This window comes from Coenobita brevimanus, chromosome 66, assembly GCF_032717465.1.
Source record: "Coenobita brevimanus isolate Jiangsu-jjx chromosome 66, ASM3271746v2, whole genome shotgun sequence".
NCBI lineage: Eukaryota > Metazoa > Arthropoda > Malacostraca > Decapoda > Coenobitidae > Coenobita > Coenobita brevimanus.
The window spans coordinates 7,706,460-7,850,638 of record NC_137019.1 but is presented as its reverse complement, the minus strand read 5'-3'; the positions used below and the strand labels follow the sequence as shown (position 1 = coordinate 7,850,638).

Genomic DNA, 144,179 nt, shown 5'->3' with positions numbered 1-144,179 from the left:
ATACAGGGACACAGAGTTAGGCTTTGATAGCACAAAATACAGTTGCACTTAACACACGATATGATGCATGTATACGAATGTCTGTAGTTATATATATGTAGATACCCATCTTTCATTTAAACCCAAAATATATATACACTCGATAACAAGGGGAATACACAAGGTTAAGAGTCCGTGGGAGGAATATTACTATAACGAAGACAGGGTGCAGATCACGACACTCGACACAGTTACCTAGTCGCGGCGACACTTTACACAGGCTTTTGGTTCTCCCGCGCACCCTGATCGTCATTCACAATTACGGGGAGTTCTTTTATTCTGGGCAGGTGATATTACTCTACTTCTTCTTATTCAATATTTTCTACTCTACTGGGTATGTAATTCTGTTGGGTTAATAACAATAGTCACTGGTTTTATATGGCTCACACTCTGTCACTGTTCACTGTTCCTCTTCCCCTGGCTTATTTTCGGTATAAGAGGCGTCACTTATTTACCCGTGTTTCCTGGGTTGTTTCACTCTGTCACTGTTCGAGGGGGAGGACCTCAGGGGGACTCTGCCTGTAACAGGCAACACACTACCCGCAGAGGAGTCACTGCCCGGGTCCGGGCTGTCGGTGAGTTGCAGGGAGGCCCTCCTGTCTGGGGGCCTCGACCTGAAGTTAGACCCTTGCCTCGGGGTCTCGTCGGTGGGGTGCAGGGAGGCCCTCCTGTCTGGGGGCCTCGACCTGAGAGGTTGCCCTCGAGACTGGGGCCAAACAGCTGGAGGAGGCGGGCCTGACGTCGGCGGCTCCGCGGGGTGAGAGAGTCGGGGTTGCCCTCGCTTGTAGTCTGCTGGGCTCGCTTGGGGGTCCTGGGGGTGCGGTCATCTGCCAGGGGACGCGCCGTCAGGGTTGGACTGCGGCCTCGTCTCCTGCTGGTGCCTGTGAAGGACAGAGATTTCCCAGGAGTGGGAGGCAGGTCCAGTCTCGGACTTTGCCTCCACTCTGGTGACACCTCCAGGGCAACACTCCCGGGTGGTGTCGAGCAGTTCCCACAGGGGAACGCAGTAGGTTGAGTATACACGGAGACCGTGTCCTCTCCTACATACAGGGAGGGAAGCACAGAGGCGACTCTCTCTCCTGGGTCTGTCACAGCCGTGGCTCCAGGTCTTTTTACCCTGGGACCCACTTTTAGCTGTCTGCTAGGGCCTCCTGCCCTTGGAGTGGCTGAGGGTACTAACACCTCGTGGTGCACTGAAGGGCCTCCTGCCCTGGACGTGGCTGAGGGTACTGACGCCTCTGTGCACACTAAAGGGATTCTTTCCCTGGAAGTGGCTGAGGGCACTGACACCTCTGTGAACACTATTGGGCCTCCTGCCCTGGACGTGGCTGAGGGCACTGACACCTCCGTGCTCACTAGAGGGACTCTTTCCCTGGAAGTGGCTGAGGGCACTGACACCTCTGTGCACACTGCTGGGCCTCCTGCCCTTGAGGGGTTAACCATGGCCGTCGCCAAAACGTTACTTGGGACTGAAACCTGTTCAGTCCCACCCCACTGCTGGCGATGGTTGTCCCGCCTGCAAGGTCGTTGCTGATCCTTGTTCACCTGGTGTTGGGGCAGTTGCGGGGAAAAGAGGCGCAGGTCAGTAGTGGGTGGGTGACCCTCTTGCCCTGGGTCATTAGCCCCCCCATTGTGTCTTCCTGGGGTGGTGGTGTGGTGGTGGCCCGGTGGTGGGGTGGCGGGGTGGGTGGTCCGGCGGCGGGCATTATAATAATTGTAGTTAAAGTTACATAAAAGTTACATCTTGTTAATGCAACTGTTACATAATTGTTACAGATTGTTTGTAGTTACATAATTGTAGCAAGTGTAACATAATGCAATTGTTTGTCGTTACATAATTGTTACATATCGTTTGTAGTTACATAATTGTAATAATTGCAGTCCTGACATTGAATCCAGTCATGCTGCGGTCGATGATATGATGTGCCATGCCACTAGTTTGTGGACACAACAATTTGCTTTTTTGTTTGCAGTTTATGTGGTATTTTGGCATTTGTAGTAACACTTACACTTATTTTCATTTGTTTGTTATGTGATCTTACTCTATTTCTTTTTCTTTTTTTTTTCTTTTTTTTTTTGTGTGTATATATTGATTTTCTGTAGTTTGTTTTTCTTCGTTTGTCTACGTTTTTTCGGTGTGCTCGAGGTTGCATAAGTGCTGGCTAATTTCCTTAGGATCCCTTTTTAAAGTTTAGTTTATATTGCACAGGTATTACTGAAAATGATATTATATAGCCCCATATTTTGTTATTTTATGTAAAAAATATATATACACCATATACAGTATTAACTATATACACTGACTTGTTGTTCACTTGTACCTATCGTGGGCAATATACGTGTCAGCACTGTGTGGAAATCTTTGTCTTCACAATTGTGTTGAAGATGTTCATTCTTGCTAATGTCATTTGTGTTGGCCATTTTTTTTTTTTTCTGGTATTCCTTGTAACTTAATTTGTCTGTTTCCACTAGATAGCTTTAATTAATGTTTAATACAGTTCTTTTAATCGCTCACTGAGTAACTGTGATGGTATATTTTCTTTATTACTTTGTAGATGTAATAATGTATAGCTGTATGTATACAACACGTATTTTATGTAGGTATAAATGGTAACACTCGTTGGTAGTAAATAAATGCTATAATAAATGAATGAATATATAGAGTGTAGAATATTTATTGTCGGTGCAAGTAGTTAATGACTGAATTATGAAGATAACTGAAGTAGGTATATGTATGTAAGTTGTAATTATACAGCAGGTTTTATATGTCTGTGCCGTAGTTTTTTGTCTATCACTGTGTATTGTATAAATGAAGTAACTCACTAATTTTTACCATGGTGGAAATGGTGTGAATGGTGTTGCACAGTTGATAGTGTTGTTCTTCACGGGTTGATTGACATGTTGTGGGGTGTCAGACACACGGCTTGTCGTCGTCTCAGCACACGTATGGTGACGTCGACTTCCCACACTGGTAGCTGTGGTGAGTAAATGAGTAGCGATGAGTAACTTGATTGAAGATGAGTGAATAGGATGAGTTGTGAATATGGACTTGGTATTTGCTTCGTCGTCTTGACCTCTTCACTCCTGCGTCAGCGGTGGAGGTTGGGGGACGGTAGGAAAGAAAGGAGGGTGAGGTCTGGTGGTTGTGAGTTGTGATACTGTATATATCATCATCATACGGCAATGAATAAGCCTCCATAGAAACCAATGGGAAGGAGAGGGGGGAAAGAGGAGGCAAAGGATAAGGTGAAATGACAAGGTGGAGAGGTATATGAGTGAGACTGGCGTGGGGCAAAGGGAGAGCAGTCTGATGGAAGAAGACATGGTAATATGAAGGTGATTTACCTGTGGCCACCACTCTATACTGGAGTTAGACAGGTATACAACCTCCTTTCTTGACATGTCCTTTAGCTGCCATCCATTTTTACTTTCTCCTGGCAAACCAAAACAACCTTTTTCATCACTCCAAGGACATGTATCAACTCTTCCATTCAAATCATCCATCACAAACACATTATAGCTTCTTGATAATATGTTTACTCTTTTCAGCACACTCCAAAACTTGTCTTCATCTTGTGAGGTATATTTGTTACCACATGGTACATATGCTACAATCAAAACCATTCATCAAATTTAAACATGATATACAAACACCTTAAATTCCATCCATCCATTGCCAGACGCCATGTATCCCATACGGGGTGGTCAAGGGCTTAGAGTTAATTGTTTTACAGGGAGGGGCACTAATCCTCCACCAACCCCACTTGACACCTTAAATTACCAGCTGATAATACATTATTTTGTACCCCCAGATGCCTCTCCACCATTCATCAATAAACCATCAACTTCTTTACTCAGTCCGTGGGTGCTCATGCCTAACCATACACATCACCGTTTACCATTCATCTGCTTCAGTCTCTTTCAATGTTTTCATATTAAACCTTCCTTCTATAAGCCCTTTTATTGTTTTCAACTTTTTTTATTATTCATTCATACCTTAATTTTACACGCATCCATCAGATTAAAGCACTGTATGGTATGGTCTTCTTCATGAGCACCTATGAATGAGGACTTGAGAATCTATACTACTGCATTTTCACCCTTACCTCAGTTTGTTCCTCATTTCCCCAAGCCATTGAGGTAATCTCTTCATCTTTATCCAGTGCCTTAATGTTATGGAAACTTTTCCGAATAACTGCTTGTTGGTTCAAGTTGACACCTGAAAATATATGAAAAAGTGTACTTCTACAGTCATAAATGTGGCAGTCACACAAAGCCACCACTAAACATATGCCACCCTCACTGACTTCTATACCTCTCTTCCTCACACACTCATCCACCATATCGTTCCACCTTCTCCTTGGATTACCTTGCCTCCTTCCTCCTTCAAATTTGCTTAGATATACCTTTTTCACCACTCTATTGTTATCCATTCTCGCCACATGACCTTACCATCTCAGTACACTCTCTTCAATTCTGGTGTCCACAAACTTCCTCACTCCACATCTTTCATGAATCACATTATTTCGTATCCTATACACTCTCTGTACTCCGCATACATATGAATCACATTATTTTGTACCCTATACACTCTCTGTACTCCACATACTGTACATTCCTCAGCAGTCCCATCTCCACTGCTCTTACCCCTGACTTTTCATTTCCATGCCACACCATAGTCTCACATCCATAGGTTAAAGTTGGCACGAACACTCCTTCGAGTAAGCCTCGTGCAGCGGCAATACTCAAGTCTCTGTTTCTTATCAAGGTCTTCATTGCACCAGCTACTTCCCTTCCACGTGTTACTCTACTTTCCAATTATTTTGCACATTTTCCTCTCTTTTCTATCAATGTACTCAGGGATTTGAACTCTTCCACCAATTAAAGTCTCTCTCCATTCACTGTAACATCACACTGGGATTCCTTCTCTCTCCAGAACCATCACTTTACTCTTTTTCTATATTTACTCTCAAGGCACAACACTCACAGGCATTAGCAAAACTCTGCACTAGTCTACCAAGTTCTTGTCTGGTATTTGCAAGTAGTACTGCATCATCAGCATACAACATATTTGAGACAGTCCATCCATCACCAATCATTACCAACGCCATCCCTCTCTCCAATACTCGTGTTTTCACTTCTCTCATCACCCCATACATATAAATATTAAGCAACCATGGAGACATCATACAACCTTGTTGCATGCCCACACCAATCATGAACCATTCACTTAGATGCCCATTTACCTTTACACATGCTTCACTACCATCATAAAACCTCTTGACAGCACTTAGTATCTTACCATCTACACTGTACGTGAACAAAACCTTTCACAATCCTTCTGTGTCTACTTTCTCGTATACTTTTTCCATATCCATGAATGCCATAAACACCTTATAGACCTTTTCACAGGCCTTCTCCACTATCTGTCTTACTTCAAATATTTGATCCACACATCCTCTGCCACCACAAATATTTGATCCACACATCCTTTGCCATTCCTAAAGCCACCTTGTTCATCACTCAATAGGACTTCTGATATCTCTCTTACTTGCTCTGTAATATTTCTTCCATATACCTTCCCTACAAACTCAGTAAACTAATGCCATATACCTTCCCCACAAACTCAGTAAACTAATGCCACAATAATTCTTGCACTCACTTTGCCCACCTTTATTTCTGTACAGGGATACAATCACACCTTTTTCCACTCTGCTGGCAAAGTTTCACTCATCCATGCCTTCTTATATATTTCCAACAAGCACTTCATTCTGCTCTTTCCATTACACTTTATCATCTCTGCATACACCTCATCAACCCCAGCTACTTTCCCATTTTTCAGCCACTTCACAGCATTCTTCGCCTGTGCGAGTGTCACGTTTCCTAGCACTGCATTCCCTTTCTGCACACCCCCAAAACCAATCATGTTTACAGCCGCCCTGTTCTCTCTATTCCTATTCATCAGGCTTTTAAAATATTCTTTCCATCTGGTCCTTACTTCATCCCCATGGGTTAATAATCTACCACTTACATCCTTCACACTTTTACATTTCTTTCCACTGTCACTTCTATATTTCCACACCTCTTTCCAGAATAACTTCCAATTTTCAGAGTAATTTGCATTCATTTATCTTCCTAGATCATCATTTGCCTCCTTCTTTTTCCTTTTCACTAGTCTCTTTAAGTGCTTCTTGCTCAAAATGTATTCAGTTCTCATTTCAATTGAACCCCTGCCCTGTAACCACTCTAGCCACTTCTTCCTCTTTTCCTCCACTGCTCTCTTAACCTCTTCATCCACCATGCCATACCCTTCTTCTTTGTTGTTACTCTTGCCACACCACACACTACATTAGCATTCCTAAATAAGCAGTCCCTACATGCACTCCACAGGCTGTCGAGATCCATTTCATTCCAATTCACTGATTCTAACTCCTCCCCTACTTTGGTCCTGTATTCATATGCCATTTCTTTGATCATCAGTTTCTTGACTTTCAGTCTTTCTCCCTGACTGCTCCTATCTCTCCTGGTCCATCTCACTCTTCCCAGCTTGATCTTGCATACTGCAAACATATGATCTGACAGACCTCCACATCGTCCTCTCACGGGCCTTGTATCAGCAACCATTCAAAGGACTGACCTCTTTACCAGAATGTAATCAATCAGGGTCCTTTCTACACAATCCCCATTCCCCCTGTACCATGTATATTCATGTTCATCTTTATGTTTGGAATATGAGTTACAAATACATAACCTCCTTTCCTGACACTTGCTGTTTACACATTATTTACACATTATTTACAATTCCACTTGCACTGTTTTACTCAATAGAAAGATCGTAGTCACTCTTTTATCAATTGTCAGCCCTTTACCTCTTTCCACACTAGGTTTAGTAGGGGGTAAAGGTCACAGGGCCCTTTGCATGGGGGTGAAAAGTCCCTGAAGCTAGCAAGAGCGAACTGACGTACCTCCACGTTGGAAGATGAGAGTGAACTGATAAGGGTGGGCCGGGGTGGTGGCCTACCTAGGGAAATTCATTACTACCAACGTTAGCCCTTGACACAGCTATATATAGCAGTGAAATGATTGGCAGGAAATCTAGACAATACATTATAAATTAGATAGTTCCAGGTGAATGTAAATATCACTTAGGCTTCTCCCTTCCCTCCTTATATATATATTTATTAGGAAAATAGATTATATGGCATATTTCAAGGGGAAATAAACAGCGAAAATTAGCGAACGAGTGCACGTGAGGTGTTGTCAGGTGATAATTAGCCAATTCCAGGTGTATGGCACTCTCACTTACCTTATTTCTTTCTTGTATATATTATTTGGTATAAGAATAGGGCATAGGGCTTATTTCAATGGATGAAATCAGTGAAAAATTCCAGGGAAGATTTACTTGGCGTAGCACGGCCGGGCAGGCGAGAGGATAGGGTAATGGAGGGGGGGTAGGGAGGGAAGTCAAGAACAGGGAGAAATGGCTAAATTGTCAACAATGGATGGGAGTATAGATGAGATTAGGAGTGCTGACTAGTGTTGGACATTGGCAGTACTGATAGATGATACAAGTCCCCACTTGGAAGCCCGGGTGCATTCAAAATAACACAGAATCACAAAAACGACACCCCGCGGTATGATCCCTTGCTCCCAAGCGTCATGAAAGTGACACCCCGCGGTTAAGGGGTTAAAGAGTGAAGTGCTTCAAAGGGTACAGCAAGGAAGAAAGGTTGCAGGTTCCTTGAAAAAAGTGATAAGAAACAGGGAAGTGAGCATGGAAGTGAAAAAGTTTCTGCATGACAGTAGTGTGATATCAGCTCTAACGTATGGAATTGAAGCCTGGACATTGTTCGAGGGACAGAAATCTAGAGTGAGAGCAGTGGATATGAGTTATTTGAGAGGAGCATGTGGAGTCACATGGAGAGACAAACTGACAAATGAGGAGATGAAGGAGCGTTGTGATGTGGATGTGATAGGAAGTGTTAGGAGAAACACACTGAGGTGGTTTGGCCATGTGGAGAGGATGGAGAGTGAGACTGACAAGGGGAGTGTGTGTGAGTGAGGTGGAGGGGAGGGAGAGGGAGGGGGAGGCCAAGGATGAGATGGAGAGATGAAGTGGAGAGGTATATGAGAGAGAGGGGTGTGAGCTGGGAGCAGGGCAGTGAAACGGCAGGGGACAGGGCAACATGGAGGCGATTTGTTTGTGGCTACCTCTTATGGGATACAACTCTCCTTACATCATAGCTCCTTGAAAAGAGAAAGACTTCGAGCTGCCCCTTAAAAGATTCAACAGAAGTCAACTGCCTCATGGGTATTGGCAATTTATTACATAACCTAGGGACAGTACAGCAAAAAGATCGAACAGAGAAAGATGACTGGTGAACAGCTCTAGGTTTATGAAGCCATTCGAGATCATTTTCGCTTTGTAATGTCACACCTACGTGAGCTGACAAAAATTTCAACACTTCAGCAAGATACTTTGGCTCATCAAACGGAAGAACCATGAGAATGATATGGACACAGTTTAAATTCTATTGTAGTCTTTACTAGCAACTAGTGTGACTCAGAGAAACAGTAGTTGGGGTTCTTGCAAGAAGGTCAGTGATAAGCCCCGCTGCCCTATTCGGCATAGATTGAACCATCTGTAGCAGATTATTCTGAAGACCAATTCACAAGCAGTTGCAATAATCAACACGCAACAAAAACACTGTAACTGTAATTACAGTAAATTATAACCTGCAGCCAATACAAACCAAAAATACTGTGCCTTGTCCTTCTGTTTATTCTTCCTAAGTTCTTTCATTTGTTTGAAAGTATTATTTATCTCCTGAAAATTCATCTTTAGTATGGTCATTATGATCTGCTGGTACTCGCTGGCATCCTGGGAGCTCTGTTTGTCTTCTGAAAGCTCCATACCCAGTGTGCGAATGTTATCTTCAATAATATGGAGGTGTGCGCTCACTACCTGTAATGAGAGTGCTTTATAGAAATTTTAATTCAAGGGTATGTGGTGGTGACCATCACCCGCTCACTTGATGTAGTGCTGCCTACTTCTTTCTTCATCTTTATCATTCTTTATCTGTGTCTACCCTCCTTTCTTTCTATTTCTCCTATTGTTCCTGTCACTTTTCATTACTCTTCTTTCCTTTTCAGGTGGCTTTATATTGGGTGACAAGCTTGATGGTCTCCTGTATGCCAGGGAATCATTTACAACACACTGGGTGGTAACCATATAACCAACCCATACATGTTCCCTAAGTGTCAACATGTGGGTTGGCGGAGGGTTAGTGCCCCTCTCTGTACAACAAATAAAGACAAGCGGCTATCCTTCACAGGAATACAGCATCTGGATATAGACAGAAGGATAAACATGAAAAATAGGCTTTTGCATGTCAGATAACATTGTCTTTTTCTAGTGTTACCAGATTCAAAATGGTCACAGAAGTAGAAATGGTACTTCTGTCAATCTACAGTATCTATCTATGGCCAGATGCCAAAATCCTGTAAGGCAGTGTTTCCCAAATGTTTTTGGCAGTGACCCTGAACACAGATTTTTTTGGGCCAGGCAAACCACAGGGTGGAAACAATTTCAGCGTTTCTTCACATAGTTTTATCCAATAAAATTCATTGGATAAAATGCAATGGATGCTCAATGACATTTTATATTCCAAAATTGTGATGTAAATATACCTGCACTACTTTGTGCTTTCAGCATATTTTTTTTTTCTTATTTTTCAACATTTTTTATTTTCTTATTTTTATTAGTATTATTTTTTCAAACCATCTCGTATTTTTATTAGTACCTGTATTATTTTTTCAAACCATCTCGTGACCCTCAGGAACATCCTTGTGACCCTCATTTGCACCATGACCATGGGTTTGGGAATCATTGCTGTAAGGGGTGATCAATTAACTCTGAGTTAGTTGTTTTAAGAAGAGGGGCACTAACCCTATAAATGGTTTCCTGGCTTACAGGAAACCATTAGGCTTGTCACTCAATGTAAAATCACCTGAGATGGAAAGAAGAGTAATAAAAAGAGACAGGAAACATGGGAGAAATAGGAAGAGAGAAGGGGAGACACAGAAAAAGAATGATAAAAATGAAGGAAGAAGCAAGCAGAATTACATCAAGTGAGTGGATGATGGTTATCACTATTTACCACTAAATTCTGTAATACTGTAATAAATAGGAATTTTTATCTATGTTTTTATGAGTCTGTTTTAGACCAGCCATGCTTTCTGGACCTCCTAGATGCTCACAGGATTGGGCCTGAGACCGGTACTATCCTTAATGCTGCTCCTATTGGCTGAAGGACTGAGTATGCAGCACCATGAAGGAATTTGACAAGTTACATAAACAGAAAGGATTCTGTGATCTTATGTTAACATAAAAGGTATGATGATAAAATTAATTTTGCTATAAATATTGACTTCATTAGCAAACACAACAAATGCTTCTGTCATGTAAAATATATGTAAAAAATAACCAGTCTCTCACAATCACAATCATGATAACAGGATTCTTATTATGTCACAAACGGAATTAAATGTGCAGATTACCCTTTCAGTAACAAAAGAAATGTAATTACCAAAGATAACGGTTGTAGTAATCACACTTTAGGAATTAATGTCAATGTTTATTGCTATCAAATTATTTTAGCAATGAGGTATTATAATTTAAATTTACTGATATTAAGATATGATCTGCTCTCAGGGCTGGTCTAAACCTACATAAGAGTTACTTTGAAAGGATTTATGCACTGATTCCAATATTTATTCCCAGACAATAATTGTTGTGATTTAGGAGTACATACATGCCTGCCCTGGTGGTTATATATCTGCTCAGAAATTGTGGTACCCAGTGGCATCATGAATGTGGTCAAAGGTGACATGCATTAAATGAACACTTTCTTGATCAAACTCATCCATATGTTATTCATTCACAATTTATCAAATTCATTATGCACTCTATACTACTTTCTTCCCATGCACACTTTTTCCTTTAAAAAACTAAACAAAAGAAAATTAGACCATATTCATTGTGATACAATGCAAACTACGATGAAAATGAGAGAAGAAAAAAAAATGAAACACAGTTTTTACATACAATACGTGCCAAGTGGTTTTCTACCAATACAATATGCACTCAAAACACTCTTTTCCTATGCAATATACATTAATATCTTGGAGGCAGTTTGTGTAAAATATAGTAAAATTGAATGAAATTATGGAGAGATCACTTTTGGAAATAAATGGTGAACTTGGTTGTATTTTGAAAGGCAGGATGGTTGGTATGGATTTAATGGAGCCCTGTGTCAAAGTGTTTTGTTGCCAACACTCTTGAATGGGAATGAAACCTGGACAGTGATAAGTATACTGTATCCACAATGCAACTTTAATTATTCAAAATTAATGTTTGACACGGTTGACTAGCTAATGAGATAAAATGCACATTCTACACTATATCTGATCCAAATGGTTCTCACTTGTTAATAGTTTGCATTTTCTTAGTATTTTATTACTGACCACCAATATCCACATTCAATAAAGGACACAACATTCAGTAGCTATTAACAATTTGTAAAATAAGATAAATCATCATCATCATCATCATCATCTAATTCGGTGTTGCCTCATGAGGAGCGTAGAAGCCTGGGGCTAGGCAAGTTGGTGCTGACATTTAAGATGAGAGTGACCAACCTCACTCATCCCTGAATGGTATTCTGTGAGATAAATATGGTAAACAAAATAACAAAGGACATTGCAGTACTTACTTTTTCCATATAGCTGCATTCATGATCTGACATGGACTGGTGTTGATCCTGTAGGCACTTTGTCTTGTGGTCTCTAAGTAGGTTCCTGTGACTGACTATGTTGCTCATCAAGTCCTTTGCTTTTGAATAAAATTGAGAGAAGGGAGTAGGGCTACTTGGGAATATTTTGGTCTGAGGCAACATCACACCAATTGCTTTGTTGCGAGTTCTGATGGTCTTCACACATGATTTGAACAATGGGGTAAGATCGGAGCTGGCATCAGATTCCACGGTCATCTGAAGGTTAAGCAAAAACTGTAAAGAGCACCTTCTAAGTAACATTTAACTATTAATAAATATTTCTAACCCATTCAAAGACCCTTTACAGTACCTGCAAAAATAGCTTTTTAAGGACAAAAACAAATGGAATTGGTCTTCCTGACTGTTTCCTGTATTCAGGTGGGCTGATAGGAGGTTAGTGAGGGACGTTAAAGTTATAGGGAGCAAGGAGTGTGTGCAGCAACACAAGTTATTGATATATGACATGGTGCTTAACAAGCGGGTGATGAAAGAGAGATCTATGCACCTAGGAGGAAAATATGGAAGCCGAAAAAACAAGCAGTACGGGATGCCTTCTTTGACGGGATGAGGAGAGTGGTGGCTGAAGAGGGAGATGTTGAAAGAAGTGCTAACAAACAGTACAAAGCCCTCAAGCACACCCTCTTGAGTTACTGATTCAGTATGTGGATGGACAAGAGACCCACCAGGACACAAAGTAACTTGGTGGTGGGATGAGGGTGTAAAAGCTGCAGTTAAGGAGAAAAATAGGCTTTCCCAGGAATGGAAGAAGGGTGGTAACAAAGAGGAATGCCTGACTGCCAAGTGTAGGGCTAGAAAAAAGGTTTACAGGACAAAGCCTGAGTCACAGGGACTTTTACTTGATAACCTAAATCGAGTGGAAAGGAAAAATATGATATTTAAGATGGCAAATCAGACGAAGAGGGAGAATCGGGATAGCACAGGCAAGCAATGCATGAAGAATGATGAAGGAAAGGTTGTGGTAAACAGTGGGGATATTAAAGACGCATGGAGAAAGCATTACAGCTGGTTGCTGAACGAAGAGTCTGACTGGGAAAGGGAAGGTTTGGAGCCAGCAGATCCAGTGTTTGGGTCTTGGCCTTTGATTGATGCTGCTGCGGTGAGCAGGGCAATAGGCAGGATGCAGGTGGGGAAGGCAGTGGATGAGTCTGGGTTGACTGCTGAAATAAGGGGGCTAAGGCTGCAATGCATATGGATAGTGAACTGAGTGAATTTTTCTACTTAAATGTTGGATTGAAACAGGGATGTGTCATGTCTCCATGGCTGTTCAATATGAATATGAATGGGGTTATAAAAGAGATGCAAGGTAGGGCAGTGGATGTTGGAGTGGCCCTAATGAGACAGGGCAGTGTTTGGAAACTCCCTGTACTGTTGTCTGCACATGATACTGTGTTGTTAAGTGATGACGAAGGGGAGCTGCAAGGCTTGGTGGATGAGTTTGGGAGAGTGTGTAAGAAACGGAATCTAAGGGTGAATGTAGGGAAGAGTAAAGTTAGGGTCTTCAAGTTAAATGAAGTCAGTGAATGTACAGTGAGGCTGGATGAGGAGGAAATGGAAATGTGAGTGCATTTAAGTACTTGGGTATTGTGATGAGTAAGGATGGAAGTTTAGAGGGTGAAGTGCTTGAAAGTGTACAACAAGGAAGAATGGTTGCTGGTTCCTTAAAAGCAGTGACAAGAAATGGGGAAGTGAGCATGGAAGTGAAAAAGTTACTGCAATACTGTACTGTGATACTAACTCTAGTGTATGGAAGTGAAACTCGGACCTTGTTGGAGGGACACAAGAGTGAGAGTAGTGGATACGAGTTATTTGAGAGGAGCATGTGGAGTCACATGGAGAGACAGGCTGACAAATGAGGATGTAAAGGAGCATTGTGGTGTGGATGTGGATGTGATAGGAAGCGTGAGGAGAAACACATTGAGGCAGTTTGGCCATGTGGAGAGGATGGAGAGTGAGAGACTGACAAGGAAAGTGTACGTGAGTGAGGGGGTGGGGGGAGAGGGAGGGGGAGACCAAGGATGAGATGGAGGGATGGAGTGGAGAGGTATATGAGAAAGGGGGTGTGTGAGATGGGAGCACGGCAGTGAAATGGCACCAGGGGAGGACAGGACGACATGGAGGCGATTTGTTTGTGGCCACCTCTTGCGGGATTAAGGCGTCTTGCAATAAACAGATAGATAGATATATAGTAAAAACTCAATTAACCGGAATGCATGGGGATTCTTCCATTCCAGATACGGAATATTCTGGATAACCAAATGTTACTCTTAGAAATGTTCTGGGAGGTCAAACAAATGAAACAGGACCAAACCTGGGACTTTATTTCATTTATCTATCTATTGCCAGACACCTAAATCCCATAAGGGGTGGCCATAAACAAATCGCCTCCACATTGCCCTGTCCCCCGCCATTTCACTGCCCTGCTCCCAACTCACATCCCCCTCCCTCATATACCTCTCCACTCCATCCCTTCATCTCATCCTCGGCCTCCCCCTCCCTCTCCCCCCCTCCACCTCACTCACATACACTCTCCTCGTCAGAGTCTCACCCTCCATCCTCTCCACATGGCCAAACCACCTCAGTGTGTTCCTCCTAACGCTTCCTATCACAACCACATCCACACCACAACGCTCCTTTATTTCATAAAGTGCATTATTCAGTATTAGATGCAGTACAGGTAAGATACAGCACATGTACACTACAATATACAAAAAAGACAGCAAGAGGAATTGTACAGGACTGAACACAAACTAGCAAACATTACCAAAAATTATTTGAAGAATAATTTAGCATATGTTACAGGCCAAAATAATCTTGAAAACTTAGCTGCATACACTACTTTATCCTGTATTGTACAGAACTAATCAAGAATTATAGGGGGATCATCAGGATGACATGAGGATTCAGACAATGGAGAAGGAGAGGTGGAAGGAACAAGGTCAGGAGCTGAAGATATAGAAAGAACTGGGTCAGGAGCTGAAGAAGTGGAAGGAACTGGGTCAGAAGCTGAAGAAGTGGAAGGAATAGGCATGGGGTCGAAAATATTCCGGTATCCAGATGTCCGATGCATTGGATGCCGGTTAATCAAGCTTTTACTGTACACACACACATATACAGTATATATATATATATATATATATATATACAGTAGAAGTCCTATTTTTCGGCAACTATGGGACCAGGCAATTCCCGAAATATCAAAATTGCCGAATTATCAAAAACCCTACCCACTCAGTACCTTATATGTTTCGATGAACATTATCATCACTACTCATATCATTACAAATGTGTTTGGAGAGAGTACTGTATACAGTTTGATACTGTACAATACTGTAATGAATACAGTACTATACATGAATATGAAAAGTAAAGAAATTAGTCAACATACTGTATATAAATGTAATGATACAGTAGGCCTACAAGTTCACATGCACTTACCTAAACTTATAGTAGGTTCCTTATTTACATATGTACAATAGAAGGGGTTGATTGGAGTCTGCTACTGCTGGAAGAAGTCCCCAGCAGTAGAAGGGATGAAAAAAATAGGAAAATCTGCTGAACGATCAGAGATTTTCGTAAATGGGACTATTTCTCAAAACTGCCGAAATGTCAGATTTGCCGGGGAATTGGATGCCGAAGAATTGGATTTTTACTGTATATACAGTGCTGGGCAGGTGCGCAAACACTTGCGCAAAGGGTAATTGTGCACTCTTGCGCTCCGGTGATATCGTTTGCGCATTGTGCACCGCACGAGACCATGCACAATTTTGCGCTTGCACACATGAAAAGGCAGGTGCGCAAGAGCAAACTTAGTTGCGCTTGCGTACCTGCCTTGCACACCTGCCTCATGGATTGCGCACTTTGCAATCCAAGGGACACGTGGTCTTCCAGGGGACACGTGGTCTTGGGAGCTTCCCGCATGGCTGGACAATGGATGGGGGAGGCTGGGGCGGGTTGTGAGGGTGGGTTGGTGGGGGGAGGCGGGAGGGAAGGGGGTAGTAGCATTTCTTATTATGCTTCAACAGAGATAATGTATTTTTAATATTTTTTTAAATTAAAACAAATAACTCAAAGTCAAATGACCACCCCTTACGGGATTATGGCATCTGGCAATAGATAGAGAGATAGATAGATTATTATTAGTAACTAACAGTAAATAATTATTTATTAAGATTAGCATATACAATTCCTTACAAAAACCATTAAAACATATTATTTAAATCAAATATCCACAGCCTAATAATTTATTAGGCTGTGGATATTTGATTTAAATACTCTGTTTTCATGATTTTTTATTTTTTGTAACGAATTACATATGCTATTGTATATCTATATTGAATTAATAAATTATCTTGACAAGACAAGAGAGAGAGAGAGAGAGAGAGAGATAAAGAGCATTATTCTGTGAGAGAGAGAGAGAGAGAGAGACAGACAGACAGACAGACAGACAGACAGACAGACAGAGAATAAATACAGGAATGGTAAAGGATCGTCCCTTTGAGTGAGGAGATAAGGCAAAAAATTCGTCCCTCTTCTCTCTCTTATTCTCCATTCCTTTCCTCCTCTCTCTCTTATTCTCCATTCCCTCCCTCCTCTGTTGGAGAGAGAGAGAGAGAGAGAGAGAGACATGATACAGTAATCACATGATCTTTGCCAATGCCTTGGTAAATATAGGCTGTTTTTCCCGGACAATGATCTACTGCACCTCAGTCACTGCGGGTGGTGGGCAGGTTGCTAATTTAGTAATTTCTTTAATTATACCAATATATGTTTTACAGTAATTCCCACAAATATATGCAAATGATTTGCGCTAGCACTTTACGACATTGCACAAGCTAAATATTAGATTGCACACTTGTGAAAATTACAAATAATAGAAAATAATAATAATCAATAAAAGTAAGTCAGTAGGTTTGTTGTTTAAATATCTCAATATTTTTCAGTAATTCCCAAAAATATATTCAAATGGTTTGCGCTTGCGCTTTGCGACATTGCGCAAGCTAAATATTTGTCAGATTGCGCATTTGCGCTTGCGCAAGGTAGTGAACTGTGGATTGCCCTTTGCGCTTGCGCAAGGTCCTTCTTAGTTTGCGCTGCCCACCACTGTATATATATATATATATATATATATATATATATATATATATACCCCTGGTGGTAGAGGGAGTTTCAAGAATACTCCCCCAGTATCCCTGCTTGTCGTACGAGGTGACTAAAAGGGTTGGTGGTGGGTTAGTGCCCCACCCCGTAAAAAGAACTAACTAAAAATGCGAATAAAGCGCCTCGGACCCAGACGGACCATACGTTGACGACTAAGGAACGGACAAAGGACATTCTTAGGCTGGGAACGTGGAATGTGAGAGAAGTGAATGATCAAGTGAAAGAGAGAGAGATTGTTCAGGTGCTTGAGGATGCAAAAGTGGATATATGTGGATTGACCGAAACTAAATGGAAAGGTGAAAGGGTGAGAGAATGGGAATATGGTTTAGGTATATGTGCGGGAGTCAATGAAAATGAGAGGGCAAGAGAGGGAGTATGTCTGATGATAAGCAAGAAGTGGAAGGAGAATATAAGAGAGTATGGAACAGTGGGTGCAAGGATTGTATGGGTGAGGATGAAAGTAGGTATACAAGCGTGGGTGATTGTATGTGTGTATGCCCCGACAGAGGATCGAGTGGCAAGAGTGAAAGATGAGTTTTGGGCGGGTGCAGAAGCATGTATGGACAAGTTTGGGAGGAGCAAGAGAGTGCTTTTGATTGGAGACATGAATGGCAAAGTTGGGAATGTATGAGTGGATGGAGTGGTTGGTCAGTGGGGTGTGCCAGCTGACGTAGATGGGAGTGGAAGTGCTTTGGTGGACATCTGTGCTGGAAAGGGGTTGGCAATAGCCAACACCTACTTTCAGCATAAGATGATCTACCGGTACACATGGAGAGTAATGAGGAGGATGGATGGTGAACTTGTTGAAAGAAAGGCAATGATAGACTACGTGTGTGTGGATGAGCGAATGAGAAGACACGTGTTGGATGCAAGAGTGTGGAGAGGGTGGGGGAATGGAGTCTCGGACCATCACTTAGTGATGGCCAAGGTAGAGCTGCAAAGAAAGTGGTTGAGGAGATGAAGGGGAAGACAGGAGGAAGCAACTTCTGTGAGAAGAGTGGAGAAATTGAAAGATAGTGAGAAAATGACAGAGTATAAGAGCATAGTGGAAGAAAGATTGGGAAGGTATGAGCTAGAGCAGATGGAAGGGGTGGAAGACGTATGTAAGATATTCACGGAAGAGATAGGCGCAGCGTGTGAGGCGGTTTGTGGAGTGAGGAGGAGATGCAAGGGTGTGCAAGGGACAGCATGGTGGAATGATGAGGTGAAACGAGCTGTGGAACAAAAGAAGAAGGCATATAGTGAATAGTTAGTGAGTAGAGGTAGGGGAGAAGATGAGAGAGAGAAGAAAGAGGTATATGTGAGCAGGAGAAGGGAGGTTAAGAGACTGGTGAAGGAGAGTAAAAAGAAAGTGGATGAAGAGTTTGGGAGGAATCTGAGTGTGAAATGGAGGGAGAGTAACAAACTGTTTTGGAAGGAGGTAAAGAAAGTAAGGCAATGTGAAAGGGGAAATGGTAGGGGAGTGAAAGATAGGAATAGTAGATTGTTGGTGGAGAAGAGAGAGAAACTGAGGAGATGGAAGAAGCACTTTGAGGATTTGTTGAATGTAGAGAGTGAGAGCAGTGCGAGTATAGGTGGTTGGGGAATGGCTGGGAGAAGAAGAGATGAGAGGAGGGAGGAAGAGATCAGTAGGGCGGAAGTAGTGGAGGCGATGAAGAAGATTAACTTGGGAAAGGCCCCAGGAATTGATGGAGTGTGTGGTGAAATGCTTAGGTATTGGGGTGAGATTGTTGTGGAGTGGATATGGAAGTTGTGTAGATTGGCTTGGGAAGAGGGAAGGGTTCCAGAGGACTGGAAAGCAGGTATAATTGTTCCTTTATACAAAGGAAAAGAGGAGAGAGAAGTATGTGGTAACCATAGGAATATTTGCCTACTTAGTGTGACTAGTAAAATATATGGTAGAATACTCATTGATAGGGTTAGGCATATGACAGAGGAGCTAGCTGGAGAAGAACAAGGGGGATTTAGGAAGGGAAAAGGGTGTGTAGATCAGATATTTGTTCTAAGATGTTTAGTGGAGAAGTATCAATAGAAGGGAAGGAAAGTGTATGCTGCCTTCATGGACTTGGAGAAAGCTTATGACAGAATAGATAGGTAAGGTATGTGGAAGGTATTAAGAATATATGGAGTGGAGGGGAAATTGTTGAGTACTGTGAAGAGTATGTACAAGGGAGCTAGGGCTGCGGTGCGAGTGGATGGTGAGCTGAGTGAGTTCTTTGATCTAAATGTGGGACTGAAACAGGGTTGTGTGATGTCTCCATGGCTGTTTAATATATACATGGATGGGGTTGTAAAGGAGGTGCAGGGTAGGGCAGTGGATGTAGGGGTGGCTCTAATGAACGAGGGTGAGATTTGGAAGCTTCTGGTGTTGCTGTTTGCTGATGATACAGTACTGTTGAGTGAAGATGAATGGGAGTTGCAAGGTTTGGTGAATGAATTTGGGACAGTGTGTAGGAGGAGGAATCTGAAAGTTAATGTAAACAAAAGTAAAGTTATGGTGTTTGAGAGGAATGAAGTCACAGAGTGTGCAGTGAGGTTGGATGGTGAGGATATGGAGAATGTGGGTGCATTCAAGTACTTGGGTAGTGTGATGAATAAGGATGGAACTTTGGGGGATGAAGTGCGTGAAAGGGTACAGCAGGGAAGGAAGGTTGTTGGTACACTGAAAGCAGTGATGAGAAATAGGGAGGTGAGTATGGAAGTTAAGAAGTCACTGCATGATAGTACAGTATTGTGATCCCTACCCTGACGTATGGAAGCGAGGCATGGACCTTGCAAGTGGGGAACAAGTCAAGAGTGAGAGCAGTGGAAATGAGTTACTTGAGAGGAGCATGTGGAGTGACGTGGAGGGACAGGTTGACAAATGAAGAAGTGAAGGAACGGTGGGGTGGATGTGGATGTGGTTGAGAAGATTAGGAGAAATATACTGAGGTGGTTTGGACATGTGAAGAGAAAGGAGAATGAAAGACTGACTAACAGGGTGTATGTAGGTAAGGTGGAGGGAGGGAGAGGGAGAGGCAGACCGAGGATGAGGTGGAGGGATGGAGTTGAGAGGTATATGAGGGAGGGGGGGGGGTGCATTGGGGGGAGGGTAGTCAAATGGTGGGTGACAGAGCGACTTGGAGGCGTTTTGTCTGCGACCACCCTTTGCGGGATTAGGGCGTACGGCTATAGATAGATAGATAGATAGAACTATCAACCCATTAACTTATTATCAGTAATTTACAAACTCTTCACTAAACTCCTTACCAACAGAATAACAACAAAATCAGAAGAAAACCAACCTCATGAACAGGCAGGATTCTGAAGCGGGTGTTTGACTACTGATCATCTACACACAATGAATCAGCTAACTGAGAAAACTACAGAATACAATATATTAAACCACTATGTTTAGGCACTGTTGATTACAAAAAGGCTTTCGACTCGGTGAAGTACATAGCAATTATAAATTCACTGTGAAAACAAGCAGTAAATAAGAACACTGTAAACCTTCTTGAAAACATATATAAAGAGGGAACTGCTACAGTTGAATTACATAGAGACTCATAAAAAATTAAGATTGAGAAGGGCATGCATCAGGGAGATACAATTTGACCAAAATTATTTACAGCATACCTAGAAAGAATTTTCAGAATGCCAAACTAGGAAAACAAAGGAGTAAACATTGATGGAGAAAAGCAAAACCATTTAAGATTTGCAGTTGACACTGTCCTTATCTTAGAAACATCAGAGACACTGCACGAAATATTAAATGACCTGAACAGAGAAAGACTCAAAAGAGGGCTAAGATGAACCAGAGTAAAACTAATGTTTAATGCACATACTGTACAACAAAAAGCATCCATCGAATAAGCCATGAAATACTTGAAGAAGTCATGGAGTACAGCTGCTTGGGATAAATAATTAAAATTAATGAGAGATCATGATAGCAAAATAAAAACATGCATTACAATTGGTTGGAAAGCTTTCAGTAAACATAGAGACACTATGAAAAGTAGCTTGCCAATTTGTATGAAACGAAAAGTATCCAACGAATGTATAATTTCTGCTACGACACATGGTTGTGAGACATGGAAATTGAAAAATTCAATGGAAAATAGAGTAATCACTCTAATATCCGGACGCCCAATATCCGAACATCCCCACTATCCGGACATAAGAATGTTTCATACTGTACTTTTTTCCATAGTATACTTACCTCATTTCACTCTTTAATGTCCTTTATTGGTGTGAATAGGGTGTTAGGAGCTATGCATGTGCAGTAGGAAGGTGTTTTTCTGAGTTAGGCTAGGTTAGGGTCCATAAGTACCAGTCCAGGAGCCAGTCACCAGAATGTTTATTATTGTATGAACCTACTTCTAAACCCTCATTTTATGTTTCTTTTGCATTTATTTCAGTCATTTATGTGCCTTATTGGTGTGATTTGGGTCTTAAATAGGTGCTATGCATGTCCAGAGGGAGTTGTATAGGTGTTTCTCTGAGTTAGGGTCCATAAGTACAAGTCCATAAGCTGGGGCCCAATATCCGGACAGAACCAATATCCGGACCTACCTATGGCTCTATTACATCGGATATTAGAGTGATTACTGTACAGTAAACTAATCCATTCTCAGACAGCAGTGGAAAGGTCAATGTTGGGAATATCTTTAAGTGACAGGAAAAGATCAACTAGGGTGAGATAGCAGACTAAAGTCAAAGACATTATAGAAGTTATAAAAGAACAGAAATGGAGGTGGGGAGGCCACGTAGCAAGAATAAGGGATAACCGATACAGCAGAAAGCTGACTGACTGGACACCATGAGACTGCAAGCATAGCAGGAAAATGTCAGACAGAAGGTAGAGTGATGAGGTAGAGAAATTTGCAGGGAAAACATGGCAAAGATTGGCTCAGTCAAGGAATTTGTGGAGAAGGCTGGGAGAGGCCACTGTTCAAAAGTGGACTTATAATGGCTGATAATGATGATGATGATAATGATATATATATACTGTATATATATATATATATATATATATATATATATACTGTATATATATATATATATATATATATATATATATATATATATAGTAAAATCTCAAATTTCGACAGTTTAGAATTCGATGAATCAAATTTCGATGCATTTTGGAGTGGTCTGCCTACCTTACTCTTCTATGAAAATTCGCGAATTTTGAAGCTCTCAGGGCCAGACTCCAACCAAAACAAGCAAAGATAATGTGTTTGATGCGAACCAAAATGCTAGAAGTGAAGGAAAATTATATGAAAAAGTATGAACCTAACCTAATACCGTATGTAACATGTGCTCTCAGGGCCAGACTCCAACCAAAACAAGCAAAGATAATATTTTTTATGCGAACCAAAATGCTAGAAGTGAAGGAAAATTATAAGAAAAAGTATGACCCTAACCATATGTGGACATGCATTTCACTGCAATTTAGTTGTATGTATTTTCTTTGTATTTTCGTTGCAACTTACCTGTTTCAAAATGGGAAGCAAGAGTGGTTCGTTGAATAGAAGTGGTGATGTACGAGAGCAGCCTGGCACCTCTAAATCTATGCAGCCAAAGGAGAAATTGCAGTACAGGAAAGGGCAGAAATACACTAAGTACTGTATACACTTGCTGACAGTATGGCAATACAATGAAGAACTACAGTTACTTAACCACAATTATAGTTCACAAAGTTTACAGGGGGTGTGGGCAAAAAATCATGATTTTAGGTAGTTAGGTTTGGAGGCCCCAGACCCAAACTAATTTCTCCCATAAGAAGTTCAGTTTAAATTTCGATGTTTTTAATTTAGATGCGGTTTTTAGGTACATATGTCCATCGAAACTTGAAGATTTTACTATGTATATATATATAGAGAGAGAGAGTGGTGGCCAGAATTAGGATGCAAGTAAGATGGAGGAATAGAAGAAGGGAAAGACGAGAGGAAGGAGTAGTTGCAAGGAGAGTGGAAAGGTTACAAGAGGATGAGAAAAAGGCAGAGTATAAGAGAGAAGTGGAGGAACGATTGGGAAAATATGAATTGGAGCAGATGGGAGACGTGGAAGGTATGTGTAAGATATTTACAGAAGAAATATGTGCGGCATGTGATGTGGTGTGTGGAAGGAAGAGAAGACGGAGGGGGGTGCAAGGAACAGCGTGGTGGACTGAAGAGGTGAAACAGGCTGTGGCACAAAAGAAGAAAGCATACAATGAATGGATGAGAAATAGGGGTGTGGAAGAAGTTGAGAGGCGGAAGAGAGAGTTATATGTGGAAAGGAAGACAGAGGTGAAAAGATTAGTAAGAGAGAGTAAGAAGAGAGTGGATGAGGAATTTGGAAGGAATTTGAGTGTAAAGTGGAGGGACTGTAAGAAAATGTTCTGGAGAGAAGTGAAAAGAGTAAGACAGGGTGGAAGTGAAGTTAGCAGGGGAGTGAAAGATAAAAATGGTAGATTACTAGTGGAGAAGGGAGAAAAAGTGAGCAGATGGAGAGAACACTTTAAGGAATTGTTGAACGTAGAGGATGGAAGTAATGCGAGTATAAGTGGCTGGGGAATGGCTGGGAGAAGGAGGGAGGTGAGAAGACAGGAAGAAATCAGTAGGATAGAAGTTGTGGAAGCAATGAAGAAAGTTAAATCGGGGAAAGCCCCAGGAATTGATGGAGTGTGTGGTGAAATGTTGAAGCATGGGGGAGAGATAGTAGTAGAATGGATGTGGAAGATGTGCAGATTGGCCTGGGAGGAAGGTAGAGTCCCGGAGGATTGGAAGTCAGGTATAATTATTCCCTTGTACAAAGGAAAAGGGGAAAAAGAAGTGTGTGGTAATCATAGGGGCATTTGTCTTCTTAGTATAATAGGAAAAGTGTATGGTAGGATACTTATAGACAAAGTTAGAGAAAGAACAGAGAAATTAGTTGGAGAAGAACAGGGAGGCTTTAGGAAGGGAAGAGGTTGTATAGATCAGATATTCATTCTTAGATCTTTAGTGGAAAAGTTTCTAGAGAAGGGAAAGAAGTTGTATGCGGCTTTCATGGATTTGGAGAAAGCATATGACAGGGTGGATAGACAAGGATTGTGGAAAGTGTTAAGAATATATGGAGTAGATGGGAAGTTGTTGAATGCTGTGAAGAGTATGTACGATGGTGCGAAGGCTGCAGTGCGTGTGGATGGTGAACTAAGTGAATTTTTCTCTTTGAAAGTTGGTTTGAAACAGGGATGTGTCATGTCTCCATGGTTGTTCAATCTGTACATGGATGGGGTAATAAAAGAGGTACAAGGTAGGGTAGTGGATGTTGGAGTGGCCCTGGTGAGAGAGGATAGTGTTTGGAAACTCCCTGTACCGTTGTTTGCAGATGATACTGTGTTGTTGAGTGAAGACGAAGGGGAGCTGCAAGGCTTGGTGGATGAGTTTGAGAGAGTGTGTAAGAAACGGAACCTAAAGGTGAATGTAGGGAAGAGTAAAGTGATGGTCTTTGAGAGAGGTGAAGTTAGTGAATGTACAGCGAGGTTGGATGGTGAGGAATTGGAAAATGTGAGTATGTTTAAGTATTTGGGTAGTGTGATGAGTAAGGATGGAGGTTTGGAGGGTGAAGTGCTTGAAAGGGTACAGCAGGGAAGAAAGGTTGCTGGTTCCTTGAAAGCAGTGATAAGAAGCAGGGAAGTGAGCATGGAAGTGAAAAAGTTACTACATGACAGTATTGTGATACCAACTCTAACGCACGGAAGTGAAGCTTGGACATTGTTGGAAGGACACAAGTCAAGAGTGAGAGCAGTGGAAATGAGTTATTTAAGAGGAGCCTGTGGAGTCACGTGGAGAGACAGGCTGACAAATGAGGATATAAAGGAGCGTTGTGGTGTGGATGTGGATGTGATAGGAAGCGTTATGAGGAACACACTGAGGTGGTTTGGCCATGTGGAGAGGATGGAGGGTGAAAGACTGACGAAGAGAGTGTATGTGAGTGAGGTGGAGGGGGGAAGAGGGAGGGGGAGGCCGAGGATGAGATGGAGGGATGGGGTGGAGAGGTATATGAGAGAGGGGGGTGTGAGTTGGGAGCAGGGCAGTGAAATGGCGGGGGACAGGGCGACTTGGAGGCGATTCGTTTGTGGCCACCCCAAACGGGATTGAGGCGTCTGGCAATAGATAGATAGATAGATAGAGAGTTATAAGGTATGAAAAGATTCTTGTGGGGAAATAAGCCTATATGTATAAATATGTATGCACACTGATGCCTTTTATTAGAAAATCAACAGCATGCACACAAACAGAAGACATGTACTAAAATTATATATTGTAAATTAAAATCAGTTTAATTAAAATGCATTTCTCTAGTTTCCTAGATCATCTGTTAAAAGCAGTGGCCTAGGAAGAGGTGTGCTTCCTACAAGTGATTGATAGCCACTGATATTTGGTATGAATTGTCCACCGTTGTTAGTTTCATTTCATATATATATATATATATATATATATATATATATATATATATATATATATATATATATACATACAGAGAGAGAGAGAGAGAGAGAGAGGAAAAACAAAAGTCACATGGTAAAATATTTTTTCTCCTATGAATAATGTGAAGAATTATTTGGTACAATACTCAACTACTAATTTAGAATAATGTAACAGTTAATCCCTTCCATCCAGACACATTACATTTTATCCTTGCTACCACAAGGCAATATGATTCTGGGCAGGGATGCACAAAACTCCGTCAGATGGTTGCCTTAAGGCTGGCCTTAAATGAAATATTAAAGGCGGCCATACGGCTGCCTCTAAGGCCCATGCACGACGACCCCTTGCCTTGTCTAAAGGCTGACTTAAGTTTAGTGCATTGGTCTTAGCTAAGGCTAGCCTTAACTGTAGGGAATGTTTTGGGGGAAATCTCGTGCGTCAGCTGAGACTCTTCCGACCAATCAGACGGCAGAACACAGAAACACTGGGCCAGTCACAGAGCTTCATGAATCAGCTGGGGGTGAGAGGCGAGAGCGAGTGTTTATGTTACCGGCAATGTGGGAAACCCGTCACATAGAATGCCTAGGTAAACTATGTAATGCAAAAATTTCAAGACAAGATCTAAGAAAATCATCTGTACACATTTCCCTAGTATTCTGTAGATTACCGTGTTTGTTTTAGGCAAAGTGAGAAACGACCAAACTGTAGCAAACCGGCAAATGTGAAATCTTATTTCAGTATGTTAGGCTAATTTAGACTGCGGTTAGGTTAGGCTGGGATAGTCTAGGCTTCGTTCATATTCGATATAGGTGGGTTAGGTTAGGTTAATTTAGCTAAACGCCTAACAGCGCTCTTCTAAATTAGCCTAACCTAACCTAGCCTAACCTAACTTAAACTTAACCTAAATTATCCCAGCCTAACTCCTTGTTGTTTATTATACTTTGCCATAAAAATGCTAGACATTCTACAGAATACCTAGGCATTCTAATAAAATCCCTAGGTAAAATGTATAAAGTCAGAATGAAATAAGCTTATTTCATACCTTGCCAAAGAATGCTAGACATTCTGTCGAATACCTGGGCATTCTATACAGTACCTTATTTTCACCCAATGCCGGTAACATTAACAGAACAGTCAAGGATAAGCAAGTGAAGTACCAGTAATTACTTGAAAACAATGTCGGGTGCAATGAAAAGCACTCCAGCATTACACCCACACAACCTTTAAAACATTAGTAAGATGGGAGGGTTTAGGAGTAAAGAAACAAAATAGCAATATGAACGGGAACTTATTGTTTGCCATGTTTTACCTAACCATTGTCTAACTTCACACAAAGTAATCAGCAACCACAGTTACCTGGCACAAAACTGTCACCATAGACACCTTGGTTCACATCTCTGGTGGAGGTTAGAATTAGCCCAGATATAGGCAGCGTGATTGTTGCCAGGATATCTGTAATTACAGCTCAATGTCATTTTGTTGCTGTCACAACTTGCACATCCAGTGAATGGAACCCATTGCAACTGACAAATACATGTTCTTTGTGATCTGGGGCCTTAATTGGTATGAGGGTTCAATCCATTGCTCCAAGCACTTTAAGAAGTTAACAATGACGAATTATCACCAACCCATAATATGGATGCATGGCAAAGCAGAAGTAGAGGGAAAATATAGACCATAAGAAACATGCAAACATCAAGAAAAGGTGGTAGGACAGAAGACAGAAGAGGACAGTTAGGAATGAAGGACTGAAAACAAAAAGGCTCCTCCTTAGTTGCCCTTTACAAGCAGGGATACTGGGGATGTGTTCTTTCCCTCTCTTCTCATGGGGGACCCAAGCACTTTAGAAAAATTATTTATACTGTGGAAACCCTCTAGTCTCTGTTCTTCTCAGCAAAGCGCTGGGCATCTTAATTTTTCTGTCATTTCCTGTATAAAGCATCTATCACACATGATATCACTTTGGATATACTTGTTGACTGATGAATACCACTCTCCAACAACACTCTGAAAATTCCCCTGGGTTGCCAAAAATTGTTGTGTAGGCAAGAATGGCATGGGAGTGTAGCGTGACACTCCCAGTATGAGGCTCAAGTTCTGTTAAACGAAGAAATTTGCTCCTGGGGAGTTGATATTGTCTCAATGCATGTTAATCATTTATGTTATGGGAGTTCAGTGGATCCAGGAAACCTTCATTCCCTTCTCAAAGCACGATCTAGTTCACAGGCAACCATCAACTCCATACCAATTAAACAATAACAAGTTTGGGCCGGTTTGTGCTATAGAGAATATCAAATCGGAGTTACTTTATTTACGGGTCTCAATACAGTAAGGCTGCTCCGACCCAGCCTCAGCGGCTGAGGCGGCCTTACCGAGGCTTACCCTCCTGTAAGTGCTTCGTGCATGGGCCTTAGTGAGCTACGGCCTTAAACTACCCGACTTAAGGCCGTGTGTAGCCTAAAGGCCGTTTGTGCATCCGGGCCCTGATCAGGAAACACTTATCAAACCAAGAGGGGTAGGCTACATACAGCCTTCATCAATACCTCCACTAACACAGATACTTCATAAGCTGACCAAATAATCTGGTTTTAGGAAGAATTCAAAAAGAAAAAAAAAGGTCATCGAGCCAAAGAAGTTATATTATTAATAATGCCAAAATGATACATTTCCATGACTTTAAAACTCTTCTAATTTGATAATCAAGGTAAAATGTACAGAAGAAAAAATACTATCAAACTGTAAACATTTTCTGGACTGGAGCTTGGGGATGCAATGAACATTACTGTGTGCAACATGCTTTTTAGGAAGAGAGACAGTATGCTGGTTACAAATGAGTCTGAGGGTAACAGTGATCAGACTAACTATTTCCTGGTCAGGAGGGCTTATAGGAAGTTGGTGAAGGATGTTAAGTTATAGGGAGTTAGGAGTATGTGCTGCAACACAAAATGCTGATACGTGACATGGTATTAAGGGAGTGCATAATGAAGAAAGGGACCTATGCACCCAGAGGGAAAACATGGAAGTTGAAAAACCAAGCAGTAAGAGATGCCGTCTATGGCATGGTAAGGTGCTGATTCTATTGATGAACAATGGGCTCACTAAAACACTGGGTAACATGGTGGTTGGATGAGGGTGCTGGAGTCACTGTTCAGAAGAAAATAAGAATTTTCTAGGAATGGAAAAAGGGTAGTAAGGGTGAGAGGAATACTTGACTGCCATGCGCACAGCCAGCAAGGAGGTAAACAGGGCAAAATCTGATTCCCAATCTTTTACTGGAAAGCATTAAGAGTGCCAAAAGGAGAATGTGGTATTTAAGGTGGCAAAACCGATGACGAGAGAAAACTGGAAGATCACAGGTGTCCAATGTGTGAAGAATGATGAAGGAAAGGTAGTAGTGAACAGTAAGAACCATAAAGATGCTTGGAGACAGCATTATAATCGGATGCTGAATGAGGAGCTTGTCTGGAATAAGGAAGGTTTGGAGTATGCAGATCAAGTGTTAGGCCCTTGGCCTTGACCTGATGCTGCTACTGTAAGTAGGGCAATCAGTGGGATGCATTGAGGGAAGGCAGTGGGTATTTGGGTTGACTGCTGAAATGTTGAAGGCCTCAGGAGATACAGTATAGGAGTGGGCTGTTCCAGGTGACTGGCTACAGACTGTGACTGTAATTAAGGGGAAGGGTGATGCCCTGGAAAGAGGAAATTATAAAAGTATAAAACTTTTGTACTACATAATTAAGGTAGTGCAGAGTGTTCCCTGTTCACTGATTGAGTCTCGAAGGCAGTTCTTTTCATGCCATATAATTTCCACTTGGAACTCCCTTCTTACTGAAGCCGTTGAGGCATCCTCCCTTACTCAGTTTAAAGCTAAACCCTCCCATGCCCTCCACAATACTCTCTTCTCCCCTCAGTAGCTCCTCACAGTGGACTGACAGTCACACTCATTACAAAGTCTACTAATGTTAATATTCTTGATTCCTATGTAAGTTCTCCTGATTATATATTCAATTCCGGATTTTCAACTGGCCATCTTGTTATTACTTTCTGATATGCTCCATTTGTTCTGGCTGGAGTGCTGTTTGTGTTGGGCTGCTTGCTCTTCCAGGTGCCTCATGTGCCCCTTGGTGCAGCAGCCCTACCAGGTGAGTACAGGATGGTATGATAAGGGAAAGAGTGAATACTGACAAGATGCAGCTTGGGTTTATGCCAGGCAAAGGGATCATTGATACAATATTCATTGTCTGAAAGCTTTAGGAAAAAATATATATACAAGAAGCAAGAGGGAGCTGTACAGTACACTACTTGTTTTTAAATAAAAAGAGCTTTGACAGTTCCTATGGAGGTGATAAAGTGGAAAATGACAAAGCTTGAGATCAAGGAGAGGCTGATTAAAGTACTTGTGGCAATGTACGAGGGTACTCGCACCCAAGTGTTTGAGTGATGAGTTTTCCATGAATGCTGGCATGCATCAGGGGTCAGTCTTAAGCCCCTTACTGTTTATTGTGTGCTTGGAGAACTTTCACATGACTTCAGAACTGGACTCCCATGGGAAATCTTGTATGCTGATAACTTGGTGTTGACAGCGGACAATGCGAGGGAGGCAAAGGAAACTTTCAGGAAGTGGAGAGAAGGAATGAGGTACAAGGGCTTGAGAGTAAATGCAGATAAAAAATGATACCATATCCAGGACTCATGGCAGTACTGTCAAAGCAAAGGAAATGTGGCCATATGCAGTTTGCCACAAAGGTGTAGGAGGTAACTCTATTTTGTGCAGTGTTTGTGATATGCAGGTGCATAAGAGATGTAGTGACATGCAAATTCTGCTACAGTAAGAAGTTACCATACTAAAGTTAGGTTTGCTGACATCGATGGTGGTGCCCTACAGAGGACAATGTCGATTAGGATCAAAAACTTATTTGTCCTCAAGTCCTTCTGGTTAGTTAGGTTAGGAAGGACAAACGATTCAGGTGAGTAAACGGAGTGACTTTGGTGCTGAATCAAAGTGAAAGTCTGACATGGAGGATGACCACCTGCCAGTTTGTGCGTAAAAGTAGTGAGGTTGCAGAGTTGATAGCTTCAAAATTATGTATATCCATAACTTTTTAAAGCCATTACAATGATAATTACATTATCGCTGAGAAAAAATTACAACTGTAAATTTTATGCATGAGGGTTCCCCTGCTGTTTCACCATAATATTCTACTGAGAATTTAGTGGGAACAGAACAAGAAATTTTCTTACTCTTCCACTCAATACCAATCGGTAAGAAACAGCTACTTCAAGCTTGCTACACCTAAACATGTACTGTACATACCATAATCAAGAAAAATAACCATTAATATCAGCAACTAAAATTAGGCAGACACTTACCTTAATGTTCCAGGAATATATATATATATATATATATATATATATATATATATATATACCTAAATCCTCCAGGTAAAAAAATAAGATACCTTAATGCTCCAGGTACAGAATACCACAATAAAACTGCTCCTTCGCTGAATACCTTCAGCTTCAGCTCAGAGACATCAAACTCCGACCTGTTACCTATCAGCTGTTTCTTGCCGTGAGTGTTGTGATATGGTTCGGTCCAGCCTATGTTCGGGCAACTACTGCGGAAGAGTTTGAGAGTAATATTTCAAAATAAGAAAATGAAACTTCAAAATGATTCTGAAAGGTCCGCAAAAATAAAAATTGATGCTTACATAATAATTTATCATATACATAGATAAAATTCGGCTCTAGAGCACAAGCGTTTGGTCCGATGGGACTTACCCACTGAGCTCTATAGCAAGGTCTAAACTCTATAATATGGTTAGGCAGCGGGCTATCTCCCACTGTCTATGTCATATGGAGAGGCTTTCTCATGGATAACAGCATAATTTATGGAGCCGCCGCTAGGGGTGCGCTGTAGCGGCAGCCTGCCATGTTACACCACGCCTGATGCCCATGGTTTTTGAACTGAGGTGTTCGTTGGGTTTTTGAAAGCAGCCCATGATTCCGTATTATATAGTGTTATGGTCAGCTGTGCAGCTTCTGGATGCAAAAATGGGTACAGGAATTCATCAGAGATGGAACTGCATTTCACAAGTAAGAAATATATCTTGTTGCTATTCTTGTCGGAAATTTAGGAATAATTCCTCCCATTTTCTATTTTAGTTGGTGATGGGCAGTCGTATTTTGGAAGTATAATGTATTATACGTAACCCAGGGTGATGCGTATATAGGATTACGTATATTTATACTATGGTTCATAATTTAGTCTTTTTCCCAGCCATGGATGGAATGTGCACATATGCATTTTTAGTTATTTGATTGGTGGATCGCCTCTGTTCTTCTCTCCAGAGGTCTAAGTTTTAGTCTCGGCTAGGCCTCGGTCAATTACGAGTCTCGAGACCTCAGTTGCTCGGGCTCTCGCCCACGCTCTCAGTCCTAATTCATTGAGTCTTAGTCTCAGATGCAGGACCTTGATGGATGGTTGCGAAGAGTGAGGACGTGTTTCTGAGCTCTCGTCTAGCTGCAGGGTTGCCTCACCGGCTCTAGCTTTTTCTTTTTTCGCCACTAGGGCGTTTTTCAATAAAGTTAGGTTAGCTAGAACTAATTTTCCTCCCTGGCCTTAGTAGATATAGTAGGTGTCTATACCTAATTTCTGAGATTGCCTTTGCTTACTCACCTCTGGAGTGTACCCCCCACTGATCGCTCTGGGGTGTGAGATACACACGGGCGCGTCCTCCCGAGAGTGGTTTGAGAGGGTAATCTCAGCCTAGGTGGGTCTTCCCCAGGTACTTTGCCCCTTGGTCGTTTTCTCTTTCTTCCCACTTCCCCTTCACGGGGGAAGTGGTAGCTATGATGGACCCCCCTACTGCCTCCCCCCCCTTCAGGGGGGGAGGTAGTCCTGACGACACCACTACCGTGACTGACCGGCCCCAGACTGACGGACGCCAGACTCGTTCCCCGCTTGACATCCCAGTAAATAACGCGACCTTCGTAATGCTTCATGCTCTAGGTTCTACTCCCCTGTCCAGACTCAATCCCTTCATTGTCAAGAAGGTGATTGACCACTGTGCGGGAGAGGTGGAACAAGTTAAAAAACTTGGAAATGGAGACCTCCTAGTAAAGACATTCAACTCAGCTCAGGTTAAAGACTTGCTAAAGCTGCGTAAGTTTCACTGTCATGATATCGAGGCCAAGATCCCAACATCCATGAATTCCTGCAAGGGTGTTATCACTTGCAGGGATCTCATGGTGATGAGTGAGGAAGAAATCATACAGGAACTTGCTCAGCAGGATGTAATTGATGCCAGATTCATCACTCGTTATCAGGATGGCGTTAGGACGAAGACAGCCACTGTTATCCTCACTTTTGGCAAAGTTTTGCTACCTACAAATGTCAAAGTAGGATATGAAATTGTAAATGTAAGACCGTACATCCCGAATCCCCTTCGTTGTTCAAAATGTCAGCTCTATGGACATCATGAAAAGGCTTGTCGGGCTTCCAACATCGTGTGTGGCAAGTGTGCGGCTGTAGGTCACTCTGCTGACAACTGTACATCCGAGACTGAATGCTGTTTTCACTGTAAAGATGCTCACTCCACTTCCTCTAGGGCTTGTCCCAAGTGGAAGGAGGAGAAAGAGGTCTGCACAGTGAAAGCGACTGAGGGCATATCCTTTTACGATGCTAGGAAGAAGGTGAAGGAGTTGCATGCAACTCCCAAGCCTAATGTCTCCTATGCATCGGCGGTTGTGTCCCGTCCCGTGATGTGCACCGTTGAGACACAGACTGACCTTGTCTTTCTCCCTCCTGCCACTCACAGTATATCTCCAGCTCGACCTCCTGTCCGTTCCAACTCTCTCACTGACATCCCTAAGGCATCAACTTATTCTCAGGCTGCTGCTGCCTCTCCATCAGTACGGCCTAAAACGAAGCCTGACAAGTCTAGTAAAAGTAACATGACCACCCTCACGAAACCGTCACGTCCTCATGTCCTTCCGGTTCCTACTCCAGCGAGGGAGAGAAAGGTTAGCTCTTCCTCGGGGGAGGCTGGGAACCTAGTTATTGATGACAATATGGAGGTTTCCATTAACAACACCGGGATAGGTCCCCGGTAGTCGCTCGCCTGCCGGCGGGCGACAGAAAAGACAAGCACACTGGCCCCCAACGAAAATCTTAAACCGTCGCTTTCACTGTATTACAGTGGAATTGTAGAGGTATTGGGAATAAGTTACAAGATATAGCAATCTTGCTGTCATTACACAGGCCAGACGTTGTTTGTTTACAGGAGACGCGCCTGGAGGATCATCCTGATCCTCCACAGTTCAAACACTACCACTCATATAGAAGATATGAAGGTCACGGAGTTGCCATATACACACACAAATCACACCCACAAACGGAAGTGATTCTAAATTCTACTCTGGAAGCTGTCGCGTGCAGAGTAAAATTTAATAACACGTATCTGTCTATTTGCTCTCTGTACTGTCCTCCACATGGCCCCATTGATAGTGATGCTTTAAATTCACTAGTGGAACATCTGCCTGGAAATAAGTTAGTGTTGGGCGATTTTAACGCCCATCACTATCAATGGGGTAGCTTGAGGATCAATGGTCGTGGGGAGCAAGTAGCCGACCTAATACTACAGTCCAACCTCTGTCTTCTGAACGATGGTAGAGCGACTCGTGTAGATGATCGTACTGGTAACTTTTCGGCCATTGACTTATCTTTGGCCTCCCCTGAGTATACATCCAGATCTCATGGGACCCTTGCGACGACTCCTTGGAAGTGATCATTTACCCATCTGTCTTTCTTATACACGCGACATCATTTCGGACCCTCCACCTCCAAAATTTAACTATAAGAAAGCAGATTGGGGATCCTTCTCAAGGATCGCCAATTTAGATATATCTGGGGAGACCATGGATGTCAAGGTCGAAAATATAACTACTTCCATATTACACGCAGCTGAGGCTGCTATTCCCAAGACTTCTACAGTTCATGCGAAGCATAGAGCACATTGGTGGACGCCGGATTGCCGACAAGCTTTAAGAAAACGCAATAGGAGATACAGGATTTTTGATAGTCAGCCCACTGAGGAAAATTTTATTGCATACAAACAGGCACGGGCTGAGGCAAGGAGAATAATAAGAAGGGCTAAACGTGACTCCTGGCGGTCCTTTGTGTCCACGGTGACTCGTACAACACCATTGCATAAAGTCTGGTCCACTATCAGATTATTAAATAATAAACGCCCATACTTCCCTGTCACCACCTTGCAGGTGAATAATAACATCTATGACGAGCCCGTGGACGTTGCTAACATCCTCGCCAGGAGTTTTTCTCATGTAAGTAGCTCAGCCAATTATGACCCGCGTTTTCAACATCATAAACGCATGGCTGAGCTACACATATTAGACTCTGCCACAGAAGACGTAGACTCCCCGTACAACCAAGAGTTTACGCTAGATGAACTGCTCCTTGCGCATAAATCCTTTAAAGACACCAGCCCTGGACCAGACACCATCACGTACGGTATGATTCAGCATCTTAATCAGGACAACCTGATTAAGATGTTAGCATTGTACAATGAGATTTGGGCGTCTCGAACGTTCCCAAACTCATGGCACTTTGCGCACGTCATACCGATACCCAAAGAGGCTGGTCGTCTTATGAATCCCACTTCATTTCGTCCTATTGTGTTGACTTTTTGTCTATGTAAGGTCATGGAACGTATGGTTAACAATAGGCTTCTTTTTGTTTTAGAGTCGAAGAATTTGTTAAATGATCAACAATGTGGCTTCCGTAAATACAGAAGTTCACTAGATCATTTAATGAATTTGGAGCATTGTATTGCAGAGGCATTTGCCAATAAAGAATTCATGATAGGGGTGTTCTTGGACATCCATAAAGCCTATGACATGACATGGCGACACGGTATACTAATGAAGCTCTATGCTTATGGTTTAAGAGGAAATTTGCCTGTTTTTATTTCAAATTTCTTAAGGGACAGAACCTTCTCTGTCAAATTGCCCCGTAACGTAACATCGGATATATTTATCCTGGAAAACGGGGTGCCGCGGGAAGTGTGCTTAGTCCTACCTTATTTAGTATTATGATCAATGATATTCTGTCATCAGCTCCCATCCCGAGGAATCTTAAATACTCACTCTACGCTGACGATTGTGCAATATGGCACTCTTCCCGTAATGCACAATTTTCGGCTGGGCGGATTCAAGCAGCCCTTGACTCCGTCCACCAATGGGCCTTGCAGTGGGGATTTAAGTTTTCCGTCCGTAAGTGTGCCGCTATAGTTTTCACTAATCGTAACGTACCTAATTTGTGCTTAACTTTGGATAATCAGGCGGTACCTTTTCAAAATTCTGTAAAATTTTTAGGAATACATTTTGATCGTAGAATGAATTTTAAACTTCACGTTAATACTTTGCTTGCTCGTTGTGATAAACCGTTAAATGTCCTCAAGTACCTAGCGGGTACTACCTGGGGTGCCGACAGAAAATCTTTATTAATGGTGTATAAAGTCCCTTATTCGATCGAAGCTAGACTATGGCGCACAGGTGTATGGCTCGGCATCCGATGCCACTCTGAAAGGATTGGATGTGTTACAGAATAAATGTTTGCGAATGTGTCTTGGAGCTGTCCGGTGTACCCGTGTAGCTCGTATGGAAGTGGAGGCGAATGTGCCTCCCCTCCGTATTCGCCGTGACCACCTGGCCTTGTCCTATGGTGTAAGGACATTAAGAAAAAGTAATATCGGCAATGTGGCCTGTACCCCCCTGCGTCAATACCACCACCTTCTGCGGGGGGTGCGTCGGCACTGCCGCTCGCCTCCCTTACTGACTCAGGAGCTTGATGTGGACCCCAGTGACTGTGACAAGTTGGTGCTTAAAAATATAGCGCCTTGGGAGCCACCCGGCTTTACAGTCGATGTTACATGGCTCCCAGCACCAAAGGCCAAGGCGCCGGAGGCGGAGGTCCACCACTTGTTTCGTAACATCATTGTTCGTCACTTGGGGTCCCATCAATTGTACACCGACGGCTCCAAGTCGAGTGAATGTGTGAGCGCAAGTGTGTGGTCGACTGAATGTGCCCTCAGGTATCGGTTGCCGACTCATACATCTGTGTTTACTTCAGAACTTTTTGCTATTGACAAAGCCATAGACTATGCTCTCAATTCTAGACATGACTCATTTGTCATATTTTCAGATTCAAAATCAGCCCTTCAGGCAATTGCATCTTGCACTACGGACTCTCATGAGATCCAGGGCCGCATCGTTAATAAGTTGCATTCATGCAACAAGTCATTCACGCTGATCTGGGTGCCTGGTCATTGTCGTATCTACGGCAATGAGCAGGCTGACTTACTTGCAAAGTCGGCTGTGGAGCTTGAGGAGACTTGGGACGTTCCTCGTGATCTACGGTCGAGTCTCTCTCTCGGAAAGAAATCAATAAATCTTCTGTGGCAAGGTCAGTGGACCAGACTAAATATTCCAACTTGTAAGCCGTACCTGGGCGACTGGGACACTGCCAACCGTCCCAGTCGCCTAGAAGAAAAAGTGTTGGCACGGCTACGGCTGAATGCCACCGTTTTAACCCACATAAAACCTTATATGGAAAGACGCTTCCCACCGCACTGTGACATCTGTAATGCGGTGTTATCTATCAGTCATATCATCCTGCGCTGTCGGCGATTTATTCGTGAACGCGCTTCACTTATGAATTACTGCGGCGCAGTTGACGTCCCCTTCACCCTTTCCACCATCCTGGGTGATGGGGACATTGTTATGACTGATAAATTGATGGCTTTCTTGAGAGAGACCGGACTGATCAGAGTGATGTGACTTTTTTACTGTGTGGTTATGGTTTTTATGAACAGTAAATATGTATATATTGTAATATTAATTAGGGTTGACAGTTGACATATTTTAAATAGTTCCTCCTCCCACCGATCTATTTCTAATATAGATGTCCCCTACATTAAGCCAAATTCCTTGCCTGACAGTCACCAGCTGATGAGTGCAAGTGTGCAATATAGGAAGGTATTGGGCACTTGCAGTCGATGGTAGTCTGCTGGGCGAGGTTCTTCAATTTTTGTATAAATTATGTAAATACATTATATTATCTTGCTTAAGTTATTCTAATTAGGGACGACAGCTGACGTATATGGAAATGTTCCTGACTCGTCTGGTTCCCTTTCATATATTGATGTCCCCTATATTAGGTTGTGCCTCGACTGACAGTCATCAGGTGATGAGTGCAGGTATGTAATGTAGAAAAGCATTACATATCTGCAGTCGATGGTGTTCTCTTGGTCGAGGCTTTTTGACCATTAGTGTAGGTCTAGTTATTTGTCTCTTAGGATTTAGTATAGGTTAGCGATTTGTCTGTTAGGTGGTTAGTTTTAGGGTCTTTAGATTAGGTATTTTGTTTATAAGTAATATAAGGTTAAAAATATAAAAAATAAATAAAAATAAAAATAAAACTACAAAAAAAAAATAAAATAAAAATTATTATATATATATGTACGTGTGCATGAAAGTGTGTATGTTCATATGCATGGATGTGTGTATGTATGTATGTATGTATATATATATGTTTGTATATATATGTATATATGTGTCAATATATATACATATATATATATTTGCCTTAATGACCAGAGGCTTCGGCCTCAATGGTCGATAGGCAAAAAAAAAAAAAAAAAAAAAAAAAAAAAAAACTCAGATGATCTCGAGTCGAGTCAGAGGCAGTCCCAGTCATGCCTTAGTCACGCTTGGAAGCAGTCTAACCACTCTCGTGGCATTGAGAGAGAATTGGGTTGGGACAGACTGGACTGATTAATTAATTTACGACAGAGCTTCCTCCTAGATGGGAATGAACATTATCAATTCACTTTAATTTATAAATAGTGTAAATAGTAATGCTTACGTAAAAAGTACGTATTTGGTCCAGGCTGTAACCTCCAGTAATCCGCCAAGCACTAGCAACAAGCAACATCTTCAACAACTCCGACCATATGGCAACAGCCTACAAGCCTCTCCATTGCTACTCTTAAGCTAAGTAACTAAATGACCCTTAGTGGCGAAAGACTGGGCGAATAATATTTCACCAGGGTTTCCAGCTTTTATTTGAGGATCCTTAAATAGATCGTTTAGTTGTTTAGTAGGGAACACAATCTACACGTCATTACGATACAGGTGAGTCCTGGGAGTAAGACATATATATCCGGACAAATTATGTAGTGTTGTAGGCCTATTTTTGTCTTGTTTAGTGCAAGTGATTAGCCAGTTAAATATTTACGACACTACCGGGGGTATATTCTAAATTTTTCTAATTTTCCCCCCACAATTCTATAGCATTATTCCCTTTCTAGATTTATATTTACAACACTCTAAACGCTAGCTGTGTTTACTACTGAAATTATCTCCGCTGCTATACTCTGTTCCATTTAACTTGACCTAAAATGGCCATCTCTCCGTCCTGAATGCTAAGCAATAACAAGAGATTATCGCTAGAATATGGTGCTATTCAGGAAAAAGTGTTGTGGAAAGGATGTAGGGCCGTAGTAGTCTTTTTTTCAGCCAGTGCGCCCCTCGAAATACGCTGCAAGCTGACGAAAATCTGAGCCAAGTGAAAGTGGGTGAACTATGGGGAAAATTTTAAATATTCTGCTGAAACCCTTCATTACGAAGTTGTTCTCTCTGTTATATCTTACAACTTCAGGGCCATCCTATTTATGGGGACGTCTTTTTCATTTTATTCGTGCTGTCTACAGACGATATTTGTTTTTAGCTCAGGACAGACTTAGAACTGGAGAGGTCAGATATAGCTTTCATTAACATCTCTGTTAAATGAGTGCTCTCCTAAGTTGATACTTTCCCAACTAGTAGAGATAATACGTTATATTACAGTAAATAAATAAATACATAAATAAATAAGCAAATAGATAAATAAATAAGGATTGCCCTAATGTGGTGAAAGGGTTTAAAACAGCTTCTTTTAATCTATTCACTACTGTGGCTAATTTTCTGTTTTACTCTTACTAAGCATACACAGTTTTACTCAGCTCAAGAAGATCCTCGCGTAATGAAGGGATTAAATAAAGCAGCAGCGTTGTAGTGCGGATGTGGATGTGATAGAAAGCGTTGAAGAGAAATACACTGAGGTGGTTTGTCAATGTGGAGAGAATGGAGAGTGAGGGACAAACTACGAGAGTGTATGTGAGTGAGGTGGAGGCGGGAGGGTAAATGAGGAGAAGACGGAGGATTAGATGGAGGAACTGAGTAGAGAGGATTATGGAAGATGGGGATGTAAGATGGGGGGAGGACAGCGAAATAGCAGGGGACAGGGCGACATGGAGGGGATTTGTTTGTGGCCACTCCTTACGAGATTAAGGAGTTTGGCTATAGATAGACAGATAAATAAATAGAATACAGCCATAAAACAGTATATCCTAGACCCTTATCTGTTACCGTATTCGATGACGTCTGTTGCATTAAATTCTTGCCATCTCCAGACGATGTTATTCAGCTTATGGGAAAGCTTCTGAAGTTGGAGGATTGGATATAGCTTTCATTAACCTTTTCAGTACGATGAAGCTCCTCTAATTTTTTAAAAATAAGGAAAAGGGAACCAAAGACTAGAAGCCCGCAAGTTTTTTCCCTCCAAGAAAAAATAAAAACAAGATAACAGAGAGCCAAAAGCAAGATCCGTTCATTTCGAGAGCTGACTGTACTTGTCTGAAAATGGCAAGAGTAAAATATGCGACTTTAGAGGTCAACGCTCTCAGGCCCTTACTTTCAACTTACTTTTTAAAAACTGTTTAGATTGTTGATTATACAAAAATAAATAAATAAAACTGAACACTGACTAATTTACTCTCATCCTGTACAGCATAATGTCAAGGAGAGTTTAAGTGAGAAAATATAAAGAGATGTACACATGAGAAAGAGTAGATTGGTGTGCTTGATGAAACGTAGGGTTGTGTTCATCTCATTTCGGTGACTTATTTGTTCTTTCACTACCTTAAAATGATTTAATGGAGGCTAAGGAGAGGAATCGAGTTGGGAAGAAGTTTATGGAGACTGTTTCTCACCTTGCCACTATATGTGGTCAGTCCCAAGTATAACAAAACATCCAGGGGATCAGTGGCGTAGCTATGGGGAGACCTGGGTGGTGGGGGGGACCGGGCCCCCAAGTCAGACCCTAGGTCCCCTAATGCCCATCCCCCATGCAAATGAAATTTCAAGTTACTTAATGTGTGAATCATATGTAGCATTTTGTCCCACAAAAATATGGCTTGATCTTACCTTGGCACTTTCATTGATCGAGAGCTGGCTAAGCCACTGCAAAAGGGATAGAGAGAACAAGTGCTCGTGGGCCCTTCGGGCCCCTCGCACTTGCTCCTGCGGAGGGCTCTCGCGCTGCTATATTTTAGTTATAGCTATGAACAAAAAATTCTACGGAGATTCTGTGCTGGGCGCCGGGAGCGAAGTTTTTTGGTCAAGATGTGATCGCTCATTAAATACAGTAAAAGTTTTTCAGTCGTGATGGGACCAAGTTTTTTCACATCAGCGAATTCTTTGCGATTTTTGTGCCAGTTTTGGTGCGATTTGAATGTGTAGTTTCGGCTGCCCAAAACACACACACACACACACACACACACACACACACACACACACACATGGTATTTACACTCAAATAGCATTGCTTAATGTACCTCCTCTACCCGTCTCTCTCTCTCTCATTTTTGGACCCGTTGCACATACATCCCCCAAGCCGGTAGTTACATTCCCATTATCTCTCTCCAGACTCCTTTATCCCCTTCCCCCGAACACACACACTTTTGGCTTTACATATTTCTGTTTCTTCGGATAAACTGTCATACTTTATGCGACTTTAAAATTTTTCGGAACACTTCCTCCTTATCGATTTATTTTGGATACGAGTACTATACCTGAACATCCTCTAGAGTCTAGTATGTTACTGATGCAAACTATGTCGATACTGACACGATATAATTACCGAACAAGGTAATGCTACTGTGCAATATGCAAAGTAAATCGGGTGTTGCGAAGCCTTTCATGCCAAGATACGACCCAGAACACTCTGTTACCTCGAGGGTAGAAATAGAACAAAATATATTAATTTGCTCCCCACACAGATCAGCACATGTGATCTTGTTAAAATGTGTTTCGTGATCTCGAAAGTTTGTTATTAAAACTTCACTTCGAAAATACATGTTTTTTATAATCATTCGTCGATTAGTTTTTGTGCACAGAGGAGTAATTTCATTAATGTATACGTGTCTTCACATGACTCAGCCCACATTAATGTCACATCCTTTTTGCAGATAATCATACTAAATAACCAAAAGTGATCGTTCAAGCACACTTGATTATACGAGTATAGGATTTTTCCCATTTCATGACTATTCCTTCACTGGATCTCAACTGCTTTTCTTGCCATTCACTTGTTTTTTCCTTTTTCATCATATTTACTATCGCACAGATTTTGTATTTCTTCACCCAGTATATCCAAGCATCTTAGAGGGATGTATCTTAAAATATTATCTTGATCTCTAATCAATATGTAAGTGTTCTTGCGTATTATTATAGGGATCACACTAGTAACTTGAAAGTGCTTGGCAAGGTTGAAGAGAATTAATATGAGGAATAAGGCACGGCAGACGCGAGTTAATATCGAGAATGAGTCAGGAAAAACGTAAAACAGGATGAAGGTTGAAGCAGAGCAAAAGTGAGATAACGCCAAGAAATGAGGGTAGAGGGAGGCAGGGAGGCGTTAGAGAGAGAGAGGTACAGTGATGTTTGGCAGGGAGAGAGTGGGACCGAGTGGCGTGAGAGAAGACCACAGTGTGACAGGCTAACGCTTGGCAAGGCAGGGGTGAGACAGGGTAGCAGGGTAGTGTTAGGCAGACCAGAGGTGAAGTAAGGTGGTGCTAGGCAGGACAAGGGTGAAAAAGGGTGGTGTTTGGTAGGGCTGGGGTGAGGCAAGGTGGTATTAGAAAGTGTTGGTGGGAGGCATGGTGATGTTAAGCAGAGAAGAGATGAGGCATGATGGTGTTAGACAGGACAGGGATGAAGTAAGGTAGTGTTAGACAGGGAGGGAGGAAAGGAGGGTGGTGTTAGGTATGGAAGAATCAGGTGCACTCATGGATGATTAACCGAAAAATCTTAACAGTATGCCAGGTTTGCTAATGGAATTCGAGGATGTTAATCCAATATAGATCCTGCTCCTAGATTTCAGTCTAATACACCTCCTGCTCCATTTTTCTCATTGCTCTTTCCAGTTTCAGTCCTTAGCAACTTTACCTTCCTTTCACCTTTTCCTTTTCCTTAACATTCCTCTGTACTGTTCAAATGGGAATCCTCCTCTTCGAATTTATCTTCTTCCAAAATTTTATTCCTCCTTGTACTTACTTCATCCTCATACTCTTCTTCCTTTCCGTTTATATTGCTCTGTACTAATAAAATGATTATCTTCCTCGTCAATTTATGTTTCTTCCTAATTTTAATTCCTCCTTCTTTTCTCTCCCAGTATTTTTTACAACTTTCCTCTGTTCTGTCCCCTTCTTTTCCCCTTTCCAGTCGTTATCCCTCGTGCCTCAGTGCTACTCGTCCCTTGGCCTATTAGTATGCTGTGGACACGAGAGCACAATTATATTTCCTTCTATTATCAGTTTGTCTCGGGCAGAGGCAGATTTAATCTCCTAATTGTCTGCCACAGAAGAAGACTTTAAAACTGATAACTTGTAAGGTAAAAGGCTATGAAAGACACAGTTCACAAGCAATTCTGTAACAGATCAAGCATCCAAAATGTATACATCAAGATATTACACCAATAAATCACCGATAAAACAAAATCAAATCAAATATATATAATAAAATAGGATGAAACACCTACATATTCAATAGTTACAATAATTTCGATCACGCAAATAAAATGACTATTAAAGCGTGATCACTGAAAACCTGAACTTGCGGGCGGCACTGGAACGTGAAGACTCGAGTTGGCCCCCCTTCAAGACATGTCGTTAGTTGGGCTCATTTCTCATTCCACCTGCTCACTTCACTAGGCCTTTGAAACATTATCATGAAATATTATATCCACTTGTAGTTAATACAGCTGCACTAAAGGATGACAGTTTATCTATCTATCTATCTGTCTATAGCTCGACGCCCTAATCCCGCAAAGGGTGGCCGCAGACAAAACGCCTCCAAGTCACTCTGTCACCCACCAATTGACTACCCTCCCCCCAACTCACCCCCCCTCCCTCATATACCTCTCAACTCCATCCCTCCACCTCATCCTCGGTCTACCCCTCCCTCTCCCTCCCTCCACCTCACCTACATACACCCTCTTAGTCAGTCTTTCATTCTCCATTCTCTCCACATGTCCAAACCACCTCAGTGTATTTCTCCTAATCTTTTCAACCACATCCACATCTACCCCACAACGTTCCTTCACTTCTTCATTCGTCAACCTGTCCCTCCATGTCACTCCACATGCTCCTCTCAAGTAACTCATTTCCACTGCTCTCACTCTTGACTTGTTCCCCTCTTGCAAGGTCCACGCCTCGCTTCCATACGTCAGGGTAGGGATCACAATACCATCATGCAGTGACTTCTTAACTTCCATACTCACCTCCCTATTTCTCATCACTGCTTTCAGTGTACCAACAACCTTTCTTCCCTGCTGTACCCTTTCACGTACTTCATCCCCCAAAGTTCCATCCTTACTCATCACACTACCCAAGTACTTGAATGCACTCACATTCTCCATATCCTCACCATCCAACCTCACTGCACACTCTGTGACTTCATTCCTCTCAAACACCATAACTTTACTTTTGTTTACATTAACTTTCAGCTTCCTCCTCCTACACACTGCTTTCAGATTTTCGTTTCTAGCTTTGGAATTAGGTTGATGTTCGTAGGCCTATATATATTATCCTGTTATCAGACTGTTAATAAAATTGCCATACCCTTTCGCATAATTCTTTGGCACTTATGGGGACAGTATCGATTAAATGCAATCCAGGGGCAAATTATGAACGAGGAGAAAAACTGTGGACCCACTGGTAACGTACTGGGATGTTGTTTTCTTTTATTAAAGGATGCGTTGCATATTATAGCACAGTTATTGCGCTGATTCCATCACCCTACATTGTTTTAACTCTATAATCTGTCTCCAACGTAACTCAGCTTGGCAGGTTCAAAGCCCATAATGCAAGCTTCTCTCTCTCTCTCTCTCTCTCTCTCTCTCTCTCTCTCTCTCTCTCTCTCTCTGTAGGGTTTGATAATTTATGACGTAGTGGATCCCGTTGCCCACTCTCACCACCTGTTTACATCCACAGTACTCCAACAGCAGCAAGAAAAAAACAAAAATCTTACAAGGTTCACACAGATTATACAGTAAATTAAAAGGAACACTCGACACTCTTTCACACAAACGGAAAAACTGATGTATCCCTCAACAAGTAGCAGCCTCTTGAATCCCGTAAGTAATTATTTTATTTTATTCTTGCTATCTCCAGACTTTTTTTTAAACTTGGGAAATGCCCCTGGTGTTGATCGGGTAAACAGAGGCCATATCTAATTCCTACAGTTCAGGGGGTTGACTGAAATCGTCTGGCAACAGAAGAGAATAGAATAAGGACATCACCATGCTGAATGACCTCTAACATTTTTTTTACAGAGATTAGTGGCAGATCCTTAGGAGGTATAGAAAGCACTGTAGCACAGTTAGTTGGATTTGTCCCTGACTGTCCTGTTACTCCATATAATCTAGTGCAAACAAGCAAAGCCTGATAACTAAGCAACAACCTCAACGCAAGAAACAATTGTTGGGGTTATGTCTTCAACAATGATAAACAGTTTGTTGAAAGCGGTGAGGGGAAACATTTGCGATTACATAATAAAATCAACATCTCAACACACAGTTGCATACGAAAAATACCAATTTGGCTACCTTACTACACTACCCTCTGGAAGAAGCAGCAATACACAAATACTGTAGTAAACACATTGTAAAGTAAGAAATATTCATAAAAGTTTAAAGTGAGACACTGATGTTTCATGTGTGTGTGTGTGTGTGTGTGTGTGTGTGTGTGTGTGTGTGTGTGTGTGTGTTTACATTAGACGTGTATTTCATAGCAGTTCTTAGTAGACAGGTAGTGACCTAGTGGAAGACGCTGGAGATGGAGATCAAGGCTGTACTAAAGTGTAGCGGTTTAAATCTTCCAGAGATGACCAGAAGCTTTATGTACGGAAAATGCTGTTAGGAAAGAATATTGGTCTATTGGACCATAGTAACCTATAGCTTCGGGATCTCCTACAGCCCAAAAGGAGTAGTCTGGGATTGTCTTTTATCATTTTAGATTTTCTTATGTAGGTTATGATGCTTTAAAAGTAATTTTTACTTAACACGTAATCGTACAACAGCCACATCGTTACTAATTTTAGGAAATATCACCGCTACAGAAACTATAACAAAGTAGAGGAAGGAAACAGCTGATGAAGCAAGCTGGGTCTGATAGTGAATCTTATCATGAACGATATGCCCAGTTCCTCCTAGTCCAAGTCGGCGAAGTACAGCTGCAACAGGAATTATAGGCATTAGACAGTATGATCAGTAACATATTATTAGATTGTGTTAAAACTTTACCGCTACAGAGTTAGTTAATGTTACGAATATCAGGAAAAAAAATCAACATTCCATGTGTTAAATTCCTGAAGACATTTATGGTAGATTCCCCGTCGTAACTATAAACTGTTCTTGTAGGAAGGTCAAGGCAAGGAGAGTACCGAGTCTTCCCATGCTTCTTGTTCCTCCTCCAATAAATAAATAAATAAATGAAAAATAAAGATATCAGTTACATAAAGAATAAACATAGTTACGAAGGAAAATTGTCGTAAGTTATATATATATATATATATATATATATATATATATATATATATATATATATATATATATATATATATATATATATTTTCTCCAGGAGACATAAGCTAGTAAAGGATGGTTCAGAATATTCTCTTATCTTCAGTTCTTACAAATACAGATCAAAGTTACAACAGGCAATCGATCGTAAAAATGTTTAAGTATCCGGCTCCAGTATACTGCACATTACCCACTCAGTTCCACGTTTACAGGTAAGTTTCAGGTTTCAAGCAGTTTCTTTAAATCCAAAAACTTTGTTCATAAATTTTCTAGCTTCTTCCTTATTCCTATAAACAGGTAAATGTCGAATATATACAAATAAAGCAATGCCACGTTCTTCGAAACTTGAAGCCTGCTTTTAAACGCGTAACTTGAGTGAACCGTACATGTGAAAAAGGGCCCACCGGGGAACAAGGACTTATCTGGGAAAAGAAATCGCTTTGGAAAAAGTGAGAAAGAGAATTGACATGAGAAAATGAACTCACCTGGGAAAAAGAACTCATCCTGGAAAAAGAACTCACCTGGAAAAAAAAAAAAAAAAAAAAACACCCGATGAAAAATAACTCGCCTGGGGAAAAGAACTCACCTCGCGCCTACCAAGAGGCCGAACAGGTCGGTAGTTGTCAACCAGGGCATGCCCGTAGGCGTCCTTCAAGGTGCGGAACTGCGCCATCTGTAGGGGTATAGCCACACTTCATTTTATTCTTGCTAACCACAGACGATTTTATACGGCCATGGATAAAAAACGACCATTCAAAGTTTTTAAAATCCTGAGTGAAACACAAAGGCGTTTGACCCCTTTACTGTGATGACGTCTTATCTATTTTTTCTTGCTACCTAGGAAGACCTCTTGTAGTGAAGAGTTCAATGAAGGCTATATCTGACACTCCAGTTCCAAAAGCCATTCCTTAGCCGAGTGCAGACGTTTTGTGGCAGCATGGACAAGAGAGAAATGACGTCATTGTACTGAAGGAACTAAATGCTCGAGCAATAAAGACGGAACAAAAGAAGTTAGAAAATGGAAAGTAAGAGCAGGTGGAAATTGTCATTATACTCTTTTTACCTTAACTTGGCCCAGATTTTAATCCTTTTGTAGCCTACAGTATTTCAAATAGTTCAGTAAGCAGAACAGACAATGCTAAAGCTCTGCATCTTTTCCACAACACTTCTTTGTGACTAGTACAAAATTCGAAAATTAATTAATCGTTACAGATAAGCAGTTAAGCTGGACAGATGGAAATTTTAGGGCAAGTTAGGGTTAAAAGAGTGTAGGCGAATATATTTACTAATATCTCCGTACCTGTGTGGCCGATATGCTAAGTTTTTCATCGAAGACCGTCCACACTACCACCTCGCTGCAGGGCGGTGTGGTCAGAGACCCATGGTAGCGGTAGAACTTATCACTGTTGCTGGGTAGGAGGGCCGACAGAGAGAAGGGCTCAATCTCAACCTCTTGACCTGATGGTAAAGGAACGAATGTGAAGGAACTGTTTTAGTTCATATCTTCAGAGAAATAAGGAAAGCATGTAATTTCTCTCTCTCTCTCTCTCTCTCTCTCTCTCTCTCTCTCTCTCTCTCTCTCTCTCTCTCTCTCTCTCTTTCCCCGAGTAAATTTGACTGATGAAGATGGATATACTGATTTGGATTGGATGTAGTGCAATCACCCGACTAAGATGATTGTATTACCGTATGAAACAGTAGTAAAGATGTTAACAGTAAAACTAAGCAGAAATACCTTACGTAATACATGAAACAAAAACCACCAGTTCTGTATTAGACTGCAAGTTTGCAACAAGTATAAGTAGAGGTTTAAATCACACAAAGCATTGAGTTCCGTGATAAACAAAACAGCACAAAATATTACCTAGTTTGGCACTGGCAACTTTGGCAAGCCCTTCTATAAGGTTTGTGAGTTCTGGGTTGTTGTCCTCAGTGATAGTAAACAAGACCGCGAATACCGCCAGACCGTCCTCGTACTCAACGGCCTTATCCGAGTTGTTGTAAATTCTTCTGTAATGCACCAGGTGGGCCTCGCACGGGTACCTGAGGAGAGAACATACAATGTTATTTTCTCCCTGTCTGTTCCCCTCTCTCTCGTGCTATTTTAAGCCATTAATTTGAGTTTCCTATCCATTTGAGAGGAACCAACTAACATACCCCAAGAGGAACCTTCTTCAGTCACCATATTGATCTGCTTATCCTATCATACTGTCTCATCCCTTGTGTGTGTGTGTGTGTGTGTTTAATCTCCCCTTGCCATCATACTTAAATCTTCCGCCTCCTCTTCCATACTGCTTCTTCCCCTTAATTTATTCATTTCTCCTCATGTCAGCATACTTAATTTATCTCCTTCTCTATATATCATAGTGTTTCGTCCCGTGGTTTCCTTCATTTCTCCTCCTGTCATCATACTTAATCTTCTGCCTCCCTTATCACACTGCCTCATCCATTTGTTTCCATCGCGGGACCAAGCAACCCATCGCTCACTAATTCATCCCTGTCTACCAGTCCACCATACCAAGCCCTCACAGTGTGGTCTAAGCTCTGTCTTCTATTTGTTGCACTTCCTTATTGCCGGTTATCCTTCATCCTATCCTGCTTGAGGTACTCTGTTGCCTAACAACAACCTAACTCCGACATGATCACACTCTTACTACTGCCTTACTCCTCCATCCTAACCAGCAAACTTTACTGATCTACCAGAACCCCCGCCGACATGTCGTAAAAATACCCCCGCTAATACCAATGCGCCAGTCCAGTATGAGACTGCCCTAGCATGTATTCAATATGGACAGTGGGTGTTAGCGCCAAAGTGGTGACATGTAAAGGTGCATGGTATGTAGGAGGACTACTCGGCTTTCAGTGCAGGCCGTGAAGCCTATGCCCAGAGTCGGACTCTCACACACACACACACACACACACACACACACACACACACACACACACACACACACACACACACAGACACACACACACACACACAGACACACACACACACACACACACACACACACAGACACACACACACACACACACAGACACAGACACACACACAGACACACACACACACACACACACACACACACACACACACACACACACACACACACACACAGAGCCATACTCCATCCAAATCACCGTCTAACTTTCAATTTACCTTTTGTGTTTGATCAAATGCTCTGAGCCAACGGAGTTATTGGAACCCCAGTGGAAGTGAAGCTGATCGAACACATATTCGCCGTTGAGATTCCCGCCACACACATAGGGTCTGTTCGACATGTTCAGCTTGAACTCGGCTGCCAATAAAGAAGTACCTGTTAGTTTATTATCTGAATAATCGATATGGGAAGCTTATTGAATAATCTTTATCAGTTTATTAATCTATTAAATCTAAAATCTTGCCCGCCAAACCTACCAGTGTGAGGTAATTATTCTAGCTGATAAAAATGTGGATGGTAATCTGCGCGTCAGCATTTCCTGTTTATATTACGTTAGCTTACGTAGTAAGAACCAAGTGCGAGGCTGAGAACAGGATAATACGTCGTGCTGCAAACATTAGCAAAACTGGCCGAAGAAGTATTTTTATAGTTAGTTTATTTTTGTTTAATGGAACTGGACCTCTCATACAGCTTAAATACTATGCTGAGTTTGCATGACATACGAGAAGCCTTACCTATTAGGTAGGAAGGAGCCTCCTTGGTCACTGGTCAAATAAACCCTTTTATGAGGCTACACTTAGCCATCAACGGAGCAGAAAAAAATTCGAGTTCACTGTCAGATGAAAACAAACTGGCCAATATCTTCAGAGTATAAAAAGTAACCGTACTTAATAATCTAGGACACCCCATAGGATTTCAGAGTCCGTGAAGGAACTATATCCAGGGCTGAATTTAAATATGGGGAGGCCCTGAAGCTATGGGTAACTGTTGAGGCCCCATTTGGCAATTGTTAACAGAATAAGGTTTTGCAACAACTGAACTAACAAGAATACCCTCAAGATGCATTAGAAAAAAAGTGCCGAGTGGGTTAAGTGAATCAATTCATTGCTTTCATTTATAAGTGGAAATAAAAAAATAAAAAAATGAGAGACCCCTTCAGACTATGAGGCCGTAAGCTGTGGCTTGTTTAGCTTATGCCTAAATCCAGCCCTGACTATACCCTTTTTACATTAACCTGGCCCAGATTGTCGTCCTTTTACAGCTTATTTCATGTTGGTTACTGGACGTAAGAGGCATTTATACGCCTCCACGTTCTTCCCATAGCACTTCTGCGTGCATCATATTTCAATGATAAGTTTTTACAACTCGGCATTCAAGCTGAGGAGATGGTAGTTTTAGGCCAGGTTAGAGTAAAAGCAGTATAGGCGTACCTGTAAATCCATTGTTCGTGACATGGACTGATGTTGAGTTAACGCTGTAGTTATAGAACCGGAAGGGACTCCATGTCGTCACCCGATCCCCGTTGTAGAGACCAATGGGAGACTGGCACTTACCTCCGCAATGGGGATAATGCTCTGCCCAATAACGCGGACCTGAAGGGTGATACAGTCAGTCATTGTGTGTGTGTGTGTGTGTGTGTGTGTGTGTGTGTGAGAGAGAGAGAGAGAGAGAGAGAGGGAGGAAGGGATTGAGAGCAGGAAAATGGGAGTCATGAGAGTTGGAAATGGTGAGTCGGTAAGAATAACACATTATGTACAAATTTTTTACCATAAGTTGCATCAGGTCTTTCAGGTCCGATAGAATTAATTCAGGACTCCCACTTGCACAAGATATCAAGTAAGGTCAACATAGACTGCTTTTAGGTCATGCTTCATGTCCTTGCTTTGAATCCCCTAACAGGGAATAATGCCTGAATCTTTCATCCAGAAGTTTAATCTTTAAATACCACCTCTCCTATGCCTCCACGAGCATTCCTATTTGTTTAAGCACTCCAAAATACGACAAAAAATTAAAATCTACCCTAAACCTCAGGTCATTCCCATTAACGGACTCTTGTCTTCTCCCCTGGAATTCTCTTTGCTCTTTGCTCTCTATGAATGATCTATGAATTTATTTGCTTGGCTGAGACGATGCAGGCGTGGACTATCTTATCTCCACATGCTCTGCACGTGGGAATGTACGTGGAACAGCCGCTCACTCTCTGGATGTGTGCACGATCCAGATTGCCTATTCATGGATGCGAATACTTCCCCATACCCGCATAATCAGGCATGTGGCTCGGAACGTGGTGCTGCTGTAGCTGTGAAAGTGTCTTCATAACCATCTGTTGACTTACGGAAAGCTTTAGATTCTGGAGTATTTCTAAGAACCAAACTGTGCCAGTCACATGCTATTTTCAGGAACGTGGTGCATAACCCTCGTAAAATATGTAACTCCCGAAGCTTGTACTTGTTTTCTTTATTACCTCTTTCTTTTAAACCTTTGCTGATGACTCTGACCATCTGAGAGTTATCCAAAAAGGCTGTGTTACAGGAATAATAGGATAGCCTCACTGTCTCTCATCAGAGATAGTAAGTCAATCATCATTTCTCCATTTCCAGCGAAAGTCACTATATTTCATTTCAGTCTTCAGCCAGCTATCTCTACTGCCATCTCGCACGCAGCACAGCCTACCTAGTATTGTCCTAGCAATAAGTTCACTGCTGGCCTGCTGTTAATTGCATTTGGTCAATTGGTTTTAATGTAATTTCAACCAGTCTCTTGTTCATATTTGTTCCTAAGTATTTTCTTTGGGTATTTCTTAACACATACTTTGTTACTTACCGGTTTTACCTTTGTAGCTCCAGGGGAATATACTCGAATCCCCATTATCATCATCATCATCATCATCATCATCATCATCGTCATGGTCACCTGTGGGTGGGAGGCATGAGGTAGCGACATTAGTTTTTCTCGAAGGTATAAGTCGCACTAGGACTGACATATTCTTGCGATGCGAGTTCGTGAGGGGGGGGGGGAAATCATTTTTTTTTTTTTTTTTTTTTTTTTTTTTTTAAGCCCTAAAGTAATCCATTAATGAAATTCCTATACTTAGGTATTCATCCCATAATATACCGAACACAGGTCAGAACATTCTTATGTGGTCAGGAGGTGGTGGCAGAATCGGTAGAGAGGCGGCCTGCAATCCTAATGGGCCCAGGTTCGAATCCCGGCTGGGACAGGGATTTGAATTTCGTAAAAAGCAGACTTTTCCGATCTACCAGATGAACCGCCGACATGTTAAAAGTACCCCCGCTAATGCCAGTACACCGATGAGACAGCCCTGGCATGTATTCAATATGGATGGTGGGTGTTAGCGCCGAAGTCGTGACATGTAGAGATGCAGGAGGACTACTGGGCCCCAAGGAGAACTACTCCGACTTCGGGGTAGGCCCTGAAGCCTTGCCCAGAATCAGACGCGTAATAAAAGAAAAAAAAAATCATGTGGCTAGAAAATAAACACGAATTTATTTATGTTCTAAAATAATTTTGCCCACAAAAAGAAGTCCTTTGTCCTCTCCAACTTCATAAATTATATTGATGAACAGGCCAAAAACTTTATCCAACGGCCCAAGCAGAATAAGCTTGAGTAATCAAGGTTTTCAGAACCAACATATCAGTAGTAGGTAGGCCATCCATCCATCATCCAATTCTACGTTGCCCCATGAGGAGCGTAGAAGCCCGGGGCTAGGCAATTTGGTCCTGACATTTAAGATGAGAGTGACCAGCCTCACTCATCCCTGAGTGGCATTACATGAGCAATAACCCCAACCACCCCTTGGATATAAACCTTCACCGGCTCAATCCGATTGGAGAGCTGTAATTACCCACTAAACCACCAGGTGCCATAATTTGGTTATATGGTTACCACCCAGCGTAGTAAATTATTTCCTGGTGTACAGGAAACCATTAGGCTTGTCACTCAGTGGAGAGTCACCCATAGGCAGAAGGAAGAGGAAAGAAAGACAAAAGAGGGAGTGTAAAGTCACCTGTAGGCAGAAGGACGAGGAAAGAATGAAGTAAAGAAAGACAGAAGAGGAAGGAAGGAATGGAGAGAGAGGAGAGGAAAAGGCAGACACCCGAGAGCAGCACTACATCGAGTGAGTGGATGGTGAGCGCCCCCACCTACCACATTCGATATCCGTTATTTCTCTGGACACACAAGTACCTTCTGTTCCGCTGTGAATTCATATTTGAAATGGTAATCATATAAAATGAATTCTACAAATATTTTCGGTCAACCATATTAAGAAAAACAACGATTAGCGTTTCTCTGTTTAATATAATGAGGCCTATACTGACATGAAACTATTCAGCCAGCATCACTTTTTTAGTATGAAAAATAAGGAAACATTTATTAACGTTCATAAAATTAAAGACGACCATAGTTTGGAATCCTTTACGTCGCTCTTCTCCGCGTTGAGCTTTGATTGCACTCTCTTGCTGTAATGTGCTCATCTTGTTATAAGGGATTAGATTTTAGGTTACTTCGATCCCCTTCAGTCAAAGAGGATCTCTTAAAAATCGCACATAACTGTCAGGTAGTAAAATGAAAAAAGAAAGTTCACGGACTAATGTGATTATATATTCTAAACCTCACAGACTGCATACCGTACACACAAACACCACCACCATTACTGCATCCACATTTTCATCACATTATCTTTGCGTCTCTGCTCGGTCATAAAATGAACACAAATAACAGGCTGAAACAGCAGCTTGGAGTTCTATACTACTTTTACTCTAACCTGGCCTAAAACTACCTTCTCTTCATCTTGAATGCTGAGTTGTAAAAATAGATTAACACTTAAGTACGACGTTAGTTTCGAAGAAGCGCTATGGAAAGAGTGCGGAGCAGCAATAATATCTTCTTCATTCACTGACCTACGGTACGTAGAATAAGCTACAACAGGAGGAGCATCTGGGCCAAGTTAAGGTAAAAATAGTATAGTAACACAAATAAACTTGAGGAGCCCGTAAATATTTCAGCAGTCAAGACATTTATTATTTTAGGGAAGTGCAGAACCAAACAAAAACGCAGCCGTGCTTTCTCACAGATTACTTCCTTTAGCGAGCAACCCTTAGTAGCCCAGGCATCAAAGAGGTCACTGCTTTGCATCTCATTTATATCACTATGGTAGAATAGAGGAGCAAAATAATGGCACAGAGACGAAATCTGAAAGGCAAAGACATGACACACTGGTAGCGTAGCGTTACAAAAATAATAATGAATGCATGAATGAATTGGCGCTATCAGTTAAATAGTCTGATGTACAAAACAAAAGACTCGAAACTTCTAGACAACTGTAAAAAAAAAAAAAAAAAAAAAAAAAAAAGAAAGAAATTCCACTAATCCTTATTGGAAGTAATTATTCTATACGCTGTCATGAGCTTCATATAGCCTAAGAGGCAAACTCATTCAAATCAAATCACACTTCATGATCCGAAAAACGGTTCAATTTTGATCATTCAAATCAATCTTCGAAAGCTGTGGATAATATCGGTGAAATTAGTCATAATGTCAACTTACATTTATTTACTACGTATGGCTTGAGTGGAGCAGATTCATAGCGCTGTACCAAAGCAGACTGAGCAGGTGGTGGGAATGCTAGATAGAATGTGGTGATGATGACGAGTAGCAAGAGTTTCATGTTGTGCTGCGGGTGTCGGGCTAGATAGCAATCACACCTGCGGGTAGGTAAGAACAGAGGTGAACACACGGAGACACAATGAACTAGATATCAGATTTATAACATGTTACTTTCTAATGACAAGGTACCGATAGTGAAGCCCTCTGCATCCATAATGAGAGAGAAGCTGGTATTAGTGTTGAACTTACAGACATGCATGTGAATGAAACCTGATTCCTTTAATTTGTATTCCCCGGTGTAAGGAAATAAGTCCCAAAGGAAAGTATGACCCAGCACAAAAAAAAAAAAAAAATCAGATTTTTACTAAGGAAAGTTGCATGTAAATTTCACTGACAACATTGCAATCCTTAGTACTGTAAGAGCTTTCTCAGTAAATAGGAAAACTTGTGGCACAAAGGAGAATTCTGCGAGCGTAGCTTGAAAAATTATGCCAAACAGACCAGGCACATTTGCTCAACTCACATTTACAATTTTTATCGCATAAAGCTGTTTCGGGCATCACTGAACTTCCCTATATGATGACGGTTTATGTTGATATCACCCGGTGTGACGCAAATGTGCCTTGAGTACTGTACACCTGGTATGAGACGTAAGTGCCTTGGGTATTGTACTGTACATACTCTTCACAGCATTCAACAACTTCTCATCTACTCCATATATTCGTAACACTTTCCACAATCCTTGTCTATCCACCCTGTCATATGCTTTCTCTAAATCCATGAAAGCCGCTGCTTCCCCCAAGGAAAGGGAGGTAGCCGAGACAGGACGACACACTCCCCATTTACTCATCCATTCAAACACATTCATTCGCATCTTAGCCCCAAAGGGGAGAACGGATAGATCCTCACCGCACCACACCGCACAAGGGTCAACTGCGCAATGCAATCAGTGACATCCACAGCAGGGCCCGACAGCAGAGCTGGTTTACCCCTGCCACATCATAACAGACCCATCCCCTTACCAGCACCTGACCTGGCTAGCTGATCAGACCAAATGCGGGAGAATATCCCCTCAGGGCTGCGTCATCATTTATTCATTCACAGTTTCTCTCCATTTATTTCTGTCACGCACAGCCACACTTCCTTGTTCAACAGACATCCCTCTCGCATCCAGCGCTCTCTTCACACTGTCCATCCAGCCTATTCGTGGTCTTCCTCTCAGCCTTACACCTCTCATATCAGATCTAGTTATCTTTTTCACCAATCGCTCATTATCAATTCTCTCCATATGCCCAAACCATCGCAACACCCTCTGCTCAACTCTACCAGCCCATCTCCCGAACAACTCCAGTTCTCCTTCGTACTTCATCATTTCGCACTCGATCCATACGAGTCACTCCACACATACTCCTCAGACACCTCATCTCCATTACATTCAAACTTTTCCTCTCTGCTACACCCATATTCCAAGTTTCAGCCCCATATAACGCAGTCGGTATCACAACACCCTCATACAGCCTTCTCTTTACATTCATTCTAAGCGAACGACATCTAAACACTTTTTTCATTCCTCCCAGCACCTTTTCTACTTCATTTATTCTAAACTTCACTTCTGCATCTCTTCTTTCATCCACAGCAACATGTAACCCTAAATATATATATATATATATATATATATATATATATATATATATATATATATATATATATATATATATACCGGTATATGTATGTATATATATAATATATATATATATATATATATATAATATATATATATATAATATATATATATATATGTGTGTGTGTAATATTCACCGGGTCGGTCAGGATCACCTGATGGTCGTGATCGTCAGCTTTTACCCTCCCAGAAGGGAGCTGAGAGCTCATATAGTCCGATCTAAGGGCAAGGCTGTGACCTTCACACACGCACACACCCGTCCCCTTGCTCAGGGAGACAGTAACCACCCACTTCGTGAGTGAAACTTTTCGCAACCTGAGCGAGGCGCGAGCTCCCGTCTACTAGATGGCAAGCGAGAACGTTACCACTGCACCAGCGAGCGGTGTGTGTGTGTGTGTGTGTGTGTGTGTAAAGAACGGTTCACCTCTCCATCGTCAAGACACTCACGGGCAGCCACATCAAACCCTGGCTCTCACCCTTCAACAGTAAATTAAGGTAAAGTTTGGACGTAAGTATAATTCTGCTAATACAGATTCTACATATGTAGCACTTTTCTTATTTGTCTCCGTCAGTAACATTTACTCCACGACGGTCACGCAGAAAAATAACTACCTGATACTTTGATATAGGTATACATCCACCGAAAAAAAAAAAAAAGTTGTACTTATTCGTCTGATATGCTCGACCTATCTGCCAAGGCTAATAATTTGCATAAACACACACACACACACACACACACACACACACATACAGGTTACACAAGCACGAACACTGTTGGAGAGACGTGAAGTAGGTGAAACTTCCTGGCTCCACCCTTCACATTTTCGAAAGTTCATTGCCACCAGCCAGTTATCTTTACGCGCTACGGTGCCATCCCCCCCCCCCCCGCCCCTTCTAAAAAAAAATAATAATAAAAATAAAAAGAAGAAAGACATGTATCCAAAGCTCTTATGGCAACCTCCATTCACATTACTGTATTTACTTTTATGCTACGTGTGGGGCTGTGAGGTAAGGGTATATGATGTGTGTGTGTGTGTGTGTGTGTGTGTGTGTGTGTGAAACTGAAGTGAAGGTGGGGTTGGGGATGAGTATGTGTGCGTAAGTAAAGATCGAGATAGGGTGGGGATGAGGGTGAGAATGTGGATGAGAGAGGGAGAGAGACAGAGAGAGAAAGAGAGTGAGAGATAAGGGGGGGAGTAATAAGAAGTGGTGGAAAAGACTGTGAAAGAAATGGTGCGATACACATAATTCTTTAATACACGATTCTGACTAGGCCTACACGATAATTTTTTTTTTGTTAGAGTTACGATTACATATAATGTAATCGTGACTAGAATTATAATCATATGTCTTATAAATCATTCACCACGAAAAAATGTGGTCTATGGGTACGGTGGTTTTATTTATTTATTTATTTTTAATAATGAAATACATGCTATATGGCTTGCGTCTGAACAACACTAATTACAGTTGTGAAAAAGAATCTTCGTAGATGCCGGAGTTAATTTTTTTTTTCTTAGAGTAGGGAAAGTCGAGTCCGGCAGTGAAATCTGTGTATTTGTAATACTGAAATAGAGTGCTAGAAGGGTAAGCAGGATTAGGCCTAATAATGGATCTCCATCTCATTAACTAGATATATACTCTAATTTTTTTTTATAAACTTTTCGCAAATGTAAATGGGTTTAATATCAACATGATCTATATGGAACTATGGCAGACAGCGCGTTCTGTACCGTCTCTCATTCTAGAATCATGTATAGGATATCTTATTTGTCGGGGGAAAACTTGGAGTGTCAGCTTCACGACAGTTGCAAAGCCTGACTTATTTAGAAAGACTACAGAAAGACCTCTCACTTCACATCTGCAATACGTAGGCCAAACTTTTTTAGTCCATGAACCCAGTCATAAGTTTATCCTCCTTCGGTCATTTAGACTTTCATCTCCTTTATTTATTTATTTTTACTCCATTCCAGTAATGACAATCTCATTCATTCACCACCTTTACTGTTTTCCATATTAATTTTCTCCTCTCCTCAATTTCTAAAAAAACAAAATTCCATCTTCTTGTCACCGATTGCTGGGCTTTGTTTCTCTACGTGTCCCTCTTGCTTATGTTTCCCCAACTTTCATTTTGCATTTCCTATAGCTCCTATGAAATTTATCCCTCTTCACTGTTTGCACCTGTGAGTAATTCAATCATTTTCTGACCTATACTCTACGTGCCTATGTTTCAGTGTCATTTGAGTTGACGGTATATGGAGGTACGACGTGAACTCTGAAGGAAAGCGATAACCTACTCGCAGGCTTGGTCAAATGAGATGAAGATAGTAAGGTAGATGTGGAATGTTCTCTTGACTGACAGAATAAGTATGGTGTTTAGAGACTGACTGTAGAGTGAATGTACTGTCGATGTGATGCATAATTCTTAGCTGAAGTGAATTGGCCACGTGAAGAAAATGGGTGGCGAGAACTGGGTGAACAATTCCGAGTATAAATCCAAAAGGTGGGAAACTTAGGACAAGAATACCGAATAATGGCTTCTGGATAAAAATGACAAAACTGAGGCTCTGCAAAACATCGTACAGCGTGGTCCCCAAACGAATAAACCTGGCTCATGTACGTACAGGACCTACAAATTTAAAGCTCTTGTCTGCCACCACACCTACCGCATTATCTAATATTTTAATATTTTTAGAAGCTGAGGCATTTCTAGACACGGCTGTGTCCGCCTTATCTCTCACTATTTTCGAACGTTAGGTTATTTACTCCTGTAGGCTTTAGCGATTTTAGTGAAGTCACACCAGGTCAGACCAGACCACACCCCATAACACACCATACCACCCTCTCACACCGCACAACACATCATACTACCCTCTCACACGACAAAACACATCATACTACTCTCTCACACCGCATAACGCAACATACCACCCTCTCATATCACGCAACACACCATACCACCCTCTCACACCACACAACACCATACAACCCTCTCGCATCACAACAAACCATACCACACTCTCAGATCAAACATCAAACAACACACCATTCCACCCTCTCACACCACACAACACACAATAGCATCCTCTCATACCACACAACACACCATACCACCTTCTCACACCACACTACACATCGTTCTCCCACACCACACCACAGCAAGGGCACTAACCGAAGGATCCTGAAGCTCCCTGATTTTTTGTTTCTGTACTTGCTGTGAAGTAGTACAGTGCGTCATTGTTGATTCTCTACGGTCTTTGCGATAATTTAGCACATAGTCTTCAATAGTATTATTTGTTTGATATGCAATACAATAACACCATTATAAATACTAAAGGAGGGGTATGGTGCCGAAGACATTTTTAAAAATTGTTTTGAAGGCTTGCGGCATCATAATTTTAATTTTTATTGAATGTAAGTAAATAGCCTATATTGACAGATTTCATAATGCGTAAATATATATCAGTGAAATTCAGTTGTTTTATCCACAAATTTTGTACCCTTATGGGGATTACAACTATATCACCAGTCAGTTTCTTTAACCCTGGAAGGCCCAATGTCCCAAAGGGTAATTGTTAGGGTCATTTTCAAAACATGAGTAGAGAGGGAACTCCAAGGTAGGGATATGTAAGTTTCACGACTATGAGTCGATAGGTAAAGGACGGTACGCTGTACTTTGCCCACAAAACCCCACGTGCAGCAACCTCGGATTTTGTGGGGTTGAGCGTACCATCACTGCTTATGAAAGAAAGTGAACAACGAATCTGATGAACATAAAAAAGGACATTTCTGATAGCTGCACTCACGCCAACCGTATCCAGCACCTCAACTCGTGGCAAAGGGTGTGATGTCCTTTTTCTTTGGACACATCCCTCGTACACTTCCCAGACACACCACAGATGCACTCTACACGAACCTCATACACACTTCAGACACACCCTTGTGGGTACTGCGAAACTTGATGGAAGTGAAAGTGTGAACCTCATAAAATTCTACGACTGCAACATACCAGATTTCATTCTTCAAAAAGATATAATGATTCAGTAAATGACACAGTAAGGGAAACACTGGATCTGGCCACCCCTATAAATGTGCCAAAGTGTAAATCTGGCTTCATGTTGTCAGAGAGGGTGAGTACATGAATAAATGAAAGCGGTGGTCGACTGATTGGTTAATCTGTGAATAAAAAGTTTTATGAGGCTGATAAGTGTTGAAATGTAGCTTAATCTGCAGGTATACTGAATTTTACAACACATTTCATTAATGAAATGATATTGTATAAAAAAAACACTACGATTAAATTCCGATTAAGATTACTTTGGAAAAAAATTAATAATCGATTACAAATGCATGAAAATATGTAATGGACTATGATTACAGACTACCATTACTCTTTGTTTGTAAAATGCAGTATAGTATCACCGAGGGCAACCCAACACCCCCAGAAGGAGCCCACAAAGGAGCATGAGGAGCATATACAGCGCGCCTAGACTCCGGGCGACAGGGACATAAGTCCGCCCGGGCCGCGCGCCCCTATGACCCAGAGCTCGCCCGCCGCCACCGTAGCAGGAATACGAGACTACCTTCCGGGCGAGCCGACCACTGGGTGGAGCTGTTACTCCAGCTCTAGTCAGCACCCCTGAGACGGCTGGTAGCCGCTCAACCCTCCTACAGGAGACGGCCTGCAGCCGCTCTCGAAGTAACAAGGAGACGGCTGGTAGCTGCTCCCGCCTTCATCAGGAGATGGCCAGAAGCCACTCTGAAGGTGCCCTGAACGAGACGGCCGGTAGCCACTCGACCCTCCTACAGAAGTCAGCCTGCAGCTGCTCTGGAGGTAACAAGGAGACGGCCAGTAACCGCTCCTGACTTTGCCAGGAGACGGCCAGAAGCTGCTCTGAAGGTGCCCCTAACGAGACGGCTGGTAGCCACTCGACCCTCCTACTGGAGACTGCCTGCAGCCACTCTGGAGGTAACAAGGAGACGGCCGGTAGCCACTCTGAAGGTGCCCCTCAAGAGACGGCCTGTAGCCACTCGACCCTCCTACAGGAGACGGCCTGCAGCTGCTCCGGAGGTAATAAGGAGACAGCCAGTAGCCGCTCTCGCCTTCGTCAGGAGATGGCCGGTAGCCACTCCGAAGGTGCCCCTGAGCTGGCCTGTAGCTGCTCCCTTCCCCAGGCCACAGCCAGTAGCCGGACCCTAGCGACGGCCGATAGCCACGCCCCTAAAAGGCCACAGCCAGTAGCCGGGCCCTACGGTAGGAGACGCCCAGTACCCGTCCTTCGTCAGGTGCTGACTCCTGCCCACCAGCCTATGACCCAGAGAGAGCCCCCAGCTTGGAGGTGTACTGGAGAGGCCCTGTGACTACCACTGGGCTCTTGTCCCTGCAGCCGATTCCTGAGAGGACTCGCCTGACGGACCCCAACGTAGGCCGATGCTGCAGCCCCCTCCTGATGGCATTCCCGACCGCTGGGGACCACAGCCTTTGGGACCTCCAGACCGCCCCACGCAGGACCCCCGGGTGGTACCTCCCTACACCCCGACGCCAGAGATCTTCGTCCTCCATCAGGTGGCTGAGCGAGAAGTTCAGGCAGCTATTCGGCCCCAGCCCTGAGGGCCAGACTCCCGCCCCAAGCCCTGAAAGCGAGGGACCCTTCGCCACCAGCAGCCCCGGACGAGAGAGGACGCCCCTGAATACAGAGGCCCCTGGCAGAACTCAGCCCTGTCAGCAGTGAGGCTGAGTCACCTCCGCCGCCCTCGTACCTGACCGCCACTACGCCCAGACCCGAAAGTGAGTGATAGTGAAAGCACAGTGTCCGTGATATAGTTAAGTAAGGGCAGAACAGTGAGATAACAGAATAGGGGAAGTCAGTGGGAAAACCATCAATAATAATATAAAAGAGTGGTGGAATAAGCAAGGTAACAGTGAAACAGTGAACACGGCAAGGCCTTAAATACGGGTCTATCTCAGTGAACACGCTACCAGATAGTGACACCGCCCCACACTAAGATCATACGGAGGCCCCAGTGCAAAAGTAATAATTAACGATCCGACCAACAAACCCGTTAGCCTAGCCGCAGTGAAATAGTGCCACCACCTCCACCAGTACACAGAACCTAGACTTTCCTACAATAATAGTGCATAACCTCTCTACCCTAAGTGCTATTCACCTTACCCGATCTTGTCCTGAGTAGTATCCTGCTCGATACTAACACCCCATATCTAGGCCTTAGAATTATATTTGTCCAGTATACCTGTATTTGTGACATCTGCCCGTTCCACTGTAGAATTTAGCAATACACATATAAGGTTGTTGCCTTGAGTTTTTGTGTCCTGCCTCTCTCTTATTTGTCTAAGCTCCGGCCTAGAAAGGGAACCCACCTGCACCCTAGGCGTTAGAGGGACGGGAAGCCGACCATAAAACACCTAGCATTACAGTTTGTGACATCCAGTCGATCTTATTGTACTTTGAAAGGTCTCTTACTCAGATAAAATGCATGTCATCTTCGCATCCGTTACACTGTCATGTAGCTTACTGTATGTGAAGGCCCCTTTTTACATGAGGGCAGACTTAACGCTACCTGTTCTCCCCCACCTCTCATCTACCCTTGATCCCTAATTTGTCCCCAGTCTCCAAGAACGAATGGCTGGATCAGCCTTAGACTAGTGACCGTTACCTGTGCGTGTCTGGAAAGTTACTGCAGCTGTCTGAAGCGAAACCAGTAGCATGCTTGTATAATATTCACTCGCTATGATTCATGACTTAATGATGATGAGATGAGGTTGCATGTTTGCACGTGTTCTGCCCTAATGAGACTCAGATAAATAACACGGATATCATGTAGTTCGATTGATTTGATCGAAGGTAAATCTTAATTGCCTGATCGCAGCCGAAACTGGCAAGAAAAATTGAGAAGGAACACTATGCATCTTAGTGTAGAAACCGGCAGAAAATTTTTGTAGGAAAAGTCGAAAAGAAAACTTATAGTACGGTACCGTAGTGAAACCTGGTAACCATACCACAATGATTCTGTCCGTTGAGTGTTTCACTGGTCATTGAGTGGAATGTGTCTCACACCAACCTTTTCCATAATAGCCTGTTCCTGAAATTCTGAATTACATCTATATCACCAGGTAAACTTATTTCATCCATTCGCGACGTCATTTCTAAACCATGTCCTTCCTGTCTTCTCTATCTTTTTTTTGTCATTCCGTTCTTTTCCTTAGGAATTTATATCCATTTTTATACTACGGACACCAACACTGCACTGCATAATTCAGACGTGGCCTTGCTAAAACAAGAAAACTACACCCTTACTTTGGATATCCTGTTATTCACACTTCTAGAAATATATACTGGCACGCTACTTAAAGTGACCAGATTTACTGAAGCTAAAAGCGGGACATTGTCACTTTTGTGTGTATATATATATATATAAATTTCTCTATTAAGTTTTAGTAGTTTGTTCTTCTGCGTCCTTATTTCACCTTTATATATATATATATATATATATTTCATTCATTGCCAGACGCCATGTATCCCAAACGGGGTGGCCAAGGGCTTAGAGTTAATTGTTTTACAGGGAGGGGCACTAATCCTCCACCAACCCCACTTGACACGTAGGGACGCTAACAGCATCTGCTGTTCCCAGGCGGTCACCCATCCAAGTACTAACCAGACCCAACGTTGCTTAACTTCGCTGATCGGACGGGAAGCGGTGTACTCAACGTGGTATGGCCGTTCGCCTCACCCTGAAGCTGCTAATCAAACATTAACGTTTTTGAGACTTAGATAAACTCGGAACATACCGTATGGTACGGTGAATGGCCGACCAAATTTGTCAAGAGTATAACAGATTCTATGTTAACAATTCGGTAATTCATTTGATTTGGATTATGCATAATTTTACTAATGCATCACAATTTCATAAAAGAAGGTCATCTTATATCTAATGTAACAGTAATTTTCTAAAAGCGGGACACGTACGATAAATTTTCTAAAAAAGCGGGACATTTTAGTTGCAATTAAACAAGCGGGACAAACGTCGAAAAAGCGGGACTGTCCCTCTTAAAAGCGGGACTCTGGTCACCTTAACGTTACTTGCCCTATTTCCGCTACTAATAACGCTGTTGTTTGCAGCTTAAACATTTGCATTATAAATCCCACATTCTGATATACCAATTTGTATCAAATTGATGATTAATATCGCCAATAGGGCTGCCGATATTATGCATATTACAATTTTCTACAGTATCTTCACTGAGCAGTCCTCTGACCTTTTGCATAATATCAAATTTCTTCTGAAGATGTACTGTACAGTGATTTGTAGAGTTGTCACGTTCCTTAATGCTGTGTCCAGCAAATTTACTAATACCGCTAGTGATCCTTAAGTTTGGATCCCCCCATATACTGTATATATATATATATGTGTGTGTGTGTGTGTGAGAGAGAGAGAGAGAGAGAGAGAGAGAGAGAGAGAGAGAGAGAAATGAGATTAATATATGAATTTCAGAGGAAGGGATAAGTATTGGGGCTTAAACAATGCAAAGGCAGCATTTCATAAGTTGAGACAATTAGACACTTAAGTACGTACATGTGTGACTGAACAGCATCCAAAGATTCCTTCAGACCATGACAAATAACTATTCCTTAACAGCACTCAGATCCCTGCATAGGCGTATGAGGACAGGAAACGTGCCTATCTATCTATCTACTGCCAGACACCATAATCCCGTAAAGCAGGGGTTCCCAACCTGGGGTAAATTACCCCAAGTGGGGTAATTTGGTCTTTTGTGAAGGGTAATGGGGGAGGTAACAAAAAAAAAAAAATCTAAAAATCATACCAGTTATGATAGACTTTCAGACCTATACTAAAATTCAGAGATGAATGTTTAAAGTCATGTTTATTTGGTATCAGTGTTAATAATAAAAATAAATTACTCCTTGCAATAACTCTCTTGGTTTTAGCCTAACCTTTAATTAAGTCCTACATTCAAACTAAAATCTAGGCATCAAAATGTTAAGCAGCTAAAATGCAATTGTGGAAACATAAGCAATGAGGGGTAATGAGTGAAGGGAGGTGTGGAAAATGGGGTAATGGGTAAATAAAGGTTGGGAACCCCTGCCGTAAAGGGTGGCCATTTGACACTGAGTTAGTTGTTTTACAGGGAGAGGCACCAACCCTCCACCAACCCACTTGTTGACACGTAGGGAGCACGTATGGTTTGGGTATATGGTTACCACCCAGCGTTGTAAATGGTTTCTAGGCTTACAGGAAACCATTTGGCTTGTCACTGAATGTAAAGCCACCTGTGAAGGAAAGAAAAGGCATAAGAAGTGACAGGAAAGATAGGAGAAATAGGAAGACAGGAGGGCAGGCACAGAAAAAGAATGATAATAGCTAAGGAAGTAGGCAGCACTACATCAAGTGAGTGGATGATGGTCGCCACCACCTACGTGCCGTTTCGGGAAAAATGCTAAATTTTCAAGGCAAATGCTTCTGATGGTGTACTGGTGCCTTTGAAATGTGTTATGTTAAAAATTCTTCGAATCATCTCATTAGAACGAATAAAGGCTGTGACAGATACATTTTCATTACATGTGCTTACAAATTTGAACATGAGATTATAAGCGATAAATTACTTACAGATACATTATTTTATATATACTGTACTTACATATAAATGTACTATGCATATTTAATATAACTTAGATAGGTCAGCTTCGAACATTTGCAGGGCTTCTTTCGCCTCCAACTCCCCCCAGCAGGGGCGCACTCGGGAATATTTTTCGGGGGGGGGGGCATGAAAATGAAAGTTGTGGCTAGAAAAAAATCTAATGCAAGTCGCTTTTATTTTCTTACAAGAAAGAAAATTTCGGGGGGACTAGGCTCCCCCCCCCCTGGGTGCGCCCCTGCCCCCCAGTAAAATGCTTTCTCGTAATGGGTCTCTGATTCATTTCTGGCTGCCAACAGCAGAAAGGGCTTTACCCGAAGGGTTTGTTTACTGGTCTGTGAATCACCCCGTCATATGCACATGAACAGAGGCATGCACTGGATGTTTTACGTAGTCATTTTTACAAAGCACCACAGTCAGTATTTTAGGAGCATTGCAAGATTATTATATACTGCTTAATTACACTATTTAGTCATTCATTAATTTTTTTTATTATTGGATTTTTTTTTTTTTTTTTTTTGCTGCGTTGTCAATGCAATCAACGTTTTCTATGTCCCTTCCAAGGAAGTTTGAAGTACAGTCTGTCTATCTGTCTATTGCCAGACGCCTTAATCCCATAAGGGGTCGCCACAAACAAATCGCCTTCATGTCGCCCTGTCCCCCGCCATTTCATTGTCCTGCTCCCAGGTCACACACCCCTCTCCCATATACCCCTCCACCCCATCCCTCCATCTCATCCTTCTCCCCCCCTCCACCTCATTCACATACACTCTCCTCGTCAGTCACTCTCTCACTTTCCATCCTCTCCACATGGCCAAACCACCTCAAGTTTCTCCCAACGCTTCCTATCACATCCACATCCACGCCACAACGCTCCTTCAACTTCTTCATTTATCCGTCTGTCTCTAAATGTGACTGCACATGCTCCTCTCAAATAACTCATTTCCACTGCTTTCACTCTTGACTTCTATCCCTCCAACAAGGTCCAAGCTTCACTTCCATACGTTAGAGTTAGTATCACAATACTGTCATGTAGTAGTTTTTTCACCTCCATGCTCACTTCCCTGTCTCTTATGACTGCTTCCAAGCAACCTTTCTTCCCTGTTGTACCCTTTCAAGCACTTCGCCCTCTAAACTTCCATCCTTACTCATCACACTACCTGAAATACCAGCGCGGCGGGATGAGCCCGACACCATCACCCCAGGAGGAGAAAGTGAGGGGGTGACACCCACCCCACAAGGAGACAACGCTGACTTTTTACCTGGGTGGGTGTCCAGGCAGCAATGACACCTCCCTTGCGACCCAGCGCTCCTCTTCTGTGCAGCCAGACCACCCAGTAGTGTACGGAAAAAGTACACTACTCTCCAGCAGAGGAAGTGCTCGACAGAATTAGGGTGGGACTTGCAGTGGCAAGTTCCCAGGCACACCCTCGGAAGCCGAGTCTTCTGGATCGGCTCCTTATTTAAGTGAGGACTCAGGAGGAATCTCTAGGGTTGCTGTTCCCCTGCCTAGACTGAAGGAGGGCACGCTCCATCGGAGCTGTGGTGAAAGCCAATAGAGTACGTCCGGCCTCTTCCTTCCGACGTTACAGGCACAGGACCTTCCCAGACGGAAGGAGGGCACGCTCCGTCGGAGCTGTGGCAAAAGCCGAGAGAGTACGTCAAGCCTCTTCCCCCTGACGTCCCCGGGACAGGTAACCCCAACCCGACGAAGGGAGGGCATGCTCTGTCGGAGTTGCGGCACTAGCCAAGAGTGTATGTCCGACCTCTTCCTCCTGACATCTCCAAGGCAGGAGGCCCTAGCCCTATGACAGGAGTGCCTGGAGTGGCCTCGTATCCCTGTTCCACGTAGGAGCACAGGCAGTGCCCAACGGGGCTGCATGACGGAAGGAGTCATCTCCGGCCCACCTTACCGCCCTGGTGTTAGAGTGAGGTGCCACTCTTTCCAGCTCTCTCCTTGGAGGGCTGGATCTTCTTCCCCTACAAGTTCCCCTCCTGAGTCCAGACCAGAAGAGATGCCCCGAGGCCCAGAGTCCGGTCCCTGCAACCTGGGTCACCCCAGATGTTGACAGGCTCCGCCAGGACCAGAGGCTGCAGCTCTCCCCTGTCGGCCTCCCCCTGCAGCAAGCTGAGACCGAAGGGCCTCCCCCTGACGCAGGCAGACGCAGTTCTCTCCTGACGGCCACCCCGGACCTGGGTATAGGCCGCCCTACCTCAGCATCCTCCTCCTCCCGGCCGACACTCGGGCCGGGACTCCAGCAGGCCCTCCACCCGACCCCGAGGACAACCAAGGGCCTACGGCACACTGCTCGGCTTCTGGCCCTCTTCGGGCCCAGTCCCGAGAGCCCTGCCTCCTGCAGGGCCAACATGGCAAGGAAGCCACCCCAGACGCCGCCCCATTACTCGTGGCAACTTCACGGGTCCCACTGTCCTGTACCGCTCCCCATCCACGCCCGGTCGCCACTTGGAGCTCCCTGCATAGGCCCTCTACCCCAGGGGCCGTGGCCTCCTCTCCGTCAGAACCGTGAGTGACAGGTCTCGTGATCATATACCTCCCCAGTATCGTGGACCACCCCCCTTCAGTGAACTATCAACAAACCATTATCCTGTGTTCTTATCCCCATACACGGCACGTTCTTCCCCCCCCCCCGACTATAGTATCCCCCCCTGTTGATGAATCGAGCCCCTGTGAATCACCCGTGGAGTGTATAGCCCCAGCCCCGGGTCGAGACCCCGCCCCTCTCTCGGACAGTGACAGACAAGCCCATACCATTCACATAACACAGCAAGATCTCAGGCTATATTCCCCCCTTCTCCTTCTTACCCCCGGCCCGGCTCCCCAGAGAGTAACCCTCCCTATCCTGATTAAGCCCCCCTCTCCCCTCCATGCCCCCAGTGTGACCTATGGTGTATTCTCGGCCTGTGTGACACGTATATAGATGCTAAGTTAGCTAGGGACTTCGGTATATATCACGCGATGATGTATTAGCTAGGACCCATCTATGTCACGCGAGCACCTAGGCTTAAGAACTGTCCCTGTGGGTATACTGGGTTGTGTTATATGTGAATCTGTGTGTGTTAATGTACTACTTATATTGGTGACATATTGCTTGTGATATGGTGAAAGAAATAGCCCAAACGTGAGACAAAGATGCTGAACTAGATGGACAAGTGGTTGAGATCAATATCAGTGTTAAGCACTGTGTAACTTTGACTGTGATCAAGGAACGCTGTGTGTGTAAAATGCGTGACTTACAATGCAGTGCCCCCAAAATGGAAACAGAAGAATACCGTAGTGCCCCCAACAACGAGGCAAGTGAGATACAGCCCAGTATGCCAGGGAACATGCTGACACCCCCACACGGACCCCACGGGGTAGCCGCCACCGTCGGAGCAACCCCCAGCAACAATGGCATATGTCAGCCCGGGCCGTGCGCCCCTATGTCACGCAGCCACCACGCCGTCGCCAGCGTAGGAGAAGGAGTGGGATTGTTGAACCAGCTCGGGGTGGAGTTGTTCTAGATACTCCAGACAGCACCCCTCAGGAGATGGCCTACTGCCACTCCGAAGGTGCCCTGGTAGAGACGGCCTACTGTCCCTGGTAGAGACGGCCTACTGCTGCTCCCCCCTCCTGCAGAAGGAGACGGCCTACTGCCGCTCCCGCCCTCGTGAGACGGCCTACTGCCGCTCCAAAGGTGTCCCTGTAGAGACGGCCTACTGCCGCTCCTCCCTCCTGCAGAAGGAAACGGCCTACTGCCGCTCCCCTCTCCGGCCGAAGGAGACGGCCCACTGCCGCTCCCGCCCTCGTGAGACGGCCTACTGCTGCTCCGAAGGCGGTGCCCTTGAGATGGCCCACTGCCGCTCCTCCCTCTGGCAGAAGGAGATGGCCTACTGCTGCTCCCGCCCTCGTGAGACGGCCTACTGCCGCTCCGAAGGCGGTGCCCCTGAGACGGCCTACTGCCGCTCCTCCCTCCGGCAGACGGAGACGGCCTACTGCCGCTCCCGCCCTCGTGAGACGGCCTACTGCCGCTCTGAAGGCGGTGCCCCTGGGACGGCCAATTGCCACTCCGCCCTCCTGAAGCAGGAGACGGCCCACTGCCGCTCCCGCCTTCGTCAGACGGCCCACTGCCGCTCTGAAGGTGCACAGAGGTGCGCTGACTCCCCCACTCAGGCCACGGCCAATTGCCGGGCCCCGACACCTGACAGCCCTGCCCCTGGGCAGCCACGGCCAATTGCCGGGCCCCACGGACGAAAGGAGGCAAGGAGCGAGACGTCACCCCGGCAGGAGACGAGAGCCCAGGCTTCCTGTACCAGAGCAGCCCAGTCAGGCCTCACAGCCTCCCCTGGCCTCCGCTCCCTACGGCTGGCTCTGGAACAGACGCACCTGACGGGCCCCAGTGTAAGCCGGTACCGCAGTCCTACCCTGTCGGCGCCCCTAGACGCTGGAGACCGCAGTCCGCAGTCTCTCCCGACCCTCCCCAAGACGCCCGGGCACGACCTCCATACGCCCCCACGACGACGTAAGGCTCCCACCTCCGGCCGAGACTTACACCAGAGGTTTCTGGAGCTATTCGGCCCCAGCCCTGAGGGCCACACCCCTGAGCCCAGCCCGGAGGCCACAGGTAGCCCGGGACGCGAGAAGACGTCCCTACGAGTCGTCCCGTGCCCTCTCGGCACGCCTCCCCTTGGCGGTGCCCCTAGCCCGGCAGGATTGCCGACGGCGTGTTAATTCCTGCCCCCGCCCCCCCGCGATGAATATGTGTGATGATGCCCAGAAACAGTGCAAGTGATTTAGGTTAAGTGTGACTTTGCCGAACCGAGTGTAATATCGTGCAGCGACTTAATATAGTGAATATCGGGGCAAGTAAGATCACAGTGAGAGAATAAAGGACGAGTGTGTGAACCAAGAGCTGATGAACTAGACTTATGAGTGACGTCCCTTATATACAAATAGTAAGACTGTGCCGCCTGGAAATTCCTCCGTAGTAATACATCCCCACTGCTGTAAACTCTAAAGAAATAATACGAGAAAGTGTTAATGATATTCCCCCACTCACGCTACCTGTAAATTCTGTATGACACTCCCTCGTCCCAGTACCTAGTGTAAGTGTAAACCAGAAATAGAATCAATTACCAAAGTCCCTTTGCTATTGGAAAACGTGTAATTCCCATTGTTAATACTTACCTCTCTCCAGTATTACCATAACTCCGTCCTAGCCGTCACAAGTCACTCCCCCCCTCTTCTCCCCCCCCCTTGTGAGACTCACTCCCCGCGCCTCACGCGCGCGCCTATATTCAGTGTACCCTGAATACACTAGAATTAATTGTGTTGGCATTAATATAAGATAAGCAAGTATCCTGCGAGATACACATATCCTAGATAAGGTTTTATTTCTTGCTATATATCATGTTGTAATATCTGCTGACTTTGTCCTGTGTCTGACTGTGGTAATATACGTGTACAGGTTGTTGCCTGGAGTTTTTGTGTCCTGCCTCCTTTTATTGCACTAAGCTCCGGTCACGAAAGAGGACCCCGCTCCACGCTAGGTGTGTTAGGAACGAGAAGTCGAGCCTATTTACACCTAGCATTACAGTGTGTAATTGGTTTTTATTAACATACTAGTGTATTTGTGTACCCGTGATGTTTGTGTTTTCCCTTCCTTGCTAGAGCTGACCCGGTCAGAAATTAAGGGCCCAGAGTTGCACCGTAACTGGACCCGAGAAGTCGGGACACAGAATACGCTGCTTAACACTACCCAAGTACTTAACAGCAATCACATTTTCCATTTCCTCCTCATCCAACCTCACTTTACACTCACACCAAAAAGTATCGGTGCACACTTGACGCAAAGCAATTTGAGACTCGGACGATGGCTACTGGGAACTGAACGATTTTTTTCCCCCCATGCTGATAAATTTGCTCTCTCAAGGTTGCAATATATGGCTTGTTTATGACATTTTCTAGTTTGTATTGTTTTCATATTCATAGCAAAGTAGTTACAAATAAATCTTACCGAGAATTCATGAGCTATAATGGTCATTTCGGATATCATCGTGCCTTACCTGCGCGATACTTTTTGGTGAGACCGTACATTGACACAACTCTCGAAGACCATAACTTTACTCTCCCCTACATCCACCTTTAATTTCCGTTTCTTACTTCCAAACTCATTCACCAAGCCTTGGAGCTCCCTTTCGTCTTTACAACACAGTTATCATCTGCAAACTACAGTGCAGGAAGTTTCCAAACACTGTCCTCTCTCACTAGGGCCGCCCCAACATACACTGCCCTGCCTTGAGGTACAGTAAGCGACGTAAAGAAAGGTCAGTTACTTGTAGTGCACTTTAAATACCAACCAATGGGATATACCAGTTATTTATATAGAGCTTGACTGCCTCGTATCCTATTTCATAATATATGAAATATGAAACAAGATGGATGAATTACGTAACACATACTGTTATACTGTAGTTAATACAAAATGCACTGTATATATATCGTCGAATACTAATCCTCCAGCTGAAGTTACCCTATTTGTTTCTTGTCTTTAGTTCATTAATACGGTACACATTCCGGTAACCGTCATTCATCTCATCAACCATCAGCCTACTGATGTAACCATGCTGTTCTGCTGTATGCAAACATCCCTCAATGCTCCCTGCCTCCCCAAAGGATAGTGAAGTGCAGGAGGAATGCAACTTCAGACTGGAGTCCTCTGGGTGTCTCGGGTAAATCTGGGCTACAGTAATTCCAATAACTGTAGGTCAGTGTTTGTAGTTCGTCACTTGATTTCGAAACTATTTTTTTCTGGTCGACTTAGTGTGATTTGAGCTTTATTTGTTTCGGAAATCGCACTCATTCTGGAGATTTAGCCTACCCAAGGCAAAATATACCTATTTTTGGGTAGTTAAGGAAGCGGCCAGGTCGCCCACGGCAGTGTTTACAGACAGTCTCTCCAGTTGACCGTGTTGTTTACGAACCATCACTTTGGCTGGACATGTTAGTGAATCTCGTGTCAAAGCAGTGGGTTTAACCAAACCTAATCTAACCAAACCAAGCCAAGTCTAACCTAACCTCACTTGCGTTTGACAGCCAGCTTAAAAAAAAAAAAAAAAAAAAATAGGAATATTAAATATGGCCGGCTACTGGCAGACACTGGCGGAGATCCTATGTAGGATTTTCACGTTAAATTCACATTTTCAAAAACTAGTTTATTGGCTAGTTGAACAGATTCAAAATAAGGTGGTCTACAGGGTGGCTGTGTCAGATTTTTTGGATCGAGTGATGTGAACTACTGAAAATTAACCAAATGAAGCTCAAATTCATTCGGATCACACTAAAATCGACCAGAAAATTTATTTTATATTTCGAAACTGAGTGATGTGAACCACCGAAAATTGACAGACGTGTTAGCTAGTGCATATTTTTGCATAATGCCATACTGTCCCCAGGCCCGCCACAAGGGGTATAACCTCTGGAAAAACTTTATATCTGAATTATATTGTATAATTACCTGAACATAGAAAAACAAACCCATATAATTTTCCATATAAAAATTCATGGTACAGTATATCTGACATGATTACTGTACTGTACTAGGAAAGTGAATGATTTGCTTTAAGCAGCAGAAAGACCTTACCAGTTCGAATCATATTTCTCCAGTTTGTTTTCTGTATTTTTCTCACAATTTTCAAGGTAGTAAATGGCCTTTTCCTGCTGAAATATTCCCCCCCTCCCCCCTGTTATTATTATCACGTTTCTTAAGCTACAACAACAGTTGTTTGTTTCCGGCATGATGGAATAATTTTATTAAAACGTACTGTACTCAAAAGTCGATTTCGTTCCCCATTTCTCAACAGGAGGTTAGGTTAAGTTAGATTAAATTATTGGGTATGGTATACAGTAGGTGAGCTTGGTTAGGTAAGGTTTAGGTAAACTCTTAGGTTAGGATAGTCCCTTCTGCCATTACACTGACGAATTACGAGTTGTCATGGTGAAACATAGCTTAAAACAATGGGGAAACAGATTTAACAAGGAACATTTATTTGCCACCCCAGAAATAAGCAGAAAGATATAACTGAGTGCCAGAAAGAACTGGTTTGGTAAGGTGCATCTACTGCTTAAAGTAAAGGATACGTTTATCCTAGCCTACTGTAAATACAGTACAGTACTGTACTGTATATTAACAGTAACCACACCATTAAAGTAGACATGCAGCATTACAATAAATGAAAGACATGCAGTACAGTACAGTACCTTAAAATACAGTTGCTGTATACTGTACTCACTATACTGCAATACTTTTGTTAAATATTCCCATGGGGGCTACAATGGTTAGTTGCATAGAGAAGGCACCATAGTACATTACCACATGAATTACCTGATTATCGCCAGCTTCTTCCCCTTGAGGGACAGAATGTCCTTCATGCATTTGGTAGGAGGGGAAGCCATGCACACACATGCCAGCCCAAGGACAAGCAACATTGACTCCTACAAGCTATTCATGCACTGGAACCAAATGGCTTATTGTATGTGACTGAGGTGGAGCATGCAGGCTGGACTTTGTTCTGGTGGGCATTGTCGGTGGCTGGTGTTTTGAAATACGGTATTCAGTTTCCCTGCATGTTGTCAGTTAATGCCATAAAAATGGATATTGCTTTAATCCTGCAAGATTTTTTTGCTTTACAGATAATGAGGCTTGATGGTTAATGTAGTGTTAGATAATATGGGGATTACTGTATTTGTGTATTGTAAATACAGTAAGACCTCACTACAACGGACTAATTGGGGCCCCAAGCCATTCCGAGAAAAGTGAAATTTCAATAAAAACGACATCCAGACTTCCCTCTGCTAATCCGGACTTTTTCCGATATATCGGACATTAGTCCGCCTTGCACCAGTGGTTTTTAATCAGTTTTCATAACCATTGTGGTATCATACATTAATCAAATGGTGTAATATATATAATAATACTGTACTGTACATTGATAAACATGTCTTTTGTTTACCCTATTGTGGTGAACATAGCTGAAGTGGTCAGGCAATCCGGACTGCTTCTGGCTTTATCATACATTTTCCGAAGTGTAGGAATTTAGTCCGGTAGCTCCTCGAGTCTGATAAAAGTGAATTCCGGTCTATTGAGGTCCGTTATATTGAGGTTTTATTGTATAAAAATGTTGTGAAGCGGCTGAAAAATGGGAAAGCAGCTGGCAATGATGAGGTGTATGCAGAGAATGATTTAGTGTAGTGGAGAGAGCAGACTGAAGTGCTTGTTGGAGATATTTAAGAAGGCATGGATGAGTGAAACTGAGCGGGAGAGTGGAAAAAGACAGTGATTGTGCCTATGTACAAAATTAAAGGTGAGCGAAGTGAGTTCAAGAATTATTGTGGCATAATCAGTTGAGTGTTGTAGGGAAGGAATATGGAAGAATATTATAGAGAAAGTAAGAGAGATATCAGAAGTCCTAGTGAGTGACAAACAGGATGGCTTTAGGAGTGGCAGAGGATGTTTGGATCAGATACTGTAGCTACAGTATTTGTAGTGAGACTGATAGTGGAGAAGGCTTGTGAGAAGGACGATAAGGTGTTTATGGCATTTATGGATCTGGAAAAGCATATGACAAAATAGACAGAGAAGGATTGTGGAGGGTTTTGTGCATTTACGGTGTAGATGGTAAACTGGTACGTGCCATCAAGAGTTTTTATGATGGTAGTGAGGCATGTGTAAGGGTAAATAGGCATCTAAATGAATGGTTCACAATCGGTGTGGACATGCGACAAGGTTGTTCTTTATATACAGTAATCCCTCGATTATAGGACGTAATAGAGCGAAAGGCATATCCGGGTAATGATTTCGCCCAGATAATGGACTTCTCCTCTGTCCCCCATTCAGTACAGTACATCGTACAACACTTGCTCCTGTTGTTTAACACTATTTTATTTAGTCAAGCAGACCTATAAACCACAGCCAAGCAATTACCATGGTCAAGCAGACCCATCAACCACAGACAAGCACCACTGCAGGGCCATACCCTGCAGTGGCATGAAAACATGAAAAAAAAGAAAAAAAAAAAAAAAAAAAACTACCGGTACTCAAAAAATATGCATTGAGCTCACAAAACATAATGGCAAATGGAAAAAAATCATGGTACAACAGAATAAAATCATGGTACAGTACAGCAAGCTAAAATCAAATCAAAGTCAACACTCACGACTTGACCATCTTGCATCAATCTTACCCAGGGTCTCCCGCTCCTCCAGAGTCATCACTACCGTACCCTCTTTCCCTGTTGAAAGGGCCATTATCACACACCCTAGGAAGAGGCAGGCAAGGAATAGCAAGGCCTGAAGCATGTAGGAAACAACCACAAAAGCCACAATGTGTGCCACCATAACAACTGTCTGAGAGTACGGAAGCTGCGCGGCCATAATTTTCGCCCGGACACATGCGTTTTGTGCAGATATTATGAAGAAATGTACAAATAATGGCTTTGAATAGCCAGATCATGGCGTCCAGGTAATGGAATGCCCTGGTAATGGCCATCCAGATAATAGAGGGATATATGGATGGGGTGATGAGAGAAGTAAAAACACGAGTTGTGGAGAGAGGGATGGGATTGGCAGTGAATGGTAATGGATGGAATATCTCAGATTTATTGCATGCTGATGATGCAGTGCTACTTGCAAATGTTGAGCAAGAGCTTGATAGACTAGTGCAGAGTTTTGTAGATGGCTGTGTGTGTCATGCCTTGAGAGTAAATGCAGAAATGAGTAAAGTAATGGTTATTGAGAGTGACAGTGACTTCCAGTGTGATGTTACAGCGAATGGAGAGATACGGGAATTGGTGAGAGAGTTCAAATACCAGGGGACAGTGATAGAAAAGAGAGGAAAATGTTCAAAAGAAGTGGAAAGTAGAGTGACACAAGGAGGGAAAGTAGCTGAAGCTACGAAGGCCTTAATAAGAAACAGAAACAGAGGCTTGGGTGTTGCAGCTGCACGAGGCTTACGTGAAGGAGTGTTAGTGCCGGCTTTAACATACGGGTGTGAGACTATAATGTGGCATGAAAGTGAAAAGTCAAGAGTAAGAGCAGTGAAGACAGGACTACTGAGGAATATATGTGGAGTACAGAGCGTGGATAGGATATGGAATAATGTGATTTGTGAAAGATGCAGGTTGAGGAAGTCTGTGGACACTAGAACCAAAGAGAGTGTACTGAGATGGTATGGTATGTGGAGAGAATGGATGACAATAGTGGTGAAAAAGGTATATCTGAGCGAATCTGATGGAGGGAGGAGGCAAAGTAGGCCAAGAAGAAGGTGGAGAGATATGGTGGATGAGTGTGAAAAGAAGAGAGATATGGAAGTTGGTGAGGCTATGGAACTGACAAGAGATCGAGCTGGTTGGATGAATTTTGTGCAGAGAAATGCATGACCAGTGATTTGGCGCCCCGTTTTAATGTGACACCATTCGGATTGACTCTGTCAGATAGGTATACCGGTATGTGAAGCTACAGAATGTGATGAAATTGTTTTTGGACTATCAGATGGAACCAGGATTTCAAGGGCTTGAGTGACGAGTGAGTGGAAGCGTAGCCCGTTGAATTGGGCGAACTTTGGCTATCTGGACGTTGCTACTCCTCACCCTGCCCTAGGGTGGGAAAGAAGATCTGGACGATGATGATGATGATGTAATTATAAGTACCGGTATGAAATAAATCGAGTTGAGTGTGACTTAGATTTCAATGCTGCCCTGCCTTAGTTTGCTGACGGTTAATTGTCAGTATCTCCTTCTAGTATGAAGTAATGCTTAACCATCATCTTTTTCTCTCAGGTCATTTGGTCTCGCAACTTAAACACATCTACATTTGGAAGATTAAGAAATACTGTACAGTGCAAGTTACTAATTCTGCTCAGTGTTGAGTACGATTGAGAAGGAGCAAGAAACTAACAATGTCTTTCAGCCAGGCAGTGACACTAGGAGTTAGAGTAAGTTGACTTATTTTTTAGTTTTTACCATTTGAATTTAATTTACATTTGCCTAAGCTTTATTTTTAAAATAAATAAATAAAAAATATGTGCATTTTATCCTGGCCCATCGAAAAATCTGATATTTTCCATATTGTACTTTATTCATTCACGTACCTTTCCAACAACACAAAGCAGACTAATACCATGAACATGTTTGCACTCTGATCACTGTTAACTTGTGTCCAAAGGCATAGTTACAGCCTTCTTTAACACTCATCAAATCACTCTTGCGTTCTTCAACAAAAACTTTATTCCATTTTTGTCACTGCAGTCATCTCTGCAATCCATTTCTCGGTTGACAGCCTTTTCTGAACATTCTTCACTTCTGTTGGTGTCGTATGTTTTTTTAAACACCACATCATTCTCTTCTCCCATCACTCCCATTCATCAACCTATCAAAATATTCAATTCATCTGCTCCTTAATTCATTGAGCTACATTTATTATTTTGCTTCTCTTCAGACATTGGGTTATGGATACAGGAAGTACTCACAAACATCCTCACGTCTCATTATCTCAGAACAAAATGGAGTGCGCCACATTACTCTTGCTGATCCCAAAACTAGGTAAGCTTCATGGATACATGAAGTGTCTGAGATATGCATTTCAGAAATTTGTTAATTTCCGATACCAGTACACTGTGAATTCAGTAGTGACCCTTTTTTTTTTTTTAGTTTTGTGGCACTTTGTGTACTGTACAGTACAGTATGTGGATGGAGCTTGGTAGAAAAACCCTCAAGACATAGTGGGTTTGATGGTAGCTGATGTGTTGGTTGGAAGTGATGTTAACTGTATTAATGGTAGGTGATGGTAGTTGTAGTGGTGGTGGTGGTGATGATAATTGCAATAGTGGTAGACACGATAGCTGTACCAGTATGGGTAGTTGGGCAGGTAGTAATGGTAGGTGTGGTAGTTGTAGTAATGATAGTACAGAGTAGTGGTTGCAATGGCACCTCTAGTTGTGGTAGTGACAGCAGCTGCCAATCCAGTACTGTAGTTGGTGCTTTCAACCTGTTCAGCATCACTGCCTTTTGTCTATTTTACCTCTGTCTAGTAGGGTAATGGGTACTGTATTTCTTAACCCCTACACGCCGGGGTTTTTTCGATGTTGCACACTCCTTCCTACGTGGGATATCCGTGACGGGAAAAAAATACCCTTAATTTAAACCCTATTATCTGCCAAACCATAACAGCTAGGGGAAAAATTAAAGGAATATAAGAATCACCAACTCTTCCTCTTTCAAATGAAGGTATGCCCATGTCTCTAGATGGTCCCGTTGATGAGTAAGGATAAGTTAAAGGTCAAAGGGTAGTGGGAAGATGCCTGTGGCTATACACGTCAACCGGTGTTGCTCCGCACCCAAAATCGTGACTGTTATACACATCACCTGGCGGTTAGGGATTAAGGAATCATGTCACTAAACAGGTTAGGGTTGTACATGGATTTTAGTGCAAGAGCAACAGTGAGGCTCAAGATGTGGTGAGCACAAAGGCTTCATTATAATGGGTTAAAGGGCTTGATATATGAGGTTTCAAGAGAGAGAGAGTGTGCCAGGTTAGCACATTAGCCACGTATCATGAGAGCCTTCTGTATGTCTGTGATGATATTAACCGTAGACAATAGTAATGATTATATATACAGTATGATGTAATAACAGAGGTATGAATATGTTTGTTACTGTTTGTCGCCTTCAAACCTTACATTACAGAAACTCACTCTCACTTCAAATGCTGGAAGAACTGCAGTTCGCTATTATGAAAAATGACCCAGAACTGCGATGCATCATTTTAGCAGCTCAGGGTAAAGTCTTCTCAGCTGGACATAACCTGAAAGAACTGGTATGCACTGTTAAATCATGCTTGTTGTATTTGTTCATAAACAAGATCATTAATGTATTTTCACCATTAATACAGTTAATTTAGTTATATACAAAACAGAATTGAACATTTAGAAAGTGTCCACGTCCATGAGGTAAAATAGATGTCTAGGAATGTAATAGGAAGATTGTTGGATGTGAGAGTTCTGAGAGGGGAGGGTGGAGGTATGTCTGACCACTACCTGGTGGAGGGAAAGTTAAGAGTAGGTAAGAAATGGGTGAGAGCTAGGAGGGTTAGGTGTGGCAGGGAGGTTTTGAAAGTGAGTGTGTTGGATAAAAAAGAGAAAAAGATAGAGTATTAGGAGAAATTGAAAGATGAGTGGAACGCAGTGAAAGATCGGGAAAATGGCAGCGTGGAGGAGGAATGGCAGTTGTTTAAGAGTGCTGTGGTGGGGCATGCAGAAGAGGTGTGTGGTGTGAGACGTATGGGTGGTGGTGTAAGAAAAGGAAGTGAATGGTGGTGCGAGGAAGTAAGTATGGCTGTGGCTGAGAAGAGACGTGCATATGAAGTGTGGCTGCAGAGGAAGGATGAGATGTCATATGAAAGGTATAAGGAAAAGAGGAACAGAGCAAGAAGGGCTGTGCGTGATGCTAAAGTGGCAGCAGATGAGAGGTGGGGTAGGCGGCTGACAGAGAATTTTCAACAGAATAAGAAAATGTTTTGGAAGGAGGTGAAAAGGGTGCGAAAGGGAGAGTCTGGGAAGGAAGAACGAGTAAAAGCAGAGGATGGAAGGATGTTAATTGAAATGGATGCAGTAAGGAAGAGATGGGCAGAGTATTTTGAAAGATTGTTAAATGTAGAGGAGGAAAGGGTGGCTGAGATTGTGGTGGATGGAAGGGTGCAAGGAATAAATGTGTTGGGAGAGTTAAATGATTCTTTGATCATGAAGGAGGAAGTGGAGAAGGCAGTAAAGGAGATGAAAACAGGGAAAGCTGCAGGTATGGATGGGTGTGCTGTGGAATGCCTGAAGGGTGGTGGAGTGACTATTGTTGACTGGTTAGTAAGATTGTTGAATGTGTGCTTTGAGAAAGGTATGGTGCCAATTGACTGGGCAAGTGCTTGTGTGGTCCCGTTGTATAAAGGCAAGGGTGATAAATATGAATGTACTAGCTTTAGGGGTATAAGTCTGTTGAGTGTTGTAGGTAAGGTGTATGGTAGAGTGTTAATTATGAGAGTTAGAGAGGGTACAGAGGGAGTGATTGGTGATGAACAGTGTGGCTTTAGGAGAGGGAGGGGATGCGTTGATCAGGTGTTTGCTGTGAGACAAGTGTGTGAAAAGTATATAGCGAGAGGCAAGGATGTGTTTTGGGCATTTATGGATTTAGAGAAAGCGTATGATAGAATTGATACGGAGGCTTTGTGGACTGTTTTAAGATTGTATGGACTTGATGGTAGGTTACTAAAAGGGGTGAAAAGTTTTTATGTAAATAGTAGAGCGTGTGTAAGAGTGGGATATGCTGTGAGTGATTGGTTTCCCGTGAGAGTGGGGCTGCAACATGGATGTGTGATGTCGCCTTGGTTGTTTAATATTTACATGGATGGTGTTGTAAGGGAGGTGCAAGAGTTTTAGGTGGAGGTCTGAGTCTGGTGAATGTTGATGGTGGAGAGTGGAATCTGAAGCAGCAGCTGTTTGCAGATGATACTGCACTGGTGACTGATTCAGAGGAGAGATTGAGACAGTTGGTAGAGGAGTTTGGAAGGGTGTGTGAAAGGAGGAAATTGTAAGTAAATGAGAATAAGAGTAAAGTGATGAAGTGTACGAGGTTGATAGATGGTAGGGGGATGAATATAGTTTTGAATGGTGAGTTGTTTGAGGAGGTAAATTGTTTTAAATATCTAGGGTCACATGTTCCTGTGGATGGAAGAATAGATGCGGAAGTGAAGTTTAGAATAAATGACGTAGGAAAGGTGCTGGGAGGAATGAAAAAAGTGTTTAAATGTCGTTTGCTTAGAATGGTTGTAAAGAGAAGGCTGTATGAGGGTGTTGTGGTACCGACTGCGTTATATGGGGCTGAAACATGGAATATGGGTGTAACAGAGAGGAAAAGTTTGAATGTAATGGAGATGAGGTGTCTGAGGAGTATGTGTGGAGTGATGCGTATGGATCGGGTGCAAAATGATGAAGTGCGAAGGAGAACTGGAGTTGTTCGGGAGATGGCTGGTAGAGTTGAGCAGAGGGTGTTGCGATGGTTTGGGCATATAGAGAGAATGGATAATGAGCGATTGGTGAAAAAGATAACTAGATCTGATGTGAGAGGTGTAAGGCTGAGAGGAAGACCACGAATAGGATGGATGGACAGTGTGAAGAGAGCGTTGGATGCGAGAGGGATGTCTATTGAGCAAGGAAGAGTGGCTGTGCGTGACAGAAATAGATGGAGAGAAATTGTGAATGAATAAGTGATGACGCAGCCCTGAGGGGATATTCTCCCGCATTTGGTCTGATCAGTTAGTCAGGTCAGGTGCGGGTAAGGGGATGGGTCTGTTATGATGTGGCAGGGGTAAACCAGTTCTGCTGTCGGGCCCTGCTGCGGATGTCACTGATTGCATTGCGCAGTTGACCCATGTGCGGTGTGGTGCGGTGAGAATCTGTCCGTTCTCCCCTTTGGGGCTAAGATGCGAATGAATGTGATTGAATGGATGAGTAAATAGGGAGTGTGTCGTCCTGTCTCGGCTACCTCCCTTTCCATGGGGGAAGCAGCCTAGGTATATAGATAGATAGATAGACTTTTTACCTGCACAGTGAGCAGCAAAGTAAACAAAAGCAGTTTGTACTTACAGTATTTTGTTGTTGCTGTTGTTGTTCCATTACTTCCAGTTGGAGAAACGTTTAATTAAACCATTTGCTTTCCGATACTGGGTAACCACGATGCCCATTTTCGTAAGGTACATTATCCCTCTCCTGTACACTCAATAAATAATCAGAAATTATTATGACTGGTTATTACAATAGACCCTAGCTATAACTGACCCCGGTAAAGTGGATATGAGATTTAATGGATGCCACAAAGTCCACCAAACTTTTGTCATCTATAATGAACCATGTCCTTCAAATGGGTTGCAGTGGGTTGCAATACATGCATTTCCAACCCTTTTTACTCCAGCCTGGCCTGTAATTACCCTCTCCCCATCATTATCGCTGAGTTGTAATAACAGTGACAAGCCAAACGGTTTCCTCTGCACCAGGAAACCATTTACTGCGCTGGGTGGTAACCATATAACCAAATTTTGGCGCCTGGTGGTTTAGTGGGTAATTATTGTGCTCCAGTCGGATTGAGCCAGTGAAGGTTTATATCCAAAGGGTGGTTGGGGTTGATTATCATGTAATGCCACTCAGGGATGAGTGAGGTTGGTCACTCTCATCTTAAATGTCGGGACCAACTGCCTAGCCCCGGGCTCCTACACTCCTCATGGGGCAATGTAGGATTGGATGATGGATGGATGGATGTAATAACAGACTATAGTAATACTGTACTAGTCATGAATAAGTGGAATGATAGTAATACTGTAACAGTCATGAAGAAGTGGAATAAGTGGAATGAAAAGGATGTGAAATAAGCTGCAAAAGGGTGAAATGATGGACCAAGTTAGTGTAAAATGGGTATAATTTACATTTTTAGTGCAGTACTGGAATATGCTATTGTACTCCCATCTCAAAGGGGGACCCTCAGATATAAACAGACTACCAGCTTTAACAGACCTGGCCTTCCTCCAGTTAGTCTGTTACAGTGAGGATCTGCTGTATTGCACATTGTGTACAGTACAACTTTGCTGCCTTTTAAAACTTAAAGAGTTTAGATGTATGTATGCCCCCAATTTCTGACAGTCATTTATGTAAGTTTTGAGCATTTGATTATCATTTACATGCTTCATATCAAAGTGTGTATTCACCTGGAAGACAGAGAACATAAGCATGATATACTCTTGTTTTGGGTTTTGCAGTGTACTATCTGAAATTGGAGGTTTACCAACATCTTCGAAATTATCATTTACCTCTGCCAAGGAGGTTATGTTTTACCCTGCACTGGTTTGTTTGTTTGCCTGTCTGTTTGCTGTTAGCAGGATTACTCAAAAAGTTATGAACGGTTTTTGATGAAATTTGTGGAATGGTGGGCGATGGGCCAAGGAAGAAATGATTAAGTTTTGGGCCAGATCTGGATTCGGAGTATCCCACACAATGTATCTCCAAAAGTTGTCAATGAATTTCAATTAAATTTTGTGGAAAGATTCTCCATGGACCAGGGAAGAATTGATTAAATTTCTGGGCAGATCCAGATCTGGATCCTGTATCCATGAATCAGAATCTGGAATTACTAAACAAGTTATAAACAGATTTTGATGAAATTTGTGGAAGGGTGGGCCATGGACCAAGGAAGAAATGATTAAATTTTGGGGTGGATCTAGCTCCGGAGTATCCTGCATAACATCTCCAAGTTCTCAATGAATTTCAGTGAAATTTTGTGGAAAGGTGGGCCATGGACCAAGAGAGAATTGATTAAAATTTGGGGTGGATCCGGATCCGGATCCGAATCCTATATCCACGGATTTGGATCCAGATCCTTTTTTATTTCAATGGCATTGGTGGAGGTATGCACTTTCGGAGCGCTTTCTAGTTTCAGTTGTATTGTTGGTAGTGTTTAACAGCTGCTGGTCTTTTTCACATGGTCTTAAGGTAGTGGTGGTTTCTGTATCATCCTGTCACTGATTATCTAAAGCTATGAAACACTTGGCCTTAATTTTAGTCTGTCATAAGAAAAACTTCAGTGGCATTGAACGTTATAATATAAACCTTATATACTGTATGGTGTGGATACAGTACTGAGCAGATCAAGTAGATATATTGTCCACTGCTGTGTAACTCCTGTTTGAATAAATTTTTGTTTGTTGGCAGACGGCAAAGGATGGGAGATCACACCATGATAAAGTGTTTGCTGTCTGTACTGACCTGATGCTGGGACTAGCCAAACTTCCTGTCCCTGTGATAGCTAAGGTTAATGGTGTGGCTGCTGCAGCTGGATGCCAGCTTGTGGCGTCCTGTGATATAGTAATTGCAACCCATACTTCTTCGTTCTCTACTCCTGGGTGAGTGTTGGTTTTGTTTCTTTTATTTATATGGCCATGTTAGCTGTTTATTCAACCTAGGAAGAGCTCCCAATTACTAAAGGGGTTATTGAAGGCTTTATCACATTCCTTCAGTTTAAAAGGTCTCTCCGCAGTGGATCACATATCTTCTGACAGTGGCCAGAATAAAACAAAAATTGACACTTTAAGACTTCATCAGCAACTGGATTCAGTCCAGCTTTTACATTCATTTACATGTCTGCCTCAAGATACTTGGGTCCAGTTACATACTGTGCTAGGTACACTTCCAGCCACAAATCTTGACTAGATTTTAGCATTTTGCATCAAGAGCATCAAGAGTATGCTGATAGTAGGCTAAATTGAATCTGTCAGGTATGAAAACAGTAATGGATGGATTGGCTGATAAGACGCTCCATCCATACCCGTCCCCTCACAACTGATCCCAGATACTGACAACACTGCCTGAATGAGAATACCAGTGCCACTGTAGCATGCACCTCATGCACGAGGCCTAAGGCACTATTTTCAAGTGGGTGCAAGTCACTGATGACTTTGTTGGAAGATCATCATATCTTGTGAGTTGTTGTAGTTGGAGACAAGTAGTAATGTACCCTCTTCTCAGGTGTTTGAATCTGGGATGATTTTTCCCATCACCGTTTGTGATGCCTGTGTGGTGTTATAAGCAAGGTGGTGCTGCTTCCCTTGTTGCTTTCAATACTTTCTTGCTGTGAATGAAAAATGGCCCTTTTTTACCATACAGTACCTTTTTATTTTCTTTATAACTCAGCAAGCAAGTTTAGAGGCACTGCAAAAAAACTGTGTGAGCCAGAATGAATACTGTACATTAAATGAGGGTCTGCCATATAAAGAGTTAATGCTGTCCGTAAATGTTTAGCCAAATGACGGTGTTCTTATTTGGATGTAGAATATACAGTAAAACCTCGATATAATGGACTTCAGTAGTCCGGAATTCTCTTGTACCAGACTAAATTCCAATATATCAGAAAAAATCCGATAAAGCCAGAAGCAGTCCGGACTTCCTGACCACTTCAGCTATGTTCACCACAGCAAGGTACCGTAAATAAAAGACATGTTTATCAGTGTACAGTACATTATTATTATATCCATCCATCCATCATCCAATCCTACACAGCCCCATGAGGAGCGTAGGAGCCTGGGGCTAGGCAGTTGGTCCCGACATTTAAGATGAGTGACCAGCCTTACTCATCCCTGAGCGGTATTACATGAGCAATCAACCACAACCATCCCTTGGATATAAACCTTCACCGGCTCAGTCCGATTGGAGCGCAATAATTACCCACTAAAACCACCAGGCGCCAAAATCTGGTTATATGGTTACCACCCAGCGTAGTAAATGCTTTCCTGGTGTACAGGAAACCATTTGGCTTGTCACTCAGTATAGAGTCACCCACAGGCTGAAGGAAGAGGAAAGGATGAAGGAAAGAAAGACAGAAGAGGGAGTGTAAAGTCACCCGTAAGCAGAAGGACAAGGAAAGAGATTATACCACTTGATTAATGTTGTGAAGTTATAACACAGTACAGTACCACAATGGTAACTAAAACAGTTTAAAAACTGTTCATGCAATCCGGACTAATGTCTGATATTTTGGAAAAAATCTGGATTAGCAGGGGGAAGTCCGGATGTCGCTTTTATCAGATTTTCGCATTTTTCGGAATGGTTTGGGCCCCAATTAGTCCATTATAGTGAGGTCTTACTGTACTGTAGGGAATACCGTACTATTTAGGTTGTGTGAATGCCTTTGTCCTCAAGGATCCCCCCGCATCCTTATGCATGGGCTGAATCCACCACTATTGCTCATGACCAAGCACAGGAAACTCTTAATTATTTGTTGTAATTCAGCCAAGTTCTACGCAGAATAAAGTGAAATGCCAGATATTTCATAGTGCCCCCCACCCCACCATCAGCTCAACATTAGGCATGAACCAGGATATTATGTTACTCTCCGTTATGACCCTCTGTCCTAAAAACTCCCATGAGTATGAGATGAAAACTGAGCATAAAATACAATACAGTATTGCTACAGTACAGTAATACTATACATTACAATTCCAGTTAACCGGGAAGCTTGGGGACTTTACCTTCTTGGTTACTTATTTTTCCCAGACATCTGATATATACTTTTAAATTTTGGTTATATCATTGCGGTATATACGATACCACTCGTATCCAGGGCCACACGAACAATTCCATTTGAAGCATAACCTCCTCACCTGACTGTTATCACTCCACCCCTCACTCACTACTCAGCTGGTTTGCATATACAGTGGTACAGTAAATACCTATGAATTCCAAGTGCAGTAATTTTATCCAACAAAACAAACCTTCGTTTCTTTCAGCTAGATTTTATCTTCACCGCCAGTGCAAATGTGTTCTAAGATGAATTTGTACATTACCTTTGAATGCATCTGCGCTGGGAGAGAAGATAAAATCTAGCTGAGAGAAGTGAAGGTTTGCTTTGTTGGACAAAATTACTGTGCTTGCTATTTGTAGGTATTTACTGTACTATATGCAAATCAGCTGAGTGGTGAGTGAGAGGTGGAGTGATAGCAGTCACATGAAAAATAAATTGGTGAGCTGCTTCCATATACAGTACAGTACATAACTGTGAGCATGGGAGTCATGATACTTCTGCTGTACAACACTACATTCCAGATCATCAGCTCACTAATAAATGCTCAGTATTTATTTCTTTAGCTCATTTTTCCATGTTTTATGAAAAATATTAACAGAATGGACTTGCCAAGATACTGTAAGATATTGAAAGCTCATTGGTAGTTAGGGTCATATATATTTTTTTTGTAGAAAACTGTATGGGCACCACAATTATCCGCTGATGAAGAGCATGCTTTTTTTTTTTTTTTCGATGGATTGATTCCTCTTGCTTTTCTCAACCGTCTATCCTAACAACTTTCCCATGAGCAAATGATGAAAACTAAACATTAAATGCAGTACAGTATTGATACAGCACAGTAATACAGTACGGTATGTAGTGCACTATCTACTCACCTGGTGTTGGCATCAATGGAGGGGAGAGTTGTACACCATGCAGTAAAGTACAGCACACTGAATCCCGTGTAGCCTAGCAGCAGTAATCACATGTACAATAATTTCAGACTCACAATAGAGTACTAGAACATGAAGCAATGAGAGGCTACAAGGTTTGCAGCAACAATGAGGAGGCATGGGAGGCCGCAGAGTAAGTCTTAGCAGTAGGGTTTTGCCACTGCATGGTCACAATAGCAGAGTGCATAGATACGACTTCACTGAACGAGATCCACGAGAGAATGAGAAAGCGACAGTAAGCTCAGCATGCAGGGTGGGCTGTTCCTGAAATGAATTCTGATTGGCTGGCACGTTGCAGGCGTTCTCAGTGGCTGGTGCGTTGAAGGATTTTCCTAGGCATCGGTTGGCTACCTTGTACTAGTCTGTTGATACACCTTGCTGCTGTATGGTGAGAAGTGCTATTGAGTGTAATTGTAATGTTGGAGTGGCTCTCGACGTGTGTGTGGTCTGTGAACCAAGTGTCATCAGCCCGCCGTAAGCCGACTGGATGCAAGCATACTAGTATGCGACACTGGTTCAACCTCAGCACCCCTTATGTCTGCCAAAGCAGTCTGTGGCTCGGTGAACGCTTCCCAAAGTTTTTACAACTTTGGCAGGAGGTGAACCCGCGTCCACCAGCGTGCGAGACACACACACTATCACTGTACTATACAGGCTCTGCTATGATGTATATATATATATATATATATATATATATATATATATATATATCATCAGCAGCAGCAGCCGTTTGAGTATCCACTGCAGGACCGGCCTATCCCAACCGAAGTGGGGACTATACAGCCAATGTATCTCTACCAAGTGGCTTAGGCTGTCTGGTAGAGACTGTATGTGGGGTGTGAAGTGCTTGTAAGTGTAACTGTTTGTGTTGGAGTAGCTTTGGATGTGTGCGTAGTCTGTGAACCAAGCGTAATTGGCCTGCACAAGCCGACTGGGTGCAAGCATACATTTATAGTAAGCGACAATGGTTCAACCACAGCACCCCTTGTGTCCGCCAATGCAGTACGTGGCCAGGAGAATGCTCCCAAAGTTTTTTACCCTGGCGGGGCGCGAACCCTCGCTCTCCAGTGTACGGAAACGCACATTTTACCATAGAGGCTCCATAATATATATATATATATATTTATACACTGTCTATCTATCTACCTATTGCCAGACACCATAATCCCGTAAGGGGTGGCCATTTGACTTTGAGTTATTGGTTTTACAGGGAGGGGCACTAACCCTCCACCAACCCACTTGTTGACACGTAGGGAGCATGTATGGGTTGCTTATATGGTTACCACCCAGCGTTGTAAATGGTTTCCTGGCTTACAGGAAACCATTTGGCTTGTCACTTAATGTAAAGCCACTTGTAAAGGAAAGAAGAGCAATAAGAAGTGACAGGAAAGATGGGAGATATAGGAAGAGAGGAGGGCAGGCACAGAAAAAGAAATTATAAAGACTCAGGAAGAAGTAGGCAGCACTACATCAAGTGAGTGGATGATGAACACCACCACCAACCACTTATAGATAAATAGATATAGATATACAGTATGTACTGAATATATAGTCATACATACATATATACAGTGATCCCTCAATTGTCTGGACGTTCGTTATCTGAACATGTGCAGTATCCGGATGCTGGGCCTTGGCTTTATTAACCCTTTAAACGCGGATCGTCGCGTTTGCGACGCTCGGCAAAAAGGACATAACGGCGGATCGTCGCGTTTGCGATTCTAGTAAATTTTGAGTAACCGCAGGCAAGCAGGCTCCAGCTGGTATTGTCTATCAGTACTGCCACCCTTTAGCTACTTTTAGCACACTTGACCTTTGTACCACTGACCTCCATTGTTGCCAAGTATCATTTTTTTTACCCACCCACGCACCGCTGCCTGGCCCCCCTCGTCGTGCTATATGGCAGCGCGCGGACAGCTCAGACATGTCAATCTGCGCCTTCCTCTTGCAAGCACTTTATACTAATTGGAAACGCTTGTTTCCCCAGTTGTCACACTAGCTTTTTTTCCCGCAGTTTGCCCCTGTTTAGCGTCAGTTTACCGCAGTCTTTGAAGGTGACACCATGTCTCATTCTAGCTCTTCCAAGTCAGTGCCTTCCAGCCCTCCGAAAAAGGGCTTTGTGACCTCTATCCCGTCCAAACCCTTACTAGGAAGTGCTAAGGGCCTTAGTGACTCTGCTATAGGCAAAGAATTATTGAAAGCTTCAATGGATTACGGTAATGACATTGGAGCGTTATCAAGCCTTGCCGAATCAGATGCTTTATCGAGTGCTGAGTCTGAGGTGCAGGAAGAGACAATTCCTGTGCCTAGCACCTCATCAGGCAAGGCTCCAGTGAAAAAGGGATTAGTGTATGGTAAGGGGGCCAAGAGGAAGCGAAGTGGTGACCCCGGTTCCCAGCCATTGTCCTCCTCAGACCGGCCATTGTCCCACACACCAGGTCACGCTGCCGCCATACCGCCTCGCACTCCCAGCCCCATTCTTTCGTCATCTTCGTCTGCTGTGCTTTCTCCTGAGTCTTCGGAGTCTCCTTCACCACCTCGGAAGGGAAGTAGGCAGTCTGGTTTGCGTAGAGGTTTTCGTAGGCCCCGTGTTCGTGCTGGCATGAGTAGGAAAGTGTCTCCTAGTGCTAGAATTAGTGGTAAGGTTTCCTGCACTAGGCAACTCACCACTCAGGCTACTGCGAGTGACCTTGAACCTTCTCCTTATCTCCCCCACCACCACCACACAGACATGACCTAGCTCACCCTCTGCCACACGGCCTGCCTCACCCACTGCCACACGGCCTGCCTCACCCCCCGCCGCCCCCACCCCCTCCCAGCCTAGGCAGGGCACTCTGGATGCCTTCGTGTGGTCTGAGGGCTCTGATTTTGTGCCAGAGGATCTGCCCTTTGATGCCAGTGGGTGTGGGATCCAGGCTGACTTCCCTGTCCCCGAGGGTGGTGAATGTTTGGACTACCTGTTGGCCTTCCTGGATAACGAAGTCATGGAGCAGATATGTACCGAGACGAACAGGTACGAAGGACAATCTGCTGCAGTTCGTGAAGGTGAAGGTGCAACGCCATCCGCGTCGCGGATGGCAGCATGGGTTCCTTTGACGATCCGGGAACTATTTGCATTCATCGGCTTGATGCTTCTCATGCCACATAACTGGAAGCACAAGCTCGAGGAGTACTGGAGTGCTGACGATCTTTGCCCCAAACCCATCTTCAACAAGTACATGAGTCGTGATCGTTTCAGGCAACTCATGACGTACCTTCACTTTGCCAACAACGATGAGCCTTCCCGGACTGACCCCCTATGGAAAGTGAGGGAAATCCTGAACCTGATCAAGGACAAGTTTATGACGTTCCTTCGGTCCTTCAAGAAAGTAGTGATCGACGAGTCCTTGGTTTTGTTCAGTGGCCGTCTTCGGTTCGTGCAGTATATTCCAAGCAAACGCCACCACTTTGGAATAAAGTTTTTCGTGCTGTGCGACTGCAAGACGGGGTTCATCCTAGACTTCGTTATCTACACCGCCAGCAGTGTGGACTTGGACAAGACTGACCCCCTTGGATTCTCTGGTTCTGTGGTGAAAGTGCTTCTGGAAAAGTACTTTGGCGGGAATCATGTCCTGTATACGGACAATTATTATACAGCTCCCAAACTCGTCAAGTACCTTTCAGAGCACGGCGTCGGATCCTGTGGCACTGTCCGTAGCAATAGGGCACACTACCCTGCCTTCCCCGAGGCTGAAGGATCAAAGCGGGGAGATGTGCACCTGAAGAAATCCGACAAGATGCTGGCGATCAGGTGGCATGACAAGAGGATCGTCAATGTGTTCACCACAGTTCACAAGGGGGAAATGCAAGCCACAGGGAAGGTCGACAGAAGGATTGGCGATCCTGTAATGAAGCCTGATGCTGTAATTGACTACGTCAATATGCAGCTGGTGGACAAGTCAGATATGATGATCGGAGAGATTGACTGCCTGAGGAGGAACCGTCGCTGGTACAGGAAGGTGTTCTTGCACTTGCTTGATATGTGCATGCTGAACGCCTTCATCCTATATAAAATCAAGAACAGGAAGCCAGCTAACTACTCTCTCAGGCAGTTTTCTAAGACTTGTGTCTACCAGCTGCTTCAGCGTTTTGGGCAGGTACTGCCATCAGGTCCCAGGCGCCACTCACACACACCTCCAGACCGCCTACAGTGCCAGGACTACCTTCAGCGACACCGCCTGGAGCCACTGCCTAGCACTGCCAAGAGGGGAAAAGCACTGAGGAGGTGTCATGTGTGCAGCCACACTACCCGGCAAGACAGAACATTTAGGCGCACCTCCTTGCAGTGCAAAGAGTGCCAAATTCCCCTCTGCACTTACCCATGTTTCTTTGACTACCACAGCCTGACTAGATATTGAAAATAAGGGTAAAAATCTTGTAAATAATACTGAGAGTGACAGTGATACTAGTGTTTAGTTTTCTTGTACGTACTGACAGTGACAGTCTGTTGAGTGTAAATTAGTGTATGTAGTTGTAAAAGCACTGACAGTGACAGTGATTTCAGTGTAAATAATTGTACATAGTAATAATATAAGTATTGAGAGTGACAGTCACTCCAGTGTAAGAAGTTTAAAGCATATTTTTCTATTCTATGTTATGACAGTGACAGTTTGGTGTGTAGAAAATATTATTTTTATAACTAATGACAGTGACACTGATGAATAAGGCACTAAACTGACAGCGAGAGTGAAAGTGAGCGATAGAAATGAAGTGCGAGCGGCCGACAGGAGCGAGAATAAAAGTGCCTGCCGTAAGGGAGAATAAAATCGCGCCACGGTGGTCTTTCTCATTCCCTCTTCACAATACTGGCAGTGCAGTGATTTTTATGGCCGTAATAGTGCCAAGCGAGCCTTTGGGAAGTACTATGAAGGAAAATAATGTAGTATACGTGTTTTTAGCTGTGAAAAGGGAAATGTGTGTTCAGTGACGGGAAGACCGCCGCCGCGCTGCATGTCGGCCGTACGCTCCGTTGATTGTAGTCTTATTTTCAGTGCTTATTGTACAAATACGGATTCCAAACTACCTGTACGTTCCGTTAATTGTAGTCTTATTTTCAGTGCTTATTGTACAAATACGGATTCCAAACTACCTGTACGTTGTTGTATAAAGTGTACTGTGACAGATTGAGGCTGTGGTAGAGGGGAAACCGGGTTGCTGGAGGTGTGAAAGTGAAGACTTTGTTACCAAACTTTGCAAGTCTCCACAAGTCCTTGGGTAGTCCACGAAGGCTCAAAACCTGTCTCAGGAGAAAGCTGAATATAAGTACTATATGCCATAAAAATTTTAATGTTCTAGGGTTAATCTCTGATTTTTGGCAAATATTTTCCCACAGGTACTCAGACCCCGCTACAACCCCGCCACACAGGGGGGATCGGCTGTACACGGCCGCATTTAAGGGGTTAAACCATTATCCGAATTTTCTTGCTATTATCCGGACATAAAACTGCCCAAGAACTTCAGCCAGCTAGCCAACATGTCCAAACATTTGATATCATAGCCACTGGGCCCGAGCCGTGAGTGGGAAGTACTGCAGTCTGCATCCCACAACCAGAACTAAAATGTCTGTCTGACCCTGTACTGAATGGTCAAAATAGCTCTCTCATCCTGTCACTCTCAACGAACCTCCAGCACCCAAGTTTTACGACTGTAACCCTCAAGCGGTGTCAAAACGTCCATGCGCATTCCCCACCGAATGTCTAATATTGTGCAGCCACAGGGGCTAAGTCTTTCCTTGCCCCCACCTCTGTTGAACACAGACCACAAGCCACGAGTACATGTTCGGCAACAGTGGCCGCCTGCCTCTTTATTGAAGTTCGAAAGTCCACTGGTCACAATGGGTTGTATGGCCACTCGGCGTCTAGCAGACTGCAAGCCACAAGTAAATGTATGGCAAAAGCGCCTGTCTACTGGTTGGCAGAAGGGGGAGAAACCTGCCCACAACCCTGCTTATGGCAAAAGCGCCTGTCTACTGGTTGACAGAAGGGGGAGAAACCTGCCCACAACCCTGCCTCTCCCCCTCCCTTCCCTCCTCCATACCCTCCTGGCTCCCCCCTCACTCCTTCAGTCCTTACCCTCTTCTGTGGTGATAACATTGACTCGTGAGTTTTCAAAATTTTTTGCGATTTATTTGACAACCATTGGTCTTACGGAAATTCCGTGGTGACTACGGGAAAGTTCATGAAATTCTGCATCTAGACATATGCTTAACTCTTGAAAGATGCTGGCAAAATTTTGAAGTAGGATGGTGGAAAGTTATATGAAGACAAGCTTTACTCCTGAACACTTTATTCCTGTGTGAATTTCATACTCTTACTTGTCAGTTTTATGTGCATTTATTAGCTTATCTTATAGTATAAACACCAGCAAAGATGATGGGATACGATTTATACCAATATAACCAATTTATGGTGGCATATGGAATTATTTTTTTTGAGTCCTGGGTGCAGTCACTCATCACAGACAACAGATTTTCAAAGGGTCATCAGCTTTTTTGTGGATTTTTGTTGTTTATGCATTGTTTTCATGATGTTTAGCATTATGGATAATCATTTGTGTTTTGATGTCTAAATTTGGTAGATTGACCTGAAAACAGTGTCAAAACTGGGAGGGCTACTGTACATACAGTCGTGCATAAGCTGGGTGTTTTTTGGTTTTCAGTGTTTTTATTTTGATTGTTTTATGTTTAGCATTACTTTGGATATTCCTATGTGTGTTTTCATGTCTAAATATGGCAGATTGACCTGAAAAGAGTGCCAAAAATAGGAGGGGTACTTTACATACAGTCGTATATAGGTAGAGTGTTTTTTTGTTTTCATTTTTTTTTTTCATGGTTTTCTTGGTGTTTAGCATTACTTTGGATATTCCTGTGTGTGTTTTGATGTCTAAATATGCCTGAATGACCGGAAAACACTGCCAAATTAAGCATAGGTACAGTACAAATAAGTTAGGTATAGGTTGGAGGTGGGTATAGGTAGGGTCTGGGTATGGTAGGGGAATAGTATTCATTATCTGGATGTTGCCACTACCGGGACATGCCTTTGGCTCTATTATGTCCAGATAAATGAGGGATTCCTGTATATATACATATACATAAATATATATACTGTATATATATATATATATATATATATATATATATATATATAATATATACATATACATAAATATATATACTGTATATATATATATATATATATATATATATATATATATATAATATATACTGTATATATGTACAGTATGTATGTACACCCACCGCAAACTGACTTACGACCTACATTGCAGTGGAAGAGTTGTCTGTCTTTGCTTTGTGTTTCCACCCCTACCAAGTGAATTTTTTGTGCAAGAAGTAACTGGGAACTCCTCTGGTGTTGGCAGGAGGTGGTGAAACACTCAGCACGTCAGTGCTTGCCCAGGAGCAATAGTGGGAGTATATGTTCCCATCGCTTCAAGCTTGCACCTCCCTCTTCTTTCATATGCATTACTGTTTGCTTGGGGGCGCTCACCATCCACTCACTCGATGTAGTGCTGCTCTCAGGTGTCTGCCCTTTCCTCTCCTCCATCCTTCTTTCTTTCCATACTCTTCTGTCTTTCTTTCCTTCATTCTTTCCTCGTCCTTCTGCTTATGGGTGACTTTACACTCCCTCTTCCGTCGTTCTTTCCTTCATTCTTTCCTCGTCCTTCTGCCAGTGGGTGACTCTGCACTGAGTGACAAGCCAAATGGTTTCCCGTACACCAGGAAACCATTTACTACGCTGGATGGTAACCATATAACCAAATTTTGGCGCCTGGTGGTTTAGTGGGTAACTATTGCGCTCCAATCGGATTGAGCCGGTGAAGGTATATATCCAAGGGATGGTTGGGGTTTATTGCTCATGTAATGCCACTCAGGGATGATTGAGGCTGGTCACTCTCATCTTAAATGTCAGAACCAACTTGCCTAGCCCCAGGCTTCTACGCTCCTCATGGGGCAGTGTAGGATTGGATGATGATGATGTTACTGTTTGCCGTGTTATTTTCCTAGAGTCGAGTTGTCATGTCTGGAAATTACTGCTCAAGGGATGAGAGGGTCCATATCATTGAATGGAGGCAGGATAATGTCCCTATCAACACGATTTGTGAACGTACTGGACGCACAAAATCGACCGACATGAAGATTCTTGCTGCAGTGCGTGGCCTGCCACCTGATGTTGTACCAGAGAACAAGCATGGCAGTGGAAAGAAGAGGACGACTTCCAGAGGTACAGATACGCTTCTGAAGAGGGAAGTAATCAAGAATCCTTGACTGACAGCAGCAGAATTGAAGAGAATGCATCCCCAGCTGTTACAAGATGTCTCAGTTCAAACTATCCAACACTGCTTGCAGAAGGAACTAGGTTTACCAAGCTGCATCGCAGCGAAGAAACCGCTTCTTACTGGCTGCATGAAGAAGCGGCGCATTCAGTTTGCCAAGAAGTATGCACATTGGACATCGGATGAGTGGAGAAAAGTTATGTTTTCCGATGAAAGCACATTTCAAGTGTTCCAGGTGCGTTCTGCGAAGGTTCGTCACCCTGCCTTCCGTAGTTGATATGACCCTCCTTACACGGTGCCGACTGTTAAGCACCCACAATCAGTAATGGTATGGGGGTGTTTCTCGGATGAAATGGGAAAGGGAGGCCTCTACTGTACTTTCTTCCTAAGAACTTGATGATGAATGGTGGCCAGTACATTCAAGTTCTGAAAGATCATTTGTGAAACTTTTTTGCTATTCAGGGGTGCAACTTTTTCATGCACGATTGAGCTCCATGTCACAAGTCAAGAAAGGTGACAAAATGGCTTCAGGATAATTGGATTGAGGTCCTTGAATGGCCTGGCAACACTCCTCATCAAAATCTGACAGAAAACTGCTGGGCAAAGATGAAGAAAATCATGGCAGAGAAGAAGACAACCAATCTGGACAACCTCAAGAATGAACTGACAAATGTTTGGTGCAAAGAAATGTCCTTAGATTACTTTAGAGATCTAAGTGATTCCATGCCAAAACGCATCCAACTGGTCCTGAAAAACAAGGGAAACATGATTTGATATTAATGAATGGCATTTCATGAACAAACATTGTGATATACTATGATTTCTGTGTTTTTTAATACCTTGTGGAGGGAGGTCCTAAGTCAGCTTGCAGTAACTGTATACAGTGTTAGATTTCCAGCATGTGTATTTGTGGTTATTGTTTGATGCTAGCTGTATGTGTGAATGAGCCAGTTTGGGTGCTGGTTTGCAATGGTAGCAGTTAACTAATCACAACCTTGATTTATGTTTTCCCTTAAGTGTATGATGGTGGTTGGAAGGATGAGTAGAAACAACCTGCATCTAGAGTTGAACACTATAAATCTGAGTATTTGGAAATACTGTACATACATGTGAAAAAGTACTGGTAGTGAATAAATTCGGTAAGGAATTGCAGAGGATGTATGCACAGGTTTGCCTTCGTGTTTATTGATTTTTTCTCTTGTAACAGCATTAACCTAATTCTGCCAACAGTGGGAGTGTGGGAATCTTCTGCTCTACCCCAGGAATACCCTTGGTGCGATGTGTGCCCCGCAAGGTTTCTGCTCATATGCTGCTCACGGGCTTGCCTATATCTGCAGAGGATGCTCTGAGAGCTGGTTTGGTCTCTAAAGTTGTCCCTGAGGAGGAATTAGGTATGAATTTAAATGACAACCCATTAAGTCACATAGTAGGATATACTTAATATCTAGCTTCATCTCCAGATCAGTTAGTCAGTAGGATGTATTAAAATGTCCGACTTAATCCTCAGAATGCTTCTGAGTATGCATGGAATACCCACAATTCAAGTCTTCAGGTTGTTCTCTTATGGTTTATATCTTTAGCCATAACAGTCATTATCATTAATGCCCCACTTGCTAGCATCATTTACACCTTATCCACATTGTAGATGGTTGTTTGTCCTAATGTTATTCTTACTTGCATAGTGAACTTTTTACTTGCTCATCCTGTCATGTGCATTGCTAGATATATACAGTCTTTTTTTTTTCCACTGCCTGACTTCTTACAAACTCTTCCAGATGTCAGCATTATTCACTGCTCATTGATTTTCAGATAATGAGACTCAAAAAACAGTAGATGCCATCCTTCACAAAAGCCGCTCAGTCATTGCACTAGGGAAGAAATTCATGTATAAACAGTTAGAGATGGGCATTGAGGATGCTTACAGGTGAGTGGGCTCAGTGTACTTTTTATTTCCTGGGATAAACTGTTGTCATTATAATGACAAGTTTTGTTGGTGATATACTGTGTATATTTTTAAGTTATTGATGTAGTATTTTACCCTCTTGGGAACCGTAAGTTTTCTATAAGTTTAAAAGACATGATCAGAAAGAATGGAGTGAGGGCAGACCCTACTGGCACACAAAGAAAAACATTCCCATGGATTTTATTTGCCCCTGGAAATTGGTTAAATTGGTATAAATTGTTTACCACCATCTTTGTTGATGTAGTTACCATTATATAAGCTAATGAAAACATACAAAACTGATAAGTAAAAGTAAAGATATGCAGTGAGAATAAACTTGTTCAAAAGTAAAAATAGCTTCAAATAACATTCCAACATCCTAGTGCAAAAATATTGCCCTCACCATAAAGAAAAAAAAGAAAGAAAGAAAGAAAAAAAGTCTATATGCAGAATTTCACGAGCTTTCACATGATGTATTCAGAATTTCAATACAACCAATAGTTTTCAAGTAACTCACCGAAAATCATATGTAACCCACCCCCAACTCCACCGAAACCCAAGAGGACAATGACTTTTTGAGAGTGTTGGCCTAGAAAGACACCCTCCCCCATGACGCACCAAGGTTTGTCGTACTTCACCTTAAAACTTAATCCATCCATCCATCATCCAATTCTACATTGCCCCATGAGAAGCGTAAAAGCCTGGGGCTAGGCAATTTGGTCCTGACATTTAAGATGAGAGTGACCAGCCTCACTCATCCCTGAGTGGCATTACATGAGCAATAACCCCAACCATCCCTTGGATATAAACCTTCACTGTAAATTTTTGGTAAATATTTTTGTTCAAAATTGCCTAATCGGTATCTCTTCAGCCCACAGTTGATAACTACACTAATTGCATCATCGAGCACTTTTCATGCAAACTCTGTTCGAATGCAATTTGTATAATAATTCCTGAGAGGGTTAATAGTCTGCTTGTATTTAGGAGCATGTTGATAGTTACAGATTTTACAGTAGTATAAGATTTACTTGTATCAGTATGCAGCACAACCACTAGGTGGTAGGTAGGGGAATCCATCATCCGCTCACTTGGTGTAAGGCTACCTTCAGGTGACCCTGTTTTGGGTGACAAGACAAGTGGTCTCCCATAAGACAGAAGTCCAGTGTAAGATGAACGAGCTAATTTTCAGATATTCCTGAGCCATGAGAAGTAAGGTTGGCTATTAATAGGAATAATTATATGATGATGAAAGAGTTCATTAACATTTCTTGCTACCTGACACAGGGAAGGAAGTTGTGTGATGGTTCACAATGTCAACATGAAGGATGGTCAAGAGGGGATAAGCAGTTTCATAGATAAACGCAAACCAAAGTGGACCCACCTTACAGAATAGGTGTTTCAAGTGAAATTAAAATATTATAAGTGATCACTTTTACTGTACTCTCTAGATATAGTTTGTTGTTACAATGTATAATACAAGATTTGTACATAAAGTGAAAGCTGTGATGTACTTTATACAGTATAATTTTAGTATCTTGTTAAATGGCATTACAATGAATTAAGAGATTATCTGTGTACATTGCTCTGGTGCTTCCAATGATGCAGCTTTTTTATATGAAGGAAAAATAAACATTTAGGTTTATATACCTGTTTTATATCTGGAAACATTCATTAGTCTGTGAGGTGTTATTTATCACTGAACACCTTAAGTTTGAGAGGTCTGAATATCATCACCATCATTCCAAACGTTTTTCACACCCAAAGATGGTTTAAGGCGGGGTCCAAACAGCAAGAAAATAACTCACTCAGGGAGCACTATCAACAGCATGCCTAGTTTAATGAGTCCCATTCTTATTCACTCACAAATCAAGGCTCAAGAATGCAGACTCCACCTCATAGGCTTAACCAACCACACTCAAGTGCATCACATTACCTGTCAGCTGGAGTCAGTCAAACAACTATCACGTCACTGTATAAATATAGTGCCTAACCTTGTACACTTCTCCATACAAAATTCTTCTGATCAGCTGAGTCCCCTGTCTGGTCAGCCTTCACACCTTTCTTGGATGCACAAATACTGTATTTACCCACTTTCATGGCCAACCATGCCTCTGACCTTTATATTTCTTAAATAATTCTCTCCACACTTCTTTGACTCTAAGGCCCAAATTCAAGTCTTGGTTTTGAAATTGATCCCCAGTTTAAAGCCTGGATTACAGCACGATCCCAGATCGCAGATAATCAGAACGAGCTTTGGAGCCACTGGGACCAGTTTAGTCCATCTTCGGTTTAAACCACCTCAAGGGGGTGGACTGATGAGAGATTGAGGCTAGCAAGTGTCAACATGAATATGAGACTATTCTTTCCAAAGATTTCTACAGATTGAAGAGTTTGTGGAGAAGCAATATTGGTTGACAATGCACAATATTGTCATAAAAATTCAATGTCGAACTTCCTTGCCCATTCTGAACTGAGAACACTGAGCAAACAGCAGCCCATTATTACCATAACTATTTCCTCTATCACAGAACTTTGTCAGTCGTGAAGACAGTAGCCAATTAATACCATACTTCTGTATAATAAAACTTTGTCAGTTGTGTGAACATTAGCTTATTATTATTGTACTTTTGTATCATAAAACTGTCAGCTGTGCAAACAGTAGCCTATTATATATTACCGTATGTCTGTATCATAAAACTGTCAGTTATGCAAACAGCAGCCTAGTATATGTATTACCGTAATCCGTAATATAAACATTTTCATCAATACAGTAAACAGATTTTTCTGGTACCCCAAGTACATATGCTTTATCAAAAATTCATATTTGTTTCAAGGAAACATGAGTAGTGGTCGATCATATGAGTTAAACAGGTTATTTTTAAATTCCCCACCCCCATAATGCATTAAGACTAAAGCAGTTTGACAAGCCTGAAGTTTGCTTCAGATCTTAATATTTTTACACTGTATCAGCAATTTACAACTGGTAATAGTTGCCACATTAAGACCTCTATGATAATCAAATTTACATACGACAGAAAGATAGTTGACTTGGTAATACAGAAAAAACGAACTGCAAATGTAGCATGTTTATGCACCCCACAATAGCTACTACTAAGCTTACTAACTTACGTGCAAACTCAGATACCAATATTTGCAGGATGATGTACCAGAACACCCCGTGAATGTTGAATTCCTCGAATATTCTAAACCTACAGCAGAAGTCACTGATTTCAGTGCTTTAGCCATTCCTGTTACCTACAGGCCGACTATGAGACCTGTAAATGTATTTTATGACATTAATACTTCCTAAAATGACAGTACAGGATGATAAACAAGCCTTTCTGGGTACAATGTACTGTACTCACCCATGCGATGCTGTAACACACCATGCTCTTGTTCACACCAAAATGGTACCCAGCAACCACGATTGACTGCCCCTCATGCAGCATGTTCAGAAATTTCACTTTATCTTCCAGTGAAATAACTTTCTTCTGCTGCTTAGGCTTCCTAGTAGCAGATGCACCCTGAGCAATACAATTTGACTCATTTTTCACAAGGATACAGAATGGAGTTGATTAACGAAGCCATAATAACAAGCAGAACACATGTGGATGCACAACCCGTGAGATGAACTAAGAGAGAATGAGCACTGTGGCATATGATCGGTGCACTGAAATGCCAAATTGATGGTCTTTACTGAACTGGCACTTAAATTGGAAAATATTATACTGTAATTTTTTTTCCTTCATTTTTTCCTTGTCCTTTTGCCTACAGGTGACTTTACACTCCTTCTTTTGTCTTTCTTTCCTTCATTCTTTCCGCTTCCCTCAGCCTGTGAGTGACTCTTCACTGAGTGACAAGCCAAATGGTTTCCTGTGCACCAGGAAACCATTTACTATGCTGGGTGGTAACCATATAACCAAATTTTGGCACCTGGTGGTTTAGTGGGTAATTATTGTGCTCTAATCGGATTAAGCTGGTGAAGGTTTATATCCAAGGGATGGTTGGAGTTGATTGCTCATGTAATGCCACTCAGGGATGAGTGAGGCTGGTCACTCTCATCTTAAATGTCGGTACCAACTGCCTAGCCCCGGGCTCCTACGCTCCTCATGGGGCAATGTAGGATTGGATGATGGATGGATGAATTTTTATTGCCATATACGTTTATATACGTTTTTAATTTAACTACTGTACTTATAAAAAATCAGGATTCAGAGAGGAAATTGGCTAAAGTTAGGGGAAGTGTTTCGGTTCTAGCTCGACAACTTGCCGTGACAGTCTTTCGTTTTGTATAAATACGGAATTACAGTGCAAATACATCTGTTTGTACTCAAAATCAATATTTATGCAAAACAGAAGTTTGTCAAGGCATGCGGACGAAATGAAAGGGAGAGATCCGCTAACTTAAGTGTGTTTTAGCACTGAAACCTGATTTTTTATGAAGTTATATATGCACAGTTTTTTTTATTGGATTTCAGATATTTAGGTGTGAATTAAACTATATGCGATAATCCATCCATCCATCATCCAATCCTATGTTGCCCCATGAGGAGCATAGGAGCTCGGGGCTAGGCAAGTTGGTCATGACATTTACGATTAGAGTGACCAGCCTCACTCATCCCTGTGTGGCATTACGTGAGCAATAAACCCCAGCCACCCCTTGGATATAAACCTACACAGACTCAATGCGACTGGAGCGCCTTAATTACCCTCTAAACCACCAGGTGCCGTATTCTGGTTATATGGTTACCACCCAGCATAGTAAATGGTTTCCTGGTGTACATGAAACCATTTGGCTTGTCACTCTGTGTAAAGTCACCCACAGGCAGAAGGAAGAGGAAAGAACGACGGAAAGAAAGACAGAAGGGGGAGTGTAAAGTTACCCGCAAGCAGAAGGAAGAGGAAAGAAAGGCAGAAGAGGATGGAGGGAAGAGAGGAAAGGGCAGACACCCAAAGCAGCACTACATTGAGTGAGTGGATGGTAAGTGCCCCCACCTACATAATAATATTTTCCAATTAATAGTGCTGATGCTGTGCTGATTTGGTAAACGACCACTAATTCGGTCATTTGTAACATTGGCTTATGATTGGGTCCCATCTTTGAATGGCCAACAGGATAGGGAGAAAGAAGGCACGTAGGCAGATAACCTACAAACCAATCACAAGCAAGCTCTCACTGTGAGAAAAGAATGGGAGATCTACATTGTGAAATACCGAGTGCTGTAGAGTGCTGATGCCCTGTGCTGAACAGCACATACCTATACAGGGTAACTGCACAGTTTAACTGCAGACGACAGCATTTCTCATGGAAAACATGCAAATAAAAATCACATGAACCACTAGGAACAGCTGATGCTGTCGGAAAAACAGGAAATATCTTCCTGTGCATTTTTTAATACAGTAATTTCCCAGAAAATCCGCAAATAGGCGAACCCACGAGAAGCGATTCCGTGAATAGCGGGAGTTGACTATACTGCATTATTCTTGAATAACCATGGATTTTTTTTTTTTTTTAATCACATGTTATAGAAATATTTTCTTATGTATTGGATTACTTTTTGTAATATTAATACACTAAATGATTAGGGATCAACCTTTCTTTTTCTTTAGAAATTGGTTTTCCTGCCACATTCGAATCACAGTTAGGCTAAAAGCACATGCTGACAGTCTGAGATCGCCATGTCCAAATGCGTGCTTCGGTCTGAGATTACTCAATCTCAGATTATCTGTGATATAAACCAGCGACTTGAATATGGCTAAACCTTAGGCCTTGATCCAGGCTGGGATCAAATAATCCTCAGTCTGTGGTCTGAACCAGTCTTAAACCCGAGGTTGAAACATCATCTTGAATTTGAGCCTAAGTGTCCACAGACTTCCTTATTCCAGTTCTTTCATAAATCACATTACTTCTTATCCACTCCACTTGATGCACTCCACACGCATTCCTCTATAACCCCTATTCCACTGTTCATATTCTTGACTTTTCATTTTCATGCCACACCAGTCTCACATCCTTGTGTTAATGTGCACACTATACCTCCACCACAAAAGCTCATAGTTGCAACCCTTGAACCTATGTTTTGTATCAAGGCCTTCATAGCATTATCCCCTTTCTTTCTTTGTACTGCCCTTCTTTCTATTTCCTTTGCACATTTGTCCCTCTTTTCCATCACTGGATCAAGGTTCTTAATCTCCCTCACCAATTCGTCTCTCCATTCACCATCACATTACACTGCGCGTCGCCTTCTCTCTCAACAACCATCACTTTGCATTTATCCATATTTACTTTCAAAGCACAATACTCATAGACATCCCAAAAACTCTGCACCAGTCTGTCAAGCCTTTGTTCATTATTAGCTAGCAACACAGCATCATCTGCTTACATCAGATTTGAGATATGCCACTCTTCACCATTCATTACAATCCTCATCCTTCTCTCCACAACTTGATTTTTTACCTCTGTTATAACTAACCCCATCTATATACAGTGTACAGGTATACTAACCAGCCATGGAGACATCACATATCTTCACTTCAAAACATAAACAACTTTTTTATAAAGCAGATTCTTCAGGTGTTGACACTTCTGGAGTAAAGGGTGTGAAAAAAATAGCCATTACTTTCATTCCAATGCTTCTTCAGAACTCTCCTCACAAATGCTTGAATCACCAAATGCATTTTCCAAGCTCACCAGACTTGGAGACTTGGGTACAGTGTTACTGGCCATGGAAGTACACACTCCAATATTGTTAATAATATGCTCAAGGGTCCAGTGCTTGCGTAGGAGTGCATGGGAAAGAGTCCAGGGACCATACCGGATACAGCGAGTCTGAGTGCAAACTGCATTGGACTTGAGAGTGAGCCCCAAGTCATGGATTAATTTATGTAAGTATACACCATGTTCATTGATGCATGATACCTCTGGAAATAACAAAAAAAATAAGATTAGTATCAGAATTGCAAAAAAATCTAAATTTTCACTGCAATACAAGTGTCATAATTTGTGTGTGTGTGTGTGTGTGTGTGTGTGTGTGTGTGTGTATTTACCTATTTGTAGTATACAGGAATTGAGCAATGCTCGTGTTGTCCTGTCTCCATATCCACATTTATCAAGTCTACCTTTACACACATGAATGTTTTTCTCATGCACCACCTCTTTATCTAAGTCGTTCCAAATATTTAAGAATATACCTAATTGTGATATACACGGAATGTACTAAGTTCGTGGGTTTCCGTCGCTGTTTCTCAATAAGTCGAATTTAACTTTAAACTCGTTTAAGTTTTTAGACTGGACAATCTCTTTGTCCAGGCTATTCCATAAGTCTATACTTCTGTAAGGAAAGCTATATTTCTTGATATCCTTCAAGCAGCTTGACTTTTTCAATTTCATTCCATGTCCTCTTGTTGCTCTCTTATCCCATACAAACAGATCTTCTTTGTCAATTTTATCTACTCCCACCATGGTCCTGAACACCGCAATCATGTCCCCCCTCTTTCTCCTTTCCTCTAACGAAGGCAAATCCAGTTTTTCCAGCCTCTCTGTATGACAGGTCTGTCAGACTGGGGACCATCTTGGTTGCCGTTCTTTGTATTCTCTCAATCTTGTTTATATCTTTCGTTTTGTGTGGGCACCACACTACCACTGCATATTCTAACCTGGGGCGGATCATGGCCACTATCAATTTTTTCATCATTTCCTCATCCATATAATGAAATGCTACTCTTATGTTAGTCAAGAGCTTATAAGTCTCTCCAACTATCTTGTTAATGTGCTTTTCTGGTGACAAACTATCTTGGACCAGCACTCCCAAATCTTTCTCTTCTCTCCTTTTTGTGATTAATTCATTACCCAAAAAATAATTCAGTGATGGTCTCCTGGTACTTTTACCCATTTCCAATATTTTACATTTCTTTACATTAAATTTCATATCCCACGTCCGGCTCCAATTGTGTATCCTATCCAAATCCTCCTGCAATATTTTACAATCCTCCTCAACCTCTATCTTCCTCAAGATCTTTACATCATCAGCAAACAGACTCGCATAACTGTTCACTCCATCTACCATATCATTTACGTAAATCAGGAACATTACTGGCGCCAACACTGAGCCTTGAGGAACTCCACTTGTTACTTCCCTCCATCCAGACATCTTTTCCTTTATTACTGTCCTCATTTGTCTGTCTCTCAAAAAGTCTCTCATCCATTCCAGAAGTTTCCCCTTTAGTCCTCCTATATATTCTAGTTTCCACATTAGTCTCTTATGAGGTACCTTGTCAAAGGCCTTCTCTAAGTCTAAGTACACACAATCCACCCAACCATCTCTCTCCTGTACCACATCAATCGCTCTTGAATAAAAGCTCAACAAGTTTGAAACACATGACCTTCCACTTCTGAATCCAAACTGACATTCAGCCAAAATATTCATCTCTTCCAGATATTTTATCCATCTGTCTTTCAGGATTCTCTCACACAATTTTGCGACCATGCTGGTTAAAGACACTGGTCTATAATTCAGGGGTTCTTCCCTGTTTCCTCCCTTGTAAATTGGTACCACATTTGCCCTCTTCCATTCTTTTGGCACTTTCCCCTCTTCCAGTGAACATACAATTAAGCTGTGAATTTTATCCGCCAGTTGTTCTCTGCATTCCTTCAGTACCCAATTAGAAATTCCATCAGGTCCTGGGGCTTTCCTTACATCTTGAGTTTCCAGTAATTTATACACTTCCTGCACCTCCACTTTTATATCTTTCATCACCGGAACATTTCTAATCACTCCCTCCCCTTCCACAAGCTCCTTTTCTTTAGTGAAAACTGACTGGAAACATTTGTTCATTATTTCTGCTTGCATTGCCGCATCCTTAAAGACCTCTCCATCTACTTTCAGCTTGGTGATTCCTTCCTTTTGTTTCAGTTTGCCATTAACAAATCTATAAAACAGTTTGGGTTCACCCTTGCATTTGTCAATTATACCTTTTTCAAAATTCCTTTCTTCTTCCCTACGTATTCTTGTGTATTCGTTTCTTGTTCTTTTATATTCTTCCTTTGTTCTGTCATTACCTCTCTTTCTCCAATTGTTCCACGCCGTATCTCTCTCTTTTTTGGCTATCATACACCTTCTATTAAACCACTCCTTTTTCCTGTTTTCTTTCCCTCTTACTCTTGGTACAAATTTTTCCATTCCCAAATTACAGAGGTCTAGAAAGATATCCCACTTCCTCTGTATCTCTCTTGTTTCTCTGAATTTTCTCCAATCCGCATTTTCAAAAAAGTTTCTCAATCCTGTAAAATTTGCTTTGCCAAAGTTGTATCTTCCCTGTCTATGAAGCTCGTCTCTTGGCTCGACGTTTCCTATTAACATCTGGAACTCAATGACCACGTGATCACTTTTTCCCAAAGGACAGAGATATTCCAATGATTCTATTACATCGGGTTCTTTGGTGAACAGTAAATCTAACCTTGCTGGTGTGTCCTCACCTCGAAACCGTGTCTCTTCTTTGACCCACTGCGTCATCACATTATTCATTATTATATTTAATAACATCATGCCCCACGAATCCTCGCCGCCTCCCGAGTACCATTCCTCCCAGCTCACCTCTTTACAATGAAAGTCACCCACCAAAATTATATTATTGCTTTTCTCAATTATTTTTTGCAAGTAGCTAGCCATATCTGACAACATCTCATGGTATTCGTCATCCTTCCATGCTCTCGTCTTTGGGGGAACATACACTACCGCCATATCTCTCTTAACATTCTCTCCAGTTTCTAATTTCATGTATATCACTTCAGCCCTGCCTTCTCCCATTTCCACAGTATCTACATTTATGTTGTTCTTCACTGCTATCATCACTCCTCCTCCCTTTTTTTCTTTTCTGTCTTTTCTCCACAGTTTGTATTTACCATCTCCCAAATGAACATCAATATCTTCTCTTAATTTGGTCTCTACAAAGCACATGACATCAGGTTCATGTTCTCTCAAGAAATCATTAATTTCGATCCTTGTCGATATGAAACCATCAACATTAGTATATATCACCTTCAAATTATTTTTGACATTATTAATATCCTCTTCTCTCCTACTCTCTGTCCATACCACTTCCTCAACTTCTGATCTTTCACAACCATCCCCCCTAGTTTCCTTCACTTCTATTTCCTTAAATACCATTTCCTTACTTTCATATCCAATACTCTCCAAAAAAAAGTATTACGTTCTTCCTCTGTCCTCTTATCATTTTTTTCCTTTACTTCTTCCTTTAATGATTTTAAAACTTCTCTTTCTTCTTCATTCAGATCTTTTCTTATTATAATATTTTCCATCCCCGCCTCTTTGCTTAATTTCCAGGTCACTTTAAGTATCTCATTTATTACACTTTCTGATGTAAACTTGACTCTCATTGGTCTTGTTTCCCCTTTCTTATAAATAAGGCCCTATCCTCCTTACTTCCTCAACTTCTTTTACCCACTTGTCTCCTTCGGGGTCAATCTTGCCTAATATTCCTCTCACCATGTTCGTGTCTCTCTCGAGTCTTGCGAACCTAACCTTTTCTTCCTCTTCCATGTTTCCAAATACTACCACACATTTGTTCCTTTCTACAGTTTCTCTCACTATTTCCTCTTTTTTCTTCAGTATTTTCACTACATTTTCTTCCATTTCTTTCTTGTTCATTTCCCTTTCTTCCTGGATGATCTCTCTTAAGCTGACCACTTCTTTCTGTTCTTCTTCTACGTGTGCCCACTTTGCCTTATGTTCTTCTAATACATTACTCACCTTCTCCGTTTTATTAGTACTCTCTTCAAGTTTCCTCCTCAGTTCAACATTTTCCCTCTTCAAATTCCTAATCTCTTCATTGGCTGTTTCGTTGGACTGGATTAGACTCTGTATGGTGGTTTCCGTATTTCCTGACACATCCTTTATCACTAGATTCTCTACTTTTTTTTCGAGTTCACTAATCCTCATAATTAATGTTTTCACCAGGTCCATGATATTAGTATTAGCATCAAATCCTTGAAATTCCATTCCCTCATTGTTTACATTTTCGGCCATGTTTAATGTAAAGTGCCTAAACAGCTGTTACCGAATAAGCCACAAACATTCATGTATACTATTGCCAACAAATCTTTACATTTTTGGTAGTCTACTAACTTCCATTATTTTAAATTTAAAGAAAGACCCTAGGAGACAGGACAGACAAAATTCCTGAAACTACTCAAGGTTAGGAGCGATGCCTGGGACGTCCGCTCTCTCCAGCTGTCTGTGTGTGTGTGTGTGTGTGTGTGTGTGTGTGTGTGTGTGTGTGTGTGTGTGTGTGTGTGTGTGTTTTTTGCCTTAATCCCATATGGGGTGATCACAAACAAATCACCTCCAGGTTGCCCTGTCCCCCGTCATTTCACCACCCTGCTGCCAACTCACACACCCCTCTCTCATCTACCTCTCCACTCCATACCTCATTCTCATCCTTGGCCTCCCCTTCCCTCTCTCCCCCTCCATCTCACTCACATACACTCTCCTCATCAGTCTCTCACTCTCCATCTTCTCCACATGGCCGACCCACCTCAGTGGCTTTCTCCTAACACTTCCTATCACATCCACATCCACACCACAACGCTCCTTTACATCCTCATTCCTGTCTCTCCATGTGATTGCACAGGCTCCTCTTAAATAACTTATTTCCACTGCTCTCACTCTTGACTTGTGTCCCTTCAACAATGTCCAAGCTTCACTTCCATACATTAGAGTTGGTATCACATTACTGTCATGTACTAACTTTTTCACTTCCATGCTCACTTCCCTGTTTCTTATCACTGTTTTCAAGGAACCTGCAACCTTTCTTCCTTGTTGTACCCTTTCAAACACTTCATCTTCCAAACTTCCATCCTTACTCATCACACTGCCCAAGTACTTAAAAGTACTCACATTTTCCATTTCCTCATCATCCAACCTCACTGTACATTCACTGACTTCACTTCTCTCAAAGACCACCACTTTACTCTTCCCTACGTTCACCTTTAGATTCCATTTCTTACACCCTCTCCCAAACTCATCCACCAAGCCTCGCAGCTCCCCTTCGTCTTTCACTTAACAACACAGTATCATCTGCAAACAACAGTACAGGGAGTGTCCAAACACTGTCCTCTCTCACTAGGGCCACTCCAACATCCACTGCCCTACCTTGTATTTCTTTTATAACCCCATCCATATACAGATTGAACAACCATGGAGACATGACACATCCTAGTTTCGACTCAACTTTCAAATAGAAAAATTCACTCAGTTCACTATCCACATGCACTGCAGCCTTAGCACCCTCACATACTCTTCACAGCATTCAACAACTTCCAGTCTACCTGTACTCCATATATTCTTAATATTATCCACAATCCTCGTCTATCCATCCTGTCATATGCTTTCTCCAAATCCATGAAGGCAACATACAACTTCTTTCCTTTCTCTAGAAACTTTTCCACAAAAGATCTAAGAATAAATATCTGATCTACACAACCATTCCCCTTCCTAAAGCCTCCCTGTTCTTCTTCAACTAATTCCTCTGTTATTTCCCTAACTCTGTCAATAAGTATCCTACCACATACTTTTCCTATTACACTAAGAAGACAAATGCCCCTATGATTACCACACACTTCTTTTTCCCCTTTCACTTTGTACAAGGGAATAATTATACCTGACTTCCAATCCTCTGGGACTCTACCTTCCTCCCAGGCCAATCTGCACATCTTCCACATCCATTCTACTACTACATCTCCCCCATGCTTCTGCATTTCACCACACTCCATCAATTCCTGGGGCTTTCCCCATTTTGACTTTCTTCATTGCTTCCATGATTTCCATCCTACTGATTTCTTCCTGTCTTCTCACCTCCCTCCTTCTCCCAGCCGTTCCCCAGCCACTTATATTCGCATTACTTTCATTCTCTATGTTCAACAATTCATTCAAGTGTTCTGCCCATCTGCTCACTTTTCCTCCCATCTCCACTAGTAATCTACCATTTTTATCTTTCACTCCCCTACTAACTTCACTACCACCCTGTCTTACAGTCCCTCCACTTTATACTCAAATTCCTTCCAAATTCCTCATCCACTCTCTTCTTACTCTCTCTTACTAATCTTTTCACCTCTCTCTTCCTCTCTACATATAACTGTCTTATGTCTCTCGACTTCTTCCACACCCCTATTTTTCATCAATTCAGTATATGCTTTCTAATTTTGTGCCACAGCCTGTCTCCCTCTTCATTCCACCATGCTGTTCCTTGCACCCCCTTTCCTCTTCTCTTTATCCGACACACCACCTCACATGCTGCACATATTTCTTCTGTGAATATCTTGCACACACCTTCCACGTCCCCCATCTGCTCCAGTTCATATTTACCCAATCGTTCCTCAACTTCTCTCTTATATTCTGCCTTTTTCTCATCCTCTTGTAACCTTTCCACTCTCCTTGCAACCACTCCTTCCTCCCTTCTTCTATTTCTCCATTATAAAGCAATGCAAGGCATAAGTGACCTACTTACCTACGGTAAAGTGTGGAGGGTTGAACTCAAGGATGCTAAGGCCATACAGCAAAGGGGGAGAATTTTCACCTGGCCGCAAAAGACCATCAGCAGACAATGCCTCATAGGCCTCCTGTGGGGGGGGAGGGGAATGAATGATACTTCAACACTGCAGTCTCCATCACTGTTACATTCAGGGAGTTAACCTCCCCAATTTTGTTTCCAAGTTCCATTACCAGTTCCACCACCACCACCATCGTTCATCCAATCCTCCATTGCCCCATGAGGAACATATGAGCCTGGGGCGAGGCAAGTTGGTCCTGACATTTCAGATGAGAGTGACCAGCCTCACTCATCCCTGAGTGGCATTACGTGAGCAATAAATTCCAACCACTCCTTGGATATAAACCTTCACAGGCTAAATCTGACTGGAGTGCCGTAATTACCCACTAAACCACCAGGGGCCAAAATTTGGTTATATGGTTACCACCCAGCATAGTAAATGGTTTCCTGGTGTACAAGAAACCATTCAGCTTGTCATTCAGTGTAGAGTCACCCACAGGCAGAAGGATGAGGAAAGAATGAAGGAATGACAGAAGAGGGAGTGTAAAGTCACCTGTAGGCAGAAGGACAAGGAAAGAATGAAGAAAATAAAGACAGAAGAGGTTCCACATAAATATAAAGAATTTCTATTCAAGACTGCATTTACTATTTGTACAGTACAGTACCTGATGCACTACTTCAAATTTTTTAGGCCTAATCACCTATTTACAGTTATTTATTTTGGATCTCTCCCATCCTACAGCCTGTGAGGAGCTGTATAACTGCTGTAAAGCCATCTGGAATAGGATTATTCTAAATGATCTCATGATTAAGGTCTTGAACAGAGATGTTGCCAGAGAGCATGACTGTGACAAAAGACAGTTGCCACAAGGTGAACAATACTGAAACTTGGAACCATGTACAATCATGATCGGAGCAAGTTTGCTGAAATACCCTGCCAGTTATGGTGATGGAAGGTATTACAGCTGGTGATGCCCCTGCATCAGCTCTGCCCACATTAACCCTTTAACCGCGGGTGTCATTCCAGAATGACATCGACAAAACTGGACCAAACCGCGGGTGTCATTCTGGAATGTTCGTGAATATTTTGAACACCACGCGTTTTTCCTGTGCGCAATTTGTCTCACGCAAGAGTAGCTGTCGAGTTCTTTCACGCCAGCCATCCCACACCTCCCTCCTCCCACCCTGAGGGGGCCCCCCCCACCCCTGCCCTGACACGCATCACTCAGTATCTGTCCAGCTCTGTGCGTGATAATGGCGCTCCGTCCCGACTCATCGTCGCTCGCTTCCTCCTTGGAAATTATTAGTGCTAGTGTGCCTTCGACCTCTACACCGAGGAAGGAACTGCCGAAGGCGAGGCAGAAGGGGTTGAGCACTCCAGAAATTAGGACCGAGCTGGATAAAACTGTAAGTACAACTCTGGATTGTGGCAGTGAGAGTGATACACTTACAGCAAGTAGTAGTGACGATTTTGCAGTGATTGGTGGTGAACCCTTTAGCACTGACAGTGACAGTGATGAAAGTGAACGTGTAGTTTCCCCCCCACCGCCCCCAACTTACTCTGGGAAAGGGAAGGCACCTATGGGGAAAATTGGTGTTGCACGTGGGAAGGGAGTGAAGTGTAAACTTACGTCTCCTACACCAGGCCCTAGCAAGCATTTCCCACCACTTTCCCGCTCCCCTAGCCCTGTTGCCCTCACATCTTCTGCCGTGCCCTCTCCTCAGTCTACATCATCTGAGGAATATGAATTCCCAGAGCCTGCACAGCAAGGGAAGGCAGGCCGTGCAGACAGGGTAAGCAGGGCAGGCTGGCCTAGAACAAAGGGGATGCGTGGCAGTTGGAGGGCAAAGCTGGGTGATAAGTGGGGAAGAAAGGGTCGGATTTCACCACACACCAGGTCAGTAACCCCCCCACCTGCCCCCCGCCCAGCTCCCTCACCCTCGCCACCCCCCCACTCACCACCCCCGCACTCACCCCCCTCCCGCTCGCCTCCTGCCTCACCCATTGCCTCCACCTCAGCTCCTTCTCACGGGGAAACGAGTGCAATGTGACCTGCCACTTCCACTGAACCACGCACCGGGAAAGTGGATGCATTTGTCCGGTCTGACGGTGCTGATTTTCAGCCACACAATCCGCCGTTTGACATGACAAATGCGGGAATACAGCCTGCCTTTCCATGCAACGAAGGAGATGATTTTGTTGACTACTTCCTGGCCTTCATGGATGACGAAATCGTGCAGTTTGTCAGCGATGAGACCAATAGGTATGCAGCTCAGTGTGCAGCAGAAGGGCTGGGACCTATTGGCTCACCAAAGCAAGTGTCGTGGTTGCCTGTCGGGATCAGAGAGCTGTATGTGTTCTTTGCACTTATGTTCTTGATGCCCCATATCAAGAGACATGAGTTGGAGGAGTACTGGCTGGTGGATGACATTACTTCTATCCCAACATTCGGGAAGTACATGTCACGAGATCGGTTCCAACAGCTGCTAGGATACCTACACTTCGCTGACACTGGAAACCCGTCCCAAACTGACCCTTTGTGGAAAGTGAGGGATTTTCTCAACAGGATTAGGGATCAATTTATGCGATTTTTCCGTCCTATGCAAAAAGTCGTCATAGATGAATCCCTGGTATTGTTCAGAGGACGTCTCAAATTCATGCAGTACATCCCCAGCAAACGCCACCGCTTTGGGATAAAGTTCTTTGTGCTGTGTGACTGTGAGATGGGGTATATCCTTGATTTCATGATCTACTCTGCAAGCACAATGGATGTGGACAGGAAAGACCCCCTTGGCTTCTCTGGCTCTGTTGTAAAAGTGCTGATGGAGAGGTATTTTGGTGGGAATCATGTGCTGTACACAGACAATTATTACACAGCACCGAAACTCTCCAAATTCCTGGCTGAACACGGCATTGGCACTGTTGGCACTGTACAGAGCCCTAGGAAAGAGTGGCCAAGTTTCCCAGAAGTATCATCCTCATCCAAGGGAGATGTGCACCTGAAGAAGTCAGACAAGCTTCTGGCGATCAGGTGGCATGACAAGAAGGTCGTGAATATGATCAGCACCATCCACAAGGGGGAATTGCAGAGAACTGGGAAGGTCAGCTACAGGACGGGAGAGCCAATCATGAAGCCCGATGCCGTCATTGACTACAATGTCAACATGAGACTTGTTGATAAGTGTGATATGATGATTGGCGAAACAGACTGTCTCAGGAGAAACACCCGATGGTACAGGAAGGCTTGCCTGCACATGCTCGATATGTGCATGCTCAACACCTTCCTCCTCTACAAGACACAAGTTGGGGGCATAAGGCAACCATCCCTGAGACAGTTCTCCAAGACTGTCGTGCAGCAGCTGCTTGCACGATTTGGTCAGGTGACGGCATTGATCCCGAGGCGAAACTCTGACACACAACCTGACCGTCTTGAGTGCCGCAATTACATGAGCCGGCACCAGCTTGTGAAATTGCCTCTTACCGCAGGCGGCAGGTTGTCACAGGGCCGCTGCAGAGTATGTCATAACACCACACGGAGGCCTCAGACGAGAAAAATGAGCACACACCAGTGCCAGGAATGCCAAGTCGCTCTCTGTGTGACTCCATGCTTTGCCGAGTACCACTCTCTGAGTAAATACTGAAAGTGACAGTGATATACAGTGATGCGACAGTGACGTGCTTTACCAATAATTGTATAATGGATAATGTAGTAATAAGGGATATTTTGCCTAGAAAACAATGTAAATATTGGCCAGTATAATAAGTGATATTGTAATAAGAGAATCTGCGGCACTGCTGTGATTCTGTGATGCGACAGTGACATGCTTTACCAATAATTGTATAATATAGTAATAAGAGATATTTTTCCTAGAAAATAATGTAAATATGGCCAGTATATAAGTGATATGGTAATAAGAAAATCTGCGGCACTTGTGTAATTCTGTGATGCGACAGTGACGCAATATAGTAATAAGTGCAGTGTAAATATAATGTATATTGCCCAGATTATATGTAAAATAGTATTAGAAGTTAGAAATAATGAAAACATCGCCGCTAACCAAACGTCAGTGAGCGTGTGATGCCGCAGTGAAGTGCGGGCAATTACAGTGCTTTTTACCTACCTCAGTGAACACAGAGTGGGTGTTTATCGTATGTGCAGTGTTCATATATGTTTATAGTACTATTATCAGAGAGTGGTTGGCATTTGGTACTGGTGTGTGGGGCGTAAAATAGTGATTTTACACCCCTCACTTCTAATGGCACTGCCTGTCCTGTGAAAGTCAACGAAGTCATGAAACCTACATCAATGGAAAGCTGAAGGTTATTACTTTCTAATGGTACCTTATTTTTTTCTCTAGCTTTATTCTGTGCAGAGTTATTAAAGTTTAAAGGTTTGTTTACATTTGGCTGAAACCCCCACGGGAGAGGACAGTCGGGGCAAAACAATGCCCGCGGTTAAAGTGTTAATATCTGAAATGACTAATTCACACACACACACACACACACAGAAAAGGAAACCAAGTTTAAAGGATCTATTTCATCCCCTGGGCACAGGGAGAGAGGAGAGATGGTAAAGACAATGAGGATGAGGACGGTGGGCATGTGTGTTGTGTGCAGGAAATGCACTGGGGGAATTGGCATTAAGAATGATACTGGCATAAAAACTTTGCTGGAAAGGATGATGGGTTCAGGAGTGAGGATCTTGCTAGCTGGGAGGTGGGTTGAAAAAACTATGACTATGGCTAAGATGGATGACAGAATAATGATTCTGAAGCTTATGGTTAGTAGCAATATGGTGTCTTTGATATCTGCATATTTCTCGGAAGATGGATTAAATGACAAAGTGAAAGACATCTTTTGGAGTGACAGGATGCATGCTGATGGGGGAGGGGGAGTATGAGTGTAAGTAAAATTGTGGAACTGGGTGGTGTTTTGAACAGACATGAAGATGCACAGATCTGAGGATATGAGAGATACATAGAGGAAGTGGGGCTATAGACAGGAAGAGAATATATGAGTCTAGGAAAGTACAAACATAAAATTTTGTAATACTTCTTTCAGAAAAGTTCCGAAACTGTGAAATTAGTGCCATGGAGTTGGAGTCGGAAGCAAGTATGGTGATGCTGGAGTTGGAGTCTGAGTTGATAAAAAAGTCCCGACTCCGACTCCAATCACCGGTAAAAAAATTTGTAAACATGACGTAATGTGGAGCTATTGCATTTTGAATGACAGTTCCTTCGGTTTTATTTTTTGTTGCTGTTGCCTTTTTTTTTTCTTTTCTCTCATTTTCCACATTTTATTTAGGACTTGTTTGTTGCTCTCCTGTTCTTCGTTTATGTTAAATATAAACGTAGGGGCTGCCATCTGTTGACAGAACAACAAGAACAGAATGTAAACAGACACCACGATCAGCAGATTTCCAACTGAGTGACAATACTTGGATAATTTTTTATTCTAGAATCTGGAGGTGAGTTTCTTTATACAAAATTAGTAAGAATGAAATGGTTATGGTATAAAGTGACATGGAAGCATCTGCCAGTGCCTGTAAGGTGCCAGGTGGGAATTATGAGGATAAGCAAGTCAGTGCAACCCACCCATAGACCCAGCCTTGCCTGATTAACCGTCCCACAGTGATCGTACTCACAAATTCTCAATATGTTTATGGATTTTCTTCCTTGCCTAAGTCTAATGAAATTATAGCAAACTTAACTATGTATGTATTGAGTTTCAGTCTTGATTGCATTTAAAAAACTATCATTTTGTCATAATGTAGCTACGACTATTAAAGTCAAACCTTTAAGGACATAGATTTTAAAAGTAGCCTGACGATTCATGTGGCTGTGATGGAATGACATCTTGTTTAAGTTATCATGGCAAATATATTATAGAGAAAGTCTAAGGGGTTGGAATCGGAGTCGGACACACAAGAAATCAAGGAGTTGGGGTCGGGTATTTTGGGTACTGACTCCACAGCCCTGTGTAAATGATGAGTTTGTGGCTAATTACTATGCTTGTACCCCAACATCAACATTACTGTTGTATTTCCCAAGGATGACAGTAACCCACCACCTACTGTCCGAGAAAAAACTGCCATGACAAATTACTATGGGACTCTGGTGGTAAGTGGTGGCAACCATCATCCAGTGTAGTGCTGCCTACTTCTTCCTTCACCTTTATCATGATTTTTCTATGGCTGTCCTCCTCTCTTGTTATTTCTCCCATCATTTTTGTCACATATTATTACTCTTCTTTCCAGTTCAGCTCAACATTAAATGACAAGCCTAATAGTTTCCAGTAACCCAGGAAACCATTTACAGTGCTGGGTGGTTACCAAATAACGGGGTGATGTGGAGACTACTATGGTTCCCCTGTTAACAGGATGGAGAAAAGCAAATACAGTATCCATCCGGGAACCAAACCTCCACACTCTTCCCCACATCTCACTGTGGTGAGGTTCTGTCCTAGGCAAGGGCACATTGTGTACTGCATGGGATGGACCTGCAGGGGCAGCTGCTTGCTTGTGGCTGATGGGTCTGCTCAGCCAAACAGACTAGGTTTATTCAACAACAGCAAAAACAAGGGATTCTCAAACAAACTTCATTAATTCTCAACTGTACCCTTCATTCTTTCCTTGTCCTTCTGCCTACGGGTGACTTTACACTCCCTCTTCTGTCTTTCTTTCCTTCATTCTTTCCTCTTCCTTTAGCCTGTGGGTGACTCTACACAGAGTGACATGCCAAATGGTTTCTTGCTTACCAGGAAATCATTTACTATGCTGGGTGGTAACCATATAACCAAATTTTGGCACCTGGTGGTTTAGTGGGTAATTATTGTGCTCCAGTCGGATTGAGCCAGTGAAGGTTTATATCCAAGGGGTGGTTGAGGTTGATTGCTCATGTGGTGCCACTCAGGGATGAGTGAGGCTGGTCACTCTCATCTTAAATGTCAGGACCAACTGCCTAAATCCGGGCTCCTACGCTCCTCATGGGGCAATGTAGGATTGGATGATGGATGGATGGATGACCGATTCAATTCCAGTTAAACAAATATAGTAAACCTCAATATAATGGACTTCAATAGACCGGAATTCACTTTTATCGGAATTGAGGAGCTACCGAACTAAATTCCTATATATCGGAAAAAGTCCGATACAGCCAAAGGCAATCCAGACTGCCTGACCATGTCAGCTATGTTCACCAAAATAAAATAAATAAAAGACATGTTTATCAGGGTACAGTACAGTATTATTATATATATTATACCATTTGATTCATGTAGTGAAGTTTAACACAGTACAGTACTGCAATGGTAGCCAAAACAATTTAAAACCATTCGTGCAATCCTGACTAATGTCTGATATATCGGAAAAAGTCCGAGTTAGCAGAGGGAAGTCCGGATGTCATTTTTATCGGAATCTTGCATTTTTCGGAATGGCTTGGGTCCCAATTAGTGCATTATAGTGAGGTCTTACTGTACTTGGAAGTTTTAATTAGGTAAAATTTTAAAATTAAACAGGGTTTACTTAAAATTTCACTTGCACTGGGAAATATATAGAGGCCCCATGCCTAACCTGGGAGTGTGGATTAAGACCAAGAAAGGAGAGAGCAGAACGCTGGTGCGCAGCCTGGGCCATCATTAGGGCACGCTGAAGCCTCCCCCTGGTCACATGCCGATAGCTTGACTTCTCCACCACCTGTTGGGTTCAATTTGGTCACGGAGGTGAATGTTTTACCCTACTCAATAAAAACTTAGTACCATAATTTTCAACAATATTGCAAACACAGTTCAGTAGAGTACAGTACAGTACTTGTATCCTCTAAACTATGTACTTACAAAGCTTTTAAAGGGTTGGATGTAGCTACAAAGGAAACTAATTACTGTACTCATAATCTGAAGGATCCTGATATACCTGTTATCTAATTCATTATAATAAAGAAAACCTAATTTATAATTAATGGCCATGCTAATGAATGTTACATGATGAGTTTGCCAGCTGATTAAATGTCATGAGCACAAGTCTTTATCATACTTAGGTTGACAGTAGTGTGGGTGTTTATTCAGTAGAGGCAGTACTACCTATTCCTGTACAAATGGCCATTTATCTATGAGAAATTCCTCCAGCCATACATACTGATATTAGGTGACAGGTGGACTTGTTTATTCCTTACCTTCCATACGTCATGATTAAATTCTGGAAGAAACTGTACCTACTTGTATACTTAGCCGAATAAGACTTATTAGAAACTCTATGCATCTTATGGCAATGAAAGAAGGAATGTAGCGGACACAGAAGATGAGTTAAATACAATATCAGTTTCCGAGCCAAGCGCCAATGGCCAGTGAGTCAAGTGAAGTAGTAACAAGGTTCAAAAGCAGTAACAAATGATAAAGTACAGTACAGAGAAAAAAAGTTGGTAAAAAAAAAGGGGGGGGGGTAAAACTGGAATGTGTAAGCACCAAATTATGATGAAGAAAAAAGCAAAAATCTGCATAATGAGATATTCCACAAATCCTACCTGAAGGATAACTTATACAGTAGAATTGTCATCTATATGGTAATTCCATTCTGATCAGCCCAGGTTCATTTCCCCATGAGGGTCAGAAGAACCACACTTTCACAGTCTTTCTCATCATCATACTAACCATCCTAACTTTCAAAATATTAATAAGTTCACCAGTTATTCTTCTTTACCGATCACTCTCACTGTCACCTCATTTTAACCAATATTAACCCGCTTCAGGTAGACCTACAGATTCACTTACAACTTAGGTACACTTGGATCTATCAGACCCAGCTTTTAAAAAATTCTGTAGTGTCACACATGTTTTTTATAATGAATTCCTGAATACCCTGCAATGTGCTCATGTAATGCCACTCAGGGATGAGTGAGGTTGGTCACTCTCATCTTAAATGTTGGGACCAAATGCCTAGCCCCAGGCTCCTACGCTCTTCATGGGGCAAAGTAGGATTGGATGATGGATGGATGGATGGTATTAGGTCTTATCAGTTACAAAACTATGCAGATAAGTTTTATTAATTGAACTCCACAAATTTATTTTAAAATTATGAAAAAAAAAAGCCAAACTATATTCATTGTATTGATTGATTGATTTCTTTATTTATTTTCTTTGTTGTCACCATACACGAAAACAAAGAACATTATGAGCCTAGCACTTGTGTCACAACTTGAGGGATGGAGGACCTTCATTATGGGCATAGTGGTTCACACAACATAAAATCAAATTGCAAACTCATAGTGAAAATTCTCTGCCCTCCTCAAGTACACCTGGGTCTCACAGACCAGACATGCAATTCTGAGCGATACAGTATATTGCAAAAACACAGAGAGACACGAAAGTAACCCCCCTACAACCCGCATGGGGACAAAAAATTAGGAAGTTATTGAGAAGGTCAGGGATCCCAGGCATCTATAAGTTACTAAACTATACCACCGAAAAAATTGCCCGGGTCTGTCAGACCCAGGTCTGCCTGAGGAGGGTTAAACAACACAGGTCTCAGATATGTAAAACTCCAGTACCTTTGGAATTCATCCAGTTATCTCTATCCTGTACTAAGTACTGAAACTTTTTTTTTATGTTAACATAAGTTTCGTGGTAGGTGGAGGGACTCACCATTCGCTCATTCGATGTAGTGCTGCTCTCGGGTGTCAGCCCTTTCCTCTCCTCCATCCTTCATTCCTTCCATCCTCTTCTGTCTTTCTTTCCTTTATTCTTTCCTCGTCCTTCTGCCTACAGGTGACTTTATACTCCCTCCTATGCCTTTCTTTCCTTCACCCTCCCCTCTTCCTTCTACCTATGGGTGACTCTTCGCTAAGTGACAAGCCAAATGGCTTCCTGTACACCAGGAAACCATTTACTGCACTGGGTGGTAATCATATAACCAAATTATGGTGCCTGGTGGTTTAGTGGGTAATAAGGCGCTCCAGTCAGATTGAGCCTGTGTACAGTAGGTTTATATCAAAGTGGTGGCTGGGGTTTATTGCTCATGTAATGCTACTCAGGGATGAGTGAGGCCGGTCACTCATCTTAAATGTTAGGACCAACTTGCCTAGCCCCGGGCTCCTGCGCTCCTCATGGGGCAAAATAGAATTGGATGATGGATGGATGGATTTAATCTACAGTGGATTACAGTGGCAGTATGTGGTGTTGAAGATGGTTATGAACGCTATGATGGTTAATTTCTGACTTTGGTTAGGTAAAATTCTCCTCCATAGAACCAATCTTGGGATCTCAGCAATGTATCGTCAATTAATCCATGTCATAATGTTTACTGCCAGCAAAGCTGCAACATGAGTGGACTGAAGCGTTAATATTTCCTATGTTATGCTGTAATTCTTGGTTGGATCCTTTGCTTCCTATCGTGTCAACTTCTTCATTATCTTGGCCATAAGTAGCTTAAACTTAGCCAACACATCCCATTCTTACATCTATATTTACTTTAAATGCATTGGTAAATTCTTCTGACCTTCGTACAAACATTAGTACTGTACTTGGAGGGGGGGGGGGAATCAATCATGGTCTGGTCTGTGCATGTACTGGTACTAATACAATGTGTTTCAGAAGGTATGTTTGCTTAGTACAGTAACTCCCTCCAGTGCAGACAAGAGTTCCAATCAAACGGCTAAGAACCTAGAGCCAATTACTGAAGTTGGAGAAAGGTCACTGTCTAAATGCCATAACCCTCAATCAGGTCTCTTCTGTGCTGGGTGGCCATGGACAACAACAGTACTCTTTGCATTTCAAGCACATGAGTGGAACTGAAGAGCTGAGCATTCATTTACTGGAGTGGTGGAGTCATCATTGACCCTGGAGGGTCATCATGCTTTGTGAGGCATTATAACTGGAACAAGAAGCAATGAATCCACTTCTCATCTATCTGAATCTGGGATAATTCCTGCTGTTACCAAGTCTAATGCCTGTGTGATGTTGAATGTGCCCTGAAACCCCTTCTTGTAGGGGTGTCCAAAAATGGCGAAGCATAGAGTAAAAAATGAGGGCTAGTGAAGCCTGATCTTATATCATGTTTCCAATTTTTCCATATGCTGATCACTTAAGGCTGGATCATGTTTGCATGAGAGGAATGGTTAAACAGAATCTGAGTTAGGAGGTTGGGAAGTATACACACAGTGTAGTACTGTACTGACCTTGCCATCGATATAATGAGTGTCAGTTGCACGACCCAGTTCTCCTGACACAGTGTAAGTTCGAATAAGTCTGCTTCCTCGCACCTTCTCTGTCCTCCAGTTGCCTCCGTTAATACCCATCACACACACACCTGCAAAATATCATGGACACTTTATTAATAATTTGTGAAAAAATCTGATTTGTTGAAATGTCTCTGCTATACCTCCCAACAAACTGAAACTGGACCCAGTCAGTGACAAATCAGGCCTCTTCCACTGCACCACAATGGCTTCCAGAGATTCCAAGAACTTTGGTTTAACACTGCACTAAGATTACCCTGATTCATCAATGTTAATACACAGCTTTTGATATAAGAAATTCTCATCCAAAAAGGACGATGATGTACAGCAACTCAGCTCAGATAAATACATACAGAAAGTGAATCTGTTGTACCTCCCGAGAAACATAATGTATAGTTAGATAATTGATGATGTCAAAATAAAAAATATTTGATACACCATGTAAAAAAATATACAGCTGAAAGGAGGAATGTGATAATTTAGGTGGCTAAGTACAAGACATGTGAAAAGAGGAACATCATAAGTGAGCACTGTGTGAAGAATGAAGAAGGAAGGGTTGTGGAGGATAGTGAGGATATTAAAGATGTTTGGAGAGAACATTATAACCAGTTGTTGAATGAGGAGTGTGACTGGAACGGGAAAGTTTGAATATGACATATCCAGTGTGTGGCACTTGACCTTTGGTTATCAGTAACACAGGCAAGGCAATCAACAGACTGCTGTTGGGGAAGGCTGTGGATGTACCTGGGTTGACTGCTGAGATGTTGAAGGCCTCTGGAGATGTAGAAGTGGGTTTAGTTACTGATCCAATAAATTCTATGAGTGTTTGTGGTAGGTGGGGATGCTCATCATCCACTCACTTGATGTAGTGCTGCTCTCGGGTGTCTGCCCTTTCCTCTCCTCCATCCTTCTTTCCATCCATCCTCTTCTGTCTTTCTTTCCTTCATTCTTTCCTCTTTCTTCTGCCTGCGGGTGACTTTACACTTCCTCTTCTGTCTTTCTTTCCTTCATTCTTTCCTCTTCCTTTTGCCTGTGGGTGACTCTACAGTGAGTGACAAGCCAAATGGTTTCCTGTACACCAGGAAACCATTTACTATGCTGGGTGGTAACCATATAACCAAATTTTGGCTCCTGGTGGTTAGTGGGTAATACAGGTGCTCCAATCGGATTGAGCCGGTGAAGGTTTATATCCAAGGAGTGGTTGGGGTTTATAGCTCACATAATGCCACTCAGGGATGAGTGAGGCTGGTCACTCTCATCTTAAATGCCAGGACCAACTTTCCTAGCCCCGGGCTCCTATGCTTCTCATGGGGCAACGTAGGATTAGATGATGGATGGATGGATGGTGTTGTTCTGATGAAAGGTTGAAGAGCATGATCTTAAATGTGTATAAAGGAAAGGGTGATGTCTTGAAAAGAAATTCTAAAGGCACAAAAAAAGCAGTTCCTGCAAGAGAGAGTAGAAAGAAAGGCTGCAGGATGGGGAGGTGGGAAGGAATGTGATATACAGGAGAGAAGTGGCAGAGTGACTGAGTAGATATGGTCTGCAGCAGACAGAGGTGGTGGAAGGCATGTGTAATACAGTATATTCACTCTATGCAGCATATAAGGTAGTGTGTGGGGTGAAGAGTTGACGTAAGGGGGCGCAAGGAACAGTATGGTGGAATGTAGATATGAAACAAGCTGTTGCAGAGAACAAGAGAGCACATAATGACCAAATGGGAAGTACAGTAAAGGAATGGATGATATGGAGAGATGGAAAAGAGAATTGTGTGTAGAGAAGAGGAGAGAGGTGAAAAGACTAGTAAGAGAGTAAGACAAGGGTGGATAAGGAACTTAGAAGAAATCTGGGTGTAAATTGGAGGGAATGTAAGAAACTGTTTAGGAGGGTCAAGAAGGTAAGAAAGGATGACAAGGGACGTAGTGGAGGAGTGAATGATAGAAACAGTAGAATGTTGGTGGGAAAGGGAGAAAAATTTAAAAAAGTGAGCAGATAAAGAGGACATTTTAAGGAGTTGCTGAACATAGAGAACAAAAGTGGAGCAAGTATGTGTGGCTGAGGAATGGATGGGAGGAGCGAGGTAAGCAGGGAGGAAGAGTTCAATAAGACAGATGTATTAGAAGCAACAAAGAAAGTCAAAATGGGCAAAGCCTCAGGAATTGAACAAGTGTGTGATAAAATGTTGAAATACAAGGAAGAGTTAGTGACAGAATGGATAAAGAGGATGTGCAGAGTGGCTTGGGAGAAAGGAAGGATCCTGGAGGACCGTATTACTGTTCCTTATACAAAGGAAAATGAGAACGAGCAGTGTGTAGCAGTCATAAAGGTACTGTATTTGTCTTCTCAGTATAACTGGAAGAAAAATATATGGTTGGATACTTAACAACAGAGTTTGGGAAATAACTACGGAGTTAGATGGAGAAGAACATGCAGGTTATAGGAAGGGAGGAGACTGTATAGATCAGAAATTCATTCTAAGATGTTTAATGGAAAAGTATTTAGAGAAGGGAAAGAAGCTGTATGCTGCCTTCATGGATTTGGAGAATGCATATGGCAGAGATGACACACAAGGAATGTGGACACTATAAAAAATATGTGGTGTACAAAGGAATCTGTTGAAAGCTGTGAAGATTATGTATGTGGGTGCCATGGCTCCACTGCACGTGAAGAGTGAACTAAGTAAGTTCTTTGATGTCAATGTTGGATTGGAACAGGGATGTGTCTTGTTTCCATGGTTGTTCAGTATGTCTGTAGATGGAGTTATGCAAGTGATACCAAGGCAGTGCATGTTGGAATACCTCTAAAGAGAGAGGGTTGGGTTTGGAAACTTCCAGCACTGTTGTCTGCTGCTGTTACAGTATTACAGTATTATGTGAAGTTGAATGTGTGCTGTAAGAGACAGAATGTAAGAATGAATTTAGATAAGAGTAAAGTTATGGTCTATGAGAGAAATTAAATGAATACAATGAGGTTGGATGGTTAGGGAATTCAAACACTTAGGTAGTGTGATGATTAAGGATGGAAGTTTGGAGGAGGAAGAGCTTGAATGGATTCAGCAAGGAAGATACATTGCTAGATTACTGAAAAGAGTGATAAGGAATAGGGAAGTGAGCATGGAAGTTTATATATATATATATTCAGTACATACAGTATATATACAGTATATATATATATATATATATATATATATATATATATATATATTATATATATACAGTATATACGGTATATATACCATATATGTATATATATATATATATATATATACAGTATATACGGTATATATACCGTATATATATATATATATATATATATATATATATATATATATATATATATACAGTATATACTTTATATATACCGTCTATATATATATATATATATATATATATATATATATATATACAGTATATATATATATATATACTGTATATGTATATATATATATATATATATATATATATATATATAAGAGATGTAGTGGTATCAGAGGTAGACTGCGAGATAATGCTGATTTTATGTGTACGGCGTGCCGGGGTGAGCAGGTGGAGATCGTCAGACGTGAAAGGATTGAACTTGCTGGTGAATCTCTTGAGTGTGTGGAAGAGCTTTGTTATTTGGGAGACATGTTGTGTGCTGGAGGTGGGGCTGGAGCTAGCTCTGTGGCTAGGGTGAGAAGTGGTTGGAAGAAGTTCAGGGAGCTCTTGCCTCTCCTGACATTGAGAGGGCTCTCCCTACGTGCTAAGGGGTCTTTGTATGCAGCATGTGTTAGGAGTGTAATGCTGTATGGTAGTGAGACCTGGGCAGTGAAGGAGGAAGACATTAGCCGGCTCAGACGTACTGAAATGACAATGATTAGGTGGATGTGCAGTGCGTCCCTGCGTCCAAGGCCTGGAGGTGTTGGGTTTACAATGGAAGAGTTGAGAGGTAGGATGGAACTGGAGTGTATTGGTGTTGTGATGAGGAGAGGTAGATTGAGGTGGTTTGGACATGTGAAGAGGATGGGGGATGATAATTGGGTGAGGAAGGTGAGAAGTGTTAATATTGGGGGTGGGGTTGTGAGGGGTAGACCGAGAAAGACATGGGACGAGGTCATTAAGTGTGACCTTAGGGTTAAGGGACTGAACAGGGAGGCTGCAATGGATCGTGCAGCGTGGAGAGCCGCCATTAGGTGACCAAGGCCGACACATGCAAGCATGTTGGAGCCTTTAAAAACGAAACGATATATATATATATATATATATATATATATATATATATATATATAATATATATATATATATATATATATATATATATATATATATATATATATATATATACAGTAATCACTCCAATATCCGACGTAGAGCCATAGGTAGGTCCGGATATTGGGCCCCAGCTTATGGACTTGTACTTATGGACCCTAACTCAGAGAAACACCTATACAACTCCCTCTGGACATGCATAGCACCTATTTAAGACCCAAATCACACCAATAAGGCACATAAATGACTGAAATAAATGCAAAAGAAACATAAAATGAGGGTTTAGAAGTAGGTTCATACAATAATAAACATTCTGGCGACTGGCTCCTGGACTGGTACTTATGGACCCTAACCTAGCCTAACTCAGAAAAACACCTTCCTACTGCACATGCATAGCTCCTAACACCCTATTCACACCAATAAAGGACATTAAAAAGTGAAATGAGGTAAGTATAGCATCGAAAAAAGTACAGTATGAAACATTATGTTCGGATAGTGGGGATGTTCGGATATTGGGCGTCCGGATATTAGAGTGATTACTGTATATATATATATATATATATATATATATATATATATATATACTATATGAGGCTCCTAATAACATAGTGTACCGAATGCCACATGTTGAAAACGGAGAAAAACGCAGTTAAAGTTGTGTAACTTTCAAAATGTCGTAACTTTGGAACTAGAGAATATTTTTTAGTGCTTTTTTTTATATATTTTAGCTTGAAGTTCATACTTTCATGTCATGCTAATCTTGGTAGAAGAGAAATTAGTAGCATTCTGAAAGGTACAACAATAGCTGCGTTCTTCTCCAGTGTGGTTATTGAGAGACAAAACGTACTCTCAGTAAGCATTTTTATCAATCAAACCAACCAAAGATATCAATGGGAAATGTTTACAAAAGCAAAATGGATGTATGTAATACTATTTTCAGAAATTAAAAACCATTATAAAAAAAGGAATCTTTCATTTTTGCCCACATCTCCGGCCTCCTCGCTCTTTTTCTGTTATGAGATGACCAGCAGCTTTTTGCTCACTACTAGAGTCACTCATGTTCTCGAACCAATGAGAAAAAACACTAAAACAGCTCTAAACATAGCCTATTAATCCAGGCAGTGTTCTAGGCCAGCTGGTAAACAAAAAACTGCATCATGTCACGATAGATTCCCAGATCACAGCCGCCAATGTCTTGCTGAGCTCTCTGTCTTTCCCATTTTCTGTACATTATAGCTAACTTACCCTTAAAATCATGCAATTTTATGCCAAAATATTCCATTATGTTAGAATAATGGTACAGTAATTAATAATGCTATAAAAAAAATGCATGACTGTAAGCATAAAGAATCTGGTAACACCAGACATGTTGCTGGGAGGCACTTGGCACATTCTGTGACCAGCATGAAGGCTTGTCGACGCACTGAGGTGAAGCGGGCAGTGAGACCATGTTACAGAAGAAGAATCTGAACCCTAATGTCAGTTGCATTCTGTACCTCGTGGTTGCTTTCCAGATCAAAGAGGGTTTGGGCTACATAGTGGTATACTTAACTCAGTTTCGCTTGCAGTGGCTCTCGGTACACTATGTTACTATGGGCCTCATATATATATATATATATATATATATATATATATATATATACTGTATATATATATATATATATATATATATATATATATATATATATACTGTGTATACATATCTATATATATCTATACTGTATATATATATATATATATATATATATATATACTGTATACATATATATATCCCATTGGATCCTGAAGTTGCTGGGCGAGGCATTGCACTGGGAGGGTACTAAGTGTACCACCCTCCGCCTGTTGGCTCATAGTTGCGAAGCTCATAGGTCCCTACCCGGGGGTTCCCTACTTTATTAAGATTTGAAAATTCCCAGTTCTGTCCAGTACTCTGGACACTGGGCTCCAATGGAGTAAAGAAACTGATAGATTTACCAGTCATTAACCCACTGGATCCCGGAGTTGCTGGGCGAGGCATTGTACTGGGAGGGTACTAAGCGTACCGCCCTCTGCCTATCGGTTCATAATCGCGAAGCTCATAGGGCCCTGCCCGGGGGTTTCCTACTATATTAAGATTTGAAAATTCCCAGTTTTGTCCAGTACTCTGGACACTGGGCTCCAATGGGATATATATATATATATATATATATATATATATATATATATATACAGTATATATATATATGTATATAAAAGCTCGATTAAGTGAAATGCATGGGGATTCTTCCATTCCGGATGTGGAATTTTCTGGATAATCGAATGTTACTCTTAGAAATTTTCTGGGAGGTCAAACAAATGAAATAGCACCAAACCTGGGATTTCATTTCATGAAGTACATTATTTAGTATTAAGTACTGTACAGGTACACTCACACTCACTAATATCTGCCCAGGGGTGCCCCCTTCCTGCCTCAGAATACCCAGGGAAGAGGGGATGGGGGGACGAAATGAGCTCCACCCGCCACTACTCGAGCTCCTGACCATCCTCTATACCCCTACCCAACCCCCCACCCCATCCATCATTCTTAACTAGCAGTTACATCTCAAGCTGCTTTCATGCTTAACACTCTTGGTCCCATTACTAATACAAAGAAAGAGCATTAGCATATGTTAAAAGAATATAACTATCAACATGTTGCAGCAAGAAATTAATGCATTATGACGCTGACAGTAAAACAAAAATGTTAACAATGGCCACCTGAGGCCTCCTGTGTTGGATGCACTGCTTTGCAAACACACACACACACACACACACACACACACTGAAAAACACAGACATAAACACACCCAAACACGCAGGCACAGACACGGACGCATGCAAACACCCAACGCATGAGGCCTGGGATGGCTGTTGTTAACGTTTTTGTTTTATCGTCAACGTTATAAAGCACTAATTTCTTGCTGCAGCATGTTCATAGTCATATTATATACTTTTTACATATCCTAGTGTTTTATATTTGTGTATTAGTAATGTGACTATTAGTGTAAAGTATGAGGTTAGCTTGAGATGTAACAGCCAGTTAAGAATAATGAAGGGGGGGGCTGGGAGGGGTAGGGGTATGGGGGAGGGTTGGGAGCTGGGATAGAGGCAGGTGGAGCTCGTTTCATCCCCCCCTCCCGTTTTCCCTGGGTATATGGGGGTTCGAAGGGGGCACACCTAAGCAGAATTTATGATAGTGTGTACACTACAATACACAAAAAGACAGCAAGAGAAACTGTACAGGACTGAACACAAACCAGCAAACATTACCAAAAATTATTTAAAGAAAAATTTAGCACATGTTAGAGGCCAAAATAATTTTGAAAACTTAGCTGCGTACACTACTTTATCCTGTACTGTACAGAACTAATCAAGAATTATAGGGAGACGACCGGTATCCGGAATATTTTCGAGCCCATGCCGGATCAAGTTTGCGTTCCGGTTATACGGATGTGCCAATGCATCGCATGCCGGTTAATCGAGCTCTTACTGTATATCTATCTATCAATCTATCTATATATCCATCGTCCAATCCTACGCTGCCCCATGAGGAGCTTAGGTAGGCAGTTGGTCCTGACATTTAAGATGAGAGTGAATATATATATATATATAGAAAGATAGATAGATAGATAGTCACTGCATGACAGTACTGTTATCCCCACTTCACCATCCAGATACAAAGCTTGGACCCTGTTGGAAGGACACAGGTCAAGAGTGTGAGCAACAGAAATGTGCTGGAAGGAGCATGTGGAGTTACATGGAGACATAGAGAGACAAATGAGAAACGAGAGGGGCACTGTAGTACTGTAATGATATGGATGTGACTAAAATATATTCTGAGATGGTTTGGCCATGTGGAGAGGATGGAGAATGAGAAGTTGACTAGGAATGTATGTCAATGAGAGGGATGAAGAGACCAAGGATGAGATGAACGGATGGAGACATATGACAGAGGGTTGTGTGAGTTGGAGGGAGGGCAGCTAAATGGCAGATGACAGGGGAACATGGAGGTGACTTATTTTTGGCCAACCCTTACAGGATTAAGATATCTGGCTACAAATACACTGAGATAGACACATAAAGCTTTTGAACCTGATAATGAAAGTAATGGAGAGTCTTGAAAGATATGAAAAGGAAAAAAGTGTATAATGATGAGATGCAGTTTGGGTTTATGTCAGGTAAATGGACCACTAATGCAATATCCATTATTCAACAGCTTCAGGGGAAAAAAAAAAAAATGGTACAGGAATGAAGAGAGTGTTGTACTTTACTTTTGCTGATTTGGAGAAGGCTTCTGATAGAGTGCCCAGGGAGGTTATAAAGTGGACAATGAGAAAAGCCTGAGATTGAGGAATGGTTGGTCAGTGTAGTTATGGCAATGCATGAAGTGCTAGCACCCAGGTGAGAGCAAACAGAGGTTTCAGTGATGCATTTTCCCTGAATGCTGGTGTGCATTAGGGGTCCGTTTGAAAGCTCTCATTGTTTATGCTTGAAGCTCTCTCGACTGACTTAAGAACCAGACTCCCTTGGGAGGTGTTGTATGCTGATGAGTTGGTATTTACTGCAGGGAAAGAGAGGGTAGCATTGGAAAGGTTTAGAATGTGGAGAGACGGACTAAGATGTACATGGGCTTGATGATAAACATGGATAAAACATAAGTGATGATATCTAGGGCAGGTGGCAGTACAGTCATAGCAGAAGCACTAGGGCCATATGCTGTTTACAATAGGGGTGTGGGAAATAACTCCATTTTGTTTGGTGTTTATGACAAGTGATTGCATATGAGATGCAGAGGTACTATGGCTGCCTGCCTCCAGTAAAGGAAAGCATAAAGGAGAGAGACAGGAAAGAATTAATTTTCCTAAAGAGTATCTTGAGTGTGTGGAGTTTTGTTGTTTGGGGGACATGATGTGCTGGAGAATGGGCTGGAGCTAGCTTGGTAGCAAGGGTAAAGAGTCCCTGGAAGAAGTTTAGAGAGTTATTGCCTCTCCTGACACTGAGAGGATTCTCCCTGTGCTACTGGGTCCTTGTATGAAGCATGTGTTAGAAGTGAAATGCTGCACAACAGTGTGACTTGGGTAGTAAAGGAGGATATTCATAGGCTCAAACATACAAAGATGAGGATGATTAGATAGACATGTGGTGCATCCTTGAATGACAGGCCTGGGGGGTTTAGGAATATGAATAAAGTTGGCAGGAAGGATGGGAATTGAATGTGATGTGATGAGGTTGATTAATACAGTTTGGGCATATGGAGAGAATGGAGGATTACAAATGGGTGAAGAGGGTATGAATGTTAAGGGTAGAGTTGCTAGCCGTAAACCAAAAAAGAGCTTGGGATGAGGTCATACAGAGTGACCTCATGGACAGGTGAATGAAGACAGACTGCTAGAGACTGAGTGGTGAGGGGACCCACCATTAAGTGACGAAGGCTGATGCATGCAAGTATGTTGGAACCTTTATAAGTGAAACAAAACAAAACAAATACCTGACTTTACTGCAAGCATTTATAAATTACCTATTATAGTACTTCTCATGCACATTAGCCTAACTGAAATTTTTGGACTGAACCATAAAACAAGAGTTACCAATCTGAGTTACCTGAGACATTCTTGTGGTGGTACTGTACAAATGAAAGGCGGATGTCTTTAGGCTGATATCGTGGGCCCAACACCAAAGTGTGATCTGCATAGTTTTCCCTTGTCTGCACAACCAGCTCTCTGCTCACACTTCCTGGCATGCAAATAATAAGTATTACATAATAATATACAATACAAATAAAAACATTCATTGTAAACCATTTGCTCTATCTACGGTTATTTCCTTGCTATCCACAGGAAGTGACATCCATCTTGCCTGAACAGAGAGCTTGGATGGCTAAGACAATGGGTGGAAAAACTCCAACATACCAGATAAAGGCATAGAAACTCTGTTCCCACACGTGCCAGCTTCAGCAAACTGCACTATAGCCCCAATGATATATCACTCTTATGTTGACTGCCACTGGTGCTATATGCCACCACTCAACACTGTGTTCCAAACATTTGTTCCTCTACTGACTCCCACATATTTTTCCATTCCTTGGATGTGTTTTTCAACTAAAGGCAATACTCCTTATCTCTGCAATGGTTATGAGTTACTTAAAGAAAGACCCCCCCCCACCTTTTTTTTTTTAGCTACTATTGTATATATATGCTTGACTATTATGTGATTTCTTAAATAAACCAGCTCTTGGTTCTTAAAATAAAATCTCTTTACTTTTTATGTGACTTCATTGTAGACATGGAAACTTTACCATTTAGTTTTGAATTATATCCAGGTGTAGACAAATATTTTCCGCTAACAGCATATATCAATGACAAATAATAAAAACCAAGTTACTACCTAAGCAGCTCTGAGCTGAATGTCCTTATTCTGGTCACCAGCAGTCTTTCAACTGATCTGTAGTAGAGTATTTACCTTATATAAGTCTCAGCATCTAATACAACCTACCTATCTACACATCTGCAGCCTCACAACCAATACAAGGTCTCTGATAAGGCATACTGCAACCTACAACTTAATATAAACTCATTACATCTGTATAAAGTAACTGAAAAATCACACTCCTATGCACACCAACATACAACATCAACAATTAAGACCAACCAGTATCCAGCAGAAGCAGCCAGTCTCCGTTTACTACAGGGCCTCTGGTCTAGCCCAGACATCTACTAATGATAAGTCATTAAGTACCATATGGTAAGTTCAAACTAATGATAAGTCATTAAGTACCATATGGTAAGTTCAATCATATAAGGAACTGATAACATCTGTTGGAAGTACAGGACAAAAAGTACTGATGTGGTACATATATTTATACCCTATAGAAATAGAATGACTTAGCAAATATCTGTAAATAAAGTCTATCTCTATCTATCTATCTATAGCTCGACACCCTAATCCCACAAAGGATGGCCGCAGACAAAACGCCTCCAAGTCGCTCTGTCACCCACTATTTGACTACCCTCCCCCCAACTCACTCCCCCCTCCCTCATATACCTCTCAACTCCATCCCTCCACCTCACCTACATACACTCTCTTAGTCAGTCTTTCATTCTCCACTCTCTCCACATGTCCAAACCACCTCAGTGTGTTTCTCCTAATCTTCTCAACCACATCCACATCCACCCCACAACGTTCTTTCACTTCTTCATTCGTCAACCTGTCCCTCCATGTCACTCCACGTGCTCCTCTCAAGTAACTCATTTCCACTGCTCTCACTCTTGACTTGTTCCCCTCTTGCAAGGTCCATGTCTCGCTTCCATACGTCAGGGTAGGGATCACAATACTATCATGCAGTGACTTCTTAACTTCCATACTATCTATCTACCTATTGCTAGACGCCTCAATCCCGTTCGGGGTGGCCACAAACAAATCGCCTCCACATCTCCCTGTCCCCCGCCATTTCACTGCCTCGCTCCCAACTCACACCCCCCTCTCTCATATACCTCTCCACCACATCTCTCCATCTCATCCTTGGCCTCCCCCTCCCTCTTCCCCCCTCCACCTCACTCACATACACTCTCTTCGTCAGTCTTTCACCCTCCATCCTCTCCACATGGCCAAACCACCTCAGTGTATTCCTCCTAACGCTTCCTATCATATCCACATCCACATCACAATGCTCCTTTATATCCTCATTTGTCAGCCTGTCTCTCCATATGACTCCACAGGCTCCTCTTAAATAACTCATTTCCACTGCTCTCACTCTTGACTTGTGTCCTTCCAGCAACGTCCAAGCTTCACTTCCATACGTCAGAGTTGGTACCACAATACTGTCATGCAGTAACTTTTTCACTTCCATGCTCATTTCCCTGCTTATCACTGCTTACAAGGAACCAGCAACCTTTCTTCCCTGCTGTACCCTTTCAAGCACTTCACCCTCCAAACCTCCATCCTTACTCATCACACTACCCAAGTACTTAAATGTACTCACATTTTCCAATTCCTCACCAACCAACCTCGCTGTACATTCACTGACTTCACCCCTCTCAAAGACCATCACTTTACTCTTCCCTACATTCACCTTCAGATTCCGTTTCTTACACACTCTCCCAAACTCATCCACCAAGCCTTGCAGCTCTCCTTCGTCTTCACTCAACAACACAGTATCATCAGCAAACAACAGTACAGGGAGTTTCCAAACACTACCCTCTCTCACCAGGGCCACTCCAACATCCACTACCCTACCTTGTACCTCTATTATTACCACATCCATGTACAGATTGAACAACCATGGAGACATGACACATCCCTGTTTCAACCCAACCTTCAAAGAGAAAAATTCACTCAGTTCACCATCCACATGCACTGCAGCCTTAGCACCCTCATACATACTCTTCACAGTATTCAACAACTTCCCATCTACTCCATATATTCTTAATACTTTCCACAGTCCATGCTCACCTCCCTATTTCTCATCACTGCTTTCAGTGAACCAACGACCTTCCTTCCCTGCTGTACCCTTTCATGCACTTCATCCCCCAAAGTTCCATCCTTACTCATCACACTACCCAAGTACAGTACTTGAATGCACTAACATTCTCCATATCCTTGCCATCCAACCTCACTGTGCATTCTGTGACTTCATTCCTCTCAAACACCATAACTTTACTCTTGTTTACATTAACTTTCAGATTCCTCTTCCTACACACTGTCCCAAATTCATTCACCAAACCTTGCAACTCCCATTCATCTTCAGTCAGCAATACTGTATCATCAGCAAACAACAACACCGGAATCTTCCAAATCTCACCCTCATTCATTAGTCACCCCCACATCCACTGCCCTACCTTGCACCTCCTTTACAACCCCATCCATGTATATATTAAACAGCCATGGAGACATCACACAACCCTGTTTCAGTCCCACATTGAGATCAAAGAACTCACTCAGCTCACCATCCACTCGCACCGTAGCCCTAGCTCCTTCGTACATACTCTTCACACCACTCAACAATTTCCCTTCCACTCCATATATTCTCAATACCTTTCACATACCTTGTCTATCTATTCTGTCATAAGCTTTCTCCAAGTCCATGAAGGCAGGATACACTTTCCTTCCCTTCTCTAGATACTTCACTAAACATCTTAAAACAAATATCTGATCTACACACCCTTTGCCCTTCCTAAATCCCCTTTGTTCTTCTCCAACTAGCTTCTCTGTTATATTCCTAACCCTATCAATGAGTATTCTACCATATATTTTTCCAATCACACTAAGAAGGCAAATGCCCCTATGGTTACCACATACTTCTCTCTCCTCTTTTCCTTTGTACAAAGGAACAATTATACCTGATTTCCAATCCTCCGGAACCCTTCCCTCTTTCCAAGCCAATCTACATAAATTCCATAACCAGTCCACTACAATCTCACCCCCGTACCTCAGCATTTCACCACATACTCATTCAATTCCTGGGGCCTTTCCCATCTTGATCTTCTTCATTACATCCACAATTTCCACCCTACTGATCTCTTCCTCCCTCCTCTCATCTCTCCTCCTACTACTAGGAATTAGTGGGAGAGGTCAACCATATTATTTATTTATTTACTTATTTTGTAGTAAATAAGAAAAAGTCCAATTCTCAAGGAGTAAAGGAAAATGAGCAGAGATTAGTGAAAAAACGGGAACAAGACTATCCATCATCTGTGAGACAGGTAGACTGCAATAATACCGTAAGATTACAATTTACAACATGCTTGACTATTGTGTATCCATCCTGGATGAATCCCAGTGCTGGGTGAGTGAGAAGTGAACTCACATTGTGACTCTACAGAACTTTTATTACTAACTTTTCCTTCTACAATCAATACTTTCCGAGATTTGAGATTTTGGCCCAGACAGACACACAGAGATACATTTTGTACAAAAGCAATGAACACTGACTTCATCCAACTGGCTCAAAAATACATTAACCTGAAGATCTCTCTCCATAACTATCTTTTTATGTATTTCCAGGAGACATTGACAGAGGCATCTAAGACAAATATACAGTACATGAGTAAAGTGCATGCAATTTTTTTTATTTTAAGGATGATAGGTATGCTTAGCTCTGCATAACTACACAGTTCATATTCTAAACCCCACCTACTGATACTGTGAAAATATCCAACATCTGAACTAACCTTCAATGGCCACCAGGGGAGCAGGTGATCGTGGCTGGAGCTGGTTGAGGTCCCGACACAAGTTTCCCGCTATCACATTCCTCAAAAATTTACAGCTCATATCACTGGGTTTGTATACACATATGATGCCATTTAATAAGTTCCAGGCCTTGGGACCGTACTGAATCAACTTCACCATGACTGACTGGAAATGTTTAAACCAAGGAAAATTTGGTACTGGGTATCTGGACTACACCAGTAGCTTTGGAAATGTAATGTATGTACAGTAATAGTACTTTAGGAAGTAGATAGACTCTGTTTTAGATATTTTCTCAATGGCTATGCATATATATATATATGATGCTTTAAAAGTCATGTTCAAAGTTCATATCCAAAGTATTTTGCAAATGAACTCCACAAGTCTAGTGCCTCGCTCCTCTCTCCTCCTCATAAAGGAAGTAGATACTAACAGTGCCCTGAGGTGTCTTAATATCTTCCTGGAATCGAATGAGCAGTGATGCAATCAAGCCATAGGCTAAGCAAGGCAGGCCTGTGGATGAATTGAAAATACAGGTATGGTTAAGTACAAAAATCTGTCATCTTAACCCTATTTTCCACAGTTATAAAAGGGGTGAACAGGATTAGGGCTACCATACGTCTGTATTTTTCCAGACGTCATCCTTTTTGGTTGTTGCTCCATCTAGGAGGAATTTCTAAATACTGTATGGTATATAAATCTGTCAGGGACTTTGCCTGTTATATACTTCACCAGAATTTTCCATGTGAAACTGGTATGGTTATATTGTATCAGAATTAGTAATTAACTACAGGTATTTAATCCTGAAAGATTAAGATTTGTAGGCCAGTTCAATCCTGGACTGTTATAGCTCACTTTGTGGTTCACATCTCATTGTGAACTGGTACCAAAGCCACCTACCATGGCTCCACTTGAGTAAAGTTTGAAGAATTAAACCAGTGACTGATTCCACAACACTTACAGATACTTAACAAAGACAGCAAATAATGCGCAGCACATGACATATTTATCTATCCAACCATCATCCAATCCTACGTTGCTCCATTTGGAGTATAGGAGTCCGGGGCTAGGCAAGTTGGTCCAGACATTTAAGATACATATTAATACAATCAAAACAAGTTAGTCCATCCATCCATCCATTGCCAGACGCCATGTATCCCAAACGGGGTGGTCAAGGGCTTAGAGTTAATTGTTTAACAAGTTAGTACTGTACCGGTACTGTATTTACTGCTTCAACCCCCCTTCCTCCTACTCCTTTGTAGAGTGTCCATTTTTTTTGGATGTTCAGATATAGTAGCCCTAAACAGGATCCAGGATGAGATACACAGTAAAGTAGGGGAAACTATCACATGAGAGCCAGTAGGTTATACACATAATCATGATAGGTGGTGGCAACCATCATCCACTCACTTGATGTAGTACTGTCTACTTTTTCCTTTGCCTTTATCATTCTTTTCCTGTGTCTGCCCTCCTCTCTTCCTATTGCTCCTAACTTTCCTGTCACTTTTTATTACCCTTCTTTCATTTTCTGGTGACTCTACATTGAGTGACATGCCTAATGGTTTCCTGTAAACTGGGAAACCATTTACAACGCTGGGTGGTAACCATATACTGTAACCAATCTATACGTGTTCCGTACGTGTCAACAAGTGGGTTGATGGAGGGTTAGTGCCCCTCCCTGTATAACAACTACCTCGGCCACCCCTTACAGGATTAAGGCATCGGGCTACAGATAGACGGATATACAGTATATCTATTAGCATATCACTCAAGCCACTGAAATTCTCAGATCCACCCAACAGGCAAAACCATGGAAGCTAAAGTTCTTAACCTGATTAACTCCTCCATGCCAATATAAGCATACATTACTTATGGGTGCATCTTTTCGTGAACTATGTGTTTCCAATCACCACCCTCTTTTAGCACATAACTCTTAGTATGCTATGCAATAACTACCACAGATATGACCACATAATTCTGATATTAAATGATATAGGCAGGGTTCTAACTATATGTCAATGATTCAAAATACTCAGGTCTACACCAGCAACTGGTGAATGAAAATGAAATAACCCTGATCTCTCAGTATACAGTGCTATACGTATCAATAATCAGTAAGCCTCTTTCAACATATAAAATGTCTACCTTACAAGATAACTTCATGTGAAATTGTACACAGAAGATTAAAGTGTTGGTAAAACAAAATTTCAGTCACCACCACTGAACTGCAATTTACATAAAATCAAAACACCATAGTTATACTTTACAAAATGAAGCAGCATCATACCACTCACCTAAATTAATCACCTTCAAAACTCTGAAGAAACTGTCATCAAATGAGAGGTCCTGATGTGGTCGTTTTGTGCAGTGGTACTTGATGTATGGCCAGCAACCAGTTCTCAGTATATGGTAGTTTTCTCCATCAACCTGTTATTATGAAAAGAAAATGAGATTTAGGTTCAGATTGAAATGCAGAAAAAAAAAGAAAGAAAAGTATTCTGGTCACAGTGTTAGCCTGGCCTATGCCTATGAAAGAATGCTACAAGAAAATATATATATATATATAGATAGATAGATAGATAGATAGATATATGAAAAAACATCTTTTGTGCAGTCAAATAACCATATTTCACATGTAACAATTGAGTCTGGGAGGTAGCCAAGGAAGTGGGCTCAAGCCATTTTCAACATGTATGCATTACAAGTGGTGATTACAGTACCTCAGTAAGTCCATCATTATTTTACTCATAAACATGTGGAAAAATAAAATTAATGAAAGAAGTCTTAAGCACTTATTGGTCAATTGATGAAGTGGAAAGAAACATGGTGGACCTGAAATGTACGGTATTATTTTACAAGTGGACAATATGCAGTTTTGGGATTTTAGAACTATTATCGTATAGTATAGTCCCTGAGGATCACAAATAACCCCCATTACCCCATTCGGAAATAGATTATTACTCCCCTAAGATATGTTAGGTATGTTGGGTTTGGTTTGGTTAGTTTTATTGTGTTCGGTGAGGGACATTTCCGACAAAAATGAAGGTCAGAAACATTTGATTCGCATCAAAAACTGCCAAAAAAATATATTGCACTACCTCGGGGGTGTATTGTCCACTTGTAAAAATTTACCAAATGTACTGTACTGTAGAATTATCAAGACCCATGCTCACACATCAGATCGTATATGGCCATGGCCCTTCCGTCTATTTCTTCCCCACCTGACTGCTGTCACGCCAACCCTCACTAATCACTCAGCTGTTTAGCAGAAAATAAAATAAATACGTAGGAATTGCAAGCACAGTAATTTTCCTTAACGAAATAATGGTAATTATTGGGATGTCCTGTACTTCACTCTACTGATTTGATTTGATTCTTCCCAATTTAATTTTCATCCAGTGATCAAGGAAAAAATATAGGTAATTTGGCTGTGCCATTTACATTCCTGGTTGATATTTAAATTGAATTAGGTGTTGTTCGGTTGTCAATGTTTGGTCGACTAAAAACAAAAACAACAAATTGACCTAAATACATTTAAATAACCTAACCTAACCTTGAAGGCCACCAATTCCGCTTATAAACAACAGGAACTATAAAATATGTAAAAAATAAGGAATGGAAATTGTGTATACAGTACAGCTTGAGTCCACTTCGCTCTGAGACTACCACTGTGTAAATTTTGGCAAGAAACAGAATTGGATTAAATATGAACCAAAAAAATAAACTGCACAACCAAGTTATATATTTTTCTTCATCACTGGACCAAATTAACACTGGGAAAAATACAATAAAATCAGGAGAGCAAAGTACTGTATAGGATATCCGAATAATATCCAAAATAACCTTCATTCCTATTGACTGGCTTTCCTCTTCTCTGCCAGTCCAAAAACATTCCAAGATGAATTTGTGGGTATTATTTTACAAGTGGACAATATGCAGTTTTGGAATTTTAGCACCATTATCGTATAGTATAGTCCCTAAGGATCACAAATAACCCCCATTACCCCATTCGGAAATAGATTATTACTCCCCTATGATAGGTTAGGTATGTTGGGTTTGGTTTGGTTAATTTTATTGTGTTCGGTGAGGGGCATTTCCGACAAAAATGAAGGTCAGAAACATTAGAATCGCATCAAAAACTGCCACAAAAATATATTGCACTACCTGGGGGGTGTATTGTCCACTTGTAAAAATTTACCAATTTGTGTACCCTCTCATGGGGGTATAAATTTCCACAGTATTATACTGTACAGCATATAAAATTTTCTAACTTACCCCGTGCATATTCATCATACCTACTGTCACCTATCTTACCTCCAAGTTAAAATGAGACAACCCCCACTGATCACTTGTGACATCCTTATATTTCACAAAATATGATGTCCAGTGAGGCAAACACCTTTGCCTCAGGTGAGTGGTTAGCACCAAGGAAGACAGTGGCTTCTGTATCTTGGCTTTGTTCAAACTCCTTAAACACTGTCTCAAGTGCATCCCTCTTCCTCTGGTATAATTCGTGTTAGTATGGTCGGTATGAAAGTGGGGAGAAACCCACATAACACACACACACACCCCTCCCGTGACCACTTGACTCGTTATACTGAACAACACCCGGTGACCGGTGCTCATCATCGTCGATGTCTGTTGTGACTTGTGCGAGTATCGGAAATGGTCGTGCAGGTGACCTCGACATGAGTACAGTTTTATTCTCACACACACTGCTTCCTACTAACTGAGCCCATCCTATACTATAATTCTCTAACACCATCTATGTATCTAAGGGGTCGCCATAAACAAATCGTCTCCATGCCGCCCTGTCCCCTACCATTTCTCTGTCCTCCCCCCACCTTACACCCCACTCTCTTATGTACAGTACACTCTCCACTCCATCCCTCCATCTCATCCTCGGTTTCCCCCTCCCTCTCCCCGCACTGAGCTCTATAATAAGGAGAGGCTATACATTCTCCTAGTCTCTCGCTCTCCAACCTCTTCACATGGCTAAACCACCTCAGAGTCCTAACGTTTTCTATCACATCCACATCCACACCACAACGCTCCCTCACTTCCTCATTTGTCAGTCAGCCTCTCCGTGTAACTCTACAGTACATGCTCCTCTCTAATAACTCATTTCCACTGCTCTCACTCTTGACTTCTGTCCTTCCAACAAGGTTCAAGCTGCGCTTTTGTACGTAACACAGCTACCTCCTATTATAATCAGAGATGGACAGAAAATGCTTTTAATGTGTTATGTTGTGTGTTCTAGGGTCGACTTCTCGTCCTTAGAAACTAGCTACTGAGCTGGAGTTCTCTTTCGAGACCAAATCTAGAATACACAACAAGAGGAACAGGGCATAAAAACTCAGGTCGACTAACGTTACACGTATATTACCTTAATTACACAAAGAACAGATACAATATTAATATTGTACACACGTCAAGCTAGTTGAATCTGGCCCGGGCTGCTGTGGTCTTGGGTTGCTTACAGGTGTTGCTCGGGCGTGGGAGGTAGCTCGTCAGGAGTGCCCTCCCACAGGAGGCACGGGGCTACTGCCAAGGGCTGGGTCGTTCGGAGTGGGCTGCTGGTCGGCGTGGAGGGAGGCCCTTCCCTAGTGGGGCCTCAGTGGGGAAGGCAGCCCTTTGGACTGGGGTTGAACAGGGCGAACAGGCGTGCTTGCCTCTGCCTGCTCCTGGAGGAGGACTGCCTGCTGGTGGGGCTGGGGAGGTCACGCCCCAGAGTCCTGGGGGTGCCCCTGGGCGTCTGGGGGCTGCGATCTCCTCTGGGTCGAGTCGCAGTCAGAAGCTGCCTGCGGCGTCCCTTCCCCGTAAAGTCCAACAGCGGGGGGTGTCGCCCGGGTCCTGGCTGCAGGGCACTGACTCCCAGACTCGTGATACGTCCTCACCAGAGCTCCTCCAGCTGCACCTTCTCTGGGGAACTGCACCTGTGGGGAGAGAGAGAGAAGGGTGTCCCGGTCGGCCTCTGGGTGGGTTATTAAGCGAGCGAGGGAATTCCTCCATACGGGTAGTCACAAGGGCAGTGGACAAGGGGCATACGGTGGCCGTCCCCTCCTTCCCGATGCAGACAGTGGCCGTCATCACGGCTCCACTGGCCCTAGGGACAGCAGGCGAAGGGCGTACGATGGCCGTCCCTTCCTTCCCAGTGCGGACGGTGGCCAACACCAGGC

General features: G+C 42.4%; 4 protein-coding genes and 1 non-coding gene across 7 annotated transcripts in view; 1 reads left to right on the top strand and 4 right to left on the bottom strand.

Moving 5' to 3' along the window:
• Syx18 (syntaxin 18) overlaps positions 1-31,065 on the bottom strand; it is a 258,696-nt gene extending 227,631 nt beyond the window's left edge. Inside the window, exon 1 of the mRNA XM_080276661.1 lies at positions 31,046-31,065. The gene's annotated coding sequence lies outside the window, so the exon portion shown is untranslated. The remainder of the gene's footprint in view (positions 1-31,045) is intronic.
• A 33,284-nt stretch (positions 31,066-64,349) lies between these two features.
• On the bottom strand, positions 64,350-64,468 carry LOC145405398 (5S ribosomal RNA). Its single transcript, XR_013898349.1, has one exon. It is a non-coding gene; the product is annotated as a 5S ribosomal RNA (ribosomal RNA).
• Positions 64,469-78,249: 13,781 nt separating this feature from the next.
• Positions 78,250-103,011, top strand: LOC145405371 (enoyl-CoA hydratase domain-containing protein 3, mitochondrial-like). Of its 2 annotated transcripts, XM_080276775.1 has the most exons (7): positions 78,250-78,384; positions 78,888-78,991; positions 80,135-80,264; positions 85,192-85,382; positions 98,050-98,210; positions 98,629-98,743; positions 100,046-103,011. In XM_080276775.1, exons 1-7 carry the CDS (start codon positions 78,349-78,351, stop codon positions 100,152-100,154), a joined length of 846 nt encoding a protein of 281 aa, XP_080132901.1. In that variant the 5' UTR covers positions 78,250-78,348; the 3' UTR covers positions 100,155-103,011. The 2 variants fall into 2 exon arrangements, with proteins under 2 accessions (XP_080132901.1, XP_080132902.1); XM_080276776.1 differs by lacking the exon at positions 78,888-78,991 and having other exon boundaries at positions 78,253-78,384.
• Positions 103,012-105,142: 2,131 nt separating this feature from the next.
• On the bottom strand, positions 105,143-138,177 carry LOC145405370 (pseudouridylate synthase TRUB2, mitochondrial). Of its 2 annotated transcripts, XM_080276773.1 has the most exons (6): positions 137,985-138,177; positions 133,420-133,551; positions 123,494-123,624; positions 119,899-120,021; positions 112,286-112,397; positions 105,143-105,682 (listed from the first exon to the last, which is right to left on the bottom strand). In XM_080276773.1, the coding sequence occupies exons 1-6, from the start codon at positions 138,160-138,162 to the stop codon at positions 105,384-105,386; spliced, it is 975 nt and encodes a 324-aa protein (XP_080132899.1). In that variant the 5' UTR covers positions 138,163-138,177; the 3' UTR covers positions 105,143-105,383. The 2 variants fall into 2 exon arrangements, with proteins under 2 accessions (XP_080132899.1, XP_080132900.1); XM_080276774.1 differs by lacking the exon at positions 133,420-133,551.
• Positions 138,178-138,344: 167 nt separating this feature from the next.
• LOC145405372 (uncharacterized protein C15orf61 homolog) lies at positions 138,345-142,547 on the bottom strand. The gene is made up of 3 exons (XM_080276777.1): positions 142,315-142,547; positions 140,295-140,427; positions 138,345-138,513 (listed from the first exon to the last, which is right to left on the bottom strand). Exons 1-3 carry the CDS (start codon positions 142,489-142,491, stop codon positions 138,386-138,388), a joined length of 438 nt encoding a protein of 145 aa, XP_080132903.1. The 5' UTR covers positions 142,492-142,547; the 3' UTR covers positions 138,345-138,385.
• Between the last annotated feature and the right edge of the window lie 1,632 nt (positions 142,548-144,179).

What these genes read in the sequence shown, in the direction of transcription:
- LOC145405371 (XM_080276775.1), top strand. Translation starts at nt 78,349, where the DNA reads ATGTCTTTCAGCCAGGCAGTGACACTAGGAGTTAGA. An exon ending in CAGTGACACTAGGAGTTAGA is followed by an intron (nt 78,385 to 78,887) that starts GTAAGTTGACTT and finishes GCTTCTCTTCAG; the next exon opens with ACATTGGGTTATGGATACAG. An exon ending in TGTCCCTGAGGAGGAATTAG is followed by an intron (nt 98,211 to 98,628) that starts GTATGAATTTAA and finishes ATTGATTTTCAG; the next exon opens with ATAATGAGACTCAAAAAACA.
- LOC145405370 (XM_080276773.1), bottom strand. Translation starts at nt 138,162, where the DNA reads ATGGTGAAGTTGATTCAGTACGGTCCCAAGGCCTGGAACTTATTAAAT. An exon ending in TCCCCTGGTGGCCATTGAAG is followed by an intron (nt 133,552 to 137,984) that starts GTTAGTTCAGAT and finishes TTTGCATGCCAG; the next exon opens with GAAGTGTGAGCAGAGAGCTG. An exon ending in GTCTTAATCCACACTCCCAG is followed by an intron (nt 112,398 to 119,898) that starts GTTAGGCATGGG and finishes CCCCCCCCACAG; the next exon opens with GAGGCCTATGAGGCATTGTC.
- LOC145405372 (XM_080276777.1), bottom strand. Translation starts at nt 142,491, where the DNA reads ATGCACTTGAGACAGTGTTTAAGGAGTTTGAACAAAGCCAAGATACAG. An exon ending in TGTCTCATTTTAACTTGGAG is followed by an intron (nt 140,428 to 142,314) that starts GTAAGATAGGTG and finishes TCATAATAACAG; the next exon opens with GTTGATGGAGAAAACTACCA. An exon ending in TTTGAAGGTGATTAATTTAG is followed by an intron (nt 138,514 to 140,294) that starts GTGAGTGGTATG and finishes ATTCATCCACAG; the next exon opens with GCCTGCCTTGCTTAGCCTAT.